The sequence below is a fragment of the Phalacrocorax aristotelis genome, chromosome 14, assembly GCF_949628215.1.
Source record: "Phalacrocorax aristotelis chromosome 14, bGulAri2.1, whole genome shotgun sequence".
Lineage (NCBI taxonomy): Eukaryota > Metazoa > Chordata > Aves > Suliformes > Phalacrocoracidae > Phalacrocorax > Phalacrocorax aristotelis.
Window position 1 is genome coordinate 2724952 of NC_134289.1, and position 136594 is coordinate 2861545.

A 136594-nucleotide genomic window follows, 5' to 3' on the forward strand; every position below is an offset into this window, starting at 1 on the left:
ATACTGTGGTCCAGATCAACTCAATCTCTTGCCCTTAGACTTCACAATGCAGCATGAGGCCTTCACCACCCTGGTGAATGTATTCATAGCACACCATGGCTCCCTTTTTATTCTCCATGCATGAGCAAACCAACCTCAGTCATATGCCTACGCGTGTGGAGGATGTTGGTCATTCAGCCACTTAATTTTCTTCCAGATGTTTTCATGCAAAGCCATTCTTGATCTGCTTGCGTATGGCACACAAAGCCAGGAGGGCTTAAAATCATGTCACATCCCATTCAAAATACAGTAGTTGCAACATGTTTGCTGTCCTAGAATTTCTATCATCATCAGGGTCAGTGCAAAAAAAGGCAGCACAGGCATGAGCTGTGGAGCTTATGATCAGCTCCAGGCTGTGTCATCACTTCAGAGGTGGGGAACACATCTACTACAACATCCTTCCCACGTGAGGATTATGCACAGGCACATGCTTAAAGTGCAGTTGCACTTTTGTAAGTAACCCTAGGATTGCTTTGCTATCTGCTTTAAGCAACGTACTGGCCTACACTGCTGTTTAATCTAGGATAAGGTTTCACTGAGTTATGTCAGATGGTGTACTGCCTTTTCATGGTTTTTTGGATCCTTGACAGCAAGCCTGACAACACTTTCCAGCAGTCACCAGCATGATGAGTAGTTTCAGGGTTTTATTCAGTTGAAGACACATCACTTTCTTATTTCAGGATCTATGAGCAAATTCTGTGTTATTTCCTATGTTACTTCCAAATTTTCTTTTGAGATTGCTAGACGAATTCTTGGAAGAGAGACCTGGTAACAGTTCTTTGAGATATGTATATTCATATACTGGTATTTTAGGCTGATGGGAATGGTATAAGGCCATGGAAAATTACGGTTAGCAAAATCATGACCAGCTATAACTACCTCCAGCACTCTTCACAAGCCTGTGTTGGTCACCATTCCTGAGCCTGGACTATGTTGTGTGGGACATGTTACTGCTCCCTGAAGGTCTCTGATAGCCCTGACCAGGGCATTGGCTAAGTTGAGCCCAATCAGCTTTTCTCCAATACATTGGAAAAAAGCCCAAGAGTACTATGATACCAAATTTGAAAAATGTATTTCTTTATTAAGAAAGTTTGCTGAAGTTGGCCTAGGTCTGTTCATGAACAAACCAAATGCTTCTATGTTCAAAATACTCTTTGAAGCCAATTGTACAATGAAGAGAGGTCGGAGAAGATGTACAAGAAGTTCAGGGTTGTTCTGGGGTCTTCTGAAGAAAGAAACAGGGGAGGAATTAGCTGAGACAAACCACTGGTGACCATATCTTGGTTATTTTGCAGTCAGGATTTAAGAACATTTATGTTTTTGCTGATTCAGTTTCACTACTGTGAACAAAAGGATTGCATGAACAATTTTAGCAAGGTGTTGTGAAAAGAGTTCATTGTTTCATCAAGCTTCACTATGCAACTTCAGCATGAGTAAAATCACTACTAAAGGTGTCATCAGAGATACTGGACGTATCCCAGCCTAGCTGACGGGCTTTAAACTAGGAGAGGTACAACCAGGTAAGTACTACTTTCCTTAACATGTTCTTTACTTGAACAAGGTTCTCCAAGGTTACTGCAAGGGAATAATGCTTATCTGGCAGGAATTACACAAGTGTTCATGTTCTTTTATTGCTAAAATCAGAATGATACTCTCTTTCCCAGTTCAGGATGCCAAGACCAGATGACAGCTAGTGAAGCGTCTCCCTGCTTGTGGCTGTCTTAGCCTTGTGCTTGGCAAGAGTCAATGGATGGGAGGTAACAACCAGCATCCTGGACATACAGTCTGGTGGCTTGTACACCCATGAAAGCACTAGGAGAAACACAAGAGCAGGTGTTAGAGGAATGGTATCCATTGATAGCCAAGGACATGATTAACACCAGTCAAACTGGTAAGCTCTGAGGAATGTGTTGCTTGCACCATGATGTGCCACAGAGAAGGTGACTCATAAGCAGGAGACCTGCACCTTTTAACAGGACAGCAGTGGGGATACAGCACATTGCATGGTTGTTTCTCTTCCTTTTAGCCCAACAGCAGGATGGGTTACAGTCCTATGATACCTCAAACAAGAAAATGAAAGACACCCAGCAGCAATGTTGCCTAGTATTTATGAAGCGTGAAGTTAACAAGATGCAGAAGCAAAACATCGTGCCATAGAACTTTTGACTCTAGAGGACCTTAGAGGCCAAGAAAGAGTTGGCCTTGGGGCCTCAAGCAGAACCAAGAATGCCTATGGAGGGCTCAGTAGCTGGCAACTCTTGCCTTCCATGTCACACTCAGGTGGCCTTGGCCAGTCTGCTTGGATACATACATTTTGGCCCCTGTGAGAATGTGTGCATGAGAGTGCTGATTGGTATAGTCTACTTGGTTAGAAAGTTAAACAAAATACCTTTCTGTGTCTAAGTGGTCTTCAGTGTTCTTACATTAGCTCCCACAACAATACTGTAAAAAATTCCTGTGACTGTGATTACACAGCTTAATTTTAAGATGCCTATGATAGCCTGTCTAATATTTGGTTGTGGACCCTGCCAGATATTATGGGGTGCTGACACTGTAAGTTAATACTAGTGCCTACGTACAAGTCTGTTAAGTGTACGGTTACGGAGGTATTGTGATGGTATTGCTCTTTCCACCTAAACTTGCACCTATGTGTCAAAACATCCAACTCATAACTTCAAATAAAGATCTTCATTTCTTCTTTTGACTAAGCTACACAAGAGCTTCTCAGTAAAAAGCAAGCTGCTCTTTGTTAGCAACTTCTCTCCTTCTTACCACAGTTGTGATAGGTATTTGTGCTAAATCGCACACTGGCCTCAGCACTGATACACTGCTCCCATACACTCGTCCCATGGCCTGAGGATGCTGGCGAACTCTCTGCTGCCCTTCCAACCTCTATTAGTACCTAGTACCACTACTCAGCACCTCTGCTATGTAACTAGTTCTCAGTGGAGGTAGAAGCCAGCAGACTTGACAGTGGATTAAGTAGCTGACCATACAAGTCAGCTTGTCGTGGGATCTGTCTTGATGCTGTTGAAGCAAACCTGATGGTAGAGTAGAAAAACACAAGGTGCATAAGGGTTTCTCCATCCATAGGGTGGTTTTTAACTCCTCTTGAGACGCACACTGTAATTGCCCTCTACGCAACCGGTAAAGTCCATCTTATGTAGTGGGATTTTTGCGCTCACAAGAGTGGGAAGACATTTTCAAAAGCCCAAAGTAGACCCAGGGACAGATGTAAGGTAATGAAACAGTGAAGGCTGTGGCCACACCTGCTGTCAGGAAGATAGCGCCCACACACAGCCCCTTTGTGTCAGTGGTTGCAGCACTGATAGAAGATTACAGTGCAGAGGATGGAGTAACACATGCGTGTTTTGAGCTGTGTTTCACAACTCGCATACCGCTCATAGACTATGGCTGGTATGAACATTAGAAGTCAACCTAATCCAAGACTAGGAAACCTATACTCAAGCAAAGCAGCTGGTAGCCAACCAAATGCTCAGTCTTTTAGGTGGCAACCAAGCAGCTATAGAAAGGCATAGGATGTAAAGTCATGGGCTGGAGGTAGAGAATGAACACCTCTACTCTGTGCAATACCTGTTGCTTCAGCCAAATGGAGGCATTGCACAAGCTCTCCTCCACTCTGCCATCCATTGGCAAGACACTAAGCTTGGTGCTTTTCCAGAAAACATTGCACAGGTTTCGCAAACTGCCAGCTGCAAATACAATGCCGCTTGGGCAAAAGGGCTATGTGGAGGTTGCCTGGGCCACTGTCACTTTTGAAGAGTGGTGTAATCACTGAGTGTCTCACACCCAGGCAGCCAGTGAAGCCTGACCTGTCCTTTGTGTGTCTATGGAGAGGTCAGCATGCTCGCATGCTCCTGAGACCTTGTGAAGTTCATGGACCCCAAGTCCTTTCATTGCCCCAGCAGCTCTTCTAAGAGGCATTCCCAAGGCCCTCTGGGAGTTAGGAAATGACCCTTTACAAAGATAACCTTTTGACATGTTTTTTTACTGCAGCTATCACAAGCTAAAGGTGCAACTCCATAGCTGAAATTCTTTGCCGCACCACTCGGGCTGCTTTTGGAAATATAATCTTTGCAAGCATGAAAGTCATGACCACATGGCCAAGCAGAGGAAGTTATCAAAGATATGACCAGCATGCACACCACTTAATTGGAGGCACGTGATGTGCCCAGCGCGGTGCCAACGCAGCAGGGATCTGACACAACGTGCTCTTTTTAACACTGGTGATGATAGAGCCACTACCATTCACACCACCAGCCTGATCAGATACGACAGTGAGCTCTGCCTGGTAAGGTATTTTCCCCCGCGTAATTCAGATTTGCGTCGGAGCTATCCCCAGGGTGAAAAAGCATTGACTGATTGCTTTTCTTGGCAACTTGCCTCTTGGTAATATCATAGAGAGGTTTACTGGGAATATTTCAGAGGGCAGATATGTCTCATGATGTGGGAGACCCATTGGGAGGAGGAAGAAGGGAGGTAGAGAGTAACCAGATGGCTGGTGAGAAGATTTACAACTCATGCTACTGCGTTGAAGTTAAGTTCTAACTTTTAAAAGCCTGGCAAAGCATTAGAAATCATATATAATATTAAATGTGTACACTAAGAATAAATCTCTGCTCAGGAAGGAGTCTCTAAGGTGGTCAAAAAGGTTTCTGTTTTTTTCAGGCTATGCTTTTTTACTAAAAAGTCTTCCTATGAGTCTTTACACATTTCAGTTTATAGGATCCGTGTGTTAATAATGGCTCCTGGGTAAAAAGCTAAGCGATAGAGAAACAGCAAAAGTATAGACATGGTTATAGCCCAGCCAACCTAAATGCATTCCTTGCATAGCATAAAATCTTACTTCGGATTAATTTCCTCTGTGAGACAATTGGTCTGACAGTATATGCTATAGCTTTAGTTCTTGCATTATAAAGCTATTTCTCTTCTTTTCACCATTAAAAATAGAAAAATGGGTCTTGCCTAGTACCAGACAGTCAGTACAGAAGAGTAAGAGGAGTCTTGCGTGGACTGTAATGGAAGCTGGAATTTGAAATCCTCTCCGCTTCCCCAGCCCAGACCATGATATATGGTCTTCAGATACATAAAGAACTTAACCCATCATAACCAAGTAGAAACAGACATTCATAGCAACGTTATATAATAATAACAATGATAACAGTAACAATAGCAACAATAATAATAATAATATGTTTTACACAGACACAAGATGTGGTTGCTTATGGCAGTCCTCGTTTCGATACAAGCACCCACAAACTCAGCAGATGCCATCGAGCAGAAAAAGGCTATAAACCCTGAGACTTTCATGAATGTTGTAAGTCAGAAGTTTGAAATTCCACTCAGTCTGAAAGTTTGCAGACATTTAGCTGGGGGAGAGAGGGATGGAGGGTATGTATGTGGAAGGGGCTCGGGTCACCACGTGTGCTGGTTTTGGACAGAGCATCCTCTCTCAAAAAAGTCCTCAGCTGATCCAGAGACACCCCAGTCAAAGCAATGCCCAGCTGCCACAGTGTTTCTGTTTTGCAAAGGCATCCCAGCAGATGAGGGATGTGCCCTTTGAGCCAAATGAATACCTCTGCTATGGAAAGCTTTCCATTGGGGTTTTTCTTTCCCCAGAGCCAAATTATCTGCCACAGAGGGTACCCCAGCGAGGAGTATGAAGTCCTGACTCGCGACGGCTACTATGTCAGCCTGAACAGAATTCCTCATGGGAGAGAAAATCCTAGGAACAGAGGTAAATCTCCATTTCAAAAGGAAGCTAGCAAAAGAAAACCCAAACCCTTAACATAACAAGCAGGTGAAGGGATCAACTTTACCAGGCCAGGGGAGTATTCATCATTAAAGCAAAAATACCAAATCCATGGTATTCCTCCAATTTAGTCTCAGAAGGTGCAGGCATCTCTTGAGAGAGCTCCTCATTTAATTTTTTGCCCATCAATTTGTGACTTTGGGGTTTGAATGATCTCAGGGATGAGTCTGTCATCTGAGCTTTCACATGGTTGCTGCCAGTGGCCACGGTGCTGAGCTTGCAGGGATGAGCACCTGGGATCTGAAAGGCTTAGGAGGAATACCCACAGCCCTGTAGCCTGAGACAACAAGGCAACCACCACGAGACAACTACAGCAAGGATTTCTTCACCAGGAGACATCAAGAAAATGCACACTGGCAGTGCAAGAGGCTTTATTGGCCTGAATTTGGGGTTAGTAAGTAAAGAAATTCCGGTTCAATAAAATGCACTGTTTCTTTCACATCCAGGGCCCAAGCCAGTTGTGTTTCTCCAGCACGGGTTACTTGGAGAAGGCAGCCACTGGGTGGAAAATCTGGCTAACAACAGCCTTGGCTTCATACTAGCAGATTCTGGCTATGATGTCTGGCTGGGAAACAGCCGGGGGACAAGCTGGTCACAGAGACACCAGCAACTTTCAGCTGACCAGGTTGAATTCTGGGATTTCAGGTGAGCTGGAGCAGATTACAAAAGTGCAGCAAACTTCTCTGCCTGTCACTAACCTCTAGGCAGAGGTGGGTGCCTCCAAGCAGGCAAGTCAGAGCACCTAATCCCCAGGTATGGCCTCCCCCAGACCTCCTGGTGATGTGTTTGGGGAGGATGGAGGTACCTGTGCAGACCTGCCTGCTGACACGGTGCCAACAGCTCTGCAGCTGCCTGGCCCTGCCGAGAGCACAGGGCACTGCTGCCTGAGTGGGGATGCCCATCCTGCAGAGACACCAGCCCTACCTTAGGGCTTCTGCAGGGACCTCCCCAGCCAAGCCCCCCAGCAAGGTGCCTACAAGCATCATTGCCACCTCCTCTTCTCCTAGACATTGTCCACAGAATCCTTGTCCCAAGAATGGCTTTTTAAGCTGCTACTGCCTCTCCAGAGCTGATCTTCAGAGCAGTCCTGGATTTCCCAAGCTCATAAACACGCTTCCATTGAGAAAAAGGAGGTCTTTGCTTCACCATATCACACTAGAAGGCACATAGGCAGGAACTGGTGCTCCATTCCCTTCTGGGAAAGAGCATCTCTGGAGCAGAGCTGGTGCTGTAATCCTGACAAGAGCCAGCTCTGGGTCTGCAGAGCTGCTGTGTAATGCACAGCTGGCCAGGCTCAGCACAGTTTCTTTACCGCTAACCATGGTTATGGGAGGACTAAGCCGTTTCAGGGAAGGATGAGGACATGAGAGGTGGGATGCCTTCAGACTCTATGCAGTCTCCCCCAGCACAGGGCTCTCCTAGCTCATAGGAATTTTCTCCTGGAAAATCAGCCACAGATATGAGCGATAAAAGACAGCCATAATTCACAGGTAAGTTTGCTCTCCTGGTCTTACCTTATAACCAATGCACTACTCCTGTGTTGCAGCTTTCATGAAATGGCAATGTACGACCTCCCAGCCATGATCAACTTTGTTCTGCAGAAGACTGGGCAGAAGCAGATATATTATGTTGGCTACTCCCAGGGCTGCACGATCGGTGCGTTAGCAGGGGTTGCACATGACATTGCCTGGACCACCTTGAAATGTTAATTTTGGTGTTTGTAAGCAGAAAGCAGAGAGGTCCTGTCTTTGTGGGCTGCTTAGCAGGCAGGCTAGGTAGAAGGTCTCTTGCAGGGAGAAGTCCCACAGCAGTCCTGCTTTCTATATGAGACATCTGGGAGCACCAGCATGCTCTAGGGTAGTAAGAAAGCCCCTGGTGACCTCAGTAAGCTCCTTGCTGCAACTATAATTCAACCTAGAAAACTGAATTGAAGTGTTCCACATCAAAACCAAAGGCATTTTGCATGGACATCACAGCTTCTGCTTTCTGATGAAATGTACGGTGCTCCTTTTTACCAGTTGAGCCATCAGGGGTATAAGATAACCTCTGTGATGATGACACCCTTCAGCAGTGGTTGCTGGAAGGTGACAGTACTGCTGGGGCAGGACTTCCCATCAGTGTTAGTCGCTGAAATGCCTCATCAGTCACTTCTAACTGTAGGAATAAAGGCATTGTCTCCTTTTGGACATCTCTAGCACCAATGTGTAAGCAGAAAGGTGGCAAGAGAACCCAGGTTTCTAATTGGAGATAATGCCAGCTAAACAGCTCCGGGCAGCGGGTCCAAGTGAACCCTCAGATTAAGCACCTGAAGAAAGATTGACCACGTCTCAGGCTGTTTTTCTGTTTTCTCAGCATTCATTGCATTTTCATCTATGCCAGAACTGGCTCAGAAAATCAGAATGTTTTTTGCCCTGGCTCCAGCAGTGACAATCAAGCATGCCAAAAGTCCCATCGTGAAAATGTCCTTCCTTCTGGACAGGCAATTCAGGATGTTTCCGGTAGGAGATCACTCTATGCTCTCCTCCCCCAAACACTAGAAAAGGGATTGTGCCTAGATGCAGTCCATGGGCTATCCGATGCAGCAGAAAACAGTTATTTCCTGCTGATTCCTAAGCACAGACACGATTCAGGTGAGGCACGCTCCTGCGTAGTCACTTTGTTGAGTGCATGCCTTCCTTCCACCTGTAGGAGCGTCAGGTGTTGAAACTGGTCTTTCTATGGGGGCTCTTGTTGAATTCCCAAACAGACTGCCTGGAAAAGACAGTAATGACATGTTGATTTTAATGACAGTGAAAAATTAATCCAATGCTTGGGGGAGGTGGGGCGAAAGAGTCCCAGATATTTATTTACCTGGTGTTCATTCAAACAGCATCACCTCCTGCAATGACCTGTACAGATCTCAGCGAGGCAGGAGGGCAAAGGAGAAGCAGGTTTGACTTCTGCAGGCTCCCTGTGCTTCACATCCCCTCACCGCCCAGCCGGTGGGACAGCTCATGGGGACACTGGCCAGTGGCAGGTCAAGGGAGGCAGTCCAAAGGCTAGGCTGCAGGAAGGGAAACACAAGAAATCAACTTTGCCCTTTGCTTCTGCAGCTTCTGCTCGGCAGAACCGATGCCTCGCTACGGATAAGGAAGCTGTGGGGTTTTCTTCCCCAGCTGTGCAGGCACCCGCTGCTGCACAAGCCCTGTGCCAACCTCCTCTTTCTGTTGGGTGGCTACAATGAGAAGAACCTCAACATGGTGAGAGCGCTGCCCTCTGTGGGGGTGACGGAGCCGGAGCCCCAGGGTGCACTGCTCAGGGGCACCCAGCAGCACCCGCTGGCTCTGCCGACCCCTCTGTCTGCAGCCTGTCCCCTCCCTGCCAAACACCCAGCCCAGCCGGCTCTAGCCGCCTACACCTGGTGCTCACAGGCAAGCAGATGCTGCAAGGGCAATGTGTGCCCTCTGCCAGATCCCTCTTTTGCTGCTTCTCCTCCCTGGGTAGGAAAAGTCCCCAGGCTCTGCTGGGTGAACATCAGTGACCAGGTGGCACTTGATAGCATCTCTGGGTTAGGGCTGCCTGTCACTGAGACCAGCTGTACCTCCCACCAGCACCCCTGGGGTGCAGCCCCTGCTCCTTACCCACTCTACATCAAGTCTGCTGAAGCAGCATCTGAGTGACCATGGGTAGTCACTAAGGTCTTGAGCACCATCCCTGAGCCTAGATGAAGTATCTCCAGGAGCTAGGGGTACCTCATCCTCCATCACCATACTCTCCCTGGAGCTGTCTCAGAGGAATTGATTTTTAATGAAAATTACATTCCTGAACCTGACCCAACTCTCAGGCAGCATGACTCAGCAGTAGCTCTTTTGCATCATCTGGCAACTGCCATCCTCGCTTCTATCCATTGGAAAGCAACGGTAACTTGAACGTGTTTCCTTGCAGACGCGGCTGGATGTGTACACATCCCACTATCCAGATAGGACATCTGTCAAAAACATGATACATTGGGCCCAGGTAGGTTTCCTGAAATGCAGACACTTCACCCCAGATGGTCCCTTCACTGAGAGTCTGGTGTGTCCAGGGCAGACATGAGAGGTCAGGGATCTTGGATGTTAACAGCTCCTGAGAAAGTAAAGGCAAGAAATCAGGCATACAGAAGAGGTGCTGGATGCAGGATGAGCTGCCCTGGTCCCTCTGGGGACCAGGGGACACTGGGGTGTGCACCCTGGGCTGTGCCGGGCAGGACAAGGGAAGGGATGGGGAGGCCACAGTTGGATGCTGGGACCAGTTTGGGGCCCCCAGGGATCCCCAAAGCAGAGCGAGCCTGGGGACACCATAGTGATGGTGGGTGGAAACCAGAGCGTATAAGGAGAGGCTGGGGGAGCTGGGCTTGCTCAGCCAGAGAAAATGTGGCGAAGCAGGATCCAACAGCATCTCCCCCTGCCCAAAGGGGTCCCTGAGACACCAGGGCCAGACCATGCCAGTCTGAGCAACCTGCTGCAGCTGCAGCATCGACCCCGCTGGAAACGGGGTCAGGCTGGAGACCCCCACCCTGATGCCTCCTTGAAGAGCCAAATTATAGGTAACAGGGAAGGCAAAAAAAGTCTTTTTAATCAATGCAACTATTGTGCAAATATCTCAGCTTTCAACCCTAGCATAGAAGCAACTCTTATAACTGGGCTCACCGATGTCTGTATTCTGACCCCGAAGTGTCATGAGAAGGTAAGGATGATCAGGCTGTTGAAGGAAAACTCACCAGTGTGAAGTCCTCCAGCAGCATCCTGCACACACCACTCATGATGAGCCAGTTTTCAGAGCCGTCAGCGTTGTACCAGGGCAGCCAAGGAGTCACATGCAACACCTTGGTTTGTCAACACATATCTAGGGACAGATGCGGAGCTGAAGGTTAAAGCATCACCCTGTTAAAAAAGCTGGAAAGTCTGGCTTTGCTGGAACACCTCCTCCCCCTACAATATCTCCTGCAAGCACCCTCTCATGATGTGGTCCCTTAAGGAGGCCGGGAGATGCTGGACCCACACAGCAGTGCTCGCTGGCCTACCACCACAGATCTATCCTCTCCTCCCAGGTGATGAAATCGGGAGAATTCAAAGCCTTTGACTATGGCAGCAAAAACCCAGCCGTGTACCACCAGGTAGGAGGCTGCAGCAGCAGTGCTGGTGGCTGGAGATGCCAGGGGACTGTCCTGGGTGGTGTGGGGACAGGCTAACTTGCAGGGTTTGACCATAATGGTGGTTCCTCAGACCTTGCTGTGTCCCTCCAGGAGACACCTCCCTCCTACCAGGTGGAGGAGATGCCTGTGCCCACTGCAGTGTGGTCAGGTGGGGAGGACTGGGCGGCTGACCCAAGGGATGTTCGCCTGCTGCTGCCCCGTATCGCCCACCTCGTCACTTACAGCCACATCCCTGATTGGAACCACTGGGACTTCATCTGGGGTTTGGATGCCCCCAGGCGCCTCTACAGCAGCATCCTGGAGCTGATGGAGGGGTCCCAGTAGAGCGGCAGCTCCCCAGGGAGATGCCAGTGGCCTGTCCCCTCTCCCTTGGGTGCGACAGTCCAAGGATGCAGAGGGACATCCCCTGCTGTCCCCTCCTTCCTGCTGGCCTGACACACTAGTGGTGACGGTGCTTCCTGTGCATCCCTTAGTCATCGAGGTTTGTCCTCTTTGTTTGAGATCTCCTCAAGGAATGGTGGCACCATGCAGCAGGGCAGTGCCAGGGTCAGCCAAGGCATTGGGGCAGGCAGGAACCACCGGCCGGGCAGCCCTGCTGGAAGGGCCCCAGGGTGATGGTGGAGCTGGGTCCTGGGCTGCCCAGTGGGTGAGGGATTAGAGCACCCAACCCTCGGGGAGATGGGACGGAGCTGGGATCGTTGGGTCTGGCCACAGGGAGGCAGGGGTGTCTGAGAGCAGCCCCTCATCACAGCACAGGCAGGGATTGAGCAGATGGATGAGGCTAAACCCTTCTCAGCAGCACAAGTGATGCTATGAAGGGCCCCAGCCCCAGATCACAGCCCAGGGGATTCAGGGTGGACGTGGGGAACCCTTCTTCCCCCATGCAGGTCCCCAGGGAGGTGGAGGGTCTCCATCTAGGGGACAGGACTCAGCTGGGCCAAGTCGGCCACATGCCTGCAGCATTTGGTGCCAGGGCTGAGTGGCCGGAGATCCCAGGGGGTGGCTGCATGGCTCAGCGCCCACAGGCCAGGAACGCCCGTCCTCCACCACTGGGAGCCGGTGGCCCCGCATGCCCGGGGGCCGGGTCACAGGGCCACCGTCCCCCCACGAAGCTGCCCCCAGGCTGGTGTCCCCCGGCGGCACGCGGCCCACCCCTGCTGCTCGCTGCCAAACCAGAGGCAGGGAAATTCCCTCCCAAATAAACGCTCAGAGGGGATTTCAGAAGGCTGCGCCGCGGCTCGGACACCCCGGGCTCTTCCTCGCGTGTAAATGTCTTCCGTGGGGCTGCCCGTGCTCGAGGCCGGCGGGGATAAACACCGGCAGCAGCAGGGGGCGAGAGACCGCCGGCAACGAACCAGCGGGCAGCCTCTGGGGCGGGGCGGAGGGGGCGGGGCACGGCCGGAGGGGGCGGCGCCGGGCGGCGGCGGGCGCCATGGAGGGCGGCGGAGGCGGGCGGCGGGTGGTGGTGGTGGGCGCGGGGCTGGCGGGGCTGGGGGCGGCGCAGCGGCTCCGCGGACACGGCTCCCTCCGCGTGCTGGAGGCGGGGACCCGCGCCGGGGGGCGCGTCTGCACCCGCCCCTTCGGTACGGGGAGGGGGCCGGGGGCGGCACCGAGTGGGTGGGTGGGCCGGGGGTCGGCACCGGGGCACGGGGATTGGGGGGGCGGCGGCTGTACCGGCGCAGGAGCAGGGATGGGGGAGCTCCACCTGAATTCCGCCCCCCACTCCCCCCCGTAGGGCCAGTCCTGAGTGGGGCAGACGCAGGGCTGAGGGTCTCCAGTCCTGTGGGTGCAGCAGGGCCAACCCAGAGCCAGTGATGGGTAGCACAGGGGAACCAGGGCAAGGAAAAGGGTCCACCGGCTACAGCTTTGGGGGGCGTAGGGACCCCTGCCACACGTATGCCTTGGGGTGACCCCCCCGTACCCTCCCTGCAGCACAGGGCCTGGTGGAGATGGGGGCACACTGGATCCACGGCCCCTCACCAGGGAACCCCGTCTTCCGCCTGGCCACCCACTATGGCCTGCTGGGCTCAGAGGCTGCCCGGGAGGAGAATCAGCAGGTGGAGGCAGGTGGCCACCCCCCACTGCCCTCCGTCACCTACGGCAGCTCAGGGAGGGTGCTCAGCCCCCAGGAGGTGAGCAAAGCCCACGACCTCTTTGACACCCTCCTGACCTCTGCCCGTGCTTTTTGGGGGGCCAAGGAGCTGCCAGCGCCCAGCGTGGGAGAGTACCTGCGGGCAGAGATTGGCCAGAGGGTCCCCACTTCAGCGGGAGGCAAGGAGGAAGATGCCCAGCAGCTCCAGCTGGCCATCCTCGCTGCCTGCCTCAAGCTGGAGTGTTGCATCAGTGGGACCCACAGCATGGACCTGGTGGCCCTGGAGCCCTTTGGGGAGTACATCTCCCTGCCTGGCCTGGACTGCACCTTCCCGGGGTAAGTGCAGGGCGCTGGAGGGGGGACACAGAAGAGCATTTCAGGGGACACACCATCCCCAGCAGCGCCTTCTCCCGCAGTGGCTACAGCAGCTTGCCTGATCACATGCTCTCGGCTCTGCCGGAGGGCACCATCCTGCTCAACAAGGCGGTGAGGACCATCCGGTGGAGAGGGTCCTTCCACGAGGAAGGGGATGAGACCAGGGATTTTCCGGTCCGGGTGGAGTGTGAGGACGGAGACGTCTTCCTCGCCGACCACATCATCGTCACTGTCCCACTGGGTGAGGACACCAACACCTTTCCTTGCCCTGCCTGTCCCCTCCAACCAGTTGCTGCAGTGGGAGATGGGCAGATGGAGGGCAGGGATGTGCTCAAACCCCTTCCCAGCCTCCCCTCTCTGAGAGGGGAGGCTGGGAAGGGGTTTGAGGAGGGGAAAAGTATCTCAGACCCCATTTAGGAGCCCAGCAAACAGAGCTCCCCAATCTTCTGCCTGATCTTCTGCCTGCAGGTTTCCTCAAGGAACGCCACCAGGACTTCTTCCAGCCTTCGCTGCCAGAGCGGAAGGCAGAGGCCATTCGCCACCTGGGTTTTGGTACCAACAACAAGATCTTCCTGGAGTTCGAGCAGCCTTTCTGGGAACCCCACCAACAGCTCCTCAAAGTGGTGTGGGAGGACGAGTCACCCCTTGAGGAGCCCAGCGCCAACCTGGAGGCTAACTGGTTCAAGAAGCTCATTGGATTCGTGGTCCTCCAACCACCAGAGCAGTACGTGGCCAGGAGTGTCAGCAAAGAGGCATCATGGACAGGCGGGGTTGGGTATCTTCTGGGCAACGTGAAGGAGCGTCTCAGTCCTGTCTGGAGCTTAAAGACCTTCTCTGGGTTGCTGGTAGCCTGTAAGGCAGCTCCAGACCCTGTCTTCCCTCCCCAGGCACGGGCACGTCCTCTGCGGCTTCATCGCGGGGAAGGAGTCAGAGTACATGGAGACGCTGAGTGAGGCGGAGGTTCTCAGCACCATGACGTGCGTCCTCCGCACGCTGACAGGTACTGCCGCCTCCTCCGCCCTCCTTGCCCCAACACTGCCCCTGGGGGAACACGGACCCACGTTTCTGGATCCCACCCAAAATCTGCGCCTGCAGGGAACCCCCACCTGCCTGCTCCCAGGAGCGTGCTCCGGTCCCGGTGGCACAGCGCTCCCTACACCCAGGGCTCCTACAGCTACGTGGCCGTTGGCAGCTCAGGGGACGACATTGATGTGCTGGCCCAGCCCCTGCCCAAGGACCCCGAGGACTCCAAGGTAACTGCTTTAGGCCTGAGGGGAATGCAGCGACCATGGGGAGAGCAGGACCACCCCAGGGACACAGGGACAGCTGGGCAGGGGTGGGAACAGGGCGCCTCAGGCCTTGAGGAACACAGAGAGGTGGCATTTGTCACTCCTGCTCCATTTGGGAGGGCACCAATGCTCGGATCACCAGCCCACCCCCTACTGGCTCTTTCCACTGAGCTCCATTTCTGTAAAATTTGGGGATGAGTACCTCCTTCCAACCACTTTCTGGCATCCTCATATCACGGGGTGGGTTTCTAAGGAAGGCAAGGTGCCTGCTCCTTGGTCTCCCTAGGGTGGGTCATGCATCTGCGGGGTGCCAAAGGGCTGGTTTGGCACGATTCGGTGTCCCTGCTGGGCTAGGTAAGGTGGCAGCCCACAACGCTCACCTTCTACCTCGCTGCAGCCTTTGCAGCTCCTCTTCGCTGGCGAGGCCACCCACCGCACCTTCTACTCCACCACCCACGGGGCCCTGCTGTCGGGCTGGCGAGAGGCCGAGCGCCTTAACAGCCTCTTTGCGGCACCCAGCCCCACTCCCCGGCTCTGAGGAGGGAAAATAAAACCGGTGCTTCACAGGTCGCCGCCAGTCAGATTCCTTTATTGAGAAGCCTCCCTAGCAGAGGGTCGCTGGGGCTTCTCTCTCTGCGGGGGGATGAACGCGGTTCCTCGGCTGGGGCCCGGCGGGGAGGAGGCGCTGCGGCGTTAGTACCAGTTGGTGCTGGCGACGAGGAAGCGGGTGTCGTCCAGCGGAGTCTGAGCCGGGCCTGGCTCCGGGGCGGGCTGAGGGGCTGGGGGCGGCTGGGGTGCGGCTTGGGGACCAGGACCCATGATACGGGGGTCGCTGGGGCCGGGGGAGGGCACGGAGTGTGTCCCGGCACCCCCCGTGCCGCCAGGGCCGACCACCGGTGCCCCGACAGACCCCGTAGGCCGTAGCTCCGCCATAGCACCGAGAAGACGGAAGTGATGCGTCGCGCCGGGTGTGACGCACAGAGGCCGCGCCGCCGCCGCCGCCATGAGAGTGTGGGCGGGAGCGCTGCGGGTGGCCCGGACCGAGCTCAGCGGGTTTCGGGAGTGCTTCGATTTCGGCGGCCGCGATGTGGCCTCCTGGTTCCCGGGGCACATGGCGAAAGGTGAGGGCGGGTAGCGGGGCGGACTGCACCCCCGCCGCTTCCTCCGCCGCCGCTCACCCGTTGCTGCCTTGCAGGCCTGCGTCAGATGCGGGCCTCCCTGCGGCGCGCCGACTGCCTCATCGAGGTGCACGACGCTCGCATATCCTTCGGCACGGCTCTACATCCCCCACCGCCCCTGGGTGTCCGGTGGGGCAGCGGGAGCCGCGCCCCGCCCCCTGTACCCGTGCCCCCCGCTGCCCCACCAGCCCCGTCTACCCCCAGGCCGCTCCTTCTACCAGTCCCGCGCCCCCCCTCACTCCTCAAAACCCCCTATCAATCCCACCCCGCCCCAACTGACCCCCTTAGTACCCGCTCCCACAACAGCACGCAGTCTCTCCTTAGCGGCACCCACATCCCGCTGTCGGGCCGTAACCCCGTGCTGCAGGAGGTGCTGGGCATCCGCCCGCATATCCTGGTGCTGAACAAGATGGACCTGGCTGATCCCCGCCGGCAGCCAGTGAGTGCCAGGGCAGGGCTGGCTGGGGGCCTGTTGGTCACCACAGATGTATGCCGACAATGCCTCTGCCTGTTCCCTTCAGACAGTCTTGGAGCACCTGAAGCAGCAGGGATGCTCGCATGTTGTCTTCGCTGACTGCCAGCACGATGGCAATGTCAAGAAGGTAACCGGCCAGCAGCCCCGTGTCCAGCCCTGCTCATCACTGCCAGCAGTCGAGGGCCATGTGCTGACCTCCCAGCCCCATGGAGAGGCCTCAGCGCCTCACTGTGAGAAGACTATGCTGACTGGTCTGAAGCAATCTCCATTTCCAGTGTACCCAATGTGCCCCATACTCTGCTTGGCCTCCATTTTGCACATTCTCCTAGCACAGTGTCCTCCGAGTGAGCAGCTGCTGCCAGCCCAGGTGGAAAGCTGCAGTTACAGCCCTTCTCTGTGTTTCTCTGCAGATTGTTCCCCTGGTTGCCAAGCTGGTGGGGAACAGCCCGCGCTACCACAGGGCCGAGGTGAGATGTGGCAGCAAGACAGCCAGGGCGTGCGCAGGGAGTCAGTGTGGCTGGCTGCAGGCCACCTCCCTCTCCAGATGCAGGGACGAGGCTGCTCTCATGCCTGCCAGAAGTACTGGCAAAGACTGGGCTGTTTCGTTGTTGTGGCCGCCTGTCACTCCTGGGGTGGGTGGCCACTAACTGGCCACTCCCTGCCCATGTTGTCCTTGCTGCCAGAGCACCGAGTACAGTATCCTGGTGATTGGTGTGCCCAACGTGGGCAAGTCATCGCTTATCAACTCCCTGCGGAGGCTGCACCTCAAAAAGGGTATTTTTCCATATTGCCTGGGCTCAAGGAGGAGCTGCTGCCGCAGCCATGGAGCAGGTGGCGGGGCAGAGCATCCCTTGCTCTCTGACTGTCTCTTCTTTCCCTGAAGGGAAAGCCACCGTGGTTGGTGGGGAGCCGGGCATCACCAAGGCAGTGCTGACCAGAATCCAGGTACTGTCCCCACAACACAGCTGGCTGGGTGGGTGCTGGCTTCTGCCTCCCTCACAGGAGCTCTGGAAAACCTGGGGTCACGCAGTACTGATCTTGGAGGGTTGCTTGGGTCCCCTTTCCAGCGAGACCATAACGGAAGAACTCAACACCTCCCTTGTTAGCCAGTTGGAGTCCGCGGTGCTAATTACTGAGCCACTTGTACTAACTGCCCTGCCTCTCCCCATTCCAGGTCTGCGAGAAGCCCCTGATGTACCTGGTGGACACGCCTGGTGTGCTGCCCCCCAAGCTGGGGGACATGGAGACAGGCATGAAGCTGGCGCTGTGTGGTGAGGCAGAGGCTGCAGCCAGGGCAACTCCCCAAAATGTGGCTTTGAGCCCCGGCTGGGCCTGGTCCCTGAGGCTGGGGCTGCCTGAGTGCCTGCAGGTGGCATGGGGATGGCAAGAGGGATGGCTGGGGCTTGGAGCAGGGCTGGGGGCAGCTGGGGCTTAACCCTCTTTTCCAGGAGCCATCCGTGATCACCTGGTGGGGGAGGACATCATGGCTGACTACCTCCTGTACATCCTAAACAAGCAGCAGCAGTTCAGGTGAGCCAGTGGGGGGACTGCTGACAGCCCTGGGCTGCGTCCACTGCCTGTGGTTTCAAGTGGGTGGTGGAGGAACTGTCCTCAGGGAATTGGAGGGGGAGAGGCGATGCTGGCAGAGTGTGAGCCCCTCCTTCGACAGGTATGTGCAGCACTATGGGCTGGCTGAGGCCTGTGACGACATCAAGCCCGTGCTGAAGCACGTGGCCCTTGCCCGGGGCAGGACACAGAAGGTGAAGGTGCTGACAGGCACAGGTGAGCGCTCTCAGGGTGGTGGGGTGGATCTCTGCCTCAAGGGGTGCAGGGGCCAGGCTTTTGGGGATCCTGGGGTGGCTCTAGACTCTGCTGATGCCTCCTTCCGCACCCACCGCCCCATCTCCAGGGAACATCAATGTGATGATGCTCAACTACCCCGCTGCTGCTTATGAGTTCCTGCGGGATTTCCGGGCAGGACGTCTAGGCAGGGTGACGCTGGACTGAGACCTGTCCTGTGGGGGGTACTGCCCACAGCCGTGCAGGCTGGGGACACCCCAGTGCCCCATGTGACCAGCATGGAGCTCTGGTGTGTGATTTGAAGCAGCTCTGCTAGGGCAGCCCCCACTTTCAGGCCCCTGGGCTGCTGCTGGAGGATCCTGGGTGTCCCTCTGGATCTGGGGGTCAGAGGGGCAGGATCCCTGCAGCAGGGGGCGAGGCTGACCTGCAGTGTCACCATGCAGGGCAGTGCTCTCCGTGGGGAGCATGGTGCCTGCCTGAGAGGCCCTGGAGCACAGCTGGTGCCTCCAGCCAGGGCAAAACCCCAGCAGAGCCATTTTCTTGCTCTCTTGGCCCTCTCTGGGGCCTCCATCCTGAAATAAAACCTGTGTGGGCAGGGTGTTGGAGTGGTGGCTGTCCCAGGGTCCCCACCCCAAGCCCCTCATCCCACATCCAGCCACACCTGTTTTCTGCCCAGCTTTTATTGCCGCGTCTGTGTCCCCTGACCCCCACGAGACCCCCGTACAGAGGAGCGTAGTGAAGGGGGTGCCTGAGCTGGTGCGGTTTGGCACAGGGTGGGGGGGGGGGAAGGTGGTGGAGGGGCTTCCTGTGGGGTCCTGCCCCACTGGTGGGGTGTAACCGGGAGAGGCCAGGCATGGGGCGGGCCGCCGCTAGCACAGGGGGGTGGGCTCTGCCCTGGGGGGCGGCCGGTCCTCACGGCATCAGTAGCAGCACCAGGCACGGTCGAGTCCCCCGAAACCATCAGCAGCAGAGGAGGGCGGCCAGGGGGTACAGCCAGGGCACGGCCCAGCCGGGCGGCTCCCAGTCAGGCGCGGCGGAGCTCCAGGCGCTGGCGGCGGCCGTCCGGTTGCCATCGCGGTACCCGATGCTGTCGCCCGCTTCCAGCTCGCCCGCCGGCCGTGCCCTGCGCAGGGCGGCTCCCGCCGCCACGCCAGCCGCAGCTCCCGCAGCCGCTGCTCCCGCCACGCGCAGGGCTGCCCCGGCGGAGCCGTAGCGGGGTGCCGCCGCCTTCACCCGGCCGCGGGCGGTCCCCCGGGCCCCGCCGCGGGCACTGCCCCGGGCCCCGCCGCGCCCGCCTTTGCCGGCCACCGTGTCGCAGAAGGCAGCGGCCAGCAGCATCAGGGCCCAACAGGCCGCCTCACCGCGCCGCATCCCGCCGCTCGGCCGCACCTGAGCACAAGGAGAGCCCCAGCGCTCAGCCGCGGCCGGCGGGTGTGCACACGCGTGTGCGCGGCACGGCCTCGCGCGCCCGACGGCACCCGCGGTTGCGGGCGGGAGTCCACCGCCCGTGGCTCGTGTGGCCGCCTGTCGGTTGCATAAATAACCCGCCACAGCTCCCCCCGCCCCCGCTGTGGACGAGGCGCGCTCTTGCACACGCAGCCGAGCGCGCTCCCACACGCACCCGTGGACACAGTGCTCTCGCACGTGCGTGCCCAAGTTGCATGCACCTGCGCGCTCCCGCGTGCGCGTGCCCACACCCGGCTTGCAAGCACGCCCTCCCACGCACGCCCATGCACAACTTCCACGCGTACCTGCACGCGGCAGCCCGTGCAGGGCTCATAGGCACGCTTGCACGCACGCACGCCACTGCGCCGATCGTGGCTGCCCGTGGGTGCGTGCACGTTGCTCACGCGCGTCCCTCGGGCATACCTGTGCACGCACCGCGCACACGCGTCTTGCACGCCCCCACCCCGCAGCCGCGCGCACGCCTGTACGCGCGCGTCCGCGGGGCACATTCACAGCCCACCTACCCCCTCCCCCGCACGCACACGCGTATCCCCAGACCCTCACTCTACCCCCCCGGCTCCGCGCGCGCCTCCCCCGCCCGCGGGGCTCACCGGGCCCGCGGCTGCCGCCGGCTCCGCTCCGCTGCGCTCCTCCCGGCCCCGCTCCCGCTCCCCCTTTCCCAGCCCCACTCCACGCGCGGGGGTGGGGGCGCGCGCTCGGGACTGCGCGGCGGCAGGGGGCGGGACACGGTGACCACACAGGGCCGCCCGTGGCCGTGCGCGCACCACCACCACCCCCCCGCCCCTCGGCGCCCCTAGAACCCCCCCCCAACCCCGTCTCCGCCGGGCCCCACTCGTGTCCCGTCGCGCGGGTGGGGCTCGGTGGCCCTTCCTTCTCCGCCCGCGGGAGCGGGCGGGGGCGGGGGGCGGGAGGCGGTGGCACGGCCTCGGCCAATGGGGATGGCGCGCTGTGGGGCGGGGCCGTCTCGGCCAATGGGCGCGGGGAGGGCGGGGCGGGGAGGCTCCGCCCACCTCCGCCATGGCTGCCTCGCTGCGCGCGCTCCTCCGTCCCGCCGCCGCCGCCGCCGCGCGCCTCCTCGCGCTCCTCCCGCCGCACCCCCGCCCCCTCCCCGGGGCGCGGGGCTGCAGTGCCGGTGAGCAGGGGGCGCCGGGGGGGACGCGGGATGGGCACCGGGGCCGGGCTCCCCGCGCCGGGCGGCAGCACCATGTATGGGCTGTGGCACTGCGTACCAGGGACCCAGTACCGCGCACAGGGCCCGCACCGTGCACAGGGTCCGTGGACCGTGCACCGGGGCCCAGCACCGTGTAGCCGGTGCCTGGAGCGTGCACTCACTATGTCCCAGCACTGTGCACCGGCCTGGCACAGGGTAGTCACTGGGCTTCCCGTGAGCCCCGGTACCGAGCCCCTGGGGGTGGTGTCCCACTGGCTGCCGGTGACCGCTGGCACGAGCCAGCCACCATGAAGGTCGCCTTAAAATAGCGCGGTGCCCTGCAGCGGCTGGGCCTCACCGGAGGGCAGGTGGGGTGTCTCAACCAGTTGCGGGCAGGCGGTCGCCTAATGGGGCGGTGGCGGGGGGTGGCGGGCAGGGACCCCGTTCCAGTACCTGACAATGCAGAAGACGGGGATGCAGCAGAGCGTGGGCCTGATCCAGCTGAACCGGCCGCAGGCGCTCAATGCCCTCTGCGAGGGGTTGATGGAGGAGCTGCGGAGGGCACTGGAGGCCCTGGAGAGTGACCCGCAGGTGGGGGCCATCGTCATCACTGGCAGCCAAAAAGCCTTTGCAGGTAAGGCAGGGGGCCTCTCCCCACCCCAAAGTGGTTTTGTTTGTTGTTTGGTTTTGTTTGTTTTTTTTTTTTGGGGGGGGGGGGGGGGGGGGTGATGTCCCACACCATTTCCCTTTGCAGCTGGTGCAGACATCAAGGAGATGCAGAATAAAACCTTCCAAGAGTGCTACAGCGGCAGCTTCCTCAGTGGTTGGGACAAGGTCTCCACCATCCGCAAACCCATCATCGCTGCCGTGAATGGCTACGCCGTGAGTCTCCCCCACCTCTTCCCATGCCCCCTGGTTCAGCCCCAGCACCCCCTGACCCCTCTCTTCCTCCCCTGGCCCAGCTGGGTGGTGGGTGCGAGCTGGCCATGATGTGCGACATCATCTACGCCGGGGAGAAGGCGCAGTTCGGGCAACCTGAAATCCTGCTGGGAACCATCCCAGGTGAGCAGGGGACACCCAGGTATCCTAGGGCACCCAGGGGGGCCCATCCCGGCTGGAGCAGGGACAGCGGGAACACCCAGCTATCCCTCTTCGGACCTTTCCCTTTCCCAAATGGCTCCAGGCGCCGGAGGAACACAGAGGTTGACCAGGGCAGTGGGGAAGTCACTGGCGATGGAGATGGTCCTCACCGGGGACCGGATTTCAGCAGCAGAAGCAAAGGAGGCAGGTAGGGGTGTGGGCCAGCCCCAGCACCGCGGGGGTCCAGTGGGGAGCTGTCCCCCCACCCCACCACCTCCCACTGTCCATCCTAGGTCTGGTCAGCAAGGTCTTCCCTGTGGAAAAGCTGCTGGACGAGGCCATTGCCTGTGCTGAGAAGATCGCCAGCAACTCCAAGCTGGTGGCCGCCATGGCGAAGGAGTCAGTCAACGCCGGTAGGGGCAGGGGAGCCAACCGGGAATCTCCCCAGGGGTACTGCGGGGCCAGGCAGTGGGGTCTCCCCAACTTCTCCCTTGCTCTCAGCCTTTGAGACGACGCTGGCGGAGGGGAACAGGACGGAGAAGCGGCTTTTTTATGCCACTTTTGCCACCGTGAGTAGGGGGGTCAGCCCCGTTGCTGGGGTGGATGGCGGGGCTGCTGCACCTCCCCCCTACCCCAGCCTCACCTCTCTGCTCCTTGCAGGGCGACCGCAAGGAGGGGATGACAGCATTCGTGGAGAAGCGGAAGGCAGACTTCACTGACAGTTAAGCCCGGGGTGGTGCAGGTCCCCACAGCCACCTGCTCCCCATCAGTCCCCCGTGTCACCCCGCGGAGGGGGTCTGGGAGCCGGTGGCGAGTGACCCTTGCTTGGGGTAAGACAACCAGTAGCAAGAACCGCCTTTGCCATCGCTATTAAAAGGTTTTCCTGGCGCTTCAGGGAGATGGGGTGTCCTTGCTGTGGGGTCTGCCCCTGAGCTGGGAAATATTGGGGTTCACTGAGACCCCCCCACTTTGTCACATTATTCTCTGGTGCTGGGTGGGGCAGGAGTAACTTTGTAGCGCAACAGGTCTGTGTATCCCCTGGGAAGGGGACAGCCTGCACCACCTTCTTGGGCGCAACACCGACGCACTGAGTTTGCCCAGCCTCAGCTCAACCTGGGCTGAACTGAGGCTGGGGTGATGGGCTGAGTCCCCTGCCCCAAGGCATCATCCTCACCCTGCCCGGGGTCTCAGGGCGAGCCCAAGGATGGGTATCCCCTGGATTTGGGGGTCCTGCTCCTAGCAATAGGTTTCTGGCTGCAATGAGGAGCCCAGCAGGACATGGAGGGGGGAATCGGTTTATTGGGGTGCTCAAGGGTGGGTAGGGAGGGACATGTCCACTCAGGAAGCCCCAGGGGCAGCTCCCACTCCTCATTTCGCAGCCTGGGCATGTCTCCACTCAGCTGTGGTGGAGGTGGTCGCGGTCCTCCTCGGGGCCACTCTGCACCTCCAGGGACAGCATCCAGGGTGGCCCAAGGACATCGGCCTCCCTGGCATTGTCCTGGGGGTGGTAGAGGTGGTCACGGTCCTCCTCTGGTCCCTCCTGGGCTTGGTGGGAGACCCATCGAGCCCAGGCACTGCTGGAGAAGACCTTTATACCTGGTTCCACCTCTTTGGTGATCTCACCCTCCAGTAGCTCCATGGCTTGTGTGCCCAGGATGCTGGAAGAGGGGAGCAAAAACAGCGAAGAAAGGTTGTCGTGCATCAGGGTTACTGAATATCCCCCTGCCCCAAGGAAATCCCACCCCATCAGGGTGCAGGGACACTGGCGAGACACCCCCCCCCAAGGAGGCTGCAGTTAGGATCTCGGGGAGCAAACAGGCTAATTTAGCTGCTTATCCTGTGAACAGGCCAGATGGGTCCCAGACATTGGTGCTGCAGCATCCACAGCTCACCACCACCACCAGCAAAGGGAAACCAGTCGGGGCTCGGTGATCAGAGGGTTTGGGCGGTTTTGGGGGAAGACGGAGCTGGGAAGCCCTTAATTTTTGGGGGGTGCAAAGCAGTGAGGGAAATCTGTTTCCCCCTGAAACACTTTACAGCTTGGGGTGGTGTTCTGTTGGGTTTTACAAGCCAGATGTGGGTGCCCGGAGGTATGGGGAGTGCAGCTGCCTCTTACGTTTTCTCAGCCAAATCCTGCTCCATGGCCAGGTCCTTTCGCCCAGTGTTGCTTGGAGCCTGCGGGGAGAGAGGCAGGTGGCAGAGATCACAAGTGGGTCTCCCTGTGCCCGCTCATCACGTGGGGCAGCAGGAGAGTGAGGTGGAGGGTGGCGGCTCACCTGGGTGCCCCCAGGTGCAGGCAGGAGGAGGGCAGCACCCAGCAGGACGGTGATGCTGCAGAGTCGCACGGCCATCAGGCTGTCAGAGAGACGTTGGCAGTAGCTGTGTTGGCTAGTGTCTGCCCGCATCCAGAGTGTCACCCTGCACCCTGTTGCACAGTCTGCCTGCATCTGCCTTTACGCAGAGTGTGTGCCTGCACCCTGTACCCACAGCTCCTGCCTGTGTCTGCCTGTGCCCTGAGAGCCTGCCCATATTCCGCACGGAGCACCTGCCTGCGCCCCACACTCGCAGTGCCCATCTGTGCCCACAGTGCCTGCCTGCACCCAGAGCTCCTGCCTGTGCCTGCCTGCACCCACAGTCCCTGCCTGCACCCTGTGCCTGCTCCCACAGCTCCCGCCTGTGCCCACAGCTCCTTCCTGACCCCCGGTGCCCACCCGTGCCCTCCAGCACTGCCTGCGGGAGCCAGGCAGGGACATACCGCTCCATGGCTGCCTTCTGTGGGGCTGCTTGGCCCTTGCCCTGCACTTTGCCCACAGGCAGGTGCGGAGCCACCTGTCCCACGTGTCCCACGTGGTGTCGGCTGGTGCCAGGTCATGCTGCCAGTGCTGCTCGGGGGAAAAGGACATGAGATTAACCGCCCCGTGCACTGGGGCACGTACATCTCCCCGTGCACCATGGCTCATGCATCCCTGTATTTGACAACAAAGCAGCCACATTTCTGATCTGTGAATAAATGACCTGTGACTGAATGCATGCTGCAGGCAGCAAGCAGAAGCAAGGACCACCTAAGAGCTTCCTACAGCTGACGTTCACAGTGTCTTGCTATGTTACATAAATAAGGCTTGTTATAGCACAGCCAGGCCCTTGTGAACAGGGGATGTCAGAAGGGAGGAAGATGGACTCCAGGTAGCCTTAGTTCACAGGGTGCTTTGGGTTAGAAGGGGCCTTCGAGATAATCCAGTGCAACCCCCTACCATGGGCAGGGACATCTTCCGCTGGAGCGGGTATGTCAAAGCCATGTCCAACCTGACCTTGACCCATAGGAAAGCACAAGCTTTTCTAACTCATTGGAAGCTGAAGAGCTGAATTTGCCCTCTGAATTCAAACCACGATGGGGCAGTGGCTGCAGTAAGAGGCCTGGTCTGAAGCCCTCTCCAAGGAGATGTGATTGCCCCAAAGCCCCCAAGGAAGGATGGAGGAGGTGGTCCCAGCAGGGCAGGCAAGGGGTTGAAGAGGTGAGCAATGCATGCTACCTGCCGGTACAGGCAGACATCTCCCACGAGGCTGCCAGGGTGCAGGCATTTGCTCGGCAGTGACGAAGCCAAACGTGGCCAGCTTCAGTCAACCCAGCAAAAGGTGAGGAGCCTCATCCAGGGCCATGGCTGCCTTCCCCTCCTGCTTCCTGCTCCCCTGCCAGCTCCAGGACTTCTCTGATGCCCTGCTCAAACCTCTCCCATGGCTTCCCTGCCAGCTCAGTGATGTTAGACCATGTAGCTGGATCTGGACATTCTCCTGGTCGCATTGCAAAGCTTGGAAAATCCTTGCAGCCTCAAAACTGCAGGGCAGACAGGTTTGTGTCCTCCTGCCAGCAGGCAATCTCTGTAGGGGGGGGATGCATCCTGCACCCCAAAAGCCCCAGCAGCTTCCATGAGGATGGGGATTGCCAGGAGAAGTCCCAGCAAGGTGGTGACCTCTGGCATGGAGCTGCTCCTTCTTGTTCTGTGCTGCGGGGAGGAGCCTCTTTTGACTTCTCTGCTGGTGCACATGCCGATGTCTTGCTCCTGCTGTGGCATTGAGCACTCCCCCAGGTCAGCTGCAACCCTTTTCCTTGCTTCTCCCCCATGTCCAGCACAATGGGATCCATCTCCATCGCATGGGTGCCTTTATCTATCCTGCAAAGGAAGGAAAACAGGTGAATTTGGGGCTTTCAGGCCCCAAACCATTTGCCAATACATTTCCCTGCCTAGGAGATAAGCTTTGGAGGTGTGAGTCCAGAGCCTCTGCCCTCCCCAACGCTGCTGTGATGTCACACCCCACTTTCACCTAAGGGACCCTGCTTTTGCGCAAGGCCAGGTAAAGGCAAGCTCCTGGCAGCAGCTCTGCCATCCAGATGCTGGAGGACCTGAGCGGTGCTTTGCTTACACACCTGAACAAGGGAGAAGCTGGGGTCACACAATGTCTTATACAAATTCCCTTTCCTAGATGTATCAATTTTATACTATGCAAGTGTATTAATTTTGTTAATAGATATATAAATTCCCATTATACACTATAACGTGATGGGGGAGTGGAGTTTTACTGGAGACTTTGGTATTGTTGTTCATGCTTAAGCAAAAACAAACTGAAGGCCAGCCCAGCTTGCATGCTTCAACCCTGTTGGCTTTGCTTGGCCACAGGGTGGTGGGGTGCTCAAAGAGGGGTGAACACTGGGAAGAAATGCAGGGGTGCACATGCTTGTGTGCATGCAGCTGATCTTTGTGTATATGCATGCAATCTATCCGCCTGCTTCTCTGTGCCTGCAAGTGCATGCTTTGTTGCACACATCTGCATGTTGAGTACACACTGAATGTGTGCCCAATGTGTGTGTGTGCATGTGCTGTCTGCATTGCACAACTATTATCTGCACGCACACTGCGCATTTGCTGTATGTACACGTGCCTGTGGGCTGTGTGCACACAGACATGTGCAGGTGTGTACTGCACTTTTCTATCGGTTTGCTGAGTGTGTGTTGTCTGCCCCATGTTTGCACACATCCACGCGTGTGCCTGTGCAGCATGCGCAGGTATACGTTGCACACATGTATCATGCTTGTGTGCATCTCGGGCCATGTATGTGCTTGCCTGCAAATGCGTGCGCATGGTCTGTGTTTGTGCACCTGCTGTGCACACTTGTACACGCGTCTGGATCGTGCCCGTGTGTGCAGGGATCCTGCCCTGTGCTCGCGTTTGCTTACATGCGGTTGTTTGCAGGTATGCGCCTACATGTACATCCTACCACTGACATCAACAGTTAAGGACAGCCATAATGCTGTGAAGTCTTTAACAAGCCATTCTACTTTTGGGTAACAAATATAATCACCCGCTTTTTAATGTTGTTAACCCAATTCTTTTGCAGCTAGCTATATCCTTCCTGGCTGCTATCAAAAGACTTAACACATTTTACAGGTAGTGAGGAACTAGATCCGGAACTGGCACCGAAGTAGCGCAATGAAAATAGACCCCAGAGCTGACTGGATCCCAGCAATGCGGAGAGACTGCTAGTCTGTGCATGTATGCAGCATCAGTGTTTTGTAGCTTAAGCATTTTGATTTTCTTGTGGAACGTGTTGAGAAACCAACAGCTAGCTCAAGAAGAGGAAGAATGCAAAAACGCAGATCTTCACACAGCAAAATCACAGCAGTATTTTGGAAAAAAAACACACCACAGTACAGGGACATTATCAATAAAATACCTCAGCTGCTTGGGCAACTTAAATTTTACTGGAACTTGATGGATATTCCCATTTAAAAATGCAAATCATTCAGTAAAACATGTCAGGGGAAATTCAGATGCACAGCAAGAGCTCTGTTTAAATTTTGAATGTGGGGTGATAGAGACAACATTTTTTTGTTCCAAAGACTTTTTCATGTTATTCCACACCAGCATGGAGGAGCTTTTGAACCAGCTCCCTCTCTACAATAGATCTTTGAAAACAGAATAAAGATTAGTGTGTGTCCTTCTGATGGCCACTGCTGGGTACCTCCACCTGCTCCTGCCTGCACAAACAAGCAAGGGGACAGGAAAATCTGCTTACAACAAATCCCAGAAGGAAAAAAAAAAAAAAAATAAGAAAAGGAAATTAAAATAAGGATTTTTGAAGGCCACTGGCCAGCTGGAGAAGACTTGCCCATGGACTTTGGGAAAAGTTGGTAACCCAGAAGAGAGCTAGTCATGAGCCCTGAGGCTTTTCTTTTTTTTTTTTTTTAACACAAGTGCAGACACTGAGAGACCTGGAGTCTGGGCGAAAGGAAGGAATTTACAGGAGGAAACTTTGGACCTGAACACATAAGTGAGAGCAGATTGGGCTTCTGCATGATCTTTGTACCGTCACATGCCAACGCCCGCAAGCATCTCCAGCGACGTGGTGCCTGCTTCAAAATTCCAGTTATTCCAGTGCGGGAAAAAAAGCCTCATTAACAGCTTCCAGTGTTGGAAAGTGATTTTTGGTCATTGTTGGTTCCTGCTGACAGATGGCCCAGGGCAGGCATGGAGCAGGAGTGCCAGGGTGGTGGCCACAAGGGTGGTGACAGAGGCTGGTCTTCTCTGGACTGCACCACAGCCTGTCTCTGGGGGACCAGCAGCCTGCAGGGGTGAGGGCTGTGCACAGAACAGTGTGTGGGCGTGTACATGGGTGCCTGTGGGGGACAAGGTGTGTGTGTGGTGGTGCGGGGGGGAGGCAGTACTGTATGCAGTAGTTACTGGGTGCGTGCACAGGGCTGTGGGTCCAGGGCAGCTCCTGGGTAGCTCTATGCCCTGGCTGGCTGCTCCCCTCTCCCCCCTTCCCCACCTGGACTTCCCTCCATCCTCTGCTCCCTTCCTCTCTCCACCCTTCCCTCCCTCTTTCCATCATCCCTCCCATCCTTCTCTCCCTCCCTCCGTGCCTCCTTCTGCCCCTCTAGCCCTGCAGCAGATGCTCCCTAAAGCTGCCAGCCAGCCTCTCCCTCCCAGGGCTGTCTGCTCACCTGCAGCAGCGATCCTGGGCAGGTTTGCCTGCCGGAGACAGGTCTCTCCAGAGGCCAAGGAGCAAGAATTAACACCGAACAAGCCAGCTGAGTTTTAAACAGAGTGAAGCATTTTAAAACTCACAGGGAAATCTCATACATCTCTGTAAGCATCATTCCCTGCTCCTATCTGCAAGGATTTTTCAAAGCTGTTTTTATCCTTTGGTCCTCCAGGAGACGGGGAAGGAAAAAAAAAAAACAATTATGGATCCTAAGCTTGGATAAATGCCATTTCCACAACCCTTTTTTTTCCCCCTTTACAGACAATTTTTTAAGTGTCACAGTTCAGCAGGACCCCAAGACCTCAACGGCAGCACGTTGAGCCTGGCTCTGCGTTTCAAATCCATCTTTTCTCCTGACAGGATGAGATTAAAAAGGAAGGGAAAGACAAAAGGAAAAATAACCTCCATCTCAACCTGATTTGGGGGTATTTGGATCAAAGGGAGGTTTAATCTTCACATCTGTCTCTGCCTGGGCTTCAAAACAGCATTTAAATTCTCTATGAAGCAATTTTGTAAAAGTTTCTTATATTTATTCACCTAGTTGGAAGTTACTTTATTTTAACTCCCCATGGAAATGAGCTGCACTTCTCCTGGTCTGGGTAAACCTTTTGAGTGGGTTTCAGAGCCGGGGAGCGGAGCAGACTTCAGTGAGGTGGAAGAGGCCAGAATTAGGGACCAATGCTTATTTTCCTGTTTTATTTTTGTCAGTGGTTCCAGCTTCTGTACAGTCAGCAGATTTTGTCTTGGAATTTCCTGACTCTATTTTTTTCTCCCAAAGGGGAAAAAAAATAATCAAAAACATAATCCTGCGTAGTCTCAGCTCCAGCAGCTGATTTCCTCTCACCTCCACACTGCAGCGCTCTGCCTCAGTCTGAGGCTCTTTCTGCGAACAACTAATGCAGAGTTCAACCCACCCATGTCTGCGTGTGGTCCCAAGGGCTGTCCTCGCTGGGAGCTTTTAAAAAAAGCTGTGAGAAAATGAAAGAATTAAATTAAAAGAATTAATTGTTGTAATCTGCACTGCTCTTCCTCTGAATTTTATTTTGATTCTCGTTTGTGCAAGTAGGGCTGGCAGGGAAGCGCAAGACTCAGCCCCAGGCCAGCTGAGGAGATGCAGGGCTTCCTGCAGATAGGGGGAACGTGGTATATTTTGCTCATTATCCCTGCTGTGTTTTTGGCAGCAGTCCCTTGCAAGTTTTTCACAAAGCCTGTGTGTTTCCACAGCTGCCTGGAGTTTCAGAACAGCATTTGCCGTTTCCAAACTCAGGCAGGATGTGACCACCTACCTAGAAAGCCTGCTCTTCTGCCCAGAGTGGTCCTGGCACTGATGAGATACAAAAACTCAGCACAGAGACAGACAAATTTATTTGTAGCTTCATTTCAGAGAGGATCAGAAAAGAGACTGTTGTGTTGCAGGAAGGACCTGAAATGCTCCCAAAGGTAGGTGGTACAGAGACACAAAAGGACCGTAGCGAAGTACGTCCCAAGGTATTGACGTATGCCAAACTGCTGCTGCACAATCCCTGTTTTCGCCCTTCTGCCTTCCCTGCATGGGGTGGGACTCTCGCACACAACTGCAAATACCCCTGCTTGGCAACAGTGCCATTGCTAACGTTTGCAGGCAGTGGCAGCCAGCACCTTCTCATCTCACAGATCTGCTGCACTGACCTTCAGACTTTCTTCCTTGGTCCTTTAAATCCTCGGGTGGCACCTTGTCCAAAGCAAATCGTGGATGGGATCCTGGAAAGGGAGACATGCTTTAATAGACATGAACAGACCACCTCTCACAGGCTCACCGGGATGTTTTATGCCTTGCGTAGCATTTCAAGCTCCCACGGTGGGAAGAGCAAGGTATTGGGGGAGCAGGACATCTAAGTCACCAAAGTATCATTGAAAAAATGGGTGAACTACCAGTCTGCTTTTCCATTTATTCTGCACGTTTCATTTATGCTCTGAAGGCCTCTCCTCTCTTTAAAACCAGGTGCAAGGGGTTACAAAATGTAATATGCCATTGGGCATTTGCAGTGGTTTGTTGTGGAAGCACATGACTGTGAAGAGCAGGAGAGCAGAAGTGTGGCCTTTCAGCAGCAGTTTTTCCTTTTGACCTGCACTATCAGATCGAATTCACGGGACAGTTTCTTTCTGGTTTATAAGCTGTTATGCTGGACAAAGCAGTGAAGTTTAAAGTGTCCCTATGGCAGCTGCTTAGGGACAATATTTTGTCAGGCAAACCACAACATACAAAAGCAGACTCAACTGGCTGCAGTGTATTGCAAGCTCTTTCAGACTCTGCCACTCATTCAAAAGACCCAAATCAGCAACTCTCACCTCACCTCATTTTACAGAGGCAGAGCAAAACACTGACGCCAGTGAAAATGAGAGGGAGCTGAGTACAGAAGGGGGTTTCCCCGTGCGGGGCTCCAGCATGGCCATGGGCTCATCGTGCTGCTCCCAGACTGCCAGTGTGTCACAAGGGTGGCAAACTCAAACAAGAATCCCTTCGCTAATTGGAATAGTTCAGGCAAAACCATATCAACCTTTATGCTGAGACAATTAAAATGATGAATAAAATTATACCGATCTGGGTGCTCAGAAGAAGGTGGTGACCTTTTGATGGCTACCTTGTATCTTGTACAGGTTTTACGGCACATGATGAGGGGGATTTCAGAAGCCAAGCCAGCATTAGGCAATTGAGTGTCAAATTTCTGTAAAGATTTAAAAAAAACCCAACCAAACAGAAAAGCCAGCAATGCTGCTCTGGCCTTGCAGAACCAAAATTTGGAGCAGGATGTTCACCTGCTTTATTTGTGCCTTGTCCTGCAACTGCACAAACAGCTACAGTGAAATGCACCAGCTCAGCCCTGAGTCAGCTAGGATGGGAAAACGGAACAAAACTTGCTTGAGTATTTTAGTTCTTATCTTCAGACCCATGCCATTCTGCTATACCCTGGGAAAAGATCATAGGCAGGCAGACTAACAGAAAATTATTGTCACAGCTCTCACTGCATATGCACCCTCTGTCCTTCCTTATGCTTTCCTCTTTTAAAAATGGCTTTGAAAACATACATGGAAATCCTATTTCTTTTATCTTCAAGACAGAAGCACCCTGTGCTGTGCTGCACTAGGCACTGCAAAATACAATTAAGATGGGTCCCAGCCCCAGAAATCTTTGCCTGTGGAGGCCAACAGTACAAACCTAGATTTATAGAGTCGTTTCCCTGACCCCAAGGGGCCAGGGCTGGCTGTAGGTGGAAGGATCTCCATGTTCTCACTGGACCCTATTTCCATAGGGTCCACTTGGAACTGCTCTGACATCTCCATGCTCACATCCATTGGCACACTGGCACCCTGCTTTGGGGGAGAGCTCACATGTTTGGGGCTACTGCAGAAAGAAAAGCACAGAGCAAAAGAAATTAAAGGTATTTCATGACAAAACAGGTAAAGTCCAACTTGGGTGAGTTACTGCATGGAGGTAGAGAGATTTGGCTGAACAAACCATGGAGAGCAGTCAAAAGGCTGCTGGAGATATGCGTGATAGGCTCATATGAGTTTCTACATAAGTATTCAGGGCTGCTGCATTATAGCACATGGCTCTGTCCCCAGGTTCTTTTCTTCAGTCCATAAAGTGTAACTCCTTCAACAGCCTTGACTCCCCAAGAGGACTATCCTTTAGCTGACCTACTGATGCCAGGCCGCAGCCAAAGGTGATCATTAGCTTTTCATCCCTGGCTAAGGGGTCGGCAGCATTTGTGGTCAGCAGTTTCTTTCTCCCCTAACCACCAAGCCACTTTAATAGTAGGCAGCTGGGCATGCTTGCAAAGTCTTTGACCAGCTCTTCCCTTTTCAGTCTGACACACCCTGAAGTGTTTGGAGCAGAACACCTTTTGTGGCCAAACTTGCCCCAAGAACATTACCCTGTGACATGATGGCAGTGACTGACAGACTCTCAAGTCCCCTCACTGCTTCCATAATCACGGTGTTCCCATGTCCAGAGCTGTCTTACAACATCCCTTCTAACCACTGACACACAAAGGAAAGGAACTCTGAAGGTCTGAGCAGAGGGTTGGACTAGAGGGTTCACATTGTAGCTAGGCCAGGCTACCCAAGCAAGCTTTGGAAGACTCCAGAGTCCCAGTCCCCCGTCCCTTTGGGAACCCATCCCAGGGCCACACCACCCTGCCAGGCAAGAAATTTTCTCTCCACCCCATCACCCAGGTCTCTGAGGAAGGTGTTGAACAACATCAGCCCTTGCATTAATCCCTGTGGCGAAAGCAGTGCTTGAAGTGAGTGGTCAGCCGACCACTTTTGCCAAACTTAAAAAGCCTCCTTCTGCTCTACTTGTGCTTTTGGGCAATGGGAATATTGCCAAGGGTTGTAGAGCAAAACAGGAAGCATGCACAAAGTGACGCAGACGCCAGCTTTGCGTTTACCTTGAGATGGCACGAAGGGAGCAGAGTCTGGAGCCATGTGGGGAGAGAAATAAGACACACTTCAACATTAAGTAAAACATTGCCACAGAAAGCCTTGCAAGTTTACCTCTTCTTACAAGCAGCGGAAAACCTAATTTCTGAGCCTGTTAGGATATAAAGTTGCTTAGTCTGGAAAGGGAGGGAGACAGCAGAGAAGCACAACATCACCTCTGCAGGGGAAAACCAGTTGTACTATCGCAGTTCTGCGGTTACCTTTTCACTTTCTTCGGTCTATCAAACCGAAAGTCAGCAGGATAAAGGTGAACAGTGACCAAGTGATCCTTTCTGTCCTTGCTGCTCTTGAACTTCTCCACACAGCTCTCTACCAAACACTTGTACTGAAAGGCAGGGGAAAAAAGACAAAATTGGGAAAGGCAAGCAGCATCAGCTGGGGATATGGATACCCTCCCCGAACGGTCAGTCTCCGAGGGTGCTGGCCCGTGCCACGCACACCAGCCCCAAGCAAAGGGCTGAGCATAGTGATTTACCATGTTTTGCTTCTCGGCCATTATCTGGAAAAGTGAGTCATGCCACTCCAAGATGTGAATATCCAAGAGATGCCCCGATGGAAAGGAGTGCTTGCAGAAGGAGCAGACGTTCCTGTGCAGCGTGTTGTAGTGGTGCTCGTAGCCCTCCAGTGTATCAAAAACCTGGCAACACCCAGAGATGTGGCAACTGAATTCAGACACCCTGCAGGGAAATGAGGATGTCCATAACTTAAATGATATTAGAACCTTAATTTAAGCTGCATATATCCCTCTAGATTACTTTATTTACTTGTGGCATTTTTTGTGAATAATACTTAAACTAAATGAAAGGTGCGATGGAATGAGGATTATGATGGTAGTTGGAAACTCCTATTTGCTGTTACGGCTTGAGCATCGTATATATTATCGTCCTCTGAAGTGGTAGTTTGATTAGGAATAAACACCAAGCAGCAATGTGAGAAATAAGATGTTTGACCATAAAGTTGCAGCTGTGGATTAAACCTTTGTGCCAACAGGGTTTAACAGGCACCTGTAGGATAAGCTTGCACAATCCTTGAAGAACTTTCTCAACTTTGTATACAAGAGCAAGTTTTAAAGCAAGGTGAAGATCCTTCCCCAGGCTTAGCTTTCCTAATTGGGGCTGTCTGTACCACACAGCTCTCCCACTGCTTTGACAGGCTACATAATAACCTGCCACTTAAATCCTCTTGTTTATCCACAATCCCAGTTACAGATGCCTGAGCTGCTTATGGGGAACCCTGTGAGAGTTCATCCAGCAAGTACAAGAAGCCAGTATTTAGGCTGGCAGCACACCGCAGAACAAAATACTGATTTTTAACCTTTTCAGCAGGACGTTTAAGTTTACAAACCATATCACCTAATTTTCCTTTTCAAACTGCTTTGCAATGCGTCCACATCTCCTCCCTTTGAACTCATTTCTCTTCCCCGGCCTCTAACGCCCACGGACCGATGGAACGGCCTCACGCCCGCACGCCAGCGGGCAGGGGCAGTGCTCGTACCACCGGTGCCGCGGGACGGGGCGACCCGGAGGCAGGCCTGCAGCCCGGCGATGCCCGCCTCACTTACTTGGGTCTCTCGGCCACCGCTGCCAGGCCGGTGAGGACGCCCCGCAGGTAGAGGTGCCGGTGAACGTCCCCATCCTGAAGAGGAGCAGAGAGAGGCGGTGGGCGGGCCGGCCTGCGCCCCGGGACCGGCCCTTCTCCCCCGCGGAGGCCCTGAGGTAGCGCGGCCGGTGCCGCCGGGAGAGCAGCCCCTCACCTCGAGGAGCGGGTGGTGCGGGCCCAGCCGGAGGCGGCAGGGGGCAAAGGCGAAGGGCGGGACCGGGGGGGCCGGCGGGGCCGAGGGGGGCGGCGAGGCCGGGGGGGGCCTCTCCCGCAGGCGGCGGCGCAGACCGGGCGGCAGGCGCAGCATGACGCGCATGCGCGGGGGGCGCGCTTCCGGGCGCCGGTACGAGCACTTCCAGGCGGGCAGGTATGGCCGGGGTGGGTCGAGGGCGGCGGGAGGCGCTGGGTCTACCTGGGTGCTGCATATATGCCACCCTATATACACCACTGGGAGGCGGAGGGACTCTTCGCAGCTCCTGGGTGGGGTGTGTGTGTCCCTGGTCCGTCCCTGCTGCCCCCGGGGCCAGCGCCTTGGCTGCAGCAGGTCGCTGGGAGCTGAGTCCGGGCGAGCAGGAGCATCCCCGGGCGGGGATCGATTCCCGCGCACCTTCCCCACCCCCCGCCGCCGCCCGGGGCCCGTCCCAGCGGCGCCCCGCTCGCAGGGGGAAGGGCTCTTCCCGCGGGGCCGGCCGGGGTTTGCCGTGCGGCAGCTCTGCCGGTGCCCCTGGGGCTCTCGCTGCGCCCGTCTGACCCAGCTGGGTGTTAGGAGAAGGTGCTCGCACATGAGGACCAGGGCCCCGGGGAAACCTGGGTTTTTGGAGGTACTTCAGCTTAGACTAGACTAGGCTTTGCGGAGCCTGCTGTAATTCGACTCACTTTTTGGGTGGAGGGTTGGGTAGAGCCTTGCAGAGAGCCATTCCAGCCTAAATGATTCAATGATTTTGGCAAACCAAAAGTGTGTCCGTGTGCTTGGTAGCCTGCATCTGTACAGGGTGTCACATTAAACTCCATATGTGCATGATGCCTCAACCAGGCTCTTACTTCTGTGGCCATCATTACAGTAACTTTGCAGAATTTGGTGCTTGTCCATTAATAAAACATACAGTAGAATATAAAGACCCCTAAACCTGGAAAAACTACTTTAAATAACTTCGGAAGCAGCAGCGTGGGTGGGCTGCTGAAGCCAGCAGTTTCAGCTGTGCCTGCAGTCTGTCAGTACACAAGCCAGCACTTCTTACGGCGACTCAGTAATTTTTCCACCGACAGTGTGATTTTGAGACTGAAAGCTCTTCTGCTGGCTTACCTGTGTTTAAGGTGGGATTTATACCAGTGTAGTTAACTCTGGCACAAAAGCGAGCATCTCTGTTTTGCTTGCTTCTTCCCCTTACCTCTGTTTCTTTGTTCCAGGCAAATATTTTAGCAGGCTCATAATGTAGTCAGGAAATGTTTGTGTGGATATATTTTTATTTGCAGTAGTAAAATAATAATGCCTTTGTTTCTGCATTCCACAGAACTTGTAGCCACAGGTGGTAGTATGAGCGAGTTTCGCATTCACCATGATGTCAATGAGTTGCTTAGCCTGTTGCGTGTTCATGGTGGGGAAGGAGCCGAAGTCTACATTGATCTTTTGCAGAAGAATCGAACGCCTTATGTTACCACAACAGTGTCTGCCCACAGTGCGAAGGTAAGTGTCAGCCTACTGTACTTACAGCTGAGATGCGTTTCAGACCTTATGGGGGGCCGGCAGGGCTCCTGAGGCAGCGTCCTTTCTGTACAGTCTCTTCCTCTAGGACCAAATCAAGATGAACATTCCTCAGTGTGATTTCTCTTGGCTGGTGATGTGAATCACCTTTTCCATACTCTACTGTGAGGTAACTTGACTTTTGTGGGTGCAGAGCTGGACTCGTGTTCGGAGGGGTAATGGCTCTCCCAAGCTTTTCTGAGAATAACAGTGAAATCATGTTGGTATTGGTAAAAAAAGGGGGTAATCTGATCTGGAATCTCAATTTAGGATGTAAAGTAGAAAGATTATATCAGGAAAAAGGTAAAATCCATGCATCTTGGAGAGATTGGTGAAAGAACACGAGAAGGATTGTTAGAACTAGGTGGGGGGAGGTTCAAAGAAGGAGCTTATATTGTGTGTGTGATGGTTGTTTCAAATTTTAATTAGAGGGGTTGTCCTCTGGAGGAATAAAACAAGTGAAAAATAGTAACTGTGTGAAATATGATTATATGAACAACACCTGACTTTTTTTCTGAATATCACCCAGGTATTAGGGATTAAAGCCTGACACTCTCATGACCAGGCATGCTTCTGTCACGATAATACTGGTTTTCATTGTTGTTTTTAAAAGCAATCAATCCATCAGTCAAGCTATAAGTGCTAGAAAATTGCTGACTCTGAAGGTTTAGATCTTTGTAGCTTGAACTGCGTGTTTTCTCTAATTCCAGTCTTGTGCATCATTTACAGTAACAGCTACAGTTCATAGGCTTGTAGAAAGATTTAAGTAGGAGGCACAGCTGGAGACCTGCAGTCCAACCCCTTGCTTGTAGCAGGGCCAGTATCACAGCTACAGCAGGCTGCTTAGTTGCGTCTTGAAGATCTCCAGGAGATTCCTCCACCTCTCTGGCCATGTCCCAGGGTCACCTCTCTCTCCAGAAAAGACTGTTTCCCTAGGGCTGGTTGGGATTTTCTGTGTCACAGTTTGTGCCAGTGCCTGTGGTGCTTTTGCTGCCCTTGGAGCAGTATCTGTAACCCCTTTGGGTGGTGGGCAGTACACCCCACTGTCTCCATGGCTCTGCACTGGGCTCTCAGTTTGTTGATGTCTCTCTTTCTAGTGGGGCCCCCAAAGTGGACCTGGTGTCCAGATGTGGCTTCATCAGTGCCAAATCCCTTAATAAACTTGAAAACAGAAAATTATTCCTTCTGACTGAACATGTGCAAAGCGAGTCCTGCTACAAGTCTTGTGTTTACCTTGATCTTTTCTCTCCTGCAGTCCTCCTCTGTCACCTGAAGTGCCAGGACCCCCACTCTCCTCCAGCATAATTATTAGTAGGAGACCAATGCTGCAGCATTCAGTCCAAAACCCATTCTCTGAAGTACTTTGGCAGCAGCTGCAGCCTCCACCTTGTCTCCATCCTTGCACAATGCTCCTCTCTTGAATGCTGTGATAATAATATACATTAAACATTTAATATCAATGTGGTGTTTTACAGGTAAAAATAGCAGAGTTTTCTCGAACCCCTGAAGATTTTTTAAAGAAGTACGATGAGCTGAAGTCTAAAAATACAAGACATCTAGACTCTTTAGTTTATCTGCTGTCAAAACTCACAGAAGACAAAGAGGTTTGTTTCTCCTTTAGAATAGGATGTGTTATAAGTATTCAACAGTAGCAACAATGCAGTGATTTTAAGTACAGCGCACTTTCTGATGACAGTGTTCAGTGAAATGCATTGAAATCAACATATAACCAGTTTTAGCATTTACTTAAAGCACTACTGAGAATTATGATCCTCTTGATATAAACCACTAAGGCATGGGAAACTGGGCCAGAAAGGCCTGTGTTCTGACTCAGCACTACTGTCATACGTTTTTTGCCTTAGTGCGTGTTGACCTGTGTTCACAAAATCCTTTCTTTTTTGTGTATGTACAGACACTCCAGTATTTGCAACAAAATGCTAAAGAAAGGGCAGAACTTGCAGCAAATGCAGCAACCAGTGGCAGCACAAATTTTTCCATTCCCTCATCTTCTTCCAAGATATCTCTACAGGAGCTTGAGGAGCTGCGCAAGCAGCTGGGCAGTGTCACAGCCAACTCCAGTGTACAGCAGGTACTGTCTCTTCCCAGAATCTTTCCCTTCTCCTCATGTGTATAGCTGTGCTGGTAACTTGTGTCATCTAGTGGAGTTACAAATGTTCCTATCTGTGCAGATAATCTAAATTAATCTTTAAAAATTAATTTCTTAGATTATATTAAATCTTTGTGCTGTTCTTAATAAAAGTGGCCTTTTTCTATTTAAGTCAGTTAAGTCAAGTTTAGGCCACAACAGTTCTGACTGGTGGGGATATATGTAATTTCATTTTTCCCATTTCAAACAACTGCTTTAAGCTGTGCTGACGTTTCCTTTTCTGCCTGTGGCAGTGCTTGCTCAGGAGGTCAGCAGCCATTGTGGCATGTTCCCATCCTTGCCAGGAGTTCTGCTTTCCCGGATAACATGGGTACAATGCTTCACATGGCCATTCCCCAAGTGGACACAGCCATTCCCTTTACTTAGCTATTTGAGCTCCTGAAATAACTGCTGCAAAGTGATCCCAAAGATAAAAAGGAAGGAAAAAAAAAAAACCTGCTGTAGAAGTAAACTGTATCATTGCAAGACACAGGCTTGGAAAACAGTTAAGCAAGCGTTTCATTATCAGTAGGCCGGAGGGTAGGATGTGCAAAAGGGCAAATATTACTTAAATCCCAACTTCTGTTTCCTATAACCATTTGTATAAATAACTATACTGTGATGGGTTGACCTTGGCTAACCACTCTATCACTCCCCCTGCTCAACAGGACAGGGGGAGAAAAATAGGACGAAAAACTTGTGGGCCAAGATATGGGCATTTTGGCTGTGGAAGGCACAGCAGCAGCTGTGTATGGACAGTTATTTTGACAGAGGTGAAAGAGTGGTAAGTGGGGAGAAGGGGAAGAAGAAAAGGTGCTCAGTGTTCCATAGTGAGTGAGCAGCTGGACAATATGTGCAAATGCTTCCATTTAAACTTTTTCAGCTTACCTTTGTCCCAGAGGTTTGTTTCTGTTCTGCTTTCCTATGACTGGTCAATAAAATCTAACAGGGAACAAGCCTTCAGGCACAGCATGTGACTGTTTCTGAGGATGTCGGCCTACTTGTGAACACTCAGAAATCACACACTGGGGTCTTCTCTGTCTTCAGTCTCTGTTGTGACATTCCTGCTCCCTTGCTCAATGGAGGCACATCTATGTCTTGTTAGCGCACAGGGTCTGTCCGCACTGGTGCGGTGTGTGCTTCGCTCAGCTGCTCACTCTGCGGCACTGCTGGCCATGTGGCAGCATTCACGTTCATGATGCATCCTACCAACCTTTGCTGTTGAGCTCTCTAGCTGAGGCTGTCTATGGTTTATTGTGCATGCAGGCTCCACAGCAGATGTGTGGTTCCTCTTCGGTCTGTGAAGATCTTCCTGTGGCAGTGGCTGAACAGAGTTAACACCTTCCAGGGAACACCCTCCTGCCCCTGGTGAAGATGATGGCAGTAGATGATGTGTCTGCCACCAAGTGTGGAGTTTGCTGTGGTGGTCAGATCACTTCAGGCCATTGATGGCTAGAGGAGGTGACCCTCCATGCTCAGTGTTTTGGATCACCCAACGGGTCTCTCAGCTCAAAGGGCTATATGCATGTGATGATGGAGAGTTCAATCCTAAACAGAAGGAGTTTAACCCCCTGCCCCTGTCAGGCAGTGATGAAACCAGCCTTGTTCCACATATGCTGTGGAATACATGTCTGCACAGACTGTTTGCCTCACTCATTCAAATCCTTCACAGATTATCTGAGTCAAGTGGTTGATTTATATCATGAAGGGAAGATGAATTTCCAGTAAGATAACGGATCTTTTTAATAGGATTTATGGGTGGACTTGCTAAAAGGGGAAAGAAGAGTAAGTTGTGGTCTCTGCGACGTGCAGTTCACAACCAAAGGAATTGAAATGGTGATGCAAGCCAATTAAAAAGATTTGTGCCTCCCTGCTGCTCCATTTATACTTTATTCAGACTTAAAGCGTTGAAACTCTGATAAAAGGCCCTAACAGGCGGTTACTTGGGGCGATTGAGTCAGTAGGGCTGTATCAACTCATGTAGCTGAAATCTCTTGATCCAGAGTTTCTGCTAGAGCCGCTTCCCAAGAGGACTGTCAAGTAGTCATAATAATTGTAATTGATTTATTTCTCCAGCACCTGCCATATCCATCATCCTTCTAGAAGTCAGGTTGTGTGCCGGCACAAACTGTGGAGTGACCATTCACACCGTATTAATGGATGTGAGGGTCTCACTTGACCAACTCTATGATCATTGTGGCACCATCTTCACTCACCAGGCATGGAGCATAGCTGCCAGTGTTTCCACGGATTCGTTGTGGCACTCGTGGAAGGAACTGCTGGGGTTGTCCTGTCCAGCCTCCCTCTCACAGCAAGACTGTCACCCACACTACATCAGGGCAGCTGTCATTTTGTCCGAGTCCTGCAGCCCCCCCCCAGGACGGAGGTATTCCACCTCCCTGTTGACCCCCATGGCTGCTTCCCCTTTGCAGGAAGAAGCATCTCTCCCTGTCCAGTCTGAGTATTCCAAGAGACAGCTTCTGTGTGTGGCTGCCTGAACCTCCTGCCACTTCTGAGGAGCTTGGCTTCACCCATCATCTTGGTACTTGTCCTTTTTGTAGTTGCAGACTGCTCTTAGACCTGTTGGCCAGACCCAGCAAAGCCCAGTTGTCCTCACCAGCCCTCGGTCATGTGCTCTAGGTCTAGTGTATGCCCACTGCTGCCCACCTTCACTGGCACCAGGTCTAAAGTGCAGGGAGCCCTTTGGCGCAGTTGGCATTCACTGAGCACGAAGATGAGCTCATTCTCTACCTTGATAGATATGGGCACTGACATTGCTTAAGATGCCAGCTGCAGGTTCATCAGTGTGAAAGTGGCAAACTGCCACCCTATCCCGTGGGCTTTTAAGTGCCAGGCTGACACCTGAGGACCAGGGAGTTTTATCCAGGTTGTCTTTGAAGCCTGTGATGACAGAGATCTAAACTGTAAGTGGCAGAGAGAATGTGATTCATGTCCCCGAGACACGTGCCTTGTAACTGGTGCCACAAATGCTGTGCCATCTGCCCTGCGATTATTTGGCACTGTCAGAGAGATCATCCAGTGATCTTGCAGTGATTGGAGTGGCTGCTTGGAGCAGTTTTGGCCCTAGAATCTTCAAGGTGCTAAAAGTTACATGTTCCCTTTCAGGTAGCTGTGTCCATTATAGCCAAAACTGTATCAACTGTCTTGAACTCTGCCAGTTAACAAATTCACACTAGAGCTGGCTGAACTCCAACAGGAGCTCTTTGCCTCATGTCATTCCAGAGAATCACTAGTGAAGAAGAATCAATCCTTCAATGAAGAAGGTTCTGCATATGTTTCAGGGGTTCTGGCTGCTCCTTTTCACAACACTGTAATGAATAGGCCTCAGTCCCTGCCTTTTTATTAGGGACGGATGCCACAGCCCACACGCTTACTCCAGGCACATCCCAGCCCATAGGCTGTGAGCTCACAGGGACAGAGATGCCAGCATGCTCCCTCACAGTGCCATGAGCTCAACTCATTTCAGGGACTTCTTCAGGCACTGGGAGCTATTGGGCTTGTTCTTGTATAGTTTGGAAGTAGGGAATTTTACAATAGGTATATTCCAAGGCCAAGAAGGAAAGGAGACTACTAGATGGATAAGGAATTGGCTGGAGGGCTGTATCCAAAGACTCACAGTCAATGGCTCAATGTCCAAACAGAAACCAGTAATGAGTGGTGTCCCTCAAGGGTCCGTATTGGAACAAATACTATTTAATATCTTCATCAATGACATACCTAGTGGGATCGAGTGTACCCTCAGCAAGTTTGTGGATGGCACCAAGCTGAGTGGTGCAGCTGATACAGAGGAGGGAAGGGATGCTATCCAGAGGGACCTTGGCAGGCTGGAGGAGTGGGCCCGTGTGAACCTCCTAACGTTCAGCAAAGCCAAGTGCAAGATCCTGCACTTGGGTTGGGACAATCCCCACTATCAGTACAGACTGGGGGATAAAGGGATGATGGAGAGCAGCCCTGTGGAGGAGGACCTGGGGATACTGGTGGAAAAAAAAAAAAGGACGTGAGCTGGCAATGTGTGCTGGCAGATCAGAAGGACAAGTATGTCCTGGGCTGCATGACAAGAAGTGTGGCCAGCAGGTCGAGGGACGTGACTCTGCCCCTCTATTCCATCCTTGTGAGACCCCACCTGCAGCACTGTGTCCAGCTCTGGGGCCCCCAGTGCAAGAAAGACATGGATCTGCTGGAGCGGGTCCAGAGGAGGCCATGAAAATGATCTGAGGGTTGGAACACCCCTCCCGTGGAGAGAGGCTAAGAGAGTTGGGGTTGTTTGGCCTGGAAAAGAGAAAAGTCCAAGGAGACCTTACTGTGGCTTTCAATATATAAAGGGGGTTTTAAGAAAGATGGCAAGACTTTTTACCAGGGCCTGTAGTGACAGGACAAGGGGCAACAGTTTTCAACAGAAAGAGGGCAGGTTTAGATGGGATGCTCCATCCCTGGCAGTGTTCAAGGTCAGGTTGGACAGGGCTTTGAGCAACCTGATCTAGTAAAAGATGTCCCTGCCCATGGCAGGGGAGTTGGAATGGGTGATATTTAAAGGTCCTTTCCAACCCAAACCATTCTATGAGTCTATGATCTGATTTCTTTTTGGCAGTTGAAGACAGGAATTATGTCATGCCTCTGAATTTCCAAGGTGTAACTTTCATATAATCCATCTCACTGAACTATCTCTGTTTTATAGTACTGTCTTCCATCCACATGTGCTGTGGAGATCTTACCTGGCTCTGTTAGGTTGTATGGTCTCCCGTACTTAGCCAGTGCATGAGAAGCTTTTGGACTCAGATACTTTCTTAGTCTGCTCTCATAAGTGTGCATGGTTCATGGAGATGTTGTGATGGTGATGTCCATGGTCTGTGGAGCTTTTCTTCCTACTCATTCCTTCCTGCTATTTGGGAAGGTGAAATGATGGCTGCCCTTCTCCTAAGCAGAAGCTCATTCATACAGCCATGTTGCATAGGGCCAGTGCTACAGGGAGATCTTTCAATCCAGGTCTTCCTTTAACAACCTGGAGCTCAAGATACAGAAAGCGCATGTAGTATTTCGATCTTTTAGCCAATGTCTGTGTGTCTGTATCACAATGGGCAAGTAAACTACTATAAGCTACTTCAGTAGAGGAGTATTTTCTCACCTTATGGGTTTAAGATTTATGGAGGAGTTCAAATTGTTTACCCATGTGAAGGACTCAGTCCTACTCAGAGATCTGCAATTTTATGTGAAATTTAGTCATTCTTTGAACTGCTGGCAGCTTACTTGACGCTTCACCCTTCTCCATACTTTCCTGTCCTGTTTCTGTTAGGGGAGCAGAGGAAGTTGAGGTCCTTGTAGCAGATCACACATAGACAGCATAAGTAGGAGTGTAGCGTTGCTTTGGAGTGCCTCCCTGATCTGAGGACATTGTACTGGTGTTATGCCAGCAGCGAGGCTGCAACAAACATGCCTGGAGCCAGTGCTACTTGGAGGAGTGGTCCCACAGCTGATGCTTGTTTGAAGGATTTCAAGACCCAGCACTGGGCAGCTCTGAGAATATGAAAAATGGCCGGGGCCAGCCAGAGTGTGCATCAACTACCTCTCACATGCAAAAGCACCATTCTTTAAGATGCAAAGGTCACACATAGGTTTGCTTCCTTCCCAGGTTCCTCTCTCCTCTGAGACCTCCTATGAGAGGAACATAAAATCGCCATGTGCATATCCCATTTCACATACACATCTCTGGAGCTTAAGAAACGGCATTCATAAGCACATGCCCTGTGTTTGTGCGCTTGGGACTCCAAATGGTCATGTAAGTTGTACGCCTCACAGACCTCTCCAGCTGATGAGTAATCTTGCAGTCCATTTATTTTAGTGTCAGAGACCCAGAACCAGGCGGGGGGAAAGTCTTTCGGTCTTTAAGAGCTCAATTCCTTTGCTGACTCCTATTCAGAGTAAAAACCAGTCATTTTCCAGCTATCTATAGCTGGATTATTTAGATTGCATTTGGCACGCAACTGCTTAGTGGGCACTGTGCAGAAACCGAGTTCAGAGCTGTTCGTTAGCCTACCTGCTATACCTGCCCCTTGAGTAGGATGTTACTGCCTACTGCTTCTGGGAGGAGTTTGCTGCCTTTCACATGGTGCGCTTTGCAAACTGGTAAGCTGCCAGGTGGTTGTGCATGTCCCTGTTCTGCTCCCCTATGTGTGCCCTAGCACCCAGGCTGGTGGGGGTGTGTGCAGAAAGGCGTTACTTGATGTACCCTCCAATAAAAAGAAGGCCAACTGTATAAAAAATCACCTGTGCAGCACTGAGACCAACAGACTAGATGGTATTGGGAGACCACATCTTACACTGTGCTACTGAAACGTCAGCTATTCAACTTTCTGTTCTCAAGTTATCAGTTTACAGTAAATTGCTGCTTAAAATAAAAATTTCTTGGACTTCTGGAGATCTCTTTTTCTCCCTCCTCTCTCTCTCTTCTCCCAACAGCCTCTTGAGCTTACACGAAAAATGCTCCGAGATAAGCAGAACAAGAAGAATTCTGGTCAGCCCATTCCGGTATTTCCATCCTGGGTGTATGAGAGACCTGCACTTATTGGCGATTTCTTAACTGGCAGCAGTTTAAGCACTGACACAACAGTACCTATAGGTATGTGATATGAAGGGAAAATTGCATTAACTTTTTATGTTTTGTACTTGTTCAGAAGTGCCATTCAGATTTCATGGCACTCAGGATGAAAGCAAAACTTGACACTCTGCAGATGAAGAGCAGGGTTCAGAAAAAAAAAAACCAAACCAAAACCCAAACTTAATTTCTTCACAGTGTTTCTCCTGTGCTGAATTCCAGCCCCACTGTTGATCCATGGGATCTTATCTGTTTTGAGTTTCGCTTTTTCTCTCTTGAGTCACAGTCTCCATAAAATTCTACTGTAGGAGTATCACATCTGTATTCTCAGCTGAAAAATCTGTAGTCATACCTGACAAAGGAGTATTCATCAATCCACCCAGCTCAATATCCTCTCCAGTAAGACTATAACAATGTCTCTGATTTGCTGTCTCTCCTCGCCAGAGCAGCAGGGGACTAATCTCTCCCTGTTGTATTCTACCTTTAGGCTGAGCTATGTATGGCTTCTTATTGATAAATTAGATTGAAGAACTTTTTTTGGAAGAGAACAGCTGAATTACAGTCATGTTTCCATTCCCCAGAACTGTGGAGGCTCCTATAAGAATCTTGTATCTTCATCCTGATGTGGATTTAGGCTGCGTCTAAGGGGCCATGAAAACATTCTTGGAGGTGCCCTTAAATAGCTTATCTACCCATGCATTTCTGCTGGGGTCTTTTGGGATGTGCTATGAGGGCATGTTCCTAGGAAGTTCAGAACCATTTGTTCTCTCACATACAATCCTACAAATGGAGAGGGATTGTTGCCTTATTTAATGAGATAAGCTTTGCTGTACTTAGTATTGTAGCCACTCTGTTCCCTGACCTTCTGATGCACTTGATTATATTTCAGGTTGAGTCCTTTATGCTTCTTTGCAGCTGGTTTGTAGTTGACTGCACCATTCCAATACCCTACAGTTTGTAGTTCACCTGCAGTGTTTGCTGGGCTAGCATTTCTTTGTGTCTGCGTTTGAACTGTTTTCTTGATCTTTGAATATTTCAGGGGAGGGAAGGTAGGGGGAGTTGTTGATAAAGTTGGAGCTCCTCGGGTCCAGTGTAACCAAACCCTTTTGGGTGGAAGGATCAGCGGATCAGCAGCACAAGCTGTGGGTGATGTTTTCTTGGCCACAGATGTCAGATGTATAGCCACATCTGCTTGGTTTGCTTTGGGTATAAATGAGCTTTCCTGGAAAGCAAGGTAGAGGATTTTGGAGTTGACCCTAACTCAGTTTTATTTCTCTGTATCTTGATTCAGCTTTGTGTGATCTTCCGTCATTCTCTTTGAATGGTAGTATGTCTTCCTTTCAAGTTTCAGGTACTAGATTGAAATGATGTGAATGGACAATCAGGTAGTACTATTGCATCTTCTGTTTGTGCTCTTCTTTTGTCTTCTCTTTGAAAACAGGTACTTTGCCATTAGCCTCCCAAGAATCCATGATTGTGGAGGACTTGCTGTACGTCCTGATTGGTGTGGATGGAAGATACATCACAGCACAGCCTCTCATTGGGAGGCAGAACCGAGCGTTTTCAGTTGATCCGAACCTGGACTTGTCCATCAAAGAGCTGGTGACCAGGATTCTTCCTGTAGCAGCAAGTTACTCTGCTGTCACCAGGTACTAAGCTGACTTTTGTCAGAGGAGGATGTTCTCCTTTGAGCATCAGGTTGTAGAACAGAGAATCTGTCAATGTGCAAATGTTTACTTCCAAGCTTAGTTTAAACCTATGGGGCTATAAAATAAGAATGACAATGTCTTTGAATTGGTTTTAGCTACATTTCTTTTTGCTGGGTTTCTCCTCTGTGCTGCCAGTTCACTTTTTCACTCACCTCACCTTCACGTTGTCCAAAGTTGTTCTCAGTACATTCAGGCAAAGTGCAAATAGGATATGTCTGCTTGTTCTGGCTTGTTTCTTCCCACTCTGCTCTGAATTTCTCCATGTGTCCTGCTTTTTGCTCTCCTTTGGGCATCCAGGACTGAGACAGTGCTTGTGAGCTTCTGAGCAGGAGAACCTACTGCTGCCTACTTTCTGGTAGCTACCTTAATAATTGTTAAAAGGTCTTAGTATAAAGTACTGTACTAACAGCAGATGTTTGTTATGTAGATGTCTGCATTTGATTCAAAGTCCCTAAAAGATCAGCAAAGAGAAATAAGCATTTTTAGGATGTGATTCATCCAATGTCTTTTACTTGTCTCATTCCAGATGGCATGACTTGTGTTCAGAAGCGTCTGTCTCTCTCCACTAACCTGTGTGGAGCCATGTAAATCTGGACAGATGAACCCCTTCTGTGGTGTTGGAAGCTAGCAACAGTGCTTTCCCCACATTCCTGGGTGCACATTGCTTCATTTTGACATCTTTTCCTGTCCTCTAATCTGTTGCTTATGCAAAGACAGTCACCTTGGAAATACTGGCTCTCACTTTTTACATAGTGGTATTGCAAGTAATTCTCATTCCCCTGCAGTTTGAGAGGAAACATCTTCCCACAGCTTTCAGTACTAGGAAATGTGGAAATGGAAAACACGCAGGGGGACACAGAGTAAATGTAGAACCTGAAACCCTAGCTGAAGACTGGTGCACTTTCCAACACATGATCTACTCCTGTGCTTGTACAGTGTCCTGAAGATAAAATTCCTGAAAATGAAAGAAGGTGCCTTGCCTGAAAGAGTTTTCATTTTGCTTTTTACAGGTTTATAGAGGAGAAGTCTTCCTTTGAGTATGGACAGGTAAATCATGCTCTGGCTGCTGCTATGCGAACTCTAATCAAGGAATACATGATACTAATTACCCAGTTGGAACATCTTCAGAGGCAGGGACTTCTGTCACTGCAGAAACTCTGGTTTTATATCCAGCCCACAATGAGGACCCTGGAGATTCTTGCTTCACTTGGTAAGTTTCAAAAATTCAGTCATTAAATTTTGACAGGTGCATGACAGTGCCTTCTGAAAACTGTAAGGAGTAGCAATAGAGGCAGGGCATGAATAATTTAAATTTTATGTTATATTAAAGAAGAAAGCCAAGAGGAATTGTACTTGTCAGAGCACTTCTCTTTTTGAGCAGTGGGCTCTAGGGCTGAATCTACCCTTTGGAGCTGTCATCAGGCAAGTCCGTGCCTTTTGCCTTCACAGCTCATGCCCTTTGGATCAGTTGTTTCCACCACTGCTGTCTCTACTCAACTTCTTTCCAAATGCCTCTCCAACTGTGTGTGGTTGTTTAACAACAAACCAATTCAACGGGAAGGAACCACTGGCAGTTTCTAGTCCAACCCTTTGCTCACAGCTACAGCAGGTTGCTCAGGGCCATGTCCAGGCAAGTCTGGACAATTCCCAGTGACGGTGATCCCCCACCATTGTGAGGCCTTTCCCATGACTTCACCACCCCTTATTGTGAACATTTCTTTCTGCATTTACAACTGGAATTTCTCTTCTTGTAACTTCTGCCCTTCCGATATTGTCATTGTGGTCCTCCAAGAGGAGTCTCATGCCATCTCCTCTAGAACCATCTGTTGGATAGTGAAGGAATGACATTCGACAACTCCCAGCTTCATCTCTGCTCTCGGCTAACAAGCCCAGCTCCCTGAGGCTCTCCTTGTATGCCCTGGGCACCAGCCCCCCACCATCTTATCAACCTCTGCTGGACTCCTCATTTTGTCATTCATATTAGGGACTCCAAACTGAACACCATGTTCCAGGTGTGGCTTCACAAGTGCTGGGCAGAGGGAAATAATTGCTGGCAGTGCAGCACTGGGTGCAGCTGGCGTTCATCACTGCAAGGACATGCAGCGTATCCACGATCAACTGGTTGTCCACCAGGACCCCCTGGTTGTCCTCTGCGTGTTGCTCCTCAGCCAGCCAGTCCCAGCCTGTGCTGTTGCATGAGGTTTTTTGTCACAGATGTAGTTACCTCAATAATTTTGGTTAAACTCTTTGGCATGAGAATACTTGTACGTTTCTCTCTACTCAGCCTGGTGAATTTATCTGGTCGTAAATATCTGTTCTGTTTACAGTCTGGAATTGGGTGATCCCTCTTGGCATGCATGTTTCCCGAAATTTTCAGGTTTTTTTGGAACACAGCAGTTAGCCAACTACATTAAGGTTTACTTTGATCCAAAACTCATGGCAGTACTGTATTCCTCTGTCCCTACATCCCTTTTGTGATGGTAAAGTACATATTTCTGTATCAACCTACCTAAATCCTGGTGTTCGAGTTTTGTGCATGGCTACCTCAGTGTTACAGTTGAGAACAGAAGTGTTTTTGAGATCAGAGGTTTCTCAAGCAAGCTACTGAAATATGTTTCTTCCATTACTGCCTGGAAAGTGGATCTCTGTACATGTTCCCCTTGGTGTAGGAGGCTTTTGGACCCTAAGCCACTATGTACCTGAGTTCAATTCTCCTTCCATGCATGGTTGGGTTTGGTTATTGCTTTTTTAGTTTATGGATCATTTGGGTTTCCATTTCAGGACATTTCAGGATGTAAGCTTTCGGTTGCATGGTGGAACGGCCTTCCATCTTCACAGGAGGGGTCTGCAGCTGACATGGAGATCTGTGACTTAAGGCTGTCAGCTAATCAACTGCTAGCTTCATTGCGTTTAACAGCACAGCTTGTGCAATTAATCTGTGTCAGCCTTGTGTCTTATATCCATATTTTTAAATTTTAGCTACTTCTGTGGATAAAGGTGAGTGTATGGGAGGATCAACCCTGAGCTTACTCCATGACAAGACTTTCAATTACACGGGGGACAGCCAGGCCCAGGAGCTGTGCCTGTATTTAACCAAGGCAGCCAGCGTGCCTTATTTTGAAATTCTGGAGAAGTGGATATATCGAGGCATCATTAATGATCCATACAGGTAAAGAACAGTTAAAGAATGAAAATGAAATGCAAAAGTTAAGAAATACTGTTCAGGTCTTTGGCTTCTACATTTTTAGGCACCCATCCCTCTGCTCTGTAGAGCCTGCATAGCTTAGGGGCCTGGACCTCGCAGCGGTAGGTAGACAAGGCAGCACTGAAGGAAGGGGAGCTGCTGAGGCATGTTTAACTACATTTCTTATTTCACTCAGTGGTTATACAGTCAGAGACACTCTCACTTGCTCTCTTTTTCCAAATTCAAGGAAATTCTATGCAAAAGTCAGTAGCATAACAGTTCAAGCATGCAGTCCACTCCAATTCCACCTTACCGTGCCTGTTCCCCTTTAAGTATTTTCCTCTCACATCCTCATCCTCTTCATGACGGGGTGAGCCCTCTTCTCCTGGGGTACGAGCGTGATAATTCAGTGAATCTGTGTTAAATGTAGTCCACTAATATGCTAATCTGATATGAACTAACAAGACTCTGAAGTTTCTTGTATTTTGTAGAATCATTTGAAGCATTTCACTGTGTTTAATAGTTTATGCAGCATTTCTGTTTCCCATGTTTTTGGAATCCTAAGGTGGGCAAAACTCAAAATAGCTAAAATTAATGCCTCCCTGATGGTGAGAAGGCAGACAAAGGCCAGCTTCCTCACCTCTACAGCGACAACCAAATAATGTTTAGACGTGGTTTGTGAACTCTATAAAATTCTGTTTCTGTCGTAATTCATTGCAGATTAGTAGAAACACTCTGCATAATGCTTCTCCTCTTACTACAAATACAGATTAATTTCAGTTCTTGATTGGAATGTATTTTCATGAGACCTTATTTCTGATAGATCATATTACCAGTTTACAGGTCAAAAAAAAAAATTGTCATTGTACCACTTGCTGCTTCTAAACATCTACTTTAACTGTTCAGTGAGTTCATGGTGGAGGAACATGAGCTGCAGAAGGAGAAGATTCAGGAGGACTATAATGACAAGTATTGGGATCAAAGATATACTGTTGTTCAGCAACAGATACCCTCATTCTTGCAGAAAATGGCTGACAAAATACTAAGCACAGGTAGGTAAAGATATGCTTCTGATGTAAGAGGAATCTTGAGAAGCATTACCATTCTTTGTGCAAAGATAAAGTAAATGTCATTTTGTTTCCCAGTTTGTCAGGTAGTCTAGCTGAACTTCACAGAAGAATAGAAGAATCAGTTTTAAAAAGAACCCCAAATCCTATAAATAAAACAACACATGGGAAGGAGTCCAGCAGCAAGGGGAGCTGTCTTACTGCTGTTTCATGGGTACAGTTTTCTAGCAGCTAGCTAGATGGAGCTAGACAACTGAGGTTTGAACGTGCTGAGTTTTAATTTGGGTGTTTAAATGAAGCATGCAACCTGATGGCTTCTGTTCTTCTCTTCCATAAGTACAACACCCCCCCAAAAAAACCAACTATGAAGCACAGCACCAGATCTTCAAAGTTTCTGGCTATCTGCAGAGATGTTTTGCCACCACTGGGAAACAAAACCATTTCTAAATCTCTCCTTAAACGTAATACTAGGTGCCTAATATAAAATTCGGTATCATCTTTTGAAAGGTGTCTAAATCCTTTCCAGCTTTCAGTAGAACTTAGTATAAACATTTCACAGCATATCTTCTGTTTGAAGGTAGTGGTCTGAAAGTTTCCCTGTTGGATATACAGTAGGTATGAATATGGTTCATTCTTTCTTTTTGCTTCTAGGGAAATATTTAAATGTTGTGCGAGAATGTGGACGTGATGTTACCTGCCCTGTGGCTAAAGAGGTCATCTATACTTTAAAAGAGCGAGCCTATGTGGAACAAATAGAAAAAGCATATAACTATGCTAGCAAAGTTCTTCTGGATTTCCTAATGGAGGAGAAAGAGCTGGTGGCTCACCTAAGGTTTGATTTATTTTACTAAATGCATGTTAAATAGATTGGTTCTGATAGTGAACATATGTTTTTGAAGTTAGCTCTCTTTTCTTGGGATATTATTAATGTATTCTCTCTAGTTCCATTGGAAAGGTTGACCTGAAAAAATAAGATTTGGGTTTTTTTCCTGAAGGAAAAAAAAAAAGTGTAAAATCAGAGAAATGTTGTGTGGCAAGGACGTCTGGGGGTGTCTAGTCCCTCTTCCTTGGAAGGCTGCTGCCAAAACTAGGTCAGGGCAGCTGTGGCTTTGCCTAGCTCAGTCCCAAAACCCACCCTCAGGTATGGACATCCCCCACCTCTTGAGACAGGTGCATGTCACTCCCACCTGGGACAGGAGTTTCCTAATATCATCTGGTATGTTCAAGAAGAGTTTAGTGTGAATAAGAAATAGTTTGATATTAAGAATCTCACCGAATATATGCCGTGGTTATTGATCATGAAAACAGATAGCTGGAACAGAGTAAGTGTATTAGCTCCAAGTTCCAGTGCAGGGTTTTTCTTAATATTGTCCTATTTTAAAGTTCATTTTAATAACCTATATTTTGATTCTTGTAACACACTCAGCTGATAGCAAATGCAAATGTTTTCTAGCATGTGAACTCCAGCTTCCTTGTGTGAACCAAGCTTTTAGTTTATTGCTGTCTTCAGAAAATAGTAAAATCAGGAATCTTAAGTGTCCAGAAGACCAAGACAGCAAAAAATAGGTAGGAGATTGCAGTGGATAGCTGGTTGTATTACAGTTTGTAACTGGGCTGAGACCTGGTACCAGAGCTCCTACTTCAAACCAGCAACACAGTGTGAAGGAAAGTGGTCTGAGGTCCATGGGACAAACTTGGCAAGTGACTTGCACAAGAAGATGCCCACTGGGAGACGTAAGCTGGAGCAGTAATGGTAACTGAAGTGAATGTGCCTTGCAAGCCGGGTGGGATTACTTTGGCCCTGCTTTTTGCTAGGTCTGAAAAATCTTGTAGCCACAACAAAGGTGTCTGCTCCAGACCTGGGAACACTGTGGCTCCAGCAGAGAGAGGTTGTAGGAAGACCTAAAGATCCATGGTTCACTCCTTTGAAACAGATATGTGCCTTCCTGCCCTGTGAAGACCACCAGAGAACATGCCTTGTTTCATGAAAGGTTATGAGAGCTGTGTGAAACCTGCCAGTTGTTAAGGAGATTCTTCTTGCCTTTATGGCTGTTACCCCTCCAAGCCTTCTTTGTTTAATGGGACTGTTCAAAAGACACTGGCTTCCAAAGCTCCAGTGGCACATGTCCTCTGTTGGGTCTATCACAATGTAGTTTCAGATTAAGGTATTGCTCAGCATCTCCAGCTGGGGTTGATGTCTATGACCTCCTCGTCTTCAAAACAGGTGTCCTACTAGATCATTCTGCTGCTGTCCTGCATATAGGTAATCTGCTGGGGTGCAAGTGCAGCGGCAGTTAGTTGAGGAGGAAGCTACTGAGTTTCCAGTGCATGTGTGCGCTTTGAGGGCTGAAGTGGGATAGTTGTGATCAAACTCCTAGGGACCTGTGACAGATAACCACTTCTTAGTTAAGTGGGGGGAGAGGACATGCATGAAAGACTAGTCTTCAAATGGGTTATTTATGGCTGTGTGTTCTGTATGAAGAGGAACATTTTGTGATCAAATCACAAACATTTTGTGATTCAGCAGGCTGGCTGAATTGATTGCTTTTGTTCTTTTAAGTTTAATGTGGATTAACTTGGGCTTTAAAAAACATAATCAATTGTCCTTTCATTTTCTTGAGCAGATCTATAAAACACTATTTCCTGATGGATCAAGGGGACTTTTTTGTTCACTTCATGGATCTCACAGAAGAGGAACTTAAGAAGCCTGTGGATGACATCATAACTACAAGGCTAGAGGCTCTGCTTGAATTAGCCCTGCGAATGAGCACAGCCAACACAGATCCTTTCAAGGATGACTTAAAGGTAAGAATGTGTCTAAGCAGAAAGTAATTGAACTTGAGCAGAAGGCCTGCCGTGATTTGGGAAGATCTCTGTGCCTGTAAAAGCCTGCTGAATGTACAGTGAAGGAAAAGAGAATTGATGGCTGTTCTTCTGTAGACCTTCTCTGGGTTAAGTCCTCTCTCATCCAGACGAGCAACTGGAAGCACCTACCCTGGACGAGGGGCTGCGTTTTCTTTCTGGCATCTGAACGCAGAGAAGGTGCTTTTCAGTGCCCTCAGGGTGAGGTGGAAACAGTAGCGTGTGTCTCATGCTTATTGTCAGCTTGGGTGCTCACTTTGGAGTACAAGAAAGTACCTGATTAGAAGTCCTGCCTATTAATGATTGCGTGTTTTACAGATGTGAAGCAGTTCAGAGGCTGTGTCTGGGGAGCGTGAGATCTGAATAGACCTTACAGAGGCTGAGGGCAAGGCAAAGCAATCAGCAGAGTAGCGTGTTATATGCTGATTGTTAAACACTACAGCAACACTGCTCTGGTGTCTGCTGCTGCACTGTCCAGATTGTGCCATTCACTATTGCTTCCTAGGTTGGTCTGATGACTTGAGAGCGACACTGATAACTTTCACTTCTGCCACACATCTGTTGCTGCATAGTAGTTGTGAGTATCCTGTGGCTTCATTTTTTTCCTGATCTTCCTTTATAGATTGACTTGATGCCCCATGACCTCATTACACAGCTTTTGAGAGTATTGGCCATAGAAACGAAACAGGAGAAGGCAATTATCAGTGCAGATCCCACAGAGCTCACTCTCAGCGGTCTGGAAGCATTTTCATTTGACTACATTGTTAAGTGGCCTCTCTCCCTTATTATAAACAGGTAAAGTATCAATCCACTGAAGGAAAAAAAGGCAGAAGCTTTTGCGTGGGGTTGAAGCATGTTTCCACACAGCAAGGTACTGGAAAGCCTGTATTTCTGAAGTGACGTTGTAAGTTGCTGAGTAGTAGGAAGTGCTTTGGGGTTGTTGAGCCCTGCTTGCTCTACTTGTAGGCAATGGAATATGGATTATCTCTTCAGTAGAGCCCTACTAGACCATGTCTAAGGCATGCCTGGAAGGTCAAGCTTTCATTTTAAATGATGGGAAGACATAGATCAAAGGATGTTTTCTCAGCCTGGTCACTGGTTTTACTTGTGACTTGTTCACCCAGTTTTCATTTGTCTGGCTTTCTGAAGTATCTCCGCTGAGAATATGAACTCTCACAAGAGGGTTTCCATGCAAGAATCAAGCATTTCTCAAATGTGGAGAGCAGAAAGAAAAGAACTGCAATTTCTGGTATCCCTGGTTGCAAACTAGAAGGATACAGGCTGTTGCTGGAATAGCTATAGGAAGCTATTTTGCATTTGAGTTATGAGGGACTGAATGGTTCATTTTTCTTCAGGGATTTGCCCTGTTTCCCTGTAGAAACACTGGCGGAGCTGCTACATGAGCCAGGGCAAATGGGACAAGCAGTGTCACAGGAACAGGGCGACAGATGTTGAATTCTTAACTGCCAATGATTAGTTTGTCCTTTAATTTCCTCTTTAAAAAATCAGTTGACACAGTGGGACTTTTCTAATGATGTGATGCTTTTGAAATGATGTCTCTCTCTTTCCAGTTGAGTGTATTAGCTCTGATGGTAGCCATGGAAGTGAAAATATGACTTGGTATGGTCTCATGAACTGTATCGACTGGAGCTTTGTAGACACCTACACTGAAGTGTCTGAATGCAGACCTGAATCCAGTTCCTGAAGCTATAAATAAGCATCCCATCTGCTTCTGACAGTGCAGTGCTGGTGGGGTAATGCTGAGTGTAGCTTGGTTACAGCTTTTTCTTCATCTTTTTGGAGAATCATGGTGAATTGTTCTGGTGATCATAGCAGTCTTAGTGCAGTGGGTACATGACCACAGGCTTTTAGCCCTCTGTCCCAGCATCTGTGTGAGTGACCTTTCCGCAGGTAGCGCGACGGAATTGAAGGAGGAGGCTGGTGATGTAACCGCTGGCAGGAAACATGGAGGAGGGACTCCTTGGAGAGAGATTCTTTGGGATGGTTACAAACGTGATTTTTTTTCCTTGGTTCGAATTGTGTCAGTGCGGATCTGTGTGCATCTGAAGGCGTAAGGAACATATTGTGTAAAGTCTCTTTGCCTTTGAGCAGCCTCAGCCATCACAGCTTAGTCTGTCAATCAGAACAGGGCTTAATCCGGATGGGTTTCTCCTTTCTTTCCAGGAAAGCACTGACACGATACCAGATGCTTTTCAGACACATGTTCTATTGCAAACATGTGGAAAGACAGTTGTGCAACGTTTGGATCAGCAATAAAACAGCCAAGCAATTCTCCCTGCATTCAGCTAAGTGGTATGGCATTTTTTTCTGCTGGATCAGATGTGAAGTTTTGGTTTTCCTTCTTGCTAGTTAACTATGTTGTGACATGGATAAGATCATTTTGATGTGAAAAAGATCCTTATAAATTTCTTACAGGCTGAGAGAGGTCAAAATATAACGATTTGAGTTTCAATAAGAAGTGTCTGCTCAATAATCTTTGTACTGCTCAGCTTGTTCCTTTTTGTTGGCATGAAAAGGTTTCAGAAGTTGTGAAAAAGAAGAGATGGTCTTTAGGATTAGCTCATTATACACTGAACAGCTGAGGACATCTGTGCGCATACTGTCTTGGTTGCTACTTTAGCATCAGCAAGATTAGTAAGGATCCCAGTAGTTTAAAAGCAATATCCTTCTCTTCTGGTCAGGCCACTAGCAAGGACTTGTGACCTTCACACAGCTTGGCTAATGTTTGGGGTTGTGGTGTGATACAAATTAAATAAGGTAAAATTGGTGGGGTGTTTTCAGAGGAAATAATTCTGTCTTGTTCCACTTGTGAGGGTAGATTTTCACCTTCGGATTTGCACTCCAGGTGCTGGAGGCACCTGGTTGGAGCATGAGGCAGACCCCAGCATTGAGAGGTAGCATCTTCTGCCTTGCCAGTGGCACTTTCTTGTGACAAGGCGACCTCGTCTGCCTTGGCACTGACCTCAGACAACATGACTGTAGCTCTGGTTCTCCTGTAATTGTAGAGGTGTTAGTGGAAGAGCCCTGTGAGGGTCTCTAGTCCAGCATCCAGCTCACAGGACTACTGCGATCAGCAGGGGACAGGGCAGCTGTGGTTGAAAACCCCTAGGGTGGGTATCCCCCATCTCTATGGTGGTAGCAGGTGATTTGATTAAACATTTGGATCCCCTGAACATATTGATGCAAGGCATAGAATGTTTTTAAGCGTTCATTTAACAGATAAGGCTGTAAAGAAACACAAACCATTTATCTTGTTAAATTTTACCCTCCTAATGAATACATGTCGCACTAGATAGTTACATTAGTAAATTGCTTTAATATTTAATACTAAAATTTTAGTTGAATATAAGCAAATATTCAAAGTAATTGTCCAGTCTACAACAGGTTCGAAACTCGGACTCTAGTAATTGAGGGAAAGCCATTTGAATATGTGGAAAATAATCAGAGCTGGTTTGCATTAACTTTATAATCCCTCTCACACTGCAGCAGTGAGTTTGCTAGGACAGAAATATTTAGCTCTGCTTGACAGTGCAAGCCTGGTGGTAGTTCTCCATGGTATTTGCTAGCTCTAAGTCGTGTGGGTGTGATTTCTCCCCTAGGTTTGCTGGTGCTTTCACACTGCGGCAGCGGATGCTGAATTTTGTACAGAATATCCAGTATTACATGATGTTTGAAGTGATGGAGCCAACATGGCATATTCTTGAGAAGAACCTGAAGTTGGTGAGTATGTGTGCTTGAGAGAATTTGGAACAGAAGTCTTAAGTTAACAAATCTAATATAGGAAAAAATGCCTAATTTCAGTTACTGAAGGTGACTGTTAAACAGTTTGTTGGATATGCTTAAAGTATCTGGGAACTGTTCTTATCATACTGCAAAGAGTGCTGCTGTTCTACATCACCTTTCTGCTGCATGAGTCGTATATCCCTTTCCTCTGCTGTATCCACCTATCTATGCCCAGCTCATACTCTGCACCCTGTTATATAAAGGTGGTGTTCTGCTGAACATTGCCTTACACAGAAGAAAGAAAACTATGGAAAAGGCAGAAGGATGCAGGGTGCAAAGATCATAAACAGGTCCAGACATCTTCAGTTGATTCCTTGGCTGACTTACAGTGCTCTTAAAAGCCATGTCTGTGCTTTCTCTTCCATGAAGCTGCCAAGGACTGGCGTAGTCCTTAGATAGTTAGGCCTATCTCTTATAAAACAGGGCCTTCCTTATTCAGGTGGCTATTCTACATGTATATTTCCACTGCAGGTGGGCAAGGCTGGAGAGCTTTTCCACTCCAGTGGTATCATAGAATTGTTTAGGTTGGAAAAGACCTTTAGCTTCATCAAGTCCAACCATTAGCCCAACACTGCCAAATCCAGCACTAAACCATGTCCCTAAGTGCCACATCTGCACGTCTTTTAAATACCTCCAGGTATGGTGACTCAACCACTTCCCTGGGCAACCTGTTCCAATGCTTGATGTAATGCTCTGAGCTGTGGGATTTTCCAGGTGTGATACAGAATATTTCTGGTTCACTAATCCAAGTCAGTGACTTCCCCAGAAGTTAACTACTTGCCTTAAAAACCTGGAAGAATCAGTTTTTATCTCCTGATGGTCATGTGAGATGCTTTTGCTATCTCACAGAGGAACACATTCTCAGCTAATGTCCCACCTGCCTGTTTTAAACCAAGAATGAGAACTCTGACCTTTCAGAACAGTCTGTTCAAGAAGACCATAAAGGTCTTTGCATAACTGGTTTCATTCACATCAGATTTGTTGGTTCCATCCTTAACGACAGAGAAAAATATCTGTCACCAACAGATCAAGGGCTGTTCTCAGTCTGTCTAGAGCAAAACTGTCTCCGTCGTTTGTTTGTTGTTTTTTTAACCTGACTCTGGTAAAAATCTAGACATTCAGGGCATACAGACTTACTGTGCAAGTTCATTGGACAAGTGAAGGATGATTCTGGAGGACTGGTGGATCTAGTGAAAGCCACAGCAATGCTGCAAATACATGTTGTCTTCCTTGCCATCAACCTATGCCCATCCCATAGCTTCTTCATTCACTAGGACCATGTGCTGGAGCTGGGGCAATGGTTGCCTCACCTCCCAGCGCCAGTGGACCTGCCCGGCTTCTGTTGGTTTCTGGCATACAAACAAGTCTTTGTGGGAGGAAAAAGAGAGCAGAGATTGCTTCTTAGGTTACTTCTGTACTGCTATCTAAAACAAGGGCTGTCTGTTCCACATTAAATAGCAAATATCTCCATTGGGTCCCGTGTGGTGCTAACTTACAATCATTTTGTATTCTTACAGTTTCCAGTGTTTGCAACAGTCTGGGGAGGGCTGTACTGTAGCTGTTTTTATGGCATGAAGCTGCAGGGATGCATTGCATGGGCTGGGATATGTTGCAAAAGCCTGTGAAAGTGCCCGAAGGTACTAAGCTTGGTGGAGTAGCGTTGGAGGGCTTTGCCAAGTGAGGGAATCTGACCTGCTGCCATCTCCTCCATGCCAGGAGACAACTTGAGAATGACCTTAGGAAGGACTCTCCTTGAGTTTGTATGATGGTTGTCTTGGCATATGGCACTCGGCACAGGCAAGGGCCGTGCCAGGCAGTGAACTTGTGTTTAATTAGAGCAGATGATCAGTGATCCGTTCCTCAAGCTTGCTCATTCTGCAACATAACCTTTGTGATGTCATTTTCCTTGTCCCAACAGACACTGTGTTCCTCATGGTCCTTGTCAGCTTCCTTATCCACTGCTGTGTTGGAGCTGGTGTTAGGGTGCCCCAGCTACCGTGAGGGAACAGGAGGCAGATGTACATTACTTTATTATTCTTCCCTCTGGTAGTTGTCCTGTGATCAGATGCTTCTAGGTTGCACATCTTTTTCCTCTTGCACCGTGAAACACATTTATCTGATGTACCAAACAGCCCAACGCTACATCTACAATCTGCATTAAGTTGCAGCAACTCTCTTGGCAGCTCTCTGACGAGCCTTGTGAATCTTCAACATCAGCTGACCCTGTCTTAGTTTCTGCTATGTGTTTGGGAGCTGTTCTGGGGTTAGCTAACCACATTTTTTTATGCCCTGTCATACTTTTTCCTGGAGAATTCACAGGAGGTATCAGCTCTAGGATTGTAAGCGTCTCTGCATATTCTTAGTGAGGACTTCTGAACAGGAAGAGGTCACATGTCAAGCTCCTGGATGATCTGAGAGACATGTAGTTGCTTCTTAATTTCGTTTTAAGTTTAATACTGCAAAATGTAATACTTTACTTGAATTGAGGACTTCAACAAGTTATCCTGACCTGAATTCTTTAATACTGATTTCAGGTAGTACTTCTTTTCAGTCTCTGCTGATTCCAGATGTCCTAGAAGGGACTGTTAAATACAGTAGGCATGCAGTCTGTATTGATGGCATCTGCTCAGAAGAGACAATCTCCTGACTCCAGAGTTTTTGCAAAGACTTTCTGTCTGAAGATCCCTCTCTGCTTAGGCTTTCAGCCATTGAGTTTCTCTGCTCCTTCAGAGATATAGTGGTGGTGAAGCATTTTTTATTTTGGTTCCAAAATGGAATTTGCCAATTTATACTATTTCTCCAAGGAGCCTGTTCCCGAAACATCTATAGACCAAACCTTTTTGATACCCAAGTGGGCAGAATTTTTTCCCTTGCTATGGAACATCCTCTTTAGCCTGCCAGCGATGCTGAGATAGCAGGTATAATGTGACTTTGCTGGCACTGGTGAAACGCATTTCCATGGCTGTAGGGCACGAAGGAGATCTGTCCATGTCTTCGCAATATGCTGCTTCATTTCTGAAACCTTGAGGGCTGCTGCAACATTCTGTAGAGCATTTCTACCATTGCTCTGTACATTAAGGGCTTCTTCAAGTAATAGTGCAGTAGTAATGACTCAAAGGTGCCCATGATGTGAATATGTACACAAGTCGTCACTTGAAACTAAGAAAGTTTTTTGGCAAGTTAGCAACGTCTTTGAGATGTAATCACAGAATGGTAGGAGCTGGAAGGGACTTCTGGAGATCATCTTGTCCAACCCCCTGCTTGAGCATGTAGTCCTAGAGCAGGGGGCACAGGAACACATCCAGGCAGGTTTTGAATGTCTCTAGGGAAGGTACTCCACCACCTCTCTGGGCAGCCTGTGCCACTGCTCTGGCACCCACACAGGAAAGAAGTTTTTTCTCATAGTTAAGTGGAACTTCCAGTGTTCCAACTTGTGCCCATTGCCCCTTGTCCTGTCATTGGGCACCACTGAAAAGAGTCCAGTCCCATCCTCTTGACACCTGCCCTTCAGTTATTTGTAAGTATTGATAAGATCCCCCCTCAACCTTCTCTTCTCCAGGCTGAACAAACCCAGGTCTCTCAGCCTTTCCTCATAAGGGAGATGCTCCAGGCCCCTGATCATCTTGGTAGCTCTCCACTGGACATGCTCGAGCAGTTCCCTGTCCTTAAACTGGGAGGCCCAAAACTGGACACAGCACTCCAGATGTGGTCTCACTAGGGCAGAGCAGAGGGGGAGGATAACCTCTCTCCGTCTGCTGTCCACACTCCTTTTTATGCAGACCAGAATACCGTTGGCCTTCCTGGCCCCAAGGGCCCGGTGCTGGCTCAGGGTCACCTCGCTGCCCCCCAGCACCCCCAGGGCCTTCTCAGCAGAGCCGCTCTCCAGTAGTTCAGCCCCCAGCCTGTGCTGGTGTGGGGGGTTGTTCCTCCCCAGGGGCAGGACCTTGCACTGGCTCCTGTTGAATTCCCTGAGGTTCCCCTGAGCCCAGCTCCCCAGCCTGGCCAGGTCTCGCTGGATGGCAGCACAGCCTCTGGTGCATCAGCCGCTCCTCCCAGCTTGGTATCATCAGCGAACTTGCTGAGGGGATGCTCTGTCCCATCATCCAGGTCACTGATGAATATATAGAACAGGACTGGACCCAGCACAGACCCCTGGGGAACACCACTAGTGACAGGCGTCTAACCAGACTCTGCTCCATTGATCACAACCCTCTGAGCTCTGCTGTTCAGCCAGTTCTCAATCCACCTCACTCCCCACTCATCCAACCCACACTTCCTTAGCTTGCCTATGAGGGTGCTCTGGGAGACAGTGTCGAATGCCTTACTGAAGTCAAGATAGACAACATCCACTGCTCTCCCTCCATCGACCCAGCCAGTCATGCCATCATATGCTATCAGGTTGGTCAAGCACAATCTTCCCATAGTGAATCCATGTTGACTGTTTCTGATAACCTTCTTTTCCTCTCCATGCCTGGAGGTGACCTCCAGGATGAACTGCTCCATCCCCTTTCCAGGGACAGAGGTGAGGCTGACTGCCCTATCGTTCCCCAGGTCCTCCTTCTTGCCCTTTATGAAGATTGGAGTGACATTGGCTACCCTCCCATCCTTGGGCACCTCTCCTGTCCTCCATGACCTTTCAAAGATGATGGAGAGTGGCTTGGCAATAAAATCCGCTAGCTCCTTCAGCACTCATGGGTGCATCCCATTGGGTCCCATGGATTTGCAGGGATCCAGTTTGCCTAGGTGATCTCTGACCCAACCCTCTTCAACCAAGGGGAAGTCCTCCTTTCTCCAGATTTTCTTTCTCATGTCTGGGGGCTGGGATGCCTCAGGGCCAGCCTTAGCAGTGAAGACTGGAGCAAAGAAGGCATTCAGTAGCTCTGCCTTCTCTGCATCCTGTCTCACCAGGGCACCCACCTCGTTCAGCAGTGGGCCCACTGTATCCCCAGTCTTCCTTGTACTGCTGATGTATTTGAAGAAGCTCTTCTTGTTATCCTTGACATCCCTTGCCAGATTTAGTTCCAAGTGGGCCTTGGCCTTCCTCATTGCATCTCTGCAAACCCTGACAGCATTCTTATATTCCTCCCAAGTGGCCAGTCCCTTTTTCCACATACTGTGAACTTTCCTCTTCCATTTATGTTTCTCTAGAAGCTCTCTGCTCATCCATGCAGGTCTCATGGCTCCTCTGCTTGACTTCTTCCTCATAGGGATGGCACTGATCTTGAGCTTGGAGGAAGTGGTCCTTGAATACTGACAAGCTCTCATGGGTCCTCCTGCCTTCTAGAGCCCTAGCCCATGGGATTCCTCCAAGGAGGCCATTGAAGAGGTCAAAGTTGGCCCTCTTGAAGTCCAAGGTTGTAATCCTACTGTTGCCCTGCTTCTACCATGCAGGATCCTGAACTCCGCCATCTCATGGTCACTGCAGGCAAGGTTACCCCCAACTCTCACATCCTGAATCAGCCCTTCCTTGTTCATTAGTATAAGGTCGAGCAGCACATCTCGCCTTGTTGGCTTCTCCACCACCTACATCAAAAAGTTGTCCTTGGTGCTCTGCAGGAACCTTCTGGATTGTGCGTACTTTGCCATGTTGCTTTTCCAGCAAATATCAGGGTGGTTGAAGTCCCCCACGTAATCCAAATGTATGTTTGCCTCCCATCCTCATCAGTGTTCTTCAAGGCGTTTAAATCTCTGGGAGATGGAGCACGCCCTCCAACAGTGCCGGAGTAGGAAACGTCTGGCCATAGGCATTATTGTGATACATGCACCTGTGAGTCAAACACCTCAACACTGCCAGCTAAAGAAGCTGTTTCAGCAACCACTTTGTTATGCATTCCTTTGAAAGAGCTGCTTACCAAGGATAACATATCCCCAGCTACTAGGCAAAATCTTTCCTGATTTAAATAAAAACATCATTTATTTCCAAACAGAGGATGCAGAACCAGCTTTTTGACTTCCATAGCATACAGGCTGAGGTAGTTTTTTCCTTTCATTTGCATTTTAGGAGGGAAAAGGATGATCCTCACTGGTCTCATGTAGTACCTGATGCTGTTTTTCTTATTTGTCAGATTTCTCTCTTGTGCATTTCTACTTGAAGTTAAGGTGGTTTCTATCTAAAGATATAACTAGTACCTTCATCTTCACAACATCATTGTCTTCATCAACACAGCTAGCATCTTTATTGCATTAGAGAGCAGCTTTTACCCCTGTTCTGTACTAGTTGTTTAAAAGGCGATGGGGTGTTATTTTGGCATTGATCCTGATGGAACAGTGTGGATACCTTGACCGTTTTAGTCCTATGGTTCTTTCCTAAGCTTGACTTGTGTTCTCAGCTTCAGCACATCCCATAATTGTACAGAGTGAGAGGGGCTTTTTAATCTATCATTTAAAACTCGAGACTAGACCTGCCCATTGAAGTAGCAGAGCTGGACGAAAATCTTACAGAATCCTTGTAACACTGCATGTTCCTTATTGCACTCCTAAAACACATTTCTGAATAACTTGTATGTTTTAAGCCTTGTAAACTTACTGACATTTAGGGTTTTTTGATTTATTTTTCTGTTTTCTACTTACTATAGCTGACTTTACTGAGATTGTGAAGGTGGGAGTGGGCATGACAAGCAGATTTAAAGCAGAGGAAGTGCATGTTCATAAAGCAGATAACTCCATCCTGAGCCTCCTTTCCAGTGAAGGGTTTGGATGGTTAAAGAAAGTATAATTTGGTTGAGAAGGTGATGTGACCAATCAAAGGTAAAAAGCCTGTGAAGTGGTGTTGAGTGCAGTAATGCAAATACAGTCTCCATCTCAGGTTGTTTCTCAAAGCTGGAAGGTACGCGAGTAGTACCTCAACATGCCCTAGAGCATGTCTGAGAGGTCACTGCCTCCTGTCAGAGGCAGGATGCTGGATTAGGGCTTTGGTCCCATGCAGCACAGCAGTCCTGGTTTGGTTTTTCTGTGTTGTACTATCCTGTCACAGGCATCTAATATTGATGACGTCCTGAGCCACCACACAAGCTTCCTGGATAACTGCTTGAAGGACTGCATGCTAACCAACCCGGAGCTGCTGAAGATCTTCTCCAAGCTGATGTCTGTGTGTGTCATGTTCACAAACTGCATGCAGGTATGTACGGCCTCCCTGTGTTGACCATGCCACTGCCAGCTGGTCTGGGTGCCAGCCAGCTATGACAATCCCTTTTTTTCAACTCAACCCTTCTTGTCCTCGATGCATGTGGAAGAGCCTCTGTTCCTCCCACCAGCAGGCTTTAGATCTTGACTGCTCAAGACCCTCATCCTTTATCCCAAATAGTTTCTGTGGTTTCTCCCTCCACAAAACTCTCTATGCTGCTCTTTTTCAGTATTGGGATCAGGTTCATATGAACCGAATTACCTCTCTTCAGCCAGTCCTGCAGCAGAGTTTGAGGTGTAAGTTTGAGGCTCTGTAGTTTTTAGCATGCTCTTTTGAAGGTCGGGTGAGGACTGGTGATTGGACCCATGGAGACGGATCTCCATCTTAGGGAGCTCATTGCTTTAAAAAAGAACCACCTTCCTTTGGGTTTAGGGACCTTTTGTATTGTAAATTCAATCTCAGAGTTAGTTTTTATTGCAGTTAGCTAGCTGCAGGGCTAGCAGAACTGAGTCAGCCTCATGCTTTGCCATAATTGAAAAAATGGGATCTAACTATTTCTCCAACCTTCTGCCTTTCCAAGAGGTTCACCCAGAGCATGAAGCTGGATAATGAGTTGGACCGGCTCACCTTAGAACATGGCACAATGCTGGGCCCACCAACGGAGGAGGAGCGTGCTGAAGAGACTGCGAAGAAGAAGCTGACTAACAAGGTGGGACGCAGGATGGATAGCTGGGCCCTTTCCTCTGTGAGTGCTGCCTGGATTGCAGTCTGGTCAGGGTGGCTGTCCTACCTCTTGCAGATAGAACTTCTTAGTTCCTAGAGCACCTCTGACCCCAAAGGCAAAATATTTGCAGAATTGTGGCCATTTCTGAGGGCAGTGTGGAGTGCTGATGGTGTTCTCAAAGTCTGCTTTGAAGACCCTGTCTGCCACAACAGCCACTGCACTTGTTTTTAAGTTCTTAGTTGTATTTTTAGCTGTGCAGTGGGAACACACATACAAACTTCCTGCAACTCAAGAACTTTCTTATTTCCAGAACTAGTATTTTGTGATGGATGAGCCAATAATCTGTTGGGTGTGACTCTTTGCAGCCCATCCCTTTCATATCTGGGGTGTTTGTCTTGTCTATATTTCTCTATCTAGATGCACATGTACTAAACGATTTGTTTGGCATGCTCTGAAGTTAGCAGGCTGCCTCCTGTCCTGCTGAAAGCCCTTCTCTGGCACACAGCTGGTAGGGCCCATCACACTGCAAGGCAATCAGAGTGCTCCAGAGGTTACAGCCTGACTTAGGCAACACTCACTTTCTGCTTACTGGCTTTTCCTTGTTGAAAATAAATAATGTCAGCCCAGTTGAGGCTAACTCTACTGGGATCTACTCTGGGGTTCTCCCAGATAGGCACAGCAAGGTTTTTAACTACCAAGGAGATTATAACTGTTTTGAAAGATTTATTTTAGTGGCTGAGCAACCGTTACGGCAGTATTTTTGAGCAGGTTAGGAAATAGGGAAGGAGTAATAGCTTCTCTTTGGCAAGTGTGAGTCAGAAAACGTATGGGGCCACTATGCCTTTGTCTTGATAGCTTTTAGCAGAGCATGCCGACAACCTCCACCTGACATCTGGCTTCGAAGCAACGATCAACAAGTTTGATAGCAATTTCTCAACACATCTGCTGGACCTGTTGGACAAACTGAGCATTTACAGCACCAATGACTGTGAGCACAGCATGCTCAACATCATCTACAGGTAAGCCAGCAGTTTTATCTCTGTAACTCCCCTCCTGTGATTCCCAAATTCAACTCAGGAAGAGTAATTGCTGTTTATAACTGTGTGTCTGCCCCATCAACGAAGACACTGAAATCACAAGACATTTCAACCCAAGGCTTTTAAAAAAACCACATTCCTTTGAGTTATGTAAAATTTGTCTATTAATGTTGTAAATGTAATGGAAGTGTTATTTTTCTTGGGGGTTGCCTCACTGTGTAGACAGTGATTCCTTGAATACAGCATAAGTATTCCAGGATGAGAAAGCTGTGCAAGGGATTGATCATAAGTGGCTAATTTGTTTTAAGTTCATATCTTGTATTTATTTAAATAAGCATCCCTTAACATGTTTTTATTGTGGCCTCATCCATACTTAGCTCTACTCTACTTCTACTCTAGCTTCTTGGAAATCAAAATTCCTCCAGTAATACCTAAAAGTCAGACACACAAGATACGCTGTAGAAAGAGAGAGATCAGGAGATGTAGGTTTTGCTGCTAGGTTTATAACCTCTGTGTTTCTTTTTCAATAAAACGAGATGCACAAGGCCTTCTTTGGAATTATTAACGTTGTTACATATTAGTGTTGCTGGGCTTTTAAAGATCTGCATTATAGATTGGTGTAGCATGGAGGGACCTGCCCTGGTACTTCTAGCTTTGAAGAACCACAGGTAATGCTCTAGGAGCATTATCCCCAGCTGAATGCGTGTGCTGTGCAAGCAGAATGCTTCTCACTCTGATCCAGCTACCAGTGCTTTAGGAACAAAAACCACTGCAACTGCAACTATGGAGTTTACTGCTGGGAGCAGCTTTTAGTGTTTGTGGCTGGAATATGTTTTTCAAGAGTTAAGCAGCCATGAAACCTAGCAGCCTGCAGACTGGAGATATTCAGCTGAGGCATGCATATAACCACAGAATACAAAGGAAAAGCAAGGGTTGGGAGTTGGCCTCTCTTAATTCAAAGAGTCACCTTGGTGGAAGTCACATGTAAGAGCTGCTGGTCGCCAGCTGCCTCACACCTGGCAAAGACTGTAACACTTCAGAAATGCTGCTTGCAGACTGTAAGGCACATACGAAAACCAATGCATTTTAACAGTGACTTATTTTTTCCAGTGAAGAGGCAGGATATATATTGCGTATAGACATAATTTTAAGAGGCTAGGATTTTCATGAATATAAAATATTTCAACACCAACACTTTTTAAAGCGCTTGCTCTATGTCTGTAAGACTACTAGACACATTTGCACTTTTAGATGTGTGTGAGCCTAGAACATTTGTGACTTACCTTCTTTGTTGTTGCTGTTGGCTAGGGCACAGAAAACTAAGCCATCCTAAAAATCCATTAGTTTCTTCACGCTGTCTGTAAGCCAGTGTGTAGGCTTATTTTCATGTGTGAGCAATTGTAAACAGCTCCTACAGGACTAGGCGGAAATTAAGGTAATTTTTAGGTGTTGATTGTTTCCTTTCATCTTTTTCTGAGGAAAACCCTTGGTTTACCAAGGAGAATTCCCTACTTTTAAGGATGTTTGTCATCTGAAGTTGTAATGCTTTTCAATGGTAGATACGCTAGAATGAGTTGTCAGTGATACATAATTTTGTCCATAAATGTGCATGATAACTGGTTGATCACATACATTTTCTTTTTTCCCTTGATGCTGTAGGATTCGTGCCCCAACCCCTTTGATATTTAGTACAGAACAGAGTAGAACCTTATTTAGTTCTTTTTAACCACACAGGACTAAAGGGTACTTTGAGCTTTCTCCTAACTCTGCATTGTCCTGTTTTGGTTTGTTTTATTTAAGTGTAGTCTTATTGTCCTCTGCTTGGTTTCATCTTTGCGAACTGTACATTTTCATCCTTTAACTTAATCTTCAGGAGAACCATAAGAATATTAACCTGCAACCATTAAGTTCTGTTTGCTGCCCTTCTGTACCAGACATCTTTTATGGCTGACTGATAACCCTTACAGCTCTGTTCAGATGTGCTACACCTGAAAAGAGAGAGGGAAAAGTTGTCAGGAATGTTTTTTTGAAGCAGGTAGTTATCCTCTCCTCGTGCCATGTCTCTTGAAGTGTTCATTGTCCTTTTCTAACAGCATCTGACAGGGCTATCCAGGATTCCTGGTACTAGCCTTTGCAAACACTGTTTTGTGAAGTATTCCAGCAGGAGACTTCGCCTCCAGCTGTCCTTTACTTCTGAGAACTTCTGGACCAGCAACTACCATGGATTTACACAGCTCCTGGCCTCCTGTATTAGCATCTGCTGCTCTATCTGAGATGTGGTCATGCAGCTGACACCAAGGTTGAACTCTACAACCTGTCATCCCTGTTACCACGGGTGCTTCCAGGAGTGGAGTCTAACCTACCAGCTCCCACAACACTGTAGAGAATTATGTGTCTTGTCTTCTTCCTTGTAGGATTGTATTCCTTATTTAAGGAAGACAGGGATGCTCACAGGCATCTGAAAGGAAATGCAGTGCCACAGGACTGCTTCCTGCTCTGGTCTTCTGCTTCCATTCCTTGTCAGGGTAGGAGCTTATCTTCCTACCACCAGAACCGCCCTTGTTGGCTAATACTCAGTCACTGAAATGGGAGGGTAGGTGAGGACCCCTTCTCCACAGTCCTAATAACTCTGATTCACTCCCATCTCTGAAGTGACCACAGTCAGAGTTCTCCTCATCTTGGAAATTCTTCAAGGACTTTTTTTGTGGCTGTGAGTGGAGGCCCCAGCCATACAAGTGTTTGCTGTTCCTTTCAGGACTAACCAGGACAGCTAAGTCTCTGCAAATCCTTTTAGGAAGTGATGGTGCAGCTTATCAAGGCCTTCTGGACATCTTGTGTCAACCTTCATCTGCTTGGGCATCACTGTTTATCATCACTGGACTGTTGTAGATTGCAGGCAGGATCCATCTGTAGAAAAATTGGCAGGCCAAAGGGATTAAGCTTTTACAGTCCCCTTGCTGGCGTCACTCCTAGGTATCACAGAGTCAGGCTAGATGCAGGGATCAAGACCACAAGCAGTTGAGTCATCCAGGCAAGAACATTTACTTCTCCTCAGTGCTCCAGCACTGCCTCCTTCTTTATCAAGTGCTTACATTTTTATCATTACTAGTACAAGTTCTAACAGATGGGCTTTTTTTATGATGCTTCATCCAAGAGATCTTAATGGCAACTAACTCCGTGATCCAGCTGCTTGGACATCATTGCAGGTGGCGCAGGGCATGGCCAACACAGTGTTGAAGATGAAGTTGCCTGCTCTTTTAATAGAAGAGCATCATGACCTCACAGTCCTTGAGTCTTGTAAAGAATATGCGGAGATTGTCCCTGTGGTGCGATCACCCAGCTCAGTCTGAGGCTGGGGTTGGCTCTCATTTTACTCAAGAAGTGAACAAGGACAAGACCTCAACCGGTCTTTATACCTTCTGCAACAGCGGAAGTCCTGTGGCATTCCATCACACTTTATCACGTGTGATGCCAGACATTCATGTAAGGTCTTTTCTGTCAGTAACTCAGGTGGTGTCCTCCTTCCATCACTGCTCCCACACTTAACATGAGAGGTTCACCCTTTTTATCATTGCCTCCCCACCCTTGTGTCAACTTTATGCTTCTGCCAGGATGGCGGGACAAGCTGATGCTACACCATGGAGACTGGCTGTTTATCAGTTGGGGCCATGGTGCCATGGCCTGCAGCTGTCCTCCACCAGCTGCCTTTATGTTTCACAGACCACACACAAATGTTAGCTGTGGCAGGAGGAGACTTCTGAGCTGTGGAAGCTCTGGAGCCAATTCTTCCAAATATGGAGAGGTTGTTTTTTACAATGAGTACTTCCTTTTTCAGGAGGAAGGAGAAGTACGGTGATTCAGGCGGGTTGTGAGAAAACAAAATGCTTCAGTTAGTAGTTCACATTGAGAATGGTGACCAGCTGTTCAGAGGAGGATCAGAGTCCTTTGCCACTTGGTATTTCCATGCACCAGCTCTGGTCAGGCTGCTCACTAATGCTTTAAAGAGTGGAAGTCCCACAGTGAATGCCCATATGTGACGTTTAGCTCTCATTCAGTCTGTAGAGATTATTGGATTGAGTCCTGGACTCTATGGCAACAGGAACCCAAGAACCAGAGCAGAGACAGTTGCCATCTGAAATAACATATTTGACAGAGATGGAATAGCTTATAAGACTTACCAGTCTTTTCTTATAAATTATAACCTTCCTATATGACTGCTTTTCAAGGGTGATAGTCAACATGTAAGATAGATTACAAAATATCCCTTTTATTCATAATTCTGGTACTGTGCTTGTATTTATTTGATCCTGGTTAATATTTATCCAGTTTACAGTACTGAGTAACTGAGGCACAACCATCATATTTGTAGCACCAAACAACAGAAGATGGAGATCCAGAGGGTTTCCTTCAAAGCAGGGAAGCTCGCGTGTAGCTCACACATCTTCAGCACACCGAAGTCCTGCTCAAGTGCCCTGGCTCCATCAGAGGCAGCGCTGGCAGAGGGTTGGCAACGGCAGAAAATCTTCAGAGCCGCTCCGTCATGTCCCAGTAGTGAAAAGGAGAAGAATTACAGCTTAGAGAACTTTGTCAGAAGGATTATTTCATTCCAAATGCTTAGAAATCTTACCCATCGGGTGCTGTTAGCATTCGTCATATATCCTTCCTTTACCAGTTTGGACAAAACAGCAATGACTGAGCTTAGAGTAAGACCAGTAGGATGTATGAAGTGATGCAAACACCCGTGAACAGAAGTTCCAGCCACAAAACAAGAAACTGAAGTATAAGCAGAGTTTGAGGAAGCACCAGTCAAATTCATTAGAGATAGTTATTGAAGATCATTTAATGCTAAAAACATAGCTGAAAGGGAGGCGCATCAAAATCTGCAGTTCAAGAAGTTTGGAATAAAGCAACTTTAGAAATGGAACATATCCTCAAAGCAAGGACGTAAATGAGTCCTGGCCTTACAGTTGAATCAAAGTTTGGTAAATATGCCCTCCTGTGTCAGGTTTCCTTTGTACAACACAAAGGACGAAAGAGATGTAAGCTTTTCAACCAGGAGAGAGCAACGGATAAATTCCATCTGTTGAGGCTCTGTTTTCCACAGTCACCAAAAAATGTCAAGGAACAATTTGTTGCCATTTGTTTAAGGTTGTTAAGCAACATGAAACTCAAATATTGTGCCCATTCATTTAGTATTGGAGCAATTTAATTTGAGAAATGAAGACAGTAACTTTTGTGTGGTTCACAGGCTTATATTGACTGTGACTTAGTGTTCCCAGGGCACATGTTTTTAAGAGCTGCACATGTCTTAGTTGGCTTTGTAGTGGAGAGATCTGCCTAAGGAAGGTCACAGCAGGCGTGGAGCTGGGCGGTTTTATGGCATCATTTTGGATTATCAGGGAGACAGGATTATGATATTACTGATATTGCCCACTTTGCAGAGGTGTTTACAAGTATCAGCAATACTTGTGATTTTGGCTGACCTTCTTCCAACCAGTTACTTGTCTTCTTGGATTGTGAATCTGTCTGAAGCATACTTGTGCTAGCAAGGAGGTGGTGGTAACAGAAACTGCAACATTTTGTGGTAGCTACAGTAGAAAATACAGTGGATTTCACATGGGAATTAATACTGGAGTTCAATGATGAACTCTGATATTAAGCAGTGGTGGGTGTATTTTATACGCCCATGAAGAACAGGTGAAATGTAGCCTGTCGTCAAGGGACGAGCACAGAAGAGGTGTCACCAATAACACCTGTGGCACAGTGCAGATGTCCCTGTCTCACTCTGAACAAGCCACTGTGTCTACCCAGCCTGGGGCAGTCCCATGCTGGGTTGGCAGGTCCAGAGCTTGCTGCGGTGTGGTCACATTCAGCTGATGCCCTGCGAGAGGTTTCTCCTCCAGGGGCTGTGGCTGGGTAAGAGCAAGGCTGTGCTCAGCAGGGTGGACATGGGGAGTGTGGCCACTTGAGAGGTCTGCTGCAGTGCAGACCCCCTTGCTGCACAAGCAAGCCTCCTCCACTTCTTCCTGCAGTGAGACTTGCTTTGCTTTGCTTCACACCCCTCATTTCAACCAACTTTGTCCTAAAATTCATCTGACCCTGTAAAAGGGTTTATGTATTTTTGGATCCCCTTGCTGCCTGTGAGCACCTTGACGAGTGTGTGCACTGCGGCACTTGAAGCACCAAGCTCTTGGGGGCCCTTGGCAGCATGTTTGGCTTGCTGTGTGCCACGCCTGGGCGGTATTGAGCCAGCGGGCTGCTGAAACTTTGGGATTTTTTGTCTCTCAGGTTGGACTTCAACGGATTCTACACAGAACGCTTGGAACACATGTCTGCCGAGCGCAGCCAGAAGGCAGCTCCTGTGCTTCCCTGCCTGGCTGTTCCTGCCCAGTGAAGCCCCACCAACCCCCCTGTCAGGGGACACCTCTTCTGCACAGGCAGAGAACAGGACACTCACTCACTTCGAGCTAGGAGTATTCAACCCCCTACATTCATAGTGTGAGCTGGAAACAAACTATAAGGGTTGTCCTGGAGAGACAGGAATATTCAGTCTCCTGAAATATATGTAATAGATTTTCTCTTCTGAGAGGCTTTTGTTAAGTCCTTTTTTTTTTTTCTTTTTAACTACATTTTAAAATTATGTATTTGTGTGTTGTAAAATAAAATTTAAAAAAATCAGGGATATTTTGTCTGGTAACAGAACTCAGGGTGTAAATTAGTCTTCTAGATGGCTAAATTTTGGTTGGCTCTGCTGCCATGTGGCATTCTTTTGGGAGGAGAACTTTATTGGGGGGTTGCTGGAATGAAGCTTATCAGCTGCTCTGACCGATGAGATGTGATTTGCAGGTACGTGATGTTCATATCATATTGGCCAAGTCCTCAGCAGAGGACTTTTAGGGCATCTTGCAGAGTTGTGCAGCCATAAAAACTGCTTGAGCCAGTTTGGAAGCAGGTGTGGTAGAGGGTGGAAGAGAAATGTCTCCCAGGAATAAATGGTAACCAAGACAGGTGCCAGAGACCCAGAGGCCTCAGTGGCAAGTGTGGGAACCTGGGGAGACATGTGAGGGCTGTGGATGCAGGGCTGAGTCCTCCTGTTAATGACCTGCCCTTCCTCTCCTTCACCTCTTCCTTTGCAAGGGCCTTCTAGAGTGTGTTAGAGGAAAGAACCAGGTTCTCTTTGCTCTGGTGGCCTAAAGGTGGTCCTCCAGCTTGGCAGAGGGAGCGAGAACCAAGGGGAGGATGGAGACCACCATCTCCATGGGTCTGGAGGACTGAATTCCTTCATTTGAAGGTTGAGGACCGACACCTCAGCCAGCATCACCTGGTCCTTCAGGGAAAGGACTTCTGTGCAGTTCATGAGGAAGGGAAAGTTTCCTGTTCCCCCCACTGAGTCCAGGCCACCTCAGTCCAGGAAGGCTTGGCAAAGTTGACATGCCATTTGCATTAAGTTTCTCTGGATCTACAGACTTCACAGCCTGTCTCAAGCTCAGGGTGGAGGGGCAGAGGGGACCAGGTCCCTGCAGGAACCTGCTCACCTGTCAGTGCCCAACATCTCGGGCTTGAGAGACTCCCCTGGCAACTCCCAGTGTCACTGTTGGTCACACAAATTTTTTACACTAACAAGCAATGTGGTGGCTGTTGCAGGACAAAACTCTGTTCACACAATTTAAATTAAATCAGGATTGAAGACATTTATAGATTAATAACACATAATTAACCAGCAAGCATTGACTCTCAGCAGAAGTAATAGATATTTCTGAAATGTTAATCTTTAAAATCAACAGCAAATTTATAAGCACCCGTCTGTGTAATCCCAAGAACTCTTGCTCACACCTGCATGTGCACACATGTGGACAGTTATGTGCACACTTCTCCGAGGGGGGGGGTGTCCTGTCTTTGCACACCCCTTCTGGGTGAGACATGGGTGCTTCACCTCTAAGGGATCCTGTGCTGCTCCCTGCAACCCACGGGTCCACACCTGAGCAAGAAAGCCCCTGGGAGGTCACCTGCACCCTGGCACTGGTTCCCCTTTGCTTGTTGCACCATGTACCAACAGCCCACTAGCTGGATGTGTCCCCCTCGCTATGCCTACCCCAGGCAGAGGTGGTGATGCTGGTGGGGCCAGCCTTTGGCTCCTGTTGTTTGAATGAGCACACATTGATAGGTAACTTCAGTTACACAAAAAGTGGCTCACACATGGATGCCTGGTTGGCTGAGCAGTTACTCTAACGACTTGGGATGCGTGGACAGATTTCCACACAGAGATCTACCCACTCCTCTGCGAGAGCAGACCTCAGCCTGGGCCAGATGCTCCACTGCCAGCCCTGAGCAGGAGGTGATGTGTGTCTTCTCCCCTCACTAGAAGCCAGGAGGTGCCAGGGGAGGGGTAAGAAGACGACCTGTGTCTGAACCCAGCAGCACCACATCGCATGGCACAGCAGTCAGGTACCGCCTTGCCCAGAGTCGCAATTTGGCTGCGGTGTGTCCCTGGTGAGCTGGGTTATTTGCTGTGCTTCATAGACCATGGGCTCCTTCAAGGCCAGCTCAGCTCTGCACACCTGGCGAGCCTTACCATCATGGTGGGGACAACTCTGCTGGAAACATTTAGGCAGTTAAGAAAGATATTACTAGGAGTGTTGAGGGTAAAAGCACGGAGCTTTAATATTTATTGTTTTTTTAATAAACTTGTCTATTTAGGAGGAATTACAGAAAAGCTGCAGGGAGAAAGAGGGAACACACCAGAGCAGCACTTGGCTACAGTGTTTTCTGTGCCATTTTGGAGGAAGCTCATCCCTGGTGACAGAGCTCTGTGACAGCTGAATTTGGTGTCCAACCCACCCTCTTCCATTAAATGTGGCATTTCCTGGCCGGTCCTGGCCTGAAACACCAAGAAATGTAAAAAAATCAGTTTGCAGGAGGGCTTTCTATCTTCACAAGTAGCCACATGGAGAAGACAAGGGACAATGGCTTGCACCCTGTGATATTTCATACCAACCTAAGAAATACGTTACAGTGAGAACAATCGCTGGAACAACCTCCCCATGGTAGAGTCCCCGTTGCTGGAGTGTTTCTGGATGTGACTGGACAGGGTGTGAGAGAACCTCATCCAGGCTCCCTTCCCCATGACAGGGTGGACCAGATGATCTTCAGAAGTCCCTTCCAACCTGGGGTGTTCTGTGGTCAAGGGGGAGCAGCAGTCAGCTCCATGGCAGAGCAGAGAGCTCATGGGGCAGTGCACCTCCCAGCTCAGCTCCATATGGTGGGTCCAGCCCCTCCAATCCTTTGGGATTGGGGAGGGTCCCAAGTGCCCCAGAGTCCCTCCAGGCCCCCTGACAGCTCAGCCCACCACCGTGACCTCAGCCTCTCCACCATCTCAGTGCTCCATCATCTCAACACCCCACCAACCCCTCCCAGTGCCTCCCCAGTCCCAATGCCGCCCTCTGGTAGCCCAGCCACCCTCAGCTCCTGCATCACCTCAGGGCCACCCCAGTGCCCCACAGCACCCACTTCGTGTCCAATGGCCCTGGTTGTGGTCACTGGCCCTACCAGTCCCTTTGTCACCTTAAAGCCAAGCAGGCACCCCCAGTGCTCCATAGCCCACAGGGAGCCCCCAGTGCCCCACAGGACACTCCCACACCCACTGCCCTCTGTGGCAGCCCAGCCACCCCAGCCCCTCCAGCACCTCAGAATTAGCGTGGGCTTCCCAGTGCACCCCCCCCAATGCCCTGTGGACCCCTGCAGTGCCCCAGGACATGGCCTAGAGGATGGACCCACCTTGATGCCCCTTGGACTCTCTGCGAAGCCACACCAGCAGTCCCCAATAACACTCAGACACAACCCCCCCAGTGCCACATGCACGCCTTCCAATACCCACGAACCCTTCCCAATGCCCCAAGGACACCCCCGATGCCCCATGGACATTCCCAACCGACCCACGGACCCCCACAATGGCTCATGGCCATCCCTTGATACGCCGTAGGCAGTCCCCAATGCTCTATGGCCCATCCCCGATACCCCACAGACAACCCTCAACGCCCCACAGATACCCCCCGCGATACCCCACGGCTCCCCCCCGCGGGGGGCGGCCCCATCCCCGCCCCGTCCCGCTCCGCCCCGTCCCGTCCCGCGAGTGGCAGTGAGTCACGGCGGGCGGGGGCTGCCGGCGCGGCGCGGCGCGGCGCAGCTCGGGGCCGGGCACCGTGGGCATCTCCGAGCCATGGCCCCGGCGCTGCTCCTGCTCCTGCTCCTGCTGCCGGTCCACGGTGAGCGTAGGGCGGGCGGGCGTGGGTCCCCGGCAGGGCAGGCAGCCCGCAGGCAGCCCTGCTCCGCCGACGGGACGGGCATGAAGTTTTGGGGGCGCAGGGCAAAACAAAACCCGACTCCCCCGGGTTCTTCCTTCGTGGGGCAGGGTTGGAGGTACCGGGCCGCGGGGGTGGGGGTGGAGGATGCTTTTCCCCGCGAGAATTAAGGGGACGCATGGGAAGCGGCACAGCAGGGAATACGCAAGGCAGGAGCTGGGTGTGGCGTGGCTTTTTGGGAAGGGTCACAGCGCGGCAATGCTTCGGCTGCTTCATCTGCCAGGCTGAGCCCTGGGATCACCGTGTGGTCAGGCAGGCATCGCTGGCATCGCCTCCCCACCTCACTCGAGGGTGAAGGATGGAGAAAGGTGCTTTGAGGACCGGGCTGGCCTCCCTCGGCCGGCTCCACTCACAGCCGGCCCCACCGCAGATCAATGTTTCAGTGATCTCGGCGTCCTGCCCCCTGCGCCCCACAGCCACGCCATGCAGATGCAGATGCTGTGCCCACCGTTATGTAAAGGCCCCTCGGCGAGGAGGCTCCTGTGAGCGAGGGGAAATTTGTCACTGCCGCCTGCAGCGTGCTGGTGGGGGGGACGACTGGTGACTCAGCCAGCCGAGGGGGTGGTGATGAGGCTTCTGGCTCCTGCGAGGGCCCGTGGGCGAGGGCCGCCAGGCCCGGCTCTGCTGCCGCCTTGCTGGGGGCTCCACTGGCCCAATGTAACCCCAGGAGCATGTGCACAGCTGCAGCATGAGCTCCCAGTTCAGGGCTTCTGGGGAAGGTGAAGGGTTTATCACAGAAATGTCTCCCTTCTGACATCAAAAAAAAGAGGACAGAGGAGAACTGAGCCAGCCCAGACATGAGCCGCTCTCCAAAACACAACCCTCAGCAGCTGCCAGACTCCAGGTCACAAAGTGGGGCATCAAGATGGGGATGAAAACACTTCCATCTTTATTTATGCACCAGGGTCCTAGTAGGGTTTTCCTGGCTTGAAGGGACCTGCTCACCCATGGGTGATGCTGAGTGCCCTGTGGCACTGGGGTTGGGGGGCATTGGAGCACTCTTGGAGCTTGTCAGGGAGTAGCGTTCCCAGGAGGTGTTTCAAGACTTGAATACCTAGCCAAATGCTATTTTGGCTCTTACCTGCACCTTCATGTTGGCCACTTCCATTATCCCCTGACTCGGTTTTTTCTGGGCATCCTGGCTCAAAGCCCTTTGACTTTTCCCAGGCACCAGGCTGGAGGAGAAGCTCGCCCATGTCGAGAAGTACGAGACAGTGATGCCACGCAAGGTGCTGGCACCTAGGGGGAGGAGGGACCTCCCTGCACCATCAGTGAGTAGCATCACCTCCCAAATACTGGCTTGGCACAGCCACCCTCATTGCCTTGCACGGAGTGGGGGGTGGGGGGGCCTGTGTTGCAATCAGCAGAGACCCTTGGCCCATCACTGGGCTCAGATGGACCCCATTAGCCCTGTGCCAGAATGACGTGGTGCACATTTTCTTGCATTGCTTCTATCCCAGAAGGTGGAGGTCTTGATCAGATCAGCTTTCCTGGACTGTTTTGGGTCAAAACAGAAACTGCAGATAGCATGGTGTACTCTTGGAGGGGAGGTGTGTGTGGGCTGTTTTCTCCAATGCTTTTTTTGGAGGCATTACCCAGTGGTGCCACCTCTTGCAGCCTTGCAGTGATCTTGTGACATCTGGTCTTTTCTTAAGGAGGGATTTGCAAAGCCTCAATGAACTGTAAACACTTTTCTTGCTGTGTTTGCTGAAGTTGGGGTTTTTTTTGTCCTTTGGGACACGGAAATAAGAATCAGAAAGTTGCAGAAACCCACATGAAAGAAAGCCATTGATATTTTTCTTGGGAAACCTTGTAATTTTGGGTAAGGAATGGGGTTTGACTCAGAAGTTTTGGGGCTCAGGGTTGACATCCATAAGATGATAGCCTTGACCTCAAAGATGCTTTCCTCATTGCCTTGAAGTGAAATTCAGCCAAATATGTGGATTCATTTTCTAGGACTGAAAAGCACTGACTTTAGCACCTGTTAAGATGGAGGGGCTGGGAACATTTATTTCCTAGTAAACTCTTTGTACAGCACATTCATCTGTGATTCAAACCCTTTCTGATAAACTAGCTTCAAAAACACTCCCCAAAAGCATCTGTTTTCTCTGCTCTAGAAACCTAAACTTGTCCATGAGATAAACATTCCCCAGGCTATTTAGAGACACCATCTGTGCCGGGCATGCTGGGCGGCTCTGCACTGATGCCCCCCAGAAAGGAGAGCGCACCCAACTTGGGGACCTTCTGCTTTCCATGGTATGGGAGAAGACATCTGCCTTGAGCTGTGTACTTTGGGCTAGCCATGCATGGTGTCTGCCAGGTGGCACCTGGATTTGGTCTTGACTTGGATGGTCCTTGGACCTCCCAAACCTGCTGTGTTGAGGGTATGAGGTCTCCTGCCTTTCAAGCCATTTTCCTGCTCTTCCACAAAAGCTGGGTTCACTCTCACAGTAACCTTGGTGGGGAAGAGGTTCTCAGCAAGGCTTAACCACCACTAAGCCCCTCTTTGAAGTGGAGACAGGTAGCTGGATGGGCATTTTCTGCACTAGCTCCTCCTGTGGCTTTGCGTTAGCAGTATCTGGCTGGGATGGGCATGGGCCAATAGCTGGTTCCTGGGTCAGAGCAGTTGGGATGCATAGGGTTGGTCCAGCAGAGCATCTGCCAGTTGAGGTTTGAAGCAGGCCACCTCCCCTCTGGCTTTGCTTAAATCAAAATATTCAGCCCTGCAGACAGGGTGGAGTCCTGGGTCCTGCAGCACAGAATCTCCCAGGATGCCAGTCCTCTCACAGGCCATGGCCTCCTCCTCCCACCTGCCCTTAATAGGGGCATGACAGGGCACGTGGCAAACATGGGTTCTTCATGGAAAGGGACCTGAAAAAAGAGCAAGAAGAGCCTTCAAAAAGATTTATAGTTACATGTTCTTTATTGCAGAAGTCACACCTCTCTCATCCCCATGCTCTAGCATTTTAAAGAACTGTATTGAAATGGGAAGGTGGTTTCCAGCCTATGTAAGAACCAGTGTTGCAAGCTGCTGGCTTCTCCCTCAGTCCACCTGTGCTCACACATCCCTGTGTCCCCACCACATCCCAGAGCCAGTTGATGCAAAGAGGCAAGTCCTTTGCCTGGGTGGAGACAGCCCACCTCCTGCTGGCCCACCCTGGGGCTCTGCAGGAAGCAGCAGCACATTGCAGAGCGAGCGGTGGGGCTGGATGGAGCAGGAGCAAGGGACAGTGGTGGCACAGGGACCTGCCTTCTCTTCCTCGGCTTGTGCTGTGGCTCCTCTGCTACATGGCATGGCGCAATGAGCCACATCCCTACTGTTCTAGCAAGACCCATTGCCTCTTTCCCCTTAGGGAAGAAATACCCTGTGCTGGGGTAGGATGGTGGCATCACATCCCAATCCTCTGCCAGCTCTCTGGGTCCCTTAATAAGACCAGCTGGAAGAAATCCCTCCTCTCTGTGTGCTGTGGCTATGGCTTTGCTTTGCTTGCTCAGCACTGTCATGGGGTTAGCAACGCTCCGGCCAGACCAGGGCTGAGCTGCTTGCACTTTCAAAGCCTTTCCATCTGGACCCCTTGCAAAGCCCATGCTAATGAGGAAGGGAATGATTCAGAGAAGCTTTATCAGGACTTTTTTTTTTTTAACTTGCCTTGTGGTTTTCTCCGAGACAGTCCCTGACCCACCCCACCCAAGTGCTTTCCTGCCATTTCTTAAGACCTCGTCCTGCTCTGGTGCTGCCAACAATAACAAAGCATCACTTTGCTGGTGGACAGGGGACAGGATGGCCACATCAGGCAGAAGACGCTGTTCATAAGAGAATAATTTGCCGGGGACCTGTGAGCATGCCCACACGCCAGCAATGCACCCACCTGCAGCTGGGGCTGCCTGGTAGGCTTGTTGCAACCTGTTTGGCATGGAGGCTTGTTTTGTGGCCAGCAGCCTTTTGCTTCAGATTGGAAACGCAACTGTGTGGAACTGAGAGCAACCAAGTGATGGGAAAACCCTCCTTACCTGGCTCTGCTGGCACTGAGTCAGCAGGACTTTCTGCTCAGCCCCAGCTCCCCCCAGGTTGTAGATCAACCCCCTGGGAGCACTGAGCCATTGTATGACAGCAGGTGTGTCATCCTCCCCAGGGAGAGGCTGCACACCTCACCCAGGAGGAATGCTGGCCTCGCGGGAGACGCTTTGCCTTCTGCTCAGGTCTCCACCCTGGGATCCCGTAATAGCTGAGGATGTGCCCTCAGGAGAGGTCTCTGTGCTGTGGTGGGGGCTGAGGAGGTCCCTGGTGCCAAGGGTACAGCCTGATACAGGGCACCATGCAAGGGAGCACCATCTCTCTCAGCGGCCCCAGTGGGATGGGACCTCTGGATATTTGTGGCCCAACCTCTGCAGATGGAGATCACAACACATCCCAGTGGGAAACACTTCTGTAGGGACATCGCCATTCTGTGGGTTCAGGGCTAGGCCGGGCTGAGTCACAGCTACCATGATGCAGCCATAGTGACTGGAGGTTGGACTTGAGATCCCTTCCACTGGCACTAGGGTGATGCTCAGGGGATCTGGAAATGGTTATACTAAAATCTACTCCTAGTAGCAGAGAATAACCAAGAGAAGGTTATTCTCTAACCATGATGATGCATGCTATATTAGTCAGAGATAAGGAAGTCTCTGCTGATGGGAGCTGTTGGGCATCAGCATCTTTGCGGTTCAGCCTGTAAGGGCTGAACTCAGTTGCAAAAAAGGAGCTTTGTGACTAATGAGTAGGAAACCTCAGTTTCTGGCATGGCCAGCTGCAGCTGTGTGTTTGACATGGGAAACCAGACTTTGCTGACTGTTTCATTGCTGATGACCTGTTCTTTACCTCAGGATATGACAGGGATTTGCGTTATTGCCTACATGCTTTCTTTCTTCTCTTCTGATTTCCTCTGTCTTTGCTAGATGCCTCCAGGGTAGAGCAGCCAGGCTCCCCATCCCGCAGCCACCTTCCAGCAGGGCGCATGCACACTCCATCATCTTTCTGGGCAGGTCCTGTCTTCTGTAGCTCTTGCTCCCAGTGACGGTGGGTCTGTGCTGTTATCTATCTTTCATGCAGAGCGCCTACCCGGATCACGTCCTCTACAGCATCCATGCCGAAGACAAGGACTACCTCCTGTGGCTGGAGAAAAACAAGTGAGTGTGGGTGGGCCGAGGGGGACGGCCAGGGGGAGGCTTAGTTCCCACCCTTGATGTGAACATCACTCCTCCAAGGTCCTCTATCACCACACCAGTGATCTAAGCCCTCAGCCCAGACCCTCGCTAGCAAAATATTGCATTTTTTTTTCGCCTCCTTGCCAAACCCACCTGTGGAGGTCATGGGCCCACCATACACAACCTGACCAACCCCATCCCCAAAGCTTTCCATCCTCTCCCTAAAACTGGTGTCACTGCTGACACACCTTCCCCCATCTTACAGGGAGCTGCTGGGGCAGCACTACACCGAGACGCACTACTCAGCCGATGGCACTGAGATTGTGGAGAAGCCAGATGTTCTGGTATGGGGCTGGCTCCGGGGAGAGCAATTTTCCTGCACCTGTGGTGTCTCACCATGCTGACAGCTGATACTGTCTCTCTTGGTGGCAGGATCACTGCTTTTACCAGGGCTATGTGCAAGATTATGCTGACTCAGCAGCAAGCATCAGCACCTGTGGCGGGCTCAGGTAGGACCTCTGACTCCCCTGGGGTACTGTGGCTGGCGGGAGGACAGCATCGAGCCTGGCCTCAGTGCACACAGCAGCCCTGCTCCTGGCAGACGGGCCGCATAACGGTGAGCTGGTGTGACAAAGGCCCAGTCAGCCAGAGCTGTGCTGATGGAGGGAGAGCTCAGCTTTCCCCTGAGGAAAAGAAGACGACTTCCCTTTTCCTGGTGGCAGTGGGAGTGCTGACCACTCTGGCTTTGTGCCCAGCAGGAAATGTGCATGGTGTTTTGCAGTTAAACCTGCCAGTTTTGGGGGGGTTGACTCATGGCATGGGATGAGATTGGAAAACTGAGCACAACAGGAGCTCTGGGCAGGAGTGTCCTCATGGGCAGCAAGGCACGGCTTGTCCCAGATCTGTCCTCTCTTCCCAGGGCAGACTGGACCCATCTCGCCCCAAGTGCTGTAGCCTGTAGCACAAAGGTGTGCTCGTGGCAATGCACCAGCTTGCAGGCAGCTGGCATCTCCTCCAGGCCATGCTGAGCTCCTAGAGCTGATGGCCACATGCCCTTCCAAAAGAAAAGGAAAGCATACAGTGCATCAGGCCAGCTGTGTCTCCATCTACCACTGGCTGCTGGCCATGCTCATCCTCATTCCTCAAAAGCTGCCTTGGGTCTACCTGCATTTAATGGCAGAAAGCATCCTTGCAGAATAACCCAAGCCACCAGGTCCATGCAAGATTGCTCAGTCTGCCATGGAAGGTTTGTACTCTGCTGTTCTTTCTTTTAAGATCAGCTGGCAGCAAGACATTGCAAGAGAGTTAGACAGAGATGAAGGGGTCCCTTGCAGGGGGATGTGTGAGGAGGATGTGTGGTCCCTGGAGTGCTGAGGGAGCTGCAAACATGTGTTTGCAGGAGAAACAACTGCTAGAGCTGTGTGGCAGCCATCTCCTCACTTTGTGAGCAGGGGTTGTGTCTGCAGGGACCTTGGCTCACACAGCTTGTGCACACATGGGACACTTGATACCCTTGTAGAGCAGGAGGGCAAGGTGTGCAAGGGCAGGACAGGAGGCAAGGACGGTAGAGGCAGGGCACATGGGACACCTTACAGAAAGCATCTTGAAGGCCAGAACTGCTCAGCAGAAAAGCTGTGTTAAATCTGGCCGGGCAGCACTGGGCAGTTCTCCTTGCTGAACCCTGGGACATTTCTGCTGCCCAAAGTACAGGATACTCCCCTTGCTACCAGCCATGGATGCTGTGCCATGGTTTGCTCCCTCCCAGCCCAGCAACCAGTTTCTAGTCTCCTTAACAGTCCTTTTGTTCAACTGGTGCTTCTGCAGCCTCTGAAAGCAAATGCTGTGGACATATTTCCTATTGCTCCCCATCTCCCAGCATGCCCCAGGTCAGCTTGGTCCTGCAGCACCTGTTTGATGTGCTCTTGGGCCAGGTGAGGTTGCAGGGAAGACATATCCAGTTCCTCATGTTGCTGTGAGCTCCTGCACCCCGTACAGCGATATGGGGCTTCATGCACTACCCAAGGGTTGCTTGGAACTTTGCCTTGAGTGTGGTTTCATGCATGTGTCCAGAAAGACCTGACTGTCATGTCCCACTAGTGGCCTGTAGCTGCCTATGGGAACCCTAAAGGAGTAGGATGGTTTCCTAGCTGGGATTTGGCAGCTGTATTTTGTATCACAGGCACTTGCGGGGGGAGTGTCTAGGGTCTGTCCATGTTCTGCTGGATATCTCCCCAACCTGATGCCTGCCCTCTCTCTTGGCAGTGGGTTTTTCCGAGTGAATGAGACAACCTTCCTGCTGGAGCCCCTGGAGAAAGATGCATCTGGCCTGCATGCAGTGTACAGAGCAGCTCACCTGCGGGGCAAGCGCAGCACGTGCCAAGAGGCTGGTGACACCCTGGAATATGACCACGCACCAAAAATTCCTGCAGCCATGAAGCTTTACCGCTGGGTTAAGGATTGCTTTTCTTCTTTCTGTAGCTGAGTTTGCAAGAGCCTAGGTCCTGTAAGTCCAGGAGTGGAGTGGGGGTGCACCACATCTCTTGGAGATGCTCCTCTCCCATGTGTTGTTGGTTGGGTACCTAACCACGGGTTGGTCCCAGTGGTCTACCTCCTGGTGGGAACAAGGTCTCAGATCCTGTACCGTTAGCAGGAACATCCTCCTACCCAATGAGTTCCATGATGCCCGCAGAGCCTGTCTTGTGCCTTATCCTAGTAGCAGACCTGGGTTTTTCCTTGTGTGTTGGAAGATGTTTGAAACACCCAGCAAAATAGCATCAGAAAGCAGAGCTATAAGACCTAGCCTTCAATAACATTGGAAGATGCCCCAGGATCCAACACATCCCACAGGAGGGTCAGCCACAGGGCTTGGTAAGCTGCAGAGCTGAGTCCTTCTTTGTACTTACTTTCTTCTTTCCTTCCAGAAATCAGCTCCGTTACACAAAGGTCCCCGATATGTGGAGCTGGTCCTGGTCGTGGACAACGAGGAAGTAAGTGTGGGGAGGGGTTGAGCTGGTGCCTGCATTTTTGCTGTCATCCACTGCAGTGAGGAGCCAGCCTGGAAATCTCTCTGTGTCCTTCCTATAGTTCAGAAAACATAAGGACTTGCGCGCAGTGCAGAACCGCATGAAGGAAATCGTGAACCACGTTGACAAGGTGAGCCCAGGGGCCTGGATCTTCCCTCCTTGCTATGAACCACAGTGCCAGCACGGGCATGAATGCATGGGTAGGGTGATAGAGCTGGAGCCAATCTCAAGCCCGTATATGGGCTGCTGCAGAATGACCAACTCCCATGGCCGATGGGGTTTGCAAAGTGGATGTGACAAGCAGCTCAGCTGTGGGTCCTAAGGAGCACGTGACGGCTGCCTCCCAGCTCTCTCATAAGGGAAAGGAGGAGAAATTTCTTCTTGTAACCCCTGCGAGCACATCCCACAGCCACTCTCAAGCTGGAGTGGGTACTAACGAGGGGCAGGTGATGGATGCAGTGCACCAAGGTGGGGGTTCTGCTTGTCTTGCTTCAGCCTCACCCTTTGGTTGGCAGTGTGGGAGCAGCATCCCAGCCTTCACTAGGCAAGAGGGAGCCCAGAGGTCCCAGGGTGAACCCTGTCTATGTGGTCACCCCAGCTTATGTTATTTATTGAGGGGGTGACAAAGCTGATATTGCACAGTGAGGTGGTGTCCTGGGTTTGGCTGCAGTTCCCCAGGGGAGGTGAGACCTTCCCTCTGCTTGTGCGGCTCAAATCCAAGTGCTCCCTCTGGGCTGTCTCCCACACCAGCTTTATCAGCCTCTTCGCCTGCGGGTGGCCTTGATCGGCTTGGAAGTGTGGAGCCACAAGGACAAAATCGTGGTCAGTCCCAACCCAGAGGTGACGCTGGACAACTTCCTCCACTGGCGGGAGGCAGAGCTGCTACAGAGGAAGCCGCATGACAATGCCCAGCTGATCACGTAAGGACAGGAGGCCTCTAGCTCGCCATCCTTGCAGCCCTACTCTCACATGGGCTACATGGCCACAGTGGCATCTCAATCCCACAGGGGCATAGACTTCCATGGCACAACTGTAGGGCTTGCCAAGAAGCTTGTGATGTGCACCAGGGACTCAGGCGGTGTCAACCAGGTGGGTCCCGCTGCCTGGACATGTGCCGGGAGGGTAGCAGCAGTCCTACAGTCTGCACTCCCTGTATTGCATTTTCCAGAGCAGGTGTCACCTCCACTGGTCTCCAGCTTTCCCACTCTGCACCCTTAGGGCTGGGTCTGATTCCTGGCAACTGGCCTCCAGAGAAGTGTCGGGGTCACAGTGGAAGGGTAGCTGTGGAAACCCAGCTGGGTGCCTGTGGAGGGCCCTGATATACCTGAGCCCTGAAAAGCCTCCCACAGCAGCTCTGTGGACGCAGGGCTTCTGCCACCACCTGTGAGGTGGCTGGGACTTAGTTTGCAATTGCTCCTTGGCCATCCTGGCTGTGCTTCCCAGCCCTCCTCAGGGAGGACAGCCTTTACTGGAGTGGGAGCAGTAGGCCAAGGGACCTGCAGCTGTTCGGAACCACCACAATGCATCATTTCAGGTAGCCACTATATCTAAGCTCACTTACACCCTGGAGAGGCGAGTCTGGACATCTTCAGGGGCCATGGGACCAAGTCCAGCTTTTGTCTTCCTTTACCTCAGCATGGCAGCATTAGGGAACAAATTGCAGACAGCAGTGAAGCCTGGAACTGAGCAGTTCAAGAGCCACAGTGGCCCCCGTGGAGATGCTGTGGAAAGCATTTGAGCCATCTTTACTTCTTGTCCCACAGGACCACAGCACAAATCCTATTGGTGCTGCATCCACCATGGCTCACGAGATGGGGCACAACCTGGGGATGTCTCATGATGAAGACATTGCTGGCTGTCACTGTCCTGTCCCCAAAGCTGATGGTGGATGTGTCATGGCAGCGAGCGTTGGGTGAGTGAAGGAGAAAGGGGACTATCCCTGGGCGGCAAATATCTCAAAGTTGTCCTCTGGCACTGTCCTGATGGGGTGAAGCCTGTGAGGTGGTCAGGTCGGGGTGGGCACTTCATTTAAAGCTGCACTTCAGAGGTCTGTTGGTGGCCCGCTAGATTCTCCCTGGGCTGATGGGTGTGAGAGCCCTCAGGCTCTCATCTCTGCTCATGACTGCTTGTTTTTGTGCCCCTTCAGCTTGGTTTACCCCAAGCTCTTTAGCCGCTGCAGCGAGCAGGACATGTGGCAGTTCCTCGGGGACTCCAGGACCGGCTGCCTGCTGAACGTCCCCAGGGCGGATGAGCTGTATGGGGGGCCGGTGTGTGGGAATCAGTTTGTGGAGCGGGGAGAGCATTGCGACTGTGGCACGCCAGAGGTAAGGGTGCTCTCTGAGAGCCCAGGAAGGAGGGTGGGTGACAAGGACCTGAGGCCTGTCATTCCGACTTGGAAAAGTTTGTACAAGCCTCTTCCCTGGACATTGTGCTTTGCAAGAGTCATCTTCCCATTGTTCTTGACGCTTCTGCTGAAAAATAACTTGTGGAGGGTATCATCAACTTGGCTGTGTGCCCCTCCCTTCATGGAGCTGGCTGTGATTTTAGCAGGACCATATCTAGGAAAGATGGACCTCCCCCACAGCATATCCTCCAAAGAGGTGATCCAAGGATGGGGACGTCATGGCGTGTTGTCCTTTCAAGAGCTGTGCTCAGCTTTTCCTCATCCCTAGCAGGCCATCACTGCATCACGGTGCGGGGAGATTTGAGGCAAACGGCCAGGTGATGTTTCTGGGAGAAATCCCTGGGTCACAGCCTTGCTCTGAGACTTGGAGGGATGCTCCCCCGATGCAGAGAGCACGGGCAGCCTCCTGTTTTCTTCTTCCTGGAGATGTGCAAAGAGTGCTACCAGAGAGCAGGGGCCCAGGTCAGGCCCCATCTTCTGAAAAAAAAATCTCTTCTGGCCCTTTGGTTTGGTGTTGGTAATGGGGATAAAGAGGTGGCAGGAATGGTTCGCGTCCCCTGGTGGGGCATCTGGTACCCTCAAAAAGGAAGGAAAGGGTCTTTCGGGAGGGTTTCAGTCCTTCCCTGTCTTGCAGGAGTGCTTGGACCACTGCTGCAATGCCACCACTTGCCAGCTGAGCGAGGGAGCTGAGTGTGCCCAGGGCGACTGCTGCCAGGACTGCAAGGTACTGCCACTGGGGAAACCAGCTTGGCAGGGAAGGGAGCTGGCTGATTTGCAGTCCTGCCCCGGGCTCCTCTGGAGCTTCCCAATAGAGGCAAAGTGTGCCCATAGCCCACTGGAGAGCCTGAAGGACCTCTGTAGCAGCCAAACACACCCAATTGTTTGGGGGGGGGAATCACGCTTTTCACTCTCACTATGTGGACAGTTGGCAACTTGGGTGGGAAGAGGTTAGGCAGGTGAAGTAGCCTCTTTCTGGCATCCTGGAGCCCATGTCCCCCGGCTCTGTTAGGTTAGGTGCAGGATGAAAGGTGGTGAAGAACTGGTCAATGTTCAGTAGCAATCAGCATGGTCTATTCCTGATTTGGGAACCCAATCTGCCTCTTCTGCTCCATGTGTCCCAGAGGAAGTTGAGTTACATGCATTGGTTCCTGCACACAGGCATAAGAAATGCCTTGATGTGAAAAGACAGGGCTGGAGGAAGACCCTGGGGCAGACAAAAAGCATAGCACAAGGTGTTGCCTGCAGGGAGAGACTTAACTATGGAAAGACCCAGGCTGAGGCCTGATGGTGTCTGGATCTGTGGGGTGCTGGGCGATGTTTTGAAGAGCAGGGTGATGCTGGGCTGTGGTGCCTCTGTGGATCTGGGAAAGCACTGAGGCAGCACTGACATCCCCTTTTCTGTGCAGGTGAAGGCTGCTGGCTCACTCTGCCGGGCCAGCAAGAACGACTGTGACCTGCCCGAGCACTGCAGTGGCCTCAGCGCTGAGTGCCCAGAGGATGTCTTCCAGGAGAATGGCATCTCCTGCCAGAATGGCAATGGCTACTGCTACAACGGGGCCTGCCCCTCGCACGGCGAGCAGTGCCGCACGCTCTGGGGCACAGGTAGCTGCTCCCCGATCCTGCCCACCCTCCTTGCTCCATGTGCTGGCTGATGTGCCTGGAGCCCTGGCTTCTTGGGCCAGGGCATTGCTCGGCTGTGGCCCCCTCTTGCATTGCTAGCTGGTGAGCCATGGCTGCTGACCCTAAAGCATGGCCACTGGTGTCAGCGCTTCAAGTTTGCTGTGGGCTCTGGCTCTGTGTGACCCTTTTCGTGTGTCCTGCAGAGGCCCAGGTGGCTCCTGATGTCTGCTTTAAGCACAATAGCGAGCAACACCTTCACCTCCACTGCCTCACTGAGCATGGGAAGCGGCCTTGCAGCCCCAAGTAAGGAGCTGGGGATGGGGAGTTGGGGGTGGTGGTGTCCATGGCTGGCACCAGCAATGCAGGGCCGAGCAAAGACCCCAAGCCCCATGCCACCCCTGCTGCTGGTGCTCATGGCTGCTTCTCCCACAGGGATGTGAAATGCGGCACGCTGCTGTGCCTGAGCGACAATGCCAGTCCTGTCCTCGGTGGTGGCTCCTACTCCCTCTTCTTTGGCAGCTTCAAGTGCAAGGCAGTCATCGCCAGCAGCGATGCCAATGAGGTGGTGGCCAAGCTCAGGCTGGTGCCCACTGGTGCCAAGTGTGGAGAGGAGATGGTGAGTGTGCTGGTGTCAATGCTGGGTGGTGGTAGGGGGTGGTGACTGCTAGCCACGGAGACCCAGGGCAGCCTCAGAGCCCCCCCTGCCTGCCCACAGGTCTGCTATGCTGGGCGCTGCCAGAACCTCCTGGTCTATGGCAACAAGAACTGCTCAGCCAAGTGCAACAACCATGGGGTATGCTGTTGGATAGTCCTCTCCCAGAGCAGCCACAGGGCCTGGGCAGCAGCCCTGGCCCTGATGGTCTGTCTACCAGCCTGATGCTTTCCTCCCTCATCTCAGGTGTGCAACCACAAAAGGGAATGTCACTGTGAGCCAGGCTGGGCAGCACCCTACTGCGCGCAGAAGATTTCAGGGATGGTGGCAGGTATGGCATCCCCTGGGCATGGCTGGCACCAGCTCCCTCTACCTGATACATGTGCCAGGGAGGGAGCCTGGGGAGGGAGGGTTGGTGTCCTGCTGCTGTACTGGTGGGTGCTGCTCCATCCCCATGGGGGTCCCTGGCACAGGGGTGCCTGTTCCAGTGTTGACTGGGTCTCCACAGGGAGCAGCAGCACGGTCTTGGCGGCTGTGCTGGCCGTGCTGGCGCTCTCCGGCATCCTGCTCGGCATTGGTATTGTGCTCTTCAGAGGCAGGGGGATGAGGCACTTCCAGAAAGGGTAATTCCCTCCTCCACCCACAGTGGGGCTGAGCCTTGGCTGCACAGGCTGAGCTCAGGAGTACCTGGAGCAGCCCCCCATTGTCCCTGTGACCCACAGGCGGACCGCCAGCGGGCCCGCTGCTGGCCTTGCCAATCCACTCTTCCAGGAGGGTGGCCAGACACAACCCTCCCGCCGCCAGCTGTCCCGCCATGACATTGGCCACCCCAACCTGCTCAGCAGCACGGCGACCCCACGGGATGCCCAGCCCCTCAGACCCTGCCGCCCAGCCCTGCAGGTAAGGGAGCTGAACAGAGCCCCAGCATGGGGCCACCTTTGTGGTGTGGGTGGGAGGGCAGCCTGTCACCCCCCCATTTTCCTGACCCTGCAGCCACTGGCACGATTCCCCCAGGTGACCCCTGCAAGTAACCACCTCTGAAAGCTGCTGCCACCTCATGGTGGGGTAGCTTGTGCTTCCTGCAGCCAGGAGCTGCTCTCAGACATCCCCTCCCAGCAGCCCCTGGCCTGACCAGACCCAGACCCAGACATGTGGGGCATATCCATGGGGTGGCCCAGGCGACTGATGACTTAGGATGGGGATGCCCTTCCTCTGCTCCCTGTCCCCTCCTTGGCGCCCAGGCAAGGGACACAGGTCTCTCTTCTCCTCCCACCAGGCAAAGCCAAAGCCGCCCAGCAAGCCTCTCCCGCCACTGAAAAGCAAGGTGCCATGCCGCAGCAAGGGGCCCCCAGAACCAGTCTCTTGCTCCTCACCGACACCCCCCTTGGTCTTTCAGTGGGACACCCCCACAAAGGTGGCCCTGAAGCCACCCCCGGCCAGGAGGTGAACAAGGATGTTCCGTCCACCACCGAAGCTGAGGGGTTGCTGGCTCTGTCGCTTTGGTGACACAGCTGGGGAGATTCCATCTGGCTTCCATCCTTACTTGAATCCCTCATCAGACCCTCCCCCAGGAGGGCACCAGTGTTTACAAATATTTGAGTTGTGCCTTAACAGACTTCATAGCCTCATGGCTGATCCAGAGAGAGCTGTTAGCTGGGGCTTTGTGAGGAGGCCAGGAGCAGGGATGATGCCAACCCCAAGTTGATCCAGGCTCTTCTCCACCCTGAGCTGCTGCCTTCTATCCCAATGTCCTGAATGTGTCCTGCTCCTCCTGCCCCTTCCCTGCTGGGGCTGTGACAAGGAGCTCCTGGCACTGCCCACAGCCTTGCCAGGGCCAGAGCATCACTGCACTACAGGAACCGGCCCCTGGGGCCGCTGCCCTAAGTGGGGACAGTCACATGGGGCATCTCAGGAGGGGCTTTGGCAGATCCAAGCCAGGCTTGGCCTCCCCGCTGTGGTTTTCCTTCTGAAGTTACCACCTGAGCTACTGTTCTGAAAGGGAATTTCTTGGGAGCCTTTATACTGCAGCCATTTACTTATGACCCTTATGTGACCATTTTGAGCCATCTGTTGTGAAAATGGGCTTCCCTGTTTTTGATATAATTTAGGTTGAAGCCTTTTATACCAATAAAGATGGAAGGTAGTGGTGTCATTGGGTGTATCTTGGCAGAAGGGAGCAGCACAGGCAACAGGGCAGGGGAGCAGTGGGGCACATGGGTGGCATCAGGCAGTGAGCTACCCAGGGCTCAGGGCAAACCTCACATGGATAAAGCCGGGGGGATAAGGGCTTGAGCTGAACTCCCAAACCCTGTGCGAGAGCCACAGGGGCCAGATGACAGCACCTCCTGCCAGACACATGGAACAAGGTTGCCACAGGGGCTGCAGGCTGCTGCAGCAAATCCCTGTGACCCACACAGCACTGCTGGGCCCCAGCTGCCAAAACATGCCGTGGGCTCTCCCTGTAACCTAAAACTGGCTACCAAGACTCTCACCACCAGCCCATCTCCCATCATCCTGGTCCAAGACAAGTGTTCAAGCTTGCAGGCAACATCAGTGCTCAGGGACCAGTCCACAGTCCCCAAGGACGCTGCTCAAACACAGCAGCCATGCCTGCTTGGGAAACACTCCTGCACTGGCCACATGTGAGCAACAGGGCAGCTCAAGTGGGGGGGCCAAGGGCAAGCAGGGCTCAGGTCCCACCGCAAGGTTCAGAGGATGATAGCAGAAACACAGCGAGACTGCCACTGCTGCCCCTGGTGCTCAGCACAATCCTGTGGTTTCCTTTGAGCCCTGGCTGCTCATGGGGCTCCTAGGGTGGCAGTCACTGCAGCTAGGGACATTTAACTAGAGGCAGTATTACTGCAGGGTGAGAGGCATACGTGTCCCATCCTCCCTGTGCCTACAGTGACACCAGCCCTAGGACACAAAGTCACCAAGTAAACGGTAACAAAATAGTTTTATTCTGCTTTATCAAAGGAACTGAACACTGTGCATGTAAACTTGAACATATGCATCGTGTTAACTTAAAGAAGGTGCAGATCCAGTGGCAGACCCCTTTAGTCACACAAGCACACAGACCTTTTGAACAGAGAGAAAAACCAGTTCAAACCCATGTTTCTGTTTGCACCCATGTTCCCACTCTGCAACATCCAGCTCAGAGAGAAGCAAAGCCCAGACTGGGCTGTTAAAGCCACGGTGATTCCCTCCTCTTGCACACCTACTCAGGCTTCTGAAGCGGTCGCTGGGGAAGCAGAGAGAGATGGAGGTGGCTTTTGCAGAAGGCACTGAGTATCATGCACACATTGCTGCAGGACTTGACACTGCAGGAGCAGCGCCAGGTGTCCCTCAGACCTCATGGGTAGGAAGTGGCTGACATACACCCAGAGCAGGATGATATTTAGCCAGAGTGGCAGCCCCTAACAGTAAATCCATGCATCCACCTGGATGGCTGCAGGGAGGCCCAGCAAGGCTCAAATCCAAAGGGAAGCCACCCTTCCTCTAGTGGTCTGGAAGGCTTTCCTGGCACTTGCATGGGGATCTGATCATTGCAGGATAGCTTCTAGTGGTTCCCCTTGTGCCCTGGCTTCCCATCATCTTCAGGCTGGCAGAACCTACCCTGTTCATCTGGCCTGATGCCCAGAGTTTGGTGCCAGCACTGGCTAGTGCCCAACCCCAGTAAGCACCAAATGGAGACAAGTCTATATCTCCTCCATGATTGCTTCTGTTGTAAAAAGCCTGCCTTCATCTCAAAATTCAACCAAAGCAGCTGCTGCAAGCCAGCAAACACTGAGGAGATGGAAGGTTGGTGAGATATGATCCCACTGGCTCCTCAAAGCCCTTCCCACAGGAGAAAAGGGACCTTGCAAGTCAAACAGTAGTTCCAGGAGACATTCCGAATACCACAGCTACAAAACATGCTGACATCCACTCTCCACCCTGGTACCCTACCACTATGGAGGGCACTGCAGCGTCTAATGCGGCTAACACTGTGCCTGCTGCTCCTCTCCTGCCAGCGGCCATGGGTTTCAGCTCTGCCTTCTGGCCGATCTACCTTCCAGCATGACATGCAGACATCTGTCCTGCTCTTCTGAAGACCACTCTTTGCCAGGAAGGCACCGTTTGCCCAAGCCTTCAGTAGGTGAAGACATGAGTCCACCTATGCAAAAGCTTGGCTTAGTGCTCCCCAGGCTGAGATCTGCAAGGCACGTGCCTGAGCTGCAACCCCTGAGCACCAGCTCTGTACAGCGAAAACTGGAGAAACCTCTCTGCCTGGCAACAGCAGTACCCTTCCTCTCATCCTCATAGCACAAGGAGGCATGCTCACCCATGACACCCCTGGAAGCCAGGATTGGTGCTCAGCACCCTCAGCTGGCCTCTCTGGGGCAGGGCCCTGGTCCCTGGCTCATGCCATGGCTGGGTTTGAAGAGGAGCTGGTATCCTGAGCCAGAGCACCAACTGGGCCTTGGGAGTTTGCAGACAGATGGAGGAAAGAAACACCACCTGAAACTGCTGCAAAGTCCCTCAGTTGTGTATTACCCAAGCTGGCCAGCAGAAGCAGCAGGATATGCAGGGTCAATGCATCCCTGCTCTGCCCCAGAGATGGTAGAGAGGCAGCCAGGGCAGGAGCCAAGATAGCAAAAGGCACTGTGTTACCAAACTTTCTTGAGGAGACAGTGCCATCCTCTGAGTCAAGCCACACAGGACAGGAAAGCAGCACTGGAAAACCTGAAGCCCACACAACTCATTTGGGGAAGTCATTAACAGAGGTGAAGTTCAGGCCATGTGTTTCAGGTTGGATGTTCCACCAAGGCAAAAGCTAAGCACGTTCCTCTCCTTGCCACAAGGCTGCAGATGGTGCCAGGGACAGAAGATCTCAATGCCAGCAACAACTGGCTGAGTGCCCAGAGGGTACTACCAACCAGCCCATCCAGTGGACCATGCCAGGGCCAAGTGCTGCAGCTGGCTGCACCCCAGGGCACAGGAGAGCAGTATGAACATACAGATATCCCAGCCTGGTGGAGCAGAGGCAGTCTCTGAACATGAGGTGGGTTCAGAGGCAGGCAATGCTGCAGTGCCATCAGCTGGGGAACAGCATTCCAGCTCAAGCTCTTGTGAGTTGCTTCCCCAGCCACTGTCTTCTGGGATCATTGTAGAACACAATGTAGAACACAGGTCCTAGAAACGAGCATGTCCTCAAAGGCAAAGGGGAGGACAGAGGAAAAGGGAAAGCAGATTGTACCAGATTTCCCCCCTGAGCACATCTCTTTCTCTCACCCTGCAGTGGCACACAGGGAGCAGGGGTTGGATATATTAGAAAGCACACCAGGAGAAGAGATCACCCTGCCAGCACCCCTCGTGAATAAAAAGCCCTGAAACACAGCAAAGCCTGGCCAGTGATGAGAGGACCAGTGACAGACTCCCCACTGTAGCTGTTCAATGACACACTTCTTGGAGCACTGGATTTTGCACTGGGAAGCAGTGATGCCTCACCTATTTTTTGGCTGAGGTGTCAAACATCTGATATGCTGCAAGCGGGGTCCCTTCGCTCTTCTCTTCCCCTTCACTTTGCCAGCAGGGCAGAGCAGTGGAAATTCAGCTCCCTTTCCCTGGTGAAAAGACCTACAGGGAGGCTGGGGTCTGAGCAAAGATTTCCCTGCTCTGTTCCCAACCAGCTGCTTGGAGGTGCTCCAGGCACTCTGAAATCTGGTTTAGGGTGCAAGGTAAGACCCAGCCACCCAGCTGAAGCATATGACAGGCAGCCAGCATGAGGATCTTGCTTGGAGAGGGGGAGTTACAGAAGGCTGTTAGAGCTTGCTTACTCCAAGCCATTATCTAGTGCCACTGCCTACAGTAAAGAGGATTATGGCTATACAGATCCTATTCAAATTCCACACCAAACTACTCCTCGCCAGGCCACACCCTGAGCAGGAACACACAGCCTCCACTGGCCAAGGAGAGCCCACTCCACTGGAGTCCTTGAGGAGAGAGTGCTGGTAGAAACCTGCACTGGAGTCCACAAAGTAAAGCTTCATTGGCAGGATGAGGGAAACCATTTTGCTCCGCCTCAGCAAGGAGCACCAGTGTGCAGCAACATAGTACTCAAAGGCACGTCTCCTACCTCCAGAGTAATGCTTACTAAATAATTGCACCTACTGCAGGCGGCTTTCCTGGTCTCTGTCTTTTAATATTCCAGTATAGGTATGTTAGTACAGGATTATCCCTCATTCGGAAGCACCAATTTAATAGGGGAAGAAACGGAAGAGGCAGAGCACTTGCCATGTGTTGCTAGAAGAAAAATCAACCCAACTGCCACCTATAGGTGTCCACAAGATGTCCACACATGCGCTGCATCCGACCCACCAGGACAGGGCAACATCCCCATTCACAGCCAGGCTAGCTGTTGAGCTATACCAGGTATCTTTCTACCTCTGTCACCCAGTGCTTTCCTTTGCTCTGAGGTGGCTTTCTCCAGAGGTCTTTGGGGCCTCCTGTGAAGGAAGGCTGGTTTCTTGGGCAGTCCTCAGATTGGCTTGCTGGAAGGCACAGGAATCCAGAAACATGCTGGGGATGCGGTCGCCAAAATACAGCTTGCTGTTTGCAGCTATCGCTTGGTATTTCATTAGTTCCAAATACTCAGGGGTAAGTTTCAGCTACAAAAAGATAAACCAGAGACTGTAAGAGACAACCTTCTGAGGCCCCCATCATTAGATTTCATCTTGGGCAGCTGCTTCCTGGGATGTGGGCTGTTAAATCAAGTGTTTTTCCAGTGCTGCCCACCTGAACCTAATCTCCTGTGCAGAGGAAGAGTAAGCAAGTCCTCTTCTGACTAGCTTTCAAGTGCTCACCTTGTTGGAATCAGCCAGCTTCTGAGCACTGTAGTACTCTGCATCAGCTTTTGCCTTCTCTCTTGCTAGGAACGCAGCGTCTAACCCAGCAACAGAGGACAGACAGGAAAAGATGCATTAGCAAGTGAAGAGCCCCATCACATTGAGCACCTGAGCCTTTGTCCCATGGGTACCAGCTGACCCAGGTGTGTCCCTGACATAGCCTGGCCCTGTACCTGCACTGCTGGCTTCTTGGAGAGGTACCTGCAAAGTGGAGGAACGACTCCAGCACACAACCTTGCACTACTGCACCCTTTACTATTTTTGCAGGATGGCAATGCTATCAGCTGAATTCTGAGATTCCTCTACATGCCACCACCCTCAGCTGCAATAGGACCCCAGCAGCATGCTAGCACCATGGTTACCTTCAATCTCAGAAATTCGCTTCTCTGTTTCCTTCTCCATAATCTTCTGTTGATAGTGAATCCTGGCCACCTGAGCAGCCTTCTCTGCCTCTGCAATCACAAAAGGCTCAACTTAGACGTTTGCTTCTCAGGGCTTGAGCACCCTGACCCAAGCGCCTGGCGGCAGAATCTGCCATGCAAGTAGTTTGCTCTTTGCTGCATCCCCTTCTGCTTGGACCCTGCAGTGCCAGGTTGTACCCCAAGCAATACAGTTACAGAAAGATAACACAGTTATGATTATTTCTAGACTTGCGTTGGCGGACATCCCTCTCACAAGTGGGATTCCTCCTGGCACAGGGACATTTAGCTTCAAGCCCAAGCAGTTTTTCTGGCAGAACTTACCTCTTGGCCTGCTGTAGCAGGAGCCCCTGTAGGGCAGAGGTGTTTGCTGGTCTGCTGAGGGAGGCAGGATGTAGATACAGCAGCACAAACATTTATATTTTCTAAATGATTGTTGGTACAGGCTGGCTGTACTTCCTTCAGGGAGCTGTCAGCAATGCATGACAACGTCCTACCCCAGCTTACTGGGGGACATAGGAATGGAAATTCAGTCTGGCCCCCGTCTGCTAGTACTCCCAAACTGGTGACATACCAATGAGTGCTTTCTTCCGGTCTGTCTCTGCCTCCTTCTCTACTACCTTCTGCTTCTGGGCTGCAATTAGCAGCTTGGTCTTCTCAGCCTCCCTGCAGGGTGAGAAACATTATCACAGGGAAATGGAGTGGAGGAGCAGCTCTGCAAACCAGGGCACAACCATGAGGATTAGCTCTGCCTTCAGCTGTATGAGCACATGTGCAGCCAGCAGGCCAAAGGAAAAGATTATTCCCCCTCTCTGGCACATCTGGATGTGAGGCCACATCTGGATGCTATATACAGTTTGAAGCAATCAGGATGTGGACTGAGTGCAGTGCAAGGCTACTGCAATTCTGTGAGTTTTCTGGAGGGGAGCTTATGGGTGAGACATAAGACCCCGAGCCATGAATTCAGTTTAAAGTCTTCTGCAGGTTCTCTATAGAGCATCAGTGACCTCTCTACACATAGGAGTAGGAACATTGATCAACAGAGCCTTGATGTGGACCCTGTATATGCTAAAAAACATCTTTGTGAAGCGCTGAAAGGCTTCAAAGTGGAAGAGCTATACAAACGAAGAAACAGAATGCACAAGTGCACCTAGCCAAACACACACTGACTAGAGCCCACCTCTCACCTGAGCACCAGGTAAGACCTTTCTAATAGCATTATAACTATGCTGGACCCTCAAAATCAATGCATACAATTTTATGCACAGCTACTCACATTAGCTCAAAATTTCTCCGGATTGCTTCTGGGATTTTGGGTTTTGTAACACGCACAGCCTATGAATAAAGAGAAGCGAGTGTATATTAAATTAAACATTTTGATGCGAGCAGCATAACTTAGAAATGTCTTTGCAAAAACAGCTGTACTGCTCTGGACACCTCCACATTGATCCAAGACTACACATAATGGTTTTCAATCCTCTTGTACAACACAGCCGAGCACAGCCACTCTCACAGAGGTGCCTTACATTTGTATTTCCTGTCTTTGCACCTTTTATGGCACCCTAAGTGATCAAGTAAGGCCTGTGGAATAGAATCCCAAAGAAGGCTACCACCTTTGTTAGGAGCAGCTTAGTTCACCCCAAAGACTCTTCAAACATCACCATATAACGCTTCCCAAAGTACTGCTCAAGAAAGGGGCTCACAAACACAATGAAATTAAATTGCAGGAGCGAAACTTGCAAAACAAAGGCAGGGCTAAGAGCTCAAGAATGGGTTTTCCAGAAGAAAAGTTTGCAAAAGCGACACCACAATGACAGACAGTGGTGAAGATGGGAGAGCAGTAGGGCCTGGGTGGCAGCTGGGAACTGCTGCTGTTTGCAACTGTGGATCATCAAGAGCGATCTGCATGGTGACGCTGACACCACAACTCGGTACATGCCAGAGGTAGCCACTAAGCTGCTCTGCAGAAAATTCTCTGAAATATGAGGGAAACACTTCCAGAGGCAGGACCAGGAGCTGCTGCCCAGCTGGCATGTTGTGTGGCTCATTACTGAGCTTTGGGAGATGTAGATTGACAGTCCACGGCTGTACAATTGCTTCACAACCCTCCTGCTCCACCTCCACTGTAGATCTAGTGCTGAACCTGCCGCTCCTCTCTGGTGTCAGTAAGTCTGCAAAGAACTGAGGGCCTTCCACAGAGGGGAATGGGATACAGACACAACCAGGCAAGTCTTCATCTACAAATTGTGAAAAGGGAATTGCGTCCATGCGACAGGCACCCTGGTCCTGGCAAACACACCCTGCCTGGGGAGAAGGAGCCAGCCTGTCATCAAAACAGGACACTTGGGAATCACAGAATGGTTTGGGTTGCAAGGCACCTTCCAAGATCATCCAGTTCAACACACTCCTGCCATGGGCAGGGACATCTTCCACTAGAATAGGAAGCTCAAAGCCTTATCCAACCTGACCTTGAACACTTCCAGTGATGGGGCATTCACAACTTCTCCAGGGAATCTGTTCCAGTGTCTCACCACCCATTTCTTCCTTATATCCAATCTAAACCTACCCTATTTCAGTTTAAAACCATTGCCCATTGTCTTGTCACTACAGGCCTTAGTAAAAAGCCCTCTTCGTACATTGGAAGTCATTGGTTTCCCTGGAACCTTCTCTTCTCCAGGCTGAACAACTCCAACTCTGCTGCTTCTCTGAACAAGCAAAGAAAGCAGGTTTATGGGACATCAGACAAGAATATCCTTCAGTGAAAGGATTTTTCTAAGCTCCTACAAGTCCCTAGAAAGGTAACACATGCAGAAAGCTCACCTCACCAGCCACTGCTGGGTATGCTAGGGGATATTCTTTCTACCTCCATAATACCCCCTGCACCAAAACAAAGATCAGTTTCAAGAAGCATAGCTTTTCCAACATAGGCAAAGATTCTTCTGTAATCAGGAAAGCTGCCAGGTCTTTGAGCCATTGGCTTGAAAAAGCAGCAGATAGTGGAGATTTTCAGTCTACTTAACAGTGAAATCTTCTTAAATCTACTAGATGGAAACACTACTGTGCACTGTCAATATTGTTAATAATCAAATGTTAAGGCATTGGGAGATACTGGGACTAATTGGCTGAGCAACAGCTTTGCAAAGAAAAGCATGAAGGAATCAAAAGACAAGCTGACTATATGACAGCATCTTTCTCCTGTGGCCTTGAAGTCCAGCCACATCTTGAACTGCACCGGCAAAAGCTCAGCAACAGATTGAAGGCAATGTTTATACTGGGCTCCCACACTGGAATAAGGGATACCAACAAACGGGAATAGACTGACGGTATGGCTGACAGTACAGTACTTTTGTTGAGCCTCCTCCTTAAATATGGGTGTGACATTTGCCTATTTCCAATTAGGGACCTCCCTTAACCACTGCCATCTTTCAAAGATAAGAGAATGGCTTCACGATGGAGTAGACCAAAAACTCAGCACCCTGGGATGCATACCACCTGGTTCCACAGACTTGTGTGTCCATCTGCTCAGTTGTCCCCTGCTGTGGGTTGTGATTCACCCCTGCAGACTCTGCTGCTACAGTAAGGAATGAGAAAGTAAAAGGTGTCGAGTACTTCACCTTTTCCACATCCTTGAACACTATGTCCCCTGCTCCACTGCTTCCTCACCCTTTCTTTTCCTGTGGTTACACCTCAGAAGCCCTCTGCATTGCTCTACACAGCCATCACTAAGTCCAAGCCTAGCTGAGCTTTGGTTTCCCTCTGTCCCCTGCCCTCTCATGAATAACTAGCTTTATTCATGCCAGCTCACCAATGCCTACTCCACCTTCCGTGAGCTTCCTTTCTGCTTTTCGGCTTAGTCAGGAGCTCCTTGTTCATCCATGCCAGCCTCCTGTCTCACCTGATTGACTTTCCACGGTTTGGGGTGTCCTTGGCAATGACGTGGGGCCCCCTGGCCTCCTTTGCTGACCATGGCAGCCTCCCACAGGACCCTGCCAAGCACATCTCACACAAACTGAGTTTTGTTCTCCTTAAGCCCACGCCCATAATTCTCCTGGTCCACCTCGCGCCTCTGAGGATGCTGAACTCACCACCTTACAGCTGCTACAGCTCACACTGCTACCAGACTTCACTCCTCTAATAGTTCTTCCTTGTTTCTTAAAGGTCCAGCAAAGCATCTCTCCCACTCAGCTTTGCTCACCACTGCCAAAACCTGTGTTCAACACTCTTCAGAAACATCCAGCATTGCTTGCACCCAGCCCTACTGCCCTTCCAGAAGACACTGAGGTGGTCACAGACCACCATAAGCACTAGGGCCTGTGATCATGAGGCTTCCTCTGGTCTTCTACAAGCAGCTTTACCTACTTCATCTTAGTAACTGGGTGGTCTGCAGCAGACAGACCATGTGGTCCTCCATGTTGGTCTGATTCTTACCTGTATTGGCTCTTATCTCAGCTGTTCTTCATCCATCCCAAAGCAAAGCTCCACATGATTTGAGCCAGTCTTTTGCAGGCAACAACCCTGCTGCCTCACCTTCTTAGCCTGTCCTGCTTAGAGACCCTGCACCCACCCACAGCAGCACTGCACTCACACAAGCTATCTCACCAGGCCCTGGAACTGCCAATGTGCATGGGTTTCTGGTTTCTCATATTAGTTTCCCAGGATGTGTGTGTTTCTGTCTAGACAAGCCCCAGTGTGTGCTGTTTTCACAGGGAAAGTGCAGGAGCCTTCCCTATGACACTGTCCCTGACACTTCTTACCATCCACTGGCCTCCACTTCTCTTCAGGCTGTGGCCACCATTTCAGTTAGGAAAGAATGTTTTGCATCAGGCAACTTGGAGGACTTGTGAAAGTTTCATATACAGTAGTTTTAAATAAACCTAGAAATAAATGCTGTTAATTCCCTCTAACAATCTTTTCAATAAGTTGTTTTCTATGTCACTTCTTTCAAAAATGCTTTGTCAGTGATCTCTTAAGTACTTGGGTGCAAACATGCTCTTCAACAGGAAAGCATTATGCCCAAATACAGAATTATTTCCCTTAGAGCTCACAAAACAATTAAATTCTAGGTACAGTTAAATTAATCTGGGTTACACAGCTGCATGTGAGAGTTTAAAGAAAGCTCAGCTCTTCACCAAAGAAGCAGGGTTAATTCCTGACAAGAGACACAGTGACATGGCAGAGTTGTATGCTGAGGCACACTTTTACTGAAGACAAGGCTGCAGCTCTCTTTTGAAAGGGAACAACAAGAACATGAAGGCAGGACTACACTGTCTAAGTACTGGAGATTAACCTCTTTCCTCACTAGTTATGGGATCTCTTCAAACTGCTGGTCTGGTGAGCTCGGTCTGGGCTGATACAGGCAGGACATCCTTCAACTTCTGACCAACAGTGAAGATCGGGCACGCCAATTTGAGATGGGATAGTGTACACTGAAGATCTGATTTAGCTCTGTAGTTAACATCACCCAGCAAAGAGCTGTGAGCTTTGCTTACGCCCTTCCACAGCCTAAGATCAAAAAGAGCCTTCACATTATGATGATAGTTTTGATTGATGATGAACTTTTGCCGGAAATCTCTCTGTGAGGTATAGTGCAAGTTAACTTGCGTATATGGAAAAGCTGTGCGATCTCAACATCTTTGTGATAAAAAACTGCCTGTGGTTCACCCATATCAAAACAGAGCAAGCCTAAGTACAAACGAACTGCAAAGTGGAACATTACTTATCACAGCCTTTCACGTGCTGTCACTGAGAGGCTTTCCCTCCCTCCCTCCACCCAGCCAGCCAGCCTAGCTAAATGTGGCAACAAGAACGCCAAAACATATTTGGGGCGCGAAAGCAAGCTTCTGGGGCGCCAAAGCAAGCTTCTGGCCAACAGAACCTGGTCCTGATGGGTGACTTCAACCACCTAGACATCTGCTGGAAGAACAATATGGCAGCTTGCGTGTCATCCACCAAGTTCCTGGAATGCACAGAGGACTGTTTCCTGATACAAATGTTAGATGTGCCAACCAGGAAGGAGGCGCTGCTGGACTTGCTATTCACAAACCAAAAAAGCCTGCTTTGTAATATCTCGGTTAACGATAGCCTTGGCTGCAGTGACCACAATATTGTGGAGTTCGGGATCCTGCTGAGTGTGCTGAAGGTCAGCTCTAAGACAAGGGTTCTGGATTTTAGAAGAGCAAACTTCAGTTCTCTCAGGGCTCAGCTGGGAGGGATTCCATGGGAAGCTTCCATGGGAGACAAAGGAGCTAGTGAGTGCTGAGAGTTCTTCAAGAACTCTCTATTGGAAGCGCAAAGCCAATTCATCCCCTACAAAGGAAAGAGAAGCAAGCGGAGCAAGAGGCCCCCTTGGCTCAACCGTGACCTCCTGGGTCTACTCAAATCCAAAAGGGAAGCATACCAGAGATGGAGAAGTGGAGGATTATCCGTCGAGAGCTACAAGGGCATTCCCAGAGTGTGCAGATACACTTAGAAAAGCAAAAGCCCAGCTTGAATTGAAACTGGCCATAGTTGTCAAAAATAACAAGAAGGGTTTCTTCAGACATGTCAACCACAAGCAGAAACAGAAGGAAAACATAGGCCGACTGTTAAACGGAAACGGAGAGTCAGTCACCAATGATGCTGAAAAGGCAGAGGTTCTCAACACTTTCTTCACCTCGGTCTTTACCAGCACTGTCAGGTCCCAGGCTTTGGGAATAAAATTTGCCAATTGAACCAAACACCGACCCACCCTCAGTGAAGGAAGAGTTAGTATATGAATTACTACAGGAGCTTGACCTCCACAAATCAATGGGCCCTGACGCCATCCACCTGAGGGTGTTGAGAGAGCTGGCTGATGTCATCGCAAGGCCCCTCTCCATAACCTTCGAGAAGTCATGGAGAACAGGGGATGTCCCAGAGGACTGAAGGAAGGCCAACGTTACCCCTATCTACAAGAAGGGCTTGTGGGAGGATCCAGGTAACTATAGACCCATCAGCCTTACTTCAATCCCTGGGAAAGTTATGGAACGAATCCTCCTGGGGCCATCACAAGTCAAATGAAGCACGTGATTGGGAAAGGCCAACATGGCTTCACTAAAGGCAGATCGTGCTTGACAAACCTGGTGGCCTTCTATGACAAAGTGACTTGCCTCGTTGACATGGGGAGGGCAGTGGACATTGTCTACCTGGACTTCTCCAAGGCCTTTGATACGGTCCCCCACAGTCTCCTCCTGGAGAAATTAATGCGTTATAGCCTAGACAAGTGGTCTGTGCAGTGGGCGGGGAACTGGCTGACAGGCCGCACCCAAAGGGTGGTGGTAAATAGCTCCTTTTCCAAGTGGTGACCTGTCACACGTGGAGTCCCCCAGGGACCAATATTGGGCCCAATGTTATTCAACATCTTTATAAGTGATCTGGACAACGGCATCAAGCGTAGCCTGATGAAGTTTGCAGATGACACCAAGTTGAGTGGGGAAGCAGACACTCCGGAAGGAAGGGCTGCTCTGCAGGGAGATCTGGATAGGCTGGAGGAGTGGGCCAGCAAGAACCTTACAAAGTTCAACAAGGACAAGTGTAACGTCACGCACCTGGGAAAACATAATCCGGGAGTGCAGCACAGACTGGGATCCACCTGGCTGCAGAGCAGCTCTCTGGAAAGGGACCTGGGGGTCCTGGTGGGCAGGAAGCTCAACATGAGCGAACAGTGGCTGCTGCAGCCAAGAAGGCCAACAGGATGCTGGGTTGCATCAAAAAGGGCATCGCCAGCAGAGAGAAAGAAGTCGTCATCCCGCTCTACTCAGCGCTTGTCAGGCCACACCTGGAGTGCTGTGTACAGTTCTGGTCCCCTCTGTACAAAAAGGATGTGGGCAGGCTGGAAAGGGTCCAGAGAAGGGCCACAAGGATGATCAGAGGACTGGGAAGCTGCCATACCAGGATAGGCTGGGAGAGCTGGGTTTGTTCAGCCTTGAGAAAAGGAGGCTCAGAGGGGATCTCATCACCACGTGCCAGTACTTAAGCGGCAGCTACAAAGAAGATGGAGACTCCCTTTTTACACGGAGTCCCATGGAGAGGACAAGGGGGAATGGACACAAGTTGCTCTTGGGGAGATTCCGATTGGACATTGGAGGAAAATCTTTCACACTGAGGACAGTCACCATTGGAATAAACTCCCCAGGGAAGTGGTTGACTTGGCCACATTGGACACCTTCAAGAGTCGCCTGGACAGGGTGCTGGGCCATCTTGTCTAGACTGTGCTCTTCCTAGAAACTTTGGACTGATGATCCCTGAGGTCCCTTCCAACCTGTGATTTGGTCTCTCTCTTCCCTATAGTGGAAATCTCCAGAGATTTCCACCTTAGCCCTTGTGAGCCCAAGGTATATTTTTCCCAGTTGGTTGCCTTGAACTTCAACATGCCAAAAAGGCAGTATGTCCCATAGCCCAGCTAAGATTAAATATGATTTTCTTAACATTAAGTGTAAGCAGAAAATCATTTAAGATAAAAACTTTTCCTATCTCTGGTATGCAAGCAGAAAAGATAAAGATCTCTTTTCTTTTGCAATTACCTGTTGAACTGCATGGCACACCGGAGTGCCCAGCTCCACCAGGGTGCCAAAGGCAATTTAAAGGAAAACATTTTCTTGCTCTTTGCAAAATTAAGTCCAACACCTGCAGGTCTGTGGCCTAAAAGGTCCTTTTCTCTATCCTGCAGGTCTTCCCCTAACATAAAATTAGCTTTTAAAAGTGGTCACTGTCATATGGACAGTCTTCAACTGACAAACCTCAACTCAACTATTTCACATTATGTGGTAAACCAAAGGAAACCTCATCAATATACTGAAAGATGAGCAAATTGGAGGTGGAAAAAATAATCTTTGTTAGGGAATGAACCTACCTGGATAGTGAGACCTGGTGCCATGACATTGAGGTCGTTCTGCAGGGCCAACTTCAGATTCTCATCTATCTGATCTGCATTTGGAGGACAAGAGAGAGACCACTTAGCTTATCATAACTTCTCCTACAGCTAGTGTGGCAGAGAGTCAGTTGGCCTTGAAGAGCAGGTATCTCTATGGTGTAAGATAAAAATGCTTTTTGAGATAATGCAGTGCATTGTTCCCCTTCCTGTAACCCCTGGGAAATGTTCCTGAGGGGAGAGTCACAAAATAGTGTCTCTAGAAAGGTTCAGCTATTAATGAACTCAGGGTACCTGAGCTGAGGGCAAATGGCTTTCAGCATCTCAGCAAGAAAAAGCGCCCAGAGCCTGCAGTAGACGTCTCTCTGTTCCTAGCCAGAGCCACACCAGCCCTGCTGCCAGCAACAAGCACTGCCTTAAATCTCTAGGGACCTGCAGGATCCAGTACTTGCTCTTAAAAAAAAAAAAAAAAAAAAAGAGAAATGCATTTGGTCAATTCCAAGCTTCAGGAAGGTCATTCCACAGAAATGGCCAGTTATCAAGGGATTAAGCTGCATGTACTCAGGAAACTCCTCTCTGACTACGGATATTTGGCAAGTCTGCGTATGGCATTCAAAGATTGACAGTCTCAATCTTAAAACTCTGACAACCTTTTATCTTCCGTAAACCCATTTCCCCCTGCTCTGCCAGTCAAGAAGGAATGTAATATGGTTATGCCTATGTACTCAGAAGCAGAACATTACATTTGCTAACACCTGAACCACTGCTACTCTCTTGTGAAAAAACTAGAGCATTGCAATGAACTGAGAGCATATCCCTCCCAGCTCTCACTTGCTAAAAGCTGCTAGAAGGAAGCTTTTAAAGTAAAAAAGCCAATTCAGCAACAAGCAGGGCCTAAAAGTAGGAGACAAGACAAAACCATCATCATAGTCGAGGCAATGGGCATGACTGCACATAAAAGAGCAGAGTGGCTTCTTTGCACACCCAGAATTCAGTCCTAAGTAGAAAAGGAACAAAATCAAATTCCCACGTACAGATGTGGAAAGACAGAAATCTGGATCATTAAAGAGTAAAGTTACACAGGAAGTGACGTATGGATATATAAAGTGCTGGATTCTAGACTGCAACTCCAGCAGAGTTGCAAACAGAGACTGTTTGCTCACAGGAGCCTGCTGCAACATATTCCACAGCAGAACAGGGAGATTACACAGCCCTTGGTGGGTGCATCCAGCTGCCATCCACTTACCGAATAGCTCAATGTATACTTCCTGCAGGGTATGGGCACTGCAGAACTGATTCAACTCATGATGAATTTTATTGAAGATCAAGGTCTTATCATAGTCTGCAGTGTAGTTTCTCACAATATCGTACACTGGGGAAGTAAGAGAATTATCACAGGTCACCACTGACGTACTGCTTTCTGCGATGCCACAACTGCCAAACAACAGCTCAGGTATAAGGAAAGTAGTGCAGCATTGGGACAGGTAGGTAGGGGACTTCCATCCCTGGGATTTTTCAGGACTTGGCTGGACAAAGCCACAGCTGCCCTGCCCAGCTGTTAGTGAGAAGCCTGCTGTGATTGGGAGGGAGGTCAGAGAAGAAACCTGCAGAGGTCCCCTCCACCAGTGCTGCCGGCATTATATGACTTCAAAGAGCAAATATACTGCATGGTCCTGTCTTACAATCTGAATAAACAAATGAAACAGTCCTGTCCAAGACCTGGACGCATAGGAACAGATACTACCCTGAAGTGAAAACAGGTATCATTCCCACATTTATAAAATAAATTCACCCTTTAATGCCTCAGTAGTGCTAGTGTTTTGCATTAAACTATGCTGCTGGAAAAAAAAGGCTGTGTGGGTCTTTGGTTCAGCAGCTGGTGAGGCAAGGAGGTAAGAGGCTCTTAGACAGGCTGGCAAGCACCTGGGGGCTTTGTCCCATGTATTTAGTTTCACAGGTGGTCTCCCCCTCAGCAGCAAGAAATAGGACTGCTTGAGCACCTATCGCATTTCTAAACATACAGGGGAGAAGCAATCCCAGAATTTACTTTCATCTTTGCAAATCTGTGGCTCTTTGAAAAGCTTGCAGAGACATGCATGGAACTAAGTGCTATGATATTGGGAACCATAAGGATAACAAGACACAGAAAATGGAAGTCTTGCAAACCAAGATAGAGCAGCTACAGGAGGAGTGAAGACAGTCTCAGTGTTGCTTGTTGAAACATGATGGGAAATACCTGCATACGGTGCCAATTTATTCACAACTTCTATTCGGTCAATGTAGATCATAACACCGCCACTATAAGTGGAAAAAAGAATACATGAATTATTACTGCAACTGTTAACAGTGATCCATATTTAAAGCAAAGTCATTTTTTCCCCCCTCTTTTACTAAATTCTACTAAACTTACCCAGAACAATCCTGACTTCTTAAGCATTTTGCAATTAGATGGCAGCAAACCCCAGCTTTGTATGGACTGGTCCCTCTCTCTGCATAAATCAAAAGCGTGCTCCAGCAAGTCTGGAAAGCACTTTCACTTCACTTTGTTATATCCTACTTATCCAGCAAAAGGAAAGTTTTTGAATAGGAATGTAGCTGCAACTATCAGAAAGAGGGAGTCCAGAACAACGAAGGGAAGGCAACAAGGACAGAAGACAACACCTACAAGCAGCAGACCAGACAAGCTGCAGATGCACCTCAGCTCTTCTAGGCAGCAAATATATTTTAAGTAGAAAACCCCTTAGTTTAAGTTCATGCATTTATACTAACTCTAGCAGGAACCTGACAAGGCCCCTGTTAGAAAGGAAGAAAAGCACATAACATACGTTAATTTACAATCCCTGCATCAGTGTCATGTTGCAAACAGCTCTCCAGTACCACCGCAACCGTGCACACATGCCTAGGCACGTGCACTGTCAAGAATCTCCAGACACCTCACTGGAAGAGGCCTGCAGACAGTCCTCTCTCCAAGGGATCACGTGCAGAGAAAAGAGGGAATCAGAGGGCGGGCTTAATCCCAGCCTCTGCTCTTACTGACATGGCTTTCAGCAGGTCATGCCCACCCCTGGGTACCTGCAGCACCAAGGAAAAGCACAAACTCTACACAAACTCTCGAGAGCATGTTCTTAAAGCACTCTTGTGCTTTTGTCCTCAGGACAAAGGGAAATCACAAACAAGAAGCTTTAGCAGAGACTGTTTAAAAGACAGCTGATCCCCAGATGCAGACCTCACACATTTCCAAACTTAGTCTCTGTGGTGTTTTAACTCAAACATATCCCCCATGACAAACTCCATTTCTTATTTTGCAGATCTTAATCTCTGGCAGTTGAAAGCTAAGTCTGCAGAAAAATCACCTGAACTTGCCCGTATCTGTGCTCTTTTAGAAAAGGTCTCCCAGGTACAGCTTGCATTCTCTTTGAAAACCTGCCTGCATCATCATGGACTTAACTCGCCTACTGGAAGGGACAAGCCAGCAGAAAAGGTATTTGTGGCTAAAGGGAGACTTACTTCACAGTGAGATACTACTATATTAAGAGTATTAATCTCTTTTTCACTCAAGATTTCTCTTTAGGCCATGGTCGTTCTTGCTGGCTCTCTCTCAAGGGCTGTTATTATTATTTTTAACTAAGATAGGCTTATGGACCCGTTATAGGTATGTCAGGCTCCACAAGCAGCTATAATGGCAAGGTATATGTGTTTTTCTCCATCTCATCTGTTCTGCACTCTGTCGCACTGCATCCAATTATCATTGCAAATGACCTCCAAGAGCATTCCTCATGATCTTCTGAGCCTGTTTTCATCCTCCTGATTTGTTCCAGTCTCCTTATTACACCTCCACCAGGACAGGGAAACCCAGCTACCATCTTAGGGTATCTGCTAGGTATCTTGGTAAGGAACCAAAGCAGAGCATGTGGGCTCCTTCCACTGCACATCCTTGTGTTGGGGTCCTTTTGGCATTTCAATTTTATGGGGATGTTAGAAGGAAAAAGAGAGCATCTGAGAGTCTGCCTCCTACGGACAACTCATCCACAGCCCCTCATCACCTCACATACAAGAAAGGCTGGTGCCTCAGACCAGAGAGGTCTGGCCTGCTGCCTATCTGGCTCAACCAGTGCTACTCACAGCAACACTGCCAAGCCTCTCAACCAGCATGAGTCAACAGTGTGGGGCACAACTGAACTATATCAGTCCTGTTTGTCAGGCAATGGCTTCAAACACTCAGAGCCCAAATACGCTGGCCACCTATTTCCCCACTGAGGGCGTAAAGTTAAATCAAGCCTACAAAGCACTTACACCGCGTTTTCCATCCGCCCAGCCAGCTACTGGAGCCACCATCATTTCACATCGTGTGGTGGCAACAGCCCTCTGGACCTCGCTGCTGTAAACTAAGGAGCCAAACTGTACTGTAACACTCTGATCTTAAACTGAGCATCTCAAACAAGACCTCCTCTCAAACAGCCTGGTCCAGAAGATGCTAGTAAACTCCAGAAGACTGGGCACACCAAATTGAGATGGGATAGTGTACACTGAAGATCTGATTTAGCTCTGTAGTTAACATCTCCCAGCAAAGAGCTGTGAGCTTTGCTTACGCCCTTCCACAGCCTGAGATCAAAAACGGCCTTCACATTATGATGATAATTTTAATTGAGGATCCTTTTGTAGGAAATCTCTCTGCAAAGTATAGTGCAAGTTAACTTGAATATTTGGAAAAGCTGTATCATCATCTCAGCTTCTTTGTGATAAAAAACTGCTAGTTAACTGCAGGAGATACTGTCCTGGGAAGTTTTGGGACAATTGCCCTAGCAGAGCATCATGCACTAATATGGGGTGATTCACACCCCTGTTGACCTGGAAATGTACAAATCCTCTCATCATCATCAACAGCTGCTTTACTTGCCCTTTGGCACCTATGGCTTAAACAGTGGCTCAGCACTCTTTCCATTTGGACAAGCCACTACCACTCTCAAAACACCCTTGTTTGCCAAAGCCTGCTTCTTGCCCAATGCAAGGCAGGGTGACTCCCTGGGGAGATTTCCAGTGCTTGCAACTCTGCACTGCAGTTTCCGCAGCCTTTCTAACACCAGCAACTTCAGCCTCTGTAAGGGCTGCTCACACTCCATGGCCTTCACTGCAGAGCTGCTCATGAGGCTAGTCAGGCAGAGCAGTTGAGCAGGCTTTTTGATCAGGGAGAGAGGAACAAGAAGAAATTGAAAGGAGGTCTGAAAGGAGAATCAACACAGAGTCTGTGCACCTGGGAGAAGTTAAACATAATTAGGCAGCAATAGTGCCTAACTTTCCAGGACAAGGTGAAAGTCTACAGGGGGACTAACACACACTAGCAGGCATTCCAGTAGACCATAGAAAGCTTCATACATTTCAGGATTTTAGCTTACGCCAGGCCAGGAGAAGACAAGGGAAAAAATTGAAGGTTGTTGCTGTAAAAAAAGTGAAGGTTTTATGTTATTGATAGAGCTGACTACAAACAAGACCAGACCAGGTTAGGCAATCAGATCACGTAAAAACTGGGCTTAAAGGTCAGATCTGGTCTGTCTATAGATGCAGTGATTAATGCAATACATCTACTTGCAATATTCATGACATTTTTCCACGTGACTGGCTAACAAGCAGGGATCTGTCCCAGAACAGCATTCCTCCAGTGCTCCATTTGCATTCCCTGCCAACTATCTGCAGCACAAGCACCAGTTGACACTCACATCATTGCAAATAAACACCCAATGCTTGAGCAATGTTACTGCTTAGCATCCCAGCTATTTACTGTTTCTTGGCTTTGTAAAAACCTGTAAAATATTCAGCATGATTCTTTCCAGTTAAGTTTACAAGAAAAATGCTACTTATCTAATTATCTCATGCAACATTTTCACAATACCATTTTCAACACATTTATTGTATTCCATAATTAATATACTTGTGAGTATATTAATTCTCAATTCTTCAAGTCAGTCCTTTGGAATACTTTGCTCTTCTACAACTAGTTTATTGAACTGATTCTCTATCAGTTTTTGGAGATCAGCAGACCTGCCACGAGGAAACTGTTGAGCTTGCCAAGGAACCGTGCATACATTTTCTTGCTGGGGAAAGCCAAAAATCTCAGACACCAGAGGCAATTCACAGCTTAGGGCAGATACATATCCTACCTGTTGTAATGAAATGGTTTTGCCTCTGGAGTGGCAGCTGTTTTATAAAAACAGTCATCTGGTGCCAAAGTATTTTAAAATCTGTACTTAATGTATTCTCTTACTGCTGCGAAGTATAAATGAGACAGGTAAGGCAGAAATTTGGGATGGGACACCCACATCAGAAGTTTCTTAATGTAGATGAGGATACAGGGAACAAGAATATGAATATGGTAGAAGAGAAACCCAGCCTTTAAAATCTGATGGTTTAATATACAGCTACAGAAACTTAAACTGTTTAGGATCTTGTTTGTAATGAACTTTGAAACAGGATAGTGAAATTTCAGATTTGATCCATTTGTTGTTTATAAGCTGATATTTTATTATGAAAATGGTGGATTCAAAGCTTTGACATGGAGCAGCTGCAGACTTGGATTCCAAATGCAGCAAATTTAAAGGCTCCTGCAATAACACCTTGAAATGACCTGGGACCTTTGGTCTGAAGTGCATTCAATTATTAACTAAGAACTGCTTCACCAGCTGTTTGGAGTTTTAAAGCATGATTATTACCTGTAACTTCACAATCACCTGTATGGCACAACTGAATCCTGCAATGCTAAAATGTAACAGGAACTTAATGAGCTAACTATACAGAATTAAACAGAGTGTTTAGCTCCTAAATCACAGGTGCACAGAATGGTCAAAGCTGGCAGGGACCTCTGGAGGTCATCTTGTCCAACCTCCCTGCTCAAGGAGTCAGTGTTTGAAGGCTCAGATCAGAAGGCAGAGTTTGACCCTGCCTGGGTCAAAGCAGCACAGTTTAATTTTGACTGCGTTAGCATGTCTAACATGGTTAAGCTTCAGTGGAAAGCTTTTTTTGGTTTGTTGAGAAGGCTTACAGGACAGCAGGACATCCCTGACCTAGAGATGTGATGTTCTTTTACAACATCCAGCAGGTGAAGTTTTACTCCTGTTTATGCTACTTAGGAGCTAAAAGTCGCCATTAAACACACTGCTAAAACTCTGCTCTGATAACTTGTTTTTAACTGTGCCATTTAAAAGATATTGGTATAGAACATAATGAGTCTCTCATTCCTCCTTCCTGCAATTACTTTTTGCTTGACCTAAAGACTCTTCACCTGCCCGCAAAGCCCTGGCTACAGCACTGAACACGAGCATTATTTACTGACGCTCCAGAAAGAGGTTTGAGATCTAAAACTAAAGCCAGCTAGGGCTCATGAGAACTTTATTTTAATATTTAAGCCCAAGTGATGTCTGATGAGTTTCTATATGAATAATTCCAAGAACTTGTTTCAATAAGGGCTAAACCAGATGAAAATGAACTCTGCCTTGTTGAAGTTACCACTACTGTTCAACTTCTAATTTCAAAGTGGTCATTACGCATCATTATTCAAGTTTTTTTTTTTTTTTTTTTTAAACAGAAATACTGTTGAGTACCCTAAAGCTAAAAAAAACAAGGAAGAACACCAGTTCTGCTTTTATCCTGAAGAAACAGATTCGGTCATCATTTCAACTTGTGAACGGAACAACACAACAGGATCTGCAACCCAGCTCAGCCAGCCCTCTCTTTCTTTTACTGCTCTGCTGGTTGAAACTATACAAATCTGTGCTAACAAAAGCATCAGCTTAATTATGAAACAGGCAGGTGTCACCCATGCATAGGGTTCTTTATTCTTTCTCATTCTCTCTTCGCATCAAGTGAAATGTTAATTCTAAAAACACCCAAACGATCCCAGTAGACTAATTTTCTTGAGCTGTTTTTGAAGTGAACCATCTCCCATCAGGAGGATTCCCATCCACCATTTACTATTGCCCACTGCTGGGGTCAACACTTGTCTTAGCCGCAAGATTCAGACTAGAAATACTGCAAAGTAGAGAGCGGACCAAAGCACAAGCAATGGGCTGCCAGAGTAATCAAGGGAAAATATAGCTATAAATGCAAATACCCTCTGAACATCAATTCCAGTGAGAGCAAGAGCACTCCCTCCTGTACCTCCTGCTCTATTATTTCCAAGTATGATGTATGTGTGTACTTTTGGGACTAATTTTAGGGTACATGCCTTTACTTTTCAGTCTCTGTGTCACAGCACTGTAAATGACTAGCTGCAAACTACACAATAGAGTACATCTACTTATCACCAGAAGAAACACAAAGGAAAAACATACCTTGTCCCACAAGGCACGTTTTTCACTTCATCAGTCTGCAATGTGGTCTGGAAAAAAAAAACAACAAACCAAAACCAAACAAGCAGCGCTCACAAAACCTCTCTATTCTTCAGGAAGATCATGCTATACCTAGACTCTCACAATCATTACACAGGAATGTGGAGTCAAAAATGTGTCCTCTGCCTCCCCCATGACTTCTGCAGGTGCGAGCAGAAGTCAGACTTCTTTTCACCTTGCCTTTTATGAGACAGAAAGGCAGCTGTGCTCATTTCCCTCCCCTCAGCCCCTGCAGCACTAAGGCATTCAGCTCTCCCAGGGAACACCTGGGGCCAAAAACACAGACTGTCCTCCCAGAGCAAGACATCTCCTGTCCCAAGCAAGACACACACATTTTGTGGAGATTCCACTAAAAGGACATGTCCCAGTGCACAGCTGGGTCTGACACCTACGGCAGAAGGAACCAAGGGCTTCATTACCATGCCCCTCTGCAAACACCAGTTGCCCAGGTCACCCCTGTCCAGCAATATCCCTGCTGACATCTGTTCCCACTCACTCTTCCAAGATAAGAAGATACTAACCTGCACAGATTTGAACGTGGTAATGAACGGGAGCATGATGTGGTAGCCTGGTCCACTTGGATTAGTCAACAATGCACCACCCCTATAGACGAAGAGAAAAACGGGGAAAAGGCTCAAGCAACTGGAAAATAGTGAGTGCTGGCTTTGAGAGCGAGCAAGCACATTCAAACTTCCAAGGGTCACAGCTGTGGTAGTGCAAATTATGTTACTCACCTGCCATCAAATTTGCCACCAATTCCCCTACAAAAGGGCTGACTGCATATGATACTTGCCTGCTGCAACTCGACAATCATTTGCTTCGGTCCTGAGAGCAATAAACTTCTAGAGAAGGCAGATATTGCTGAACTCTTCCATCATTGCAACACGTTACAGAGAACTTCAAGAATACAGATTTTCCTCTCTAAATATTTCACTGGTAACCATGGAAAAATCCAGCAGTTGATGCAATACCACCAGTTTGGATTTCCACAAGACATTCACCACGGTCCCTTACCCAAAGCACAAAGAAAACCCGCAGTCTCTTGGGGGGACTGGCAGGTGGTTAAAAAACAGGAGACAGAGGAATGCTCCAAGCAATCGATCCTCATGGTGCCGTAAGGTCTCCTGCAGCATCCCACAAGGGTCAGTGCTGTTCAAAACACTCGTAATTAAAGGAAAGAGTAGCACAAAGGAAACTGGCTCATGGCAGTGAGTGCAAAGAGTAGAAAAGCCAGGACAGAAATACAGGAGGTATAGCAAAAAAAAAAAAACAAACAAAAAACAGAAAGGCTAGTACTGAATTTCCCTGTTCCTTTATTCAAAGTTAAAGCAAAAGCTAGTCAAGAGGCGGCATTTAGTGACTGCGAGCTCTCACTATTATGGGCTGACAATGAGTTGCTCTACAGGCAGCTATGAGCCCCAGGTGAAACTCAAGCCCAGAGCCAGGGAAAAGACCCATTTCAAAGCAACAATGAAGTGGGTATTCTGGCTAGCCGACAGTCTTGGGACAGAGGCGACAGCCCTTGATGTAAGAGGGAGAGATCAACAGATGTGAAAAGACTGGATGGACCAAAAACTTTGCTCCTCTAAGCTTTGAAATCCAAACTGCAACCCAGAAAAGGGGAGGAAGAAGAGGGAGGAAAAGTAGCTGAGGATTCAGGAAGACCAAAACTTGTAAGAGTTTGTACAGAGCCAGGCTATCCAAGCCCACATTGTTTCTGGTAACAAGAGAGCAGAAACAACATTAGCTGCCCATCTCAGGGCAAAACCTGGAGGGAAATGCAGGAGAGAGCAACCACCTCCCGAGGTGATCGGAGGACAGGGACGAATCCCAGCTGAGAGAGAGAGAAGTTTAGGGAAGGCTACAGAAGCCATCAAGGTGCCAGCAGGAAACAGTACCTGTAGTACACAGCCAGGTGCCCCTCCTCGACCTTGTGGATGGAGGAATAGAGGAATAAGACGAGGAGTCCCGTGGCAGCTGCAACTACGACTCCAGCCTGGGCCATGGTCAACTTCACATCGCCTGGGGGCAGAGGCCGGCGCCACCCGCAGCAGCAACCACCTGGGCGCCGCTTGTCCGCACCCCACACCACGGTCTTCGCTCTCTCCGCTCTCAGACGGCGTCTCTGTCCCTTTCCCAACAACAAACCTTCCTCAGCTGTTGGAGCACAGAGCCAGGGGACATCCCCAGCTGAGGGCAACTGCGGAATGCCCTCGGACACTCAGCGGGCCTCGCTCCTCAGCGGCCGCCGCTGCCGCCCCCTCCTCAGGCGACGCGCGGCAACCCTCGGCTGATGGGAGGCCTCGGGCACACGCGGCACATCGGGGCCCGCAGACAGCTTCCCCGGCTGGCCTGTTGCCGGCTCCCGGTACACGCCCCTCCCGCCGCTCTGCGGGCTGGGGAGGCCCCGCACCGCCAGGCCCGAAGGCCCCGGGCCCCGCCACCCCCGTACCTGCCTCTGCCACCGCCCACGTGCGTCCGAAGCCCCGCTCCCGCCCCTCCGCGCACGCGCACCGCCCCACAACGACCGGGCGCCTACTGATGGCGTCACGGCGCGAGAAGGCCGCCGCCCCGTTGCCCGGCGACGGCGCGAGGATGACGGCCCGCCGCAAGGGAGCACGCGGAGCCTCTCCACACCATTTATGGCAGTTCATTCTATTTAAAATATATATAACCTATACATTCATATTACACACGCGAGCAGTCGTGACAAGCGGCGGGAGGGCCGGGGGGCATCGGGGCCTGGCCCAGAGGCAGCCACCACCCTCGGTCCTCCCTTTCCCAGAAAGGTGCTGTGGTGACACGGCCCCAGCTCCCCTGGGGACACGACACGCGTGAGAGGGGTGCTGCCCCCCAGGGAGCGCCCACCACAGGTGAAGGCAGTGCAGGTGTATCTCCAACAAGCAGGTGACTTGTTCAGCTGAAAGCCCAACTAGGCAACAAAGAGCTTGTAACACACAACCTGTTGCCCCTAATGGTGTATCTGCTACTGACCACCACCTTTGTAATCAACTCCACTAAGGTTTACAAAACAGAAGATGATTGATTGACCAGTCCCCTCCAGCTCGTCACATTGAAAGCTGCCAAGCCACCAGCATGCAGGCACTTTGCAGAGAGCAGCGCGTTGGCTCCACAGGCTATTTCAGCCAGCTCCAATCGAAACTCTGGAAGAAGAAGCAAGGAAAAAGTGCAGGAAATGGCTGTTGAATGTGCATTTCCAAGGTGGTGACCAAAGGACACTCAGCATCCAGCATCTCTCTCAAAGAGTCATGTCAATCTAACTGCTGAAAAGTTACCTCACAATTTCATGACTCTGCCCCCGATGCAAAATCCCCCATGCTTATTGCAGCACTCGGGCGTATCACAGACTCTACTCGCTTTGGAAATTACATTTTGTGCCTGCACGAAACCTGCTGCTGGGGTTGCCAGTGCACCATGGGACATAGTGATAGTGCACAAACACAAATGGGAAAGAAAGGCAGACTTCAAGTCAAATGTGTGCAAGAGTAGAAAAAAGGTTCTTATAGTTATTGCTTCTTTTTCCCTCTGTTTTTTCCCAAGTAAACTGAAGAAGACAAATCCCATTTTCTGCTGCTTTGCTGTTGCCTAACTTCTCCCCTTTTCCTTGCATCAGGGGACAAAGAAACCAAACATAACAAGAGGTGCTGATCTGCAGAACATGATTCCACAACAATGAATAATCTTTCTGGGCTAAAGCATGCCAGAGACAGATGCTGCAGCTTGGAATGAGATAGGGGAGAAGACAGACACATGGATGATTAACAGGTAAGAGGCCAGTCATATGGCTTCTCGCTTGTCTCCAGCCACAGCGAGGAAATGAGGCAGGAGAAAAGGCTGTATTACACAACTGATACCAATCCTCTCAGGAACTGAACAAAGACAAACAAAGCATTCATCAGCCAATGGATCAAGACCAGGGTATGCATAATTAAGGCTTTTTCCCCACTAACATAATTACTTTGCCTTAATCAGTAGGTGTTTTCATATCCCCATTCATATTGCTCAATTCCTTGCTATTAGTGTCATCTGCAACTTGCACTAATGTTTTTCACTGTCCCAAATAACTTAGTAACTCCAGTAAACTCTCAGTTCACTGTTTACTATTATTCCTAAACATCACAACATTAAATGCTCACAAATTCTAAGAGCTCCATTTCATCAACCCCTCCATTTCCCCAACCCCGTTCCTTGTTATTTCAGCAGTTACAACTGGTAAACAGCTTCAACTTTTTTATCCCACAAGAATGGAAGTTATCCCTATGGAGACCTTTAAGAAGCTTTTTGAAAACCCAAGGAACAGCGTATCAGTGCATCTTTGACTTCTTTACAGGACTGCAATAAATTTGTGAGACAATCTCAGGCTAACAGAAGCTGTATTGACTCTTCTCCATTATAAATAGGTCAAACCTACACCCCTAATTGTCCGTTTCTCATTATGCTTATACAGGTGCTTCTATGATACAGCCTCTAAACTCAGCTGAGCGCCTCTTCTAAAAGACCAGTATTCTGTCGTGGCTCTTCATTCTTCTGCTAACTGGGCTCTTTTGAGCAGTAACTTACTAGCCTTAATTAGTAGTTCAGGAACAGAGTTTCAGATTGCATTAAAATGTCTGGGTGATCATTATTTGCTTTTGTTATTTATTGCTACTTCAAATACCAATTTGTTCAAAGAGCCTTCTTAGGACTCTGTAAAGCCCCACTTCTGCCATAAGGAGAGCTTCGGTTCATGATCAGAAAAGGGCTCTGGAAATGGAGAACCCTGCCTACTCCAGGGCAGGGACGCAAACCAGGACTCTGCAGTTGGGAATGTGACCGGCATTCAGAGCATGCTCTACCAGCCAGAGGGTCCCACAGAACAGCCCGCTCCACCACGCAGACTGCTTGGCTGACACTAGCACCAAGTGCTACCTTCCATAAGGACCAACATGTTAGCAGAGTCCAGGAGGGATGACAGACAACACATGCCAGCCACAGCAATTCACATCATCACAAATGATCCTATTTAAGGAGTTCTCCACACCCCCAGAGGGCCTTGCTGTGGCTTTTAAAAATCAGGTCATCAGAGCTACATCCACAGACTTACCATCATGCTGTTGTTTTGCTCCTGTCTCACCTCCTGCAAAATACTGCTAAAGAGTTCGAGGTAATTCAGATTCTCTTCTATCACATGGACAAAATCTTCCCTGCAGGGAAGGGAAGGCATAAGATGACAGATTTAAAACACAAAGTAACTCTAACATCAAAAGGCTCTGCACTGGGAGGGGGGGGATACCCAAACCAAAAAGACAACACACTGATTTATACAAGTTCTCTGCAATTGTAAGATCTACCCTGAAGAGCACAAAAACATGCCTCAAGGTGGCACCCTGCAGATCCCCACCCTGGAAGCATGAACTTACTCTCCTTCCCTACAGAGGAACTGCACAAACCACACTAAACCCCAGCCTTTACAGAACCGAGGAAGTGGGCTGAGTATGAGGAGCCTGAAATCACTGCACGCTCCCCATACAGCTTACACCTCTTGACTCTTTGTACAGTGCCTTGTACTGTGAAGTCATGGTTCAAAGAGGAGCTCTGAGGTGAAAATTGCCCGCAGCAGCAGATAGAAAAGAGGAAGTGGAAAAGGTTGCTTAGGGTTTCAGAAAAATCAGCTGACTTCCAGCAAAAGTCTGCTTAGATGTGTTATCTTCAGAACCTAGGTATTTCCCTGACCGCCCAAGAAGAAAGAGATGGCCAAATGGTTTGATGCTGATGTTTGCAATCCCTGCCCCAGCCCCCCAAAACCAGCAGTGCTGCAGATTGAGGGCTGAGCAGTCTTTGAGGAGCATCATACCTTCTGTTATGCTGACTGGAAGTAGAATTGCTAATGAAGCAAAGAGAAAAACCCCTCAGCTCCTGACAACTCTCTTACTCAGCTAGGACTGGCTGAGAGAGCGCGGCCTTAATAACCAAATCCAATCCCAAGACAGAATAACATGACATGCAAGAAATGAATAGCACAGTACTAGCTGATGGAGATCACAAGCTTTAGCTGAGAGCGGTATGTGGAACCTGCTCAGGATGAGAGAGCAGAGGTTCCTAAATAAAGATTTCAAGCTAATTCCCGATATTTTAGAGCATTAGTAACATATGAGCTACTGAAATGTTCTTTTTTTAAGGATAAACCCAAGATATTCAACCAGATGCATTGCTTAGTACTGAGCCTGACTTCAGACCTCCATTTGAATTAAGACTTTTTAAAAATCACTGAAGCTGTAAGAAGCACTAAATATGGCCTGATTTATCTGGGACTTGCACCAGAACTTGGGAACAAAAAGAAACTGCATTTTCGCTCAAAATCTCATTGCTGTATTCTGCTGTGGTATGGCCAGGTTACTAAAAATCCAGTCAGCATTTGAACAATGCTGCCTTCAGCCTAGTATGCCAAAACTCTCCCCGCCTGGCATATCCGAAATCCACCACATGGGATGTGGTGAAGGCACGCCCCTCAGGTCCCCTCAGCACTGGAGACTCCAGTGACAGAGGACAGGATTTCAGTGTATGCATACAAAATGGCTACACTGACTTCTCTGCAGTGGCCTCCTTTCCCAACAGCTCTTACCCATCTTCAGGATTTGCCATAGATGACAGAGGGTGAGGTACATTCCCTGAGGAGCTCTGTGGGAGCCACGTGGCTGCCGGAGTTGAGGCTGTTCCTTCCAGGCTGGAGCTTACAAGTGATCGAGAAGAGCTCTGAGTCTAGAAAGAAGACATTAATCTGCTGTGATGAACAAAGGAAGAATTGAATCAGGCTTAATTAGTTTGCATGCAAGACTTGTGATTAAACATAAGCACTGTTTGTAGCACATACACGCAATCTAGGCCATGCCAGTGGCTGGCAAATCAGCCAATACAACCCCCCACAGTTCTGTAAATAGCTGGTACCAGATGTCTCCACATGTAAGTCACCCATGTTGTAGACGGCATGTCTTGTACAATTCAGAATGAGGAGGCGGTGCCATGTCCTAAACTGTGAGTCATGCACAGCAGCAGCTCTCCTGGCAGGTGAAAGACACACACATTTTCTATGCTGACCTTGAATGTAGGCATGTGGAAAAATGGAGACTGCTTCAGCTGTATAGTCACTATAATTGATGCAGAAAAAGCAGTGTAGTCTTGAAACACTTTAACCAGGAAAGCACCTATTTTGCTTTTGCAGCACTAAAATCATGATAGGTTTAATGCATCAGGCTGAAGTTCACCTATCCCAGTGTATGCTCTCCACGAGCGGCCAACACCAGATGTTCAGGGAACACAAAAACAAGGCACAAGGCACAGCATGTCTACCGTACTCCAGCTGCCATCAATTTGCAGTTTGGTGACTTACTGGGACCAAGGACTCCTCTACCGGGCTTCTTTTCCATGAGTTTGTCTGCCTCCTTTCTAAACCTGTGCCAACTTTTAGCACCTCAAATTTCCCTTCTCTACAGTAAAATCAACCATCAACCAAAGGGAAGTTGTGCCTTTTTGGTCTCTTCAGAGTTTCATTTGATGTCCCCTGGCTCCTGCATTGGAAGGAACAGCAAACAAGTAGTCCAAAAGCTACTTACGCAAGCAATTTTCAGCAAATGCCATATCTCCCTTTGTCTTTTGCCCTGCATCTGCATCACTGAGTTGTCAGCTTCCTTGATGTTATTTAGAGCCACTTCAATCTTTGGAAGCAAGTCAATGATCTTCTGCTTACAGCCCAAGAGCTTGCTATAATAAAAACCAAAGACAAAGTTACTTTCCAGCTTGTGTGGCAGTATGTTTTGTCAAAACCAAAAGCCTTACTTTGGGATTCAAGAAAAATTCTGTCCAAACATCCCTTTCTCTTAGGACAGCACTGTGATAGCTGCAGGTACAAAACCTGCAGGACTGGAGGGACTCCTGGACTTTTCCAAGTCCAGCTGAGACTCAAAAAAGCAGGCAGATGACACTACTATCAATACCCACAACATAAGCCCTTCTTATTTGAAGTGCAAAAATTGATTCTGATGACAATGGACAGCACAGCAACTCAACCATAGCATTTTATTAATCTCTGGTCTGTGTTGGTCTCTGTGGGCTGACCATACCATAGCTAACAACTTTCTTTATGGGATCTACGAAGCATAAGCCACACATGAAAATAAAACTAAATTATGTTCTGCGGACTACTGAGCTCAGTAGTCAGAAATGACATTTTTCTGAGCTACTTGAAGAATTAATGAGGAAATCACTCTGATGCCTTCTCAGTTGTTACACTATTTATTTTTTTATTTAAGATTTTAATCCCAACCAAAACACTGGCAGACTGTCTCATTTTAAAGTGAACTCTTGGATGCTAACCGTACAGCCATTGCATTCTCCTCTCCTTCCATATTAGCTATACATTAGAAATTAAGTGGAAATTCAACACAGACATAAATTAACATTGCTATGAGAAGCCAGTGGATAGAGCTTTTGGGCTCTGATCACCATGGTTTTCCCTTTCCTGCTACAAAGCTACAAATGATGCAAGTTGCACTTGTTTGGGTTTTTTTTGTGCATAAAGTACCTGAGATGGCCAAAGAGCTCCTTGAGAACTCGGTCTTGGCTCTGTACTGTCTGTACAATGATCTTCACCATGTCCGTGCTGTCACTGTAGGCATGATCTGGAAGTGCCATCAATCACCACATTAGTAAAATGCTTTTCAGTGAGGAGCCACTCTGGACACAAATGCCCAGAGTCAAGGAAAGATTTGACTTAACAAGTGCAGCCAAACAAACCGAAATGATGAAACATCTTAAAATCTGTCACAGTCTCTCATTAGGTGCAGCTTTTCCTTAATGTCTCCTCTCTGCAGTAACAAATACAATTCCAGCCACTCTTGCTGTCTAGATACTGGCTTCAACACAGACTGCGGGTGGTTGCCAAATGCACAAGTAACTAGCTCTTTCTGCTCAGCAGTTACAATGTTTGGTACATAATAACCCCCAAACACTGGGCTCAGTCCAGTATAATTAACAGAGAAGAGGGAAAAAAGAGACTGCCCTTGGGTTGGAGCAATGACAGAGGAACAGCAGTTCTTCCCATGTTTAGGGGGAGTAAAGTACTGGGGGCAGGAAAGAAGGTAGAGAATGCCAGAAGGAAAATGTGTTCAGGGCAGATGCTCCAAGACTGAAAACCAGAAGACAAACCCAGGGCTGAGGAACAGGACTACAGTAATTTGGGAGAGCTCTAGGCTCAGCAAGAAGAAATCAGCTTAAGGTATGCCCTTGAGTCTGGTTAACTATCATTTGCCTTCTCCTATTAAACAGTATTTTCTGGGTTTGAGTGCAGAAAAATTAGTAATGGGGTGTAAGTGTGAGACAGCCTTTGAACCATCTCCTTCCATACCTGGAGGTCTTGTTTTTAACTGCTTGTACAGGTCTATGGCTCTCTGTTCCCTTTAAAAAGAAGAAAATGATTCATACGTGTATCAACAAACAGGTGGCTCAAGAAAAAAAAAGCATTACAATTAAGTTATGCCTTGCTGAACCTCATACATTGGAGCTGCCATCTTCTTCTACAGCTAGTATACAAGTATGGCATTTGGAACACAGGGATGGTCTTTCTGTGATGAAAACCAACTCTTCCTTAGAAGCTCTCTCTTCCTCTGATTATGCATTTTTTTTTCTCAGATAACCATACCAATTGGAAGTTATTTTCAGTTTCAAATTTTCACGACTCAGCTGTGTTTTCTTTCCACTGTATCCTTAATTATGAAACTTAATTTCTGTAACTATAGGTACTTCTGTACAACTGCCTGAGAAATTCTTGTTCCTGTTCTGCATTTTTTGCCTCAGTTTTACAGTGCTATTCTGCAACTGGAAAGAGACAGCTGCATCACAAACAAGGAGGATAGTTTCTCTTCTTCCCATTAAATAAGTGTTATTTCTTTCAAGTATTTCAAAAGCAGCCAAACACTGAAGTTTCCATCCTTGAACAAATCTTCACTGTTCTAAATCAAGTCTGTCAGAAACAAGTAGCAGTTTAGCCAGTTCTAGCTCTGGTTTTGGGCCCTCACCAGGCCGCCTCTTCCCCTTAGCTGCCCTTAGATCACCCTAACACTGTTTCAAGAGATCATGCAAGCTGCCTCTGCTTATTTAAGTCAGCATTTCTAATGTGCGGGATAGTTATCCATACTGAAACTCATGCATCAGCCAAGGATAGGGGGAGGTGCTCTTTACTCCTGCTGCACTGGGAAAGAGAGAACATTAGCATCCAGCACTGTAAGGTAAATTTGAGACATCACCCAGAATCCGCATGTCTCGCGGCTGTGTATATCAAACCTTAAGCTAGTGCTCTGCAGTATGCTTTGTGACAGCAAAGAGCAGGAGACTGACTGTTCTCCAATCCTCACTAAAAGGAGTAGCTTTAGACCAGAATAGTCAACACCTTAGGGTGTGCTTTAAAGCGCCTTGCAAATAGCTGATACAACCTTGGGTTTGCAGTGGTTAAAGTGCTTAAAAACAATGTTTTATGGGGCAGGTTCATGATTAGTTTAAGCTGCTCTGAACGTGGGCTACTGCTGCAAGAGGTGGTTTCTCCCTTCCATCACTTCCCTCCCCAGTGCACCAGTTCTGCTGCTCCTGCAACTACACATGGATGAAAAGCAACTTAGTTGATCTAGTTCTGCAAAGAGAGAGGAGGGAGAATGTGCCAGAACAGGCACATTTCCTCCCAGAATACTCAGTCATTCAGAAGTGTTCTTATTAACAACAGATTTGGTGGCTATTCGATCCCTCTTTTATAATTGCCACTTGTGCCCTCCACAACCACCTAAACTACAATAATTGTTTCCGACATCTTCTTAGGATCCACTAAGTAATACCACTTAGCTCTTTCATATTTTAATACTTCTTAAAAACTAAATTTCAAACTTCCATATATTCAAGTATCCACGAGTTGTTAATTATCCTTACTTTGAAAAGACATTGTAGATATTTAACAGGATTTTACAATGATCTCATGATTTTCTCACTCAACACTATAAAATGTACTCTTTTTCAATGCAAAAAGAAATCCTCTGCATTTTTTTGTATGAGACCAAGATGTATCTTAGGCTCATCCTCTTCTAAGATGAAGTTTCATAGTGAGTGACAAAGAAGTGTCCTGTCTTCCCCAGCTGTGTTTTCCATGTTTCCCCAGGTCTAGTCATTGCACAGCTACAGGGTAAGTTAGGTGAGTTTACTTCTGCGACTGAATGTTAATCTTCCTTGCACAGCTAGCTTTCAAATAGAGCAGTGTGCTATCCTGCCTTATGATGCTGCCAAGCGACCATTAGAACTTCAAGAGGAGGGAGGAACGTACAGCCACAAGAGGTGGGATCTTCCCTTTCCCCAGCAAAATCATCTTAAACCAACTGCAAACTACTCTGTACTCTCAGTTTGCAAAAAGCAAGGAGTGCATTTCAAAAGTGCTGATGCAGCCACCAACAGAGAAAAACCCCTCAGACACTGAAATAAACGAAATCCATTTATGTGCAATAAAAACAATAAGCAAAGGACTTACAAGCTCTCCATGACCTCTCCTTGGCGCCTTGCGTACGGGCTTTTTTGAAGCTCTACAATCTCTGTGTGCAGAGCCATGATCTGCTCATCCAGATATCCAATATCTTCAGCCTAATGGGGAAATGTAGGTACAAATCAAACTGAAGGAGGGGAGCAATGAAGTAGATAAAGATCTCCAGAAGACTTGTTTGGATAATGGACTGATCCAGGCAGAGTAGTGTAGGAGAAAGCTGCTCTTTGACATGACTGGCTGCTACAATAATTGAGGTGATTATTATCTTCTCAGTGCATGGTATCACCTAGAGCCAAATCTCCAACAACCACAATGGATGAGAAAAAAATCAGCTTCTTCATAAATCATATCTCTTTGAGATGCACACTGCACACACATGCTCACCAGCTCTACATACATTCCAGCAGTGAAAATTTATTCTCCTACTCTGACAGTATGGACAGAGGGTGCGCTCACATTTTACCCTCCCGTACATATTTTGGTTTGACATTTTTCTCTGGTACTTCACGTCTTCCTCAAAGCAAAATAAATGTTACCAATCTGATGGCAAGCCCCCATAGTAAGTTAGGTGAGGCAGCCATCAACAAAATTTCTGAGCGTGAGGAGTAGCCATGTGCTGCCAGACATGCACTGGAGATCCCCAGTATGGCTAGGAAACCACTGGTCATCGTAATAGGTCTTAGCACTATGGACTGTGGCCACTGATTTGCCTTTCTGAGAAAGTGCTTTGAGATATTTCAGCTTTTCCTTTCTGACCTGGGGCTGCAAGACCTGAAAATTGAATGTTTCCCAGAACATACCCCTTGCTGAAGCTGCAGAAGTACTTGGTATGAGGCTATATAAATGGGATGTGACCCCTTGACCTGAAAGGGATGTCTCTAGGTCTTGCAGGTAAAGAATAAACCAAGAAGATGTAGCAGTGAGAAGCCATATAACCAAAGGAGACCATTCAGCTCTTTAAATTTTGGGATTGTTTTTGTTTCACAAATTTAAACAGCTAAACAAAGGTGAATTCAGGTGGGAATCCCAATTCCCCTGATCCCCATCATATTAGCAAGCAGAATCAAGGCTCCAAGAACCTTTTGACTTAGTTGAAGATAGGTAATGAATCCCAGAACCTGAACTACCCAGTCTATTCCTTTGGGGGGCGGGGGGGGGGGGGGGAATGTAATTTATTGTTTGTGTTTCTAACGCTGTCTGAGTTTTTTATGTATTAATCATTGTGCTCTGTATTATTACAACAGCCAACACAAGAAATCCCTGCAGAGGAGAGCAGAAATGCGAGACATCAGCCCAGCAAACCACATAACCGTCCTGGTCAGCAGAACATGCAATGTTCTTGGCACCCATGCAGCTAGCTACTATCATGGAGCACAAAAAAGGGAGTACTTTTTGAGATATTTTAAAGACCTCTACTCTGAGAAGTACATTACAAATGTGCTGATTTTTCCTTCCATCCCTTCTGAATGCTACCACTTCCAGATGCTCTCTCCTGAATGCCTCCCCCCCCCCCCAAGCTTTATTCAGTATATCCAGTAGAAAAGAGAAAGAAACAGCTTTTGACAATAAACTACAATCACCCTAATTCTGTCCCTAGTTTTCACAGCTAGAAGCTTACTCTTTCCCTATCAAGGTCTGGACAGAACTGTAGGCAGACTTATCCTCTGTCAAAAAGACCTCTCATTGTTTCAGTGGAGGTAAAATTAAAATGCTTATTCCCAGAAGACAGAGATCAGAATTCTAAGCAGTAGATAAATTTCAACTAGCCTTTCTGTCAGAACTAACTCCCCGAGAAACAGAAAGGCATTACATCAGCTCAACTGTCCACAGACCACATGTGAAAACATCTGTTAACCATTAGGACTACTCAGAGTAAGAACTGGCTCTAGCTCTCCTCTAAATTTCTTAAGGATGACTCATATTAATAAATAATTTGCACATTTACTTGCAGAATACCAGAAATTTATGTCTGTACTCCTAAAGGAAGTACTGTGATTTTCAAATCACTGCACAGTAAGTGACTGGTGGTATTTTCAGCTTTAGCAATGGAAATTTTTCTGTGAAATAAATCCAACCAGGAAGACTCTTTGTCTATAGCAACACCATTTCTTTTGGGCAATAAATAACATGTCTCTACAGACTACTTTCCTATATAAACAACTGAGTCTAGTGACATTTGTGCTGGTTTTGTTCAAATCACTAGATTCAAACAACCTGGTGACTGCGGACTGTTTCTTTTTTAATGCACCTGCAATGATACTCTCATTTCCACAGGAGGCAGGATATGAAACACACTGAAGGGACAGGGCGGTGGCACATACGACACTAAGTTCCTGTCATTAACTCCTTCAGAGAGAGATAATGAAGCTTCTTTAATATCCCCTACCTGGGCACACTGAGAGGCCTTCTCTTCCATCTCCTTCCAGGCTTTGAGCATCTTTTCTGAAGCTGAAGAGAAGACAGTTGTTCATTTATAAATAGATATAGTCACAAAAACTAAAGCATGACCTGAACTTTACATACATCAGTTGAATCTGAACACAAAGAATGTGATGCTGAATCTCCATGCAGGAGTTGTGACCCAGAGATCACAAAGAGACAGCAAAGATGCAGCTTAACAACTCCATGCTTGACCTTAACTCACATACAAACCCCCTGGTAGGATTCCACTGTTTGCAAGCACCGGCCTAAAATGAGCTTGAGTCTTTAAACTCCACCATTAAGCTCAACAACTGCCACTTTTAATTAAACATGGACTGTCTAAAACCAGTTCATCACGTCTTTCCATTTTCCATCATTATCCTCAAGTCCAGTCATAATTTTTGACTCAAGTTTTGGTTTTTAGCCATATATCCAAACTATGCCTAAATCTTACTATTCTCCCCTGAATAGTATTTGTAAGATCTAGGTGTTTCTGTGACATTAAAACTGTAGCTGGTGCTTTTTCACCTCATCTCTCATCCTGACTCATGCTACCTCTTGATATCAAGCACAGAAAGATCACTCCCTTAGCACTGTTCAAAACAGTGTTTCTACAGTCACCACGCCTGTTTGCTCTCTCATGGACAGTTAGTGGCCCTTCCACTGTACATCAAGCATGGCAACTCTGCCCTCCACTTTATGCCCAGTGACAACTCCAAATGAATCAGACTCGGAATGAATAAATAGTACATCACTGGTACTTTTAACACTCCAATTTTCTTAGCTTGGTGTTCTCAGTGGGGAACAGCTGACCACCTGTTTTGCTGTCACTCAAGGTCTCCAAAAACACTTGATTTTTTTTTATCCTCCTGTCTTTGCTTCTGACAAACTTTTCTCCTGCATCTACCCTAGCTAGAACTTACCCATAAAGACACTGAGGAACACCATGGCCGCTCCTGTGTCCATTTTTTTTGAAGCTAGTTCTTAGCCACAGCCCTTCATAGTCAGTCTGATCCTTCATAGGATCGGACAATACACCCAGGCAAGTATTACACAATACGTACATATGCCATAAGCCATCTGGTCACTGTATCTCTCCAGGTCAAGGCGAATGCTTTGATGAAAGAATTCCAGCTTTGCTTTCAGTTGCTGAGATGCTGACACCATGTTGTTTTTCATTTTGATTAGGTTGGCATTATACCGAAGAAGACTGAGCCTAACAAATTAAAGAAGAGCACGTTAGTTGAAAAGCATATCTAGACTTATGAGGCCAGTGCTGTCACATTACCTGAAGGAAATACACAGCTAGCAAAAATTCTGCAAGATCCTTGAACAGGGGGTCTCAGTGGGGTCAGAGACTCCATCTCATGACCTCAGAAGCTGCAGGTCCTCAGCAAGCAAAAGAGAAAGTCCTTCCTCATTTCCCAGTTTTTTTTGTCAAGCTCGGTTAAAACGTCTTTGCAGTATAGAGTATTTCTTAGCATTTACAGGGTCCTGTAGCGCATGTTGCCCCTGGTGAATGCTGGCACCTTTTTTACCACGTGAGATATATGACACTGCCCATTCTGTGATTCAATCACAGGACAAAACCCTACAAACAGAACAAACGGTTTCACTCATTCTGCCACTTGTGAAATATCTATCCTGGGCTGCATTAGGAGGAATGTTGCCAGCAGGTCAAGGGAGGTTGATGCTTCCCCTCTATTCAGTGCTGGTGGGGCCACACCTGGGACCAGTTCTGGGCTCCCCAGTACACCAGAGACATGAACATACTGGAGAGAGGCCAAAGAAGAATCATGAAAATTATTAAGGAACTGGAACATCCCTCCTATGAGGAAAGACAGAGAGCTGGGACTGTTCAGCCTGGAGAAGAGAAGGCTGAGTGGGGACCAAAATGCGCAAATACCTGAGGGGAGAGTGCAGAGCAAACAGAGCCAGGCTCTCTTCAGTGGTGCCCAGTGACAGGACCAGAGACAATGGGAAAAAAACCTGAAACACAGGAGGTTCTCTCCAAACATTTTTTCACTTTTTTACACTTTTTTACTGTGAGGGTGACCGAGCACTGACACAAGTTTCCCAAAGCAGCTGTGGAGTCTCCATCCTTGGACATATTTAAAAGCCATTTTGAAATGGTCCTGGGCAACCAGGTCTAGGTGACCCTGCTTGAGCTTGGACTGGATGACCTCCAGAGGTCCCTGCCAACCTCAGCCATTCTGTGAGTCTGTGACTGTATTCAAGGTTCAAGTTTTTTCAGTTATTATCAATGTCAGGCACTATGCAGTAAAATTCTTGGAGTGGAATAACCTCCCAGTACAAATATGTTTTATAATGTAAAAGTATAGAACAGAAGGGGGCTGTAAAACTTCAGGTAACCAAAACTCCCTGAGATCTACATTTCCATGCAGTCTCTGTATTTGCATAATAATGAATCTTCTGAATGAGTAGTAACAACTTACATGGCAGCTCTCTGGCCCTGGAAAAGTCTGCTATAATCTTCTTTTAGCCCAATCACGTAGTGAACTGCTTCTGCCCATACCTTGCGCAGCTGAGTAATTGGCAGTTGGATTTTACTATCCTGTACTGAATGCAAGGAAAAGACAATTGTACACAACTGAAAAGACAACTCTAGAAAAGGACTTCAGTGCCTACAACATTCCTAATTCTACTTCAGGTGTCTAAACCAAGGCATCAAGCCACATAATATCTGCTCAATTTTTATGTGATGCTGCCTAAGGATGTATAAGCTTTTCATGTTATGTCTCCCAAAGTATTTGACAGTCTGCTACTGGCCAGGCAACAGCTTATGTTTGAACTCACAGCTACAAGAGTACCGAGATTTCTTTGAGCACTCTGGCCTATTGGCACTAGCAGACATGGGGTGCGCTGCATGAAACACAGCACAAGGCAAGACCCATGGGTGGTTTTATCCAAAAACTATCTAAAGCACTTGCCCAAGCGAGCAAAACAAGTGTAATTGCTCTGTTTCATCAATGGATATTGGTTGCTGTCCTGACATGTGTTTCACCTGAAAATGTCTTCAAATCTTTTGTACGTTTCCTCCCAGATGCCTGACATAGATGTTTAAAGGGAAAAGATGCAGGACTTATGTGTGCTCCCCTATAGAGACAGGGAACTGTCACTACACTGGGATATCAATACATACGTTGTAAAAAGCCTTAGCTTCAAGAGATCCAGCACAGTGATGCCAGGCAGCAAGATTCAACAGAACAGAACAGTCCAGAACACAGAAAAAAACACATCAGAATAAACCTGAGTGACAGTAAAAGGAGACAGAGAAAACAAGCACAACTTCTGCAGAGCACAGCCAAAGAAAATTAAGCTACTTAACAGTAACTGTATGTCACAAGGCACTTCCTTTACATGCAGCATCCCAGTAGATGCCTCCTGTCCCTTGACGTTATTTTTCTTTTCATGGAGGTATAGAACATCCTTCATACAGGTATACTGGGAGTATATATACCTTCACAGAGGTATATTAGGTCCTGCAGATTACTGCCATCATTTTAGGAGACAAGTAAGGGAAGCTGTAAGCAGAGAAGCTTTCATGCATGGTCTAAAAGTATACTGATGATGCCAGTTCTGGTCCTGCTGCCTGGCCCCAAGAGGGACCACTTGGAACACAGTCCCCCGTATCCATACAGCAACAGACAGGCTCTGCTAACAACTCAAGAGGAAGGAGGGGCCTAGACTTTATCTTAGAGACTTGGCTCTGCTTGTTGAGACCAGAAGTAGGATCAGTGCTATGGGATTATGGACACATTACACTAGAGCTGAAAACTGTCAGGAAGACAGTACGAGAGTGCAGGTTTTGAAGTTTTGCCAACAGTCTCTGAAGACCAGCCCTAACTCAGAACCTCCACGGAGGAATGACAGCAGTTCTGCAGCTGGTGGAACATAGCCAAACACACTGGCTTGGTTCTGTGATCACAGCAAGGTGGATTTCCTCATACAGGGCCTGAATGATCAGCAGCATAGAATGAGGGACCTGGTCTTTCACTTAGGTGAGATGTGAGAGATGGATCACAGCTGAAGTGGAACTATCACAGATGGTAAAAGGGCAAAAAGGCAACCTGTATCCTCAGGATGCTGATATTGAGTTCAGAAGCATATATCTGGGAGAGCTGTACGAGGGCAACTGCTCATAAACATCCAAAGCACCTGATCTCAGAAGACAGGACTGCAAGGAGCTGAAACCTGTTTGTACCTGTGCACAGAGGGGAGGAGAAGAAGGGATATGTGCACAACTTCTTATCTTAGGGTTTAGCATTTGTAGAAGGCCCCTGACTCTTGGTACTACCAAAGGACGTCTACGTGGGCTCAAGTTCCACAAACACCTCCCGGCATGATGTCACTGCAACACTGTGAGTGTAAAGGGACAAGATCCTTTAGCAGAGCAGAAAGCTGTGCAAATGAAATCATAGTCCCCAAGTCAGAATCTTCTTTCCAGGGTGTGGTGTGCAGACATAACCAAAAGTTTCCCTCTAGGCTACAAGATGAGATTGCAGATGTTACCTCTCAAGCCTTCATTCACACAGTGGTTCTGTTTAAGTGGGGCAGAGCTGTTCAGTACACAGAATACGACGGCAAACGCCTTAAATGGATTCTTAAGTTGCTCTACAGGACTGTTCCCAAAAGGTGGGCAATAAATTTGCTGAACTCTTACATCTACAAAATGTGGAGATACAACACTGTAAATGAAACTCTGTTAGGCTGTTCCAGGTTCTTAAATGGTCCTCTCTGAATTAGAGAGTGCCCTTCAAGATAACACAGAGATTTGTAAGGCAAAACTACTTTCATATTACAGGAGAAGCAGTGCTTTCAGTTTCCAGCTGTGCTCCAGCATACTTACCAATGTAATTTACACAGTCAGACAGACTTCGAGAAGCAAAGGGTCCATCATAGACAGTTTTGCTTTTATCAAACAAATAGACCATGTAGCTATCCCAGCCTCTCTGGTGAGAAAAGATAAGAGAACATTAGCAAGAGAAATCCCAAACATAGCTCTTACTAACCCAGAGGGTCCTGGTTACATCATTAAGTAATTATTGTGGGCAGACATTCTTCCTATCAGGTGCCTTAAAAAAACTGATTTTGATAGATCACACAGAAAGGACCCTTTGCTAGCAAGTTACTTTATTTAAATATTTAGACAAGAGTTTAACTACAGGAATCTGCTTACGTTACCTGATAAAGGAAATAATGCTAGACCTTAAGAGTTACTATACTTACAGGGCAAACTGTCTCCAGTGGGAGAAGATTAAGGCAACTTATCTTCCCTAAGATTTTAAATTCCCTGACAATGTGAAAGACATTAAACAAACAGAATCATTCTTACTACGCCATCAATAACACACTGGGAAGCAGGTTTCCGAGGGTCCAGGCAAATCCCTGTTTCCAACAGCAGTTCCTGATTTCCAGTACTTATTCCAGTTTCAAATTCAATCCGAATCTGAAGGGAATGAAGGCTTTCCTCAGGATGCAAGAGAAACGAAACAATCCTGGCAGAGGTCATATTTAGGATGTGTACTATCTGTAAAGAGTACAAGTTGATTACAAGTCACTGGCTATCAAAGACAAAATTAAATACTGGAGAAAAATTACAATTAGACCCACTAATAGCCTTCACAAGCCATGCTGCAGCTTAATTACATCAAAAGAATGGTGGCAAGCTAGGATAAAGGCCGTCTTAGGCTTGTTGTCTGATGCTGGCCAGTACTGCTCCCAAGAAAAGGGGTCCCATTTCCTTTAATCCCTCCATACAAAAAAGCTGTTACATACCAGTGCTTGTCTTCTCACTGCTCTCATGGCCCTCTACAGTATTACTGTACCTGGCCAGTGACTGTAGAACCCAAATCATACCACGATACACAGATTTTGGTAAGTCCCAATTATGGGCATAATATTTTGCCTTTTGAGCTTTAAATTCTTTTGAATCCTTCTAGATCAGACAAAATTATCCTCTGGCTTTTACATATGCTTGCCTCAGCTAGTCTTATTCCAGCAAAGCTCCAATAATTATTTGAAGCAGAAGAGTCAGGTGAATGTAATATCTGTTCTACTACAGGTAATACTTTAGTACATGGACCTGGAGGTCACAGCATCAGTAGTAGAGTTCAGGAAAACTGTTATTAGCAAATATATAACCATTATTTGATCTTTTGAGTCCTTTCTGAGATGACAGACAGTAATACAGGGCCATTCTTCTACTCCAAGGGTAAAGCTAGAGATTAATATTGCTGGTGACATTTTGCCTTCAGGTATGTACCGGACAGGCTGTATGTCCACTCAGTTCCAGATACCAACAAAAACATTCCTCGTGAGCCTGCAGCTAGATGATGCCAGGATTATACCTTTGCTCCAATGAACATGCTTTCTGTCCTCTGAGATGCTTTCAGTAGGCCTTCAAACCTAGTAACAACCCTCACTCACCTTCAAATTCAGTATGTGATCCATTATTAGGAAACACTTAGGACGACAGGTCTCAGGATCTAAAGCTCCACCCCTCTGTTGTGGATCCCAATTCAGCATCAGTTGTAACCAGTTTTCCATCAGTTCTACAATTAAACTAAAACAGAAGGGCTGTAAGAAAGAGGAGGCAGATATTCTACAACACTCAGTCCACTTAGGAAACTAGGGTCTCACAACAGCAATAAGGTTACAACTCTTTGGTTAGGGACCATAGGTGTGCAACATCTTCTGAACACATGTGAAGAACAACGATTTCACTGCAGTTGCTCATCCTGACAGCAGGGAAAGCATGGAAGGGGAGGAAAGTGCATACAGAATGAGCATCCCCACTGTAACAACAATCTTCACTGACCTCAGCAGGAGCACATGCCAATCCAATAAACCTTGCTTTACACTCCTCCCTCTTCCTGACTCCTACTCCTTGAGTGAAGAGTATTCTGGCACATCAGTGAGGTATGCAAAGTGGATAAGGGTGAAAATTTTTTTTCCTTTTTTTTTTTTCTCCTCCAAAACCCATTTGTGTTACACATACAATCAAATAGTTTTGAAAGCCTGGTCTGCAGAATAACCATACCCGTGCCGCAGGACTGCCTGGAAGGTTCTCCTTCACATTTATCCACACAAGAAGCACAGAAGTTTGTTGTCAATAACATCTTTAAAGACAGTACAGAGTGCAAAAAGCCCAAAGCACTGGCACAAAGCCACTTATTTAATTCTCAACTCCAGTACATTTCCTAGAAATCTGCCAGTGCCGATGAGTTGCGCTACACTACTGGGCACATCTAAAGACACAAGTGCTGAGTAAGTGACAAATGGTTAGAGTCTGACTTCTGACTTGGTACCAACCAATTAATTCAGGCTGAAGGTCCTCCTGGAGGTCTTTGGTCTGATCCCCTGCCTGCAGTAGCACCAATGTTGCAGCTACAGCAGGCTGCTCAGGACTGTGTCCAACTGAGTCTGGGCAGTCCCCAGAGGTGGAGATCCCCCTCTGCTCAGGGCCCCTTCCCAGGGATGCATCACTAGCACGACGCTAGCACATCACTTTTTCCTATGCCCAAATTTTGTTTCCCTTGTGTAACTTGTGCTGATGCCTTTGGTCCTTTCGCTGTGCCCCTCTGAGAAAAGCCTAGATCTGTTGCCTCTGTAATGCCCAACTAGGTAGCAGAAGACGAAATTAGATCCTCCATTGCCCTCTCTTTGTCAGACTGAAGAAGCCCAGCTTC

General features: G+C 49.3%; 10 protein-coding genes and 1 long non-coding RNA gene across 27 annotated transcripts in view; 6 read left to right on the forward strand and 5 right to left on the reverse strand.

The window, feature by feature from the left end:
* Window positions 1-5186: 5186 nt before the first annotated feature.
* On the reverse strand, window positions 5187-10950 carry LOC142064610 (uncharacterized). The gene is made up of 3 exons (XR_012663165.1): window positions 10540-10950; window positions 8723-9976; window positions 5187-8623 (listed from the first exon to the last, which is right to left on the reverse strand). It is a non-coding gene; the product is annotated as an uncharacterized LOC142064610 (long non-coding RNA).
* Window positions 5271-11373, forward strand: LOC142064609 (lipase member M-like). Its single transcript, XM_075109773.1, has 9 exons — window positions 5271-5377; window positions 5680-5797; window positions 6319-6517; window positions 7419-7528; window positions 8225-8370; window positions 8965-9111; window positions 9797-9868; window positions 10941-11006; window positions 11136-11373. Exons 1-9 carry the CDS (start codon window positions 5273-5275, stop codon window positions 11367-11369), a joined length of 1197 nt encoding a protein of 398 aa, XP_074965874.1. The 5' UTR covers window positions 5271-5272; the 3' UTR covers window positions 11370-11373.
* A 1090-nt stretch (window positions 11374-12463) lies between these two features.
* Window positions 12464-15371, forward strand: PAOX (polyamine oxidase). Of its 3 annotated transcripts, none has more exons than XM_075109767.1 (7): window positions 12464-12628; window positions 12978-13473; window positions 13554-13753; window positions 13981-14236; window positions 14400-14512; window positions 14608-14765; window positions 15199-15371. In XM_075109767.1, exons 1-7 carry the CDS (start codon window positions 12478-12480, stop codon window positions 15337-15339), a joined length of 1515 nt encoding a protein of 504 aa, XP_074965868.1. In that variant the 5' UTR covers window positions 12464-12477; the 3' UTR covers window positions 15340-15371. The 3 variants fall into 3 exon arrangements, with proteins under 3 accessions (XP_074965868.1, XP_074965869.1, XP_074965867.1); XM_075109768.1 differs by having other exon boundaries at window positions 14676-14765; XM_075109766.1 differs by having other exon boundaries at window positions 14400-14765.
* A 397-nt stretch (window positions 15372-15768) lies between these two features.
* Window positions 15769-18914, forward strand: MTG1 (mitochondrial ribosome associated GTPase 1). Of its 3 annotated transcripts, XM_075109769.1 has the most exons (11): window positions 15769-15922; window positions 15997-16060; window positions 16313-16418; window positions 16501-16581; window positions 16865-16921; window positions 17138-17228; window positions 17338-17399; window positions 17629-17725; window positions 17903-17984; window positions 18124-18236; window positions 18364-18914. In XM_075109769.1, exons 1-11 carry the CDS (start codon window positions 15805-15807, stop codon window positions 18459-18461), a joined length of 969 nt encoding a protein of 322 aa, XP_074965870.1. In that variant the 5' UTR covers window positions 15769-15804; the 3' UTR covers window positions 18462-18914. The 3 variants fall into 3 exon arrangements, with proteins under 3 accessions (XP_074965870.1, XP_074965872.1, XP_074965873.1); XM_075109771.1 differs by lacking the exon at window positions 16501-16581; XM_075109772.1 differs by lacking the exons at window positions 17138-17228; window positions 17338-17399.
* Window positions 18915-20694: 1780 nt separating this feature from the next.
* ECHS1 (enoyl-CoA hydratase, short chain 1) lies at window positions 20695-22845 on the forward strand. The gene is made up of 8 exons (XM_075109702.1): window positions 20695-20853; window positions 21308-21505; window positions 21626-21753; window positions 21834-21933; window positions 22055-22159; window positions 22245-22364; window positions 22453-22520; window positions 22612-22845. The coding sequence occupies exons 1-8, from the start codon at window positions 20739-20741 to the stop codon at window positions 22675-22677; spliced, it is 900 nt and encodes a 299-aa protein (XP_074965803.1). The 5' UTR covers window positions 20695-20738; the 3' UTR covers window positions 22678-22845.
* Window positions 22846-23230: 385 nt separating this feature from the next.
* On the reverse strand, window positions 23231-29155 carry PRAP1 (proline rich acidic protein 1). 2 transcript variants are annotated; one of them, XM_075109704.1, is made up of 6 exons: window positions 28949-29155; window positions 25482-26120; window positions 24707-24833; window positions 24228-24306; window positions 24068-24126; window positions 23231-23609 (listed from the first exon to the last, which is right to left on the reverse strand). In XM_075109704.1, the coding sequence occupies exons 3-6, from the start codon at window positions 24712-24714 to the stop codon at window positions 23348-23350; spliced, it is 408 nt and encodes a 135-aa protein (XP_074965805.1). In that variant the 5' UTR covers window positions 24715-24833; window positions 25482-26120; window positions 28949-29155; the 3' UTR covers window positions 23231-23347. The 2 variants fall into 2 exon arrangements, with proteins under 2 accessions (XP_074965805.1, XP_074965804.1); XM_075109703.1 differs by lacking the exons at window positions 25482-26120; window positions 28949-29155 and having other exon boundaries at window positions 24228-24346; window positions 24707-24968.
* Window positions 29156-29670: 515 nt separating this feature from the next.
* On the reverse strand, window positions 29671-35648 carry ZNF511 (zinc finger protein 511). The gene is made up of 6 exons (XM_075109705.1): window positions 35225-35648; window positions 35033-35106; window positions 33947-34148; window positions 33672-33796; window positions 32186-32371; window positions 29671-30729 (listed from the first exon to the last, which is right to left on the reverse strand). Exons 1-6 carry the CDS (start codon window positions 35384-35386, stop codon window positions 30660-30662), a joined length of 819 nt encoding a protein of 272 aa, XP_074965806.1. The 5' UTR covers window positions 35387-35648; the 3' UTR covers window positions 29671-30659.
* On the forward strand, window positions 35349-73755 carry TUBGCP2 (tubulin gamma complex component 2). 6 transcript variants are annotated; one of them, XM_075109696.1, is made up of 18 exons: window positions 35349-35437; window positions 36582-36754; window positions 38287-38415; window positions 38724-38900; window positions 45432-45591; window positions 47009-47216; window positions 48287-48486; window positions 50256-50445; window positions 51367-51512; window positions 52179-52359; window positions 54152-54332; window positions 55012-55184; window positions 56574-56702; window positions 58010-58130; window positions 65167-65310; window positions 65897-66061; window positions 66896-67059; window positions 73366-73755. In XM_075109696.1, exons 2-18 carry the CDS (start codon window positions 36605-36607, stop codon window positions 73469-73471), a joined length of 2724 nt encoding a protein of 907 aa, XP_074965797.1. In that variant the 5' UTR covers window positions 35349-35437; window positions 36582-36604; the 3' UTR covers window positions 73472-73755. The 6 variants fall into 6 exon arrangements, with proteins under 6 accessions (XP_074965797.1, XP_074965800.1, XP_074965801.1 ...); XM_075109699.1 differs by having other exon boundaries at window positions 65897-66025; XM_075109698.1 differs by having other exon boundaries at window positions 35394-35413.
* Window positions 73756-77218: 3463 nt separating this feature from the next.
* Window positions 77219-92472, forward strand: ADAM8 (ADAM metallopeptidase domain 8). Its single transcript, XM_075109535.1, has 21 exons — window positions 77219-77339; window positions 78603-78706; window positions 82528-82604; window positions 82888-82966; window positions 83055-83131; window positions 84885-85071; window positions 85544-85609; window positions 85707-85775; window positions 86396-86565; window positions 86653-86734; window positions 87409-87557; window positions 87792-87969; window positions 88684-88773; window positions 89456-89651; window positions 89873-89972; window positions 90102-90285; window positions 90385-90462; window positions 90568-90652; window positions 90830-90944; window positions 91044-91221; window positions 91598-92472. The coding sequence occupies exons 1-21, from the start codon at window positions 77294-77296 to the stop codon at window positions 91766-91768; spliced, it is 2481 nt and encodes an 826-aa protein (XP_074965636.1). The 5' UTR covers window positions 77219-77293; the 3' UTR covers window positions 91769-92472.
* Window positions 92473-93258: 786 nt separating this feature from the next.
* On the reverse strand, window positions 93259-117396 carry ERLIN1 (ER lipid raft associated 1). Of its 6 annotated transcripts, none has more exons than XM_075109541.1 (12): window positions 117349-117395; window positions 116791-117023; window positions 115414-115495; window positions 114836-114882; window positions 108751-108812; window positions 107761-107886; window positions 106497-106570; window positions 98904-98962; window positions 98202-98293; window positions 97571-97660; window positions 97167-97246; window positions 93259-96971 (listed from the first exon to the last, which is right to left on the reverse strand). In XM_075109541.1, exons 2-12 carry the CDS (start codon window positions 116895-116897, stop codon window positions 96753-96755), a joined length of 1038 nt encoding a protein of 345 aa, XP_074965642.1. In that variant the 5' UTR covers window positions 116898-117023; window positions 117349-117395; the 3' UTR covers window positions 93259-96752. The 6 variants fall into 6 exon arrangements, with proteins under 6 accessions (XP_074965642.1, XP_074965644.1, XP_074965643.1 ...); XM_075109543.1 differs by having other exon boundaries at window positions 117345-117392; XM_075109542.1 differs by lacking the exon at window positions 107761-107886 and having other exon boundaries at window positions 117349-117396.
* Window positions 117397-117526: 130 nt separating this feature from the next.
* Window positions 117527-136594, reverse strand: part of CHUK (component of inhibitor of nuclear factor kappa B kinase complex) — a 31790-nt gene continuing 12722 nt past the window's right edge. For both annotated transcript variants that reach the window (XM_075109536.1, XM_075109538.1), the window contains 13 exons: window positions 135333-135468; window positions 134239-134433; window positions 133753-133855; window positions 131339-131462; window positions 129947-130098; window positions 128848-128909; window positions 126450-126559; window positions 124293-124342; window positions 123471-123567; window positions 122503-122650; window positions 121515-121651; window positions 119997-120096; window positions 117527-118056 (listed from right to left, as the gene is read on the reverse strand). In XM_075109536.1, the coding sequence (XP_074965637.1) occupies window positions 118030-118056; window positions 119997-120096; window positions 121515-121651; window positions 122503-122650; window positions 123471-123567; window positions 124293-124342; window positions 126450-126559; window positions 128848-128909; window positions 129947-130098; window positions 131339-131462; window positions 133753-133855; window positions 134239-134433; window positions 135333-135468 (1441 nt within the window). In that variant the 3' untranslated portion in view covers window positions 117527-118029. The remainder of the gene's footprint in view (window positions 118057-119996; window positions 120097-121514; window positions 121652-122502; window positions 122651-123470; window positions 123568-124292; window positions 124343-126449; window positions 126560-128847; window positions 128910-129946; window positions 130099-131338; window positions 131463-133752; window positions 133856-134238; window positions 134434-135332; window positions 135469-136594) is intronic.

Excerpts from the sequence above, each read along its gene's own strand:
- ERLIN1 (XM_075109541.1), bottom strand. The coding sequence starts at position 116,897 with ATGGCCCAGGCTGGAGTCGTAGTTGCAGCTGCCACGGGACTCCTCGTC. Across the intron at positions 114,883-115,413 it reads CCACGTTCAAATCTGTGCAG|ACCACATTGCAGACTGATGA; the intron begins GTTAGTATCTTC and ends TTTTTTTTCCAG. Across the intron at positions 97,661-98,201 it reads CCGGAAGAAAGCACTCATTG|AGGCAGAGAAGGCTGCTCAG; the intron begins GTATGTCACCAG and ends TTGTGATTGCAG.
- LOC142064609 (XM_075109773.1), top strand. The coding sequence starts at position 5,273 with ATGTGGTTGCTTATGGCAGTCCTCGTTTCGATACAAGCACCCACAAAC. Across the intron at positions 8,371-8,964 it reads GGCAATTCAGGATGTTTCCG|CTTCTGCTCGGCAGAACCGA; the intron begins GTAGGAGATCAC and ends TTGCTTCTGCAG. Across the intron at positions 9,869-10,940 it reads ACATGATACATTGGGCCCAG|GTGATGAAATCGGGAGAATT; the intron begins GTAGGTTTCCTG and ends CTCTCCTCCCAG.
- MTG1 (XM_075109769.1), top strand. The coding sequence starts at position 15,805 with ATGAGAGTGTGGGCGGGAGCGCTGCGGGTGGCCCGGACCGAGCTCAGC. Across the intron at positions 16,419-16,500 it reads CTGATCCCCGCCGGCAGCCA|ACAGTCTTGGAGCACCTGAA; the intron begins GTGAGTGCCAGG and ends TGTTCCCTTCAG. Across the intron at positions 17,985-18,123 it reads AACAAGCAGCAGCAGTTCAG|GTATGTGCAGCACTATGGGC; the intron begins GTGAGCCAGTGG and ends CTCCTTCGACAG.
- ZNF511 (XM_075109705.1), bottom strand. The coding sequence starts at position 35,386 with ATGCGCGTCATGCTGCGCCTGCCGCCCGGTCTGCGCCGCCGCCTGCGG. Across the intron at positions 34,149-35,032 it reads GCGGTGGCCGAGAGACCCAA|GGTGTCTGAATTCAGTTGCC; the intron begins GTAAGTGAGGCG and ends ATTTCCCTGCAG. Across the intron at positions 32,372-33,671 it reads AGACCGAAGAAAGTGAAAAG|TAGCCCCAAACATGTGAGCT; the intron begins GTAACCGCAGAA and ends TTCTTTCTGCAG.
- TUBGCP2 (XM_075109696.1), top strand. The coding sequence starts at position 36,605 with ATGAGCGAGTTTCGCATTCACCATGATGTCAATGAGTTGCTTAGCCTG. Across the intron at positions 36,755-38,286 it reads TGTCTGCCCACAGTGCGAAG|GTAAAAATAGCAGAGTTTTC; the intron begins GTAAGTGTCAGC and ends GGTGTTTTACAG. Across the intron at positions 56,703-58,009 it reads TCCCTGCATTCAGCTAAGTG|GTTTGCTGGTGCTTTCACAC; the intron begins GTATGGCATTTT and ends TTTCTCCCCTAG.
- PRAP1 (XM_075109703.1), bottom strand. The coding sequence starts at position 24,944 with ATGTGGCTGCTTTGTTGTCAAATACAGGGATGCATGAGCCATGGTGCA. Across the intron at positions 24,347-24,706 it reads CAGAAGGCAGCCATGGAGCG|ACACTAGCCAACACAGCTAC; the intron begins GTATGTCCCTGC and ends GGATGCGGGCAG. Across the intron at positions 23,610-24,067 it reads CAGGATTTGGCTGAGAAAAC|CATCCTGGGCACACAAGCCA; the intron begins GTAAGAGGCAGC and ends CCCCTCTTCCAG.
- ECHS1 (XM_075109702.1), top strand. The coding sequence starts at position 20,739 with ATGGCTGCCTCGCTGCGCGCGCTCCTCCGTCCCGCCGCCGCCGCCGCC. Across the intron at positions 20,854-21,307 it reads GGCGCGGGGCTGCAGTGCCG|GGACCCCGTTCCAGTACCTG; the intron begins GTGAGCAGGGGG and ends GGTGGCGGGCAG. Across the intron at positions 22,521-22,611 it reads TTTATGCCACTTTTGCCACC|GGCGACCGCAAGGAGGGGAT; the intron begins GTGAGTAGGGGG and ends TGCTCCTTGCAG.
- ADAM8 (XM_075109535.1), top strand. The coding sequence starts at position 77,294 with ATGGCCCCGGCGCTGCTCCTGCTCCTGCTCCTGCTGCCGGTCCACG. Across the intron at positions 82,967-83,054 it reads TGGAGAAGCCAGATGTTCTG|GATCACTGCTTTTACCAGGG; the intron begins GTATGGGGCTGG and ends TCTTGGTGGCAG. Across the intron at positions 85,072-85,543 it reads CCATGAAGCTTTACCGCTGG|AAATCAGCTCCGTTACACAA; the intron begins GTTAAGGATTGC and ends CTTTCCTTCCAG.
- PAOX (XM_075109766.1), top strand. The coding sequence starts at position 12,478 with ATGGAGGGCGGCGGAGGCGGGCGGCGGGTGGTGGTGGTGGGCGCGGGG. Across the intron at positions 12,629-12,977 it reads CGTCTGCACCCGCCCCTTCG|CACAGGGCCTGGTGGAGATG; the intron begins GTACGGGGAGGG and ends CCCTCCCTGCAG. Across the intron at positions 14,237-14,399 it reads GTCCTCCAACCACCAGAGCA|GCACGGGCACGTCCTCTGCG; the intron begins GTACGTGGCCAG and ends TTCCCTCCCCAG.